The sequence below is a fragment of the Pituophis catenifer genome, unplaced genomic scaffold (genome assembly GCF_029215685.1).
Source record: "Pituophis catenifer annectens isolate HBS135680 unplaced genomic scaffold, rPitCat1.0.hap2 SCAF_2, whole genome shotgun sequence".
Classification (NCBI taxonomy): Eukaryota; Metazoa; Chordata; class Lepidosauria; order Squamata; family Colubridae; genus Pituophis; species Pituophis catenifer.
Window position 1 is genome coordinate 45043694 of NW_027256882.1, and position 144179 is coordinate 45187872.

The 144179-nt window shown below is 39.2% G+C and overlaps 4 protein-coding genes across 5 annotated transcripts in view; 1 reads left to right on the forward strand and 3 right to left on the reverse strand.

Annotated features, from left to right (window-relative positions):
• Window positions 1–6052: 6052 nt before the first annotated feature.
• Window positions 6053–77156, forward strand: PRKAR2A (protein kinase cAMP-dependent type II regulatory subunit alpha). Its single transcript, XM_070936809.1, has 11 exons — window positions 6053–6384; window positions 18172–18207; window positions 56023–56075; window positions 56478–56561; window positions 61492–61598; window positions 64361–64514; window positions 69554–69655; window positions 70396–70470; window positions 70967–71032; window positions 71969–72107; window positions 73193–77156. Exons 1-11 carry the CDS (start codon window positions 6117–6119, stop codon window positions 73324–73326), a joined length of 1218 nt encoding a protein of 405 aa, XP_070792910.1. The 5' UTR covers window positions 6053–6116; the 3' UTR covers window positions 73327–77156.
• Window positions 77157–78763: 1607 nt separating this feature from the next.
• Window positions 78764–91058, reverse strand: LOC139312209 (monoacylglycerol lipase ABHD6-like). The gene is made up of 8 exons (XM_070936812.1): window positions 90946–91058; window positions 88014–88170; window positions 86451–86564; window positions 84133–84265; window positions 82504–82661; window positions 81861–81894; window positions 80037–80137; window positions 78764–79110 (listed from the first exon to the last, which is right to left on the reverse strand). The coding sequence occupies exons 1-8, from the start codon at window positions 91056–91058 to the stop codon at window positions 78934–78936; spliced, it is 987 nt and encodes a 328-aa protein (XP_070792913.1). The 3' UTR covers window positions 78764–78933.
• A 20881-nt stretch (window positions 91059–111939) lies between these two features.
• LOC139312211 (monoacylglycerol lipase ABHD6-like) lies at window positions 111940–124885 on the reverse strand. The gene is made up of 8 exons (XM_070936814.1): window positions 124776–124885; window positions 123259–123415; window positions 121424–121537; window positions 120348–120480; window positions 118373–118530; window positions 115877–115931; window positions 114362–114462; window positions 111940–112116 (listed from the first exon to the last, which is right to left on the reverse strand). The coding sequence occupies exons 1-8, from the start codon at window positions 124883–124885 to the stop codon at window positions 111940–111942; spliced, it is 1005 nt and encodes a 334-aa protein (XP_070792915.1).
• A 14227-nt stretch (window positions 124886–139112) lies between these two features.
• LOC139312195 (zinc finger protein 420-like) overlaps window positions 139113–144179 on the reverse strand; it is a 22443-nt gene continuing 17376 nt past the window's right edge. For both annotated transcript variants that reach the window (XM_070936790.1, XM_070936788.1), the window contains one exon: window positions 139113–143833. In XM_070936790.1, the coding sequence (XP_070792891.1) occupies window positions 143718–143833 (116 nt within the window). In that variant the 3' untranslated portion in view covers window positions 139113–143717. The remainder of the gene's footprint in view (window positions 143834–144179) is intronic.

The following is a 144179-nucleotide window of genomic DNA, read 5'->3' on the forward strand; positions in this document are numbered from 1 at the left end:
AACCCGAGGAAATGGTGGGGACTGGCTGCTCATGCGCTTAAATATTTTGGGGGAGGGCTTATTTTAGCGCATGCGCTCAAAAGCTCGATTGGGCTTATTATCCGGGGAGGTCTTATTTTCGGGGAAGCAGGGTACTCAACATTCAACTTTGCCCTCCAACATTATGGATGCCAGAATGGAAGGTTTCGTATACTTTGCAACTGGATCTTGTCAGATGAAGGGGAAAAACACTATTTTAACAGTGATACAGCTGAGGATTTTTAAAAAATTTTTTGATTTATATGCTGCCCTTCTCTGAAGACCCAGGGCGGCTTACAATGCGTTAAGCAATAGCCTTATTTAAGCAATATTTAAGCAATATTTAAGGCTGTCTCAGTCTTGGTCTAGGGACAAGGTGAAAATTAAATCATGGAACGTGGCAAAAAAAACCACCTATTACCCGTTTCCCTGAAAATAAAACCTATCTCAGAAATAAGCCCTAGCATGTTTTTTTTACATCTGCCTAATATAAGCCCCACCCCCAAAATAAGCCCTATTTAAGATTTTGTACAGGTGGCCACTCACCCATTCCATCTGGTTGCTCATGGTGCTACGGCCATGAGGTGAGGTGGGGTGGTGGTGGAGCTGCCTTATCCGCCCACCACCAGCTTATCTCAGGGCCCCTGCAGCCAGGTCATCCATGCTCCAACACCTGCCTTGTGGCGGCAGCACAGGCATCCATGTGCAGCAAGAGCCCACATGGCCTCTGGCCCACTTCTTTCACTTGCTTGTGGCTGCAACAGAGCAAGAGGCTGAACGGTATGCTGGTGCCGCAGCAAGACAGGTGTCAGGGCATGGATGGCCTGGCTGCGGGGCCCCTGAGGTAAGTCAGTGCAGGGCGCATGGGGCAGCTCCACCTCCCAACCTCACATCGTGGCCCAGCACTGGCACATCACTTGGCCTCCAGTTCTGTTGCGGCTGAGAGTAAGCAGAAGTGGGCTGACGGCCATGCGGGGTCCTGGACGGAGCTAGTGGAGCCATCGCCACGAGGCAAGGCAGTGGTCAGGGCAAGGGTGGCCTGGCTGCGGGGGCTTTGAGATCAGCCGCTGCTGGGTGCATGGGGCAGCTCCATCCACCCTGCCTTGCAGTGGCGGCACTGATGAGCCACGCAGTGTCCTGCCCCACCACAAGCAGAAGTGGGCTTCCTGTACATGGAAAAAAAATAAGACCCCTCCTGAAAATAAGCCCTAGTACTTATTTTGGGGCCCAGAAGAAAATAAGACAAGGTCTTATTTTTGGGGAAACATGGGTAGATGCAAATAGGGAAAAGCTGTAAGTTGCAAAAAAATGTTGGTTTGTAAACAGTAGATTCTAGTTAACAGTTAAGTCATGAAATTCCACCCAACAAACAAAATTTTGCTTCTGTTAATCTGATGTAACTGACAAAAAATGTTTACCTTAAACCAGGAGTGTCAAACTGGCGGCCTGCAGGCTGGATGCATCACGCGCAGGCCAAGCCCACCTCAGCTCCATGGAGGGAAAAGACATAATGATACGTCATGTGATGGCAATGTGACATGGCGAGTTTGGTACCCTAAACTCTTAGGATGTTTTATTCTGAATTAAAAATTCCCAGATCCTGCTCACTTTCTCTGAGAGCGAGGTTGTCTTTAGGCTTACTCTCTTTGACAACTGTGGACTAACTAATAACCTGAGGGTTTACTTTCCCTCAGAAAGGAAATGTACTCCCTTTGGATATTACATTGACCCCTGAACCCATATTCCCCTGCCGTATTTATAAATGTTCCATGAGATCACAAGAGCAAAGCCATTTTTTAAAAAAAATACATTACAGAGCTACTAATGTCCTAGTGCAAGAGAACATAATGACAGAGGCAGTGACACCACCCGAGACAAAATATTTGCCTAAAAGTTATTGTAAATTTTTCTTCAAATAATTTAAAATGGAAGAGTCATCTTCATTTTGCTAAAAACATGTTACAGAATGTGATTTCCCCCCATCTGATCTTTCTTTTTTGAGGAAGATGTACAGGGTTTTCTCCCTTTGAAGTAAATTCAGTTCAGACTTAACCAGATTTATGTGCTGGGGGCATGATCTGATGTTCAGTTAACTCTCTGTGTTAAACAGTTAAGAAATATTTGTTTCCAGAAAATGAGAAGGATTTGGGAATATTGATGGGACCTCTTGATAAGGGAATAATAAATATGCTGTAACTGACAAGCTCAGCCAAGGTCATAGTTTTGAGTAGAACTTAACAACTCAAATAACCATTGCTTTTTTCTTCCTTTTGTCATACCAAGAGCAACACAGACGTATTTATACCGACAACATACAATGGCGTCATCAAATCAAAAGCCTATATGTTACTGATGCTTCTGGGTTTTAAGAATAGACAAGTGTCAAGTGCTTATCTATCTGCCAAGTACTGTGTTCTGATTTAAAAGTACTAAACTTTATTTTGTGTGTGTGTAGCCAGCTGTACCTTGTGCTTCAAAAGGGGCCCAAAGTCAAAGCATGGATTTTGCAGACATATAGCTGTTTCTCTAATCAGTGAACAAGGTTTCACTTGTAGGGAAAATGCACTGCATTCATAACATACTTGCAAAGTTCATTTTCAAAGACATTAACTGCTTGAGTAAACAACTAATATACTTTTTGTGCATGAGGAAAATATAGTGAGCGTTTCTTATAATAATCTTCAACAAATGTAACTTTCATTTCTTTTTCTTTTGTTCCTGTACATGCTGCATCTTTGTTTCACAATTTAAATCTCTCATGTTAACTGTATTTGTTAGAAATTTCATCCATTAGGGACAGGACACAAATGGAAGAGTATTATACGTGGGAATGACTTGAAAGTCAGAAGGAAGAGCTGCAAACTGGACAACCATCATGCAAAAGGTGCCTTCTAGCACTGATGCTATCTAGTTGAGTAATACAATGTTTGCAAGAAAACAACCAAGCTCAGGGAGCACCAAAGACTTCACAAAGGCATCTCAGCCCACAGAAGCAAAAGGCGCATGGGAAGTATCTCAGAAGGGACGCTTCCTAATTTTCTGGAAAGTAAAAGTGCTTTCAGACTTGCATATTTTATCACTTTAATCTGACAATAAAGATAGGGTTGATACTCATGGTTTGTATTTCCTGCCTGGACTACTTCAAAGGGGTGACGTATGGATAACCTAGAACTATAGAGCTGGTGTTAGGAAAATGAATGCTTAGAATGAGCTGAAAGTAGCAAGAGATACAATTTTTTTTTAGTTATGTTCAAAACATAAAGAACGAGCATACCCAACTGCTCAGCAGAGAAGGCTAAATGCTGATAGGTAATAAAGAAAAGCCAGAGCTATCCAACTCTTATTCAGTCTAAAAACAGATCAAAACCCTTTCACTAGGAAAACAGGATGAAGGGATAGAATTTAAGTTTGAAGTTAATAAACTTTTGGTCAGGGAATACCTCCTTACTTTGAGTTTAAATTTCTAAGATCTGATAAATTGTATACTTAGAAACTAGCTGAACGACAGTTTCTGGCAAAGCACTTATATATTATCCTTCAGAAATCCTTCAGTGAAGTACCAAATGACCAACAAATGTTACTTCTGACCTTCCAAAAAGGAAAAATCCAGGGAACCAAAAAGTCTGACGTTGATCCTGAGAAGATTCCAGAGCACATCATAGATCAGTCTATAAACAACATGAAACAAATGCTATAATTATCCAGCCATGTACAAATCCTGCTAGACCAAACTTATTTTTTGGTCAGATTGCACATATTAGGAATGCTGGGGACACAATATGCCTTTGTTTCAACAAACATTTGACAAACTAAGTGTAAATTGAATGGCCTGACAGCCAAATGGATATACAGGTTGATGGACATATTTTGCTTTAGTGCTCCATCTATGACTTGGAGTCTTTCTCTAATGCAGCACGTGAGGCTCAGCTGGCTTGCTGAACAGCATACCAGAGGAATACATTTATTGTTTTATTATTTTAAAGTGTTTTAGGCCAAAAGATTTCTTAAATGACTTACTGATAATTTTTGCATGGAAACTCTCAATCTGAAAGACATGACACAAAAGGAATAAAAGGAACAGAGAGAAAATCTCAATACTGATAAAATTAAATATTTTATATGTAACATATATGCAAATCAGAAGCAGTTGACTGATAGGATAGTTTTCTGAGCAGTTTAACATTGCTATGTGATAATGTTGCATAAATAATATTCAGGTATAATGTTGAGAGTGAAAACACATTTTTAGATAAATATGCAAAAGTGTAGCAGAAGGAAAGATGGATGAAAAAGTTAGTGGTTTAATAGAGAAATTAAAATTTCCTATCACAGAAAGAAAAACTATCACTTGGGAAGCATGTGATCTCATGAGGGTTTTTGTGATATCACTCAACCCAATATTGTTACATCACCAAGGCTGAAATTGAGGTTTTAGGCTCTTGCTAAATCTAAAGTTATGAACAGCTCATTGTTGTTCATAACCTCATATATCACAAATGAATGAGATATGCAAGTGATTAAATATAAATGCTTGTTGGCCCATAAGACTCATGACCCTACAGTCCAAATCCTAGTGGCTACAACATTTAAGTCATTGAGGCCAATTCCATACTCAGTACAAGAATCCAGATTAAAGCATCCTGCCATATACCGTAGTTGTGAAGCCTCAACTTGTATACACCCAATTGGAGTCTCACACTTCTCTGGATATTTGGTGCCACTTCCACAATTTGGTGCTTGCTTTCCTTCTGTTTAAGAAAAAAAGCTGAAGGCATCTAGTCCATATTCAGAGCAGCATCTCTACCTTTTGTAAGAAGCAGGGTGGTAGGGATTTAGTTTAAATTTTTTTGTCCACCAGGAAGCACATTTTAGGGACCTCTTGTATTAGTAAAATAGGAGGGCTAGATGGGGATAATAACTTTTGTTTACAGAAGTGATAAAGGAAGAGCTGACATAATACTTGCCAATTATTCCACTACCTGAGCTAACACTGATGAAATAGCAAGATAAAATCTTTATTTCTTTTACTAAATATAACGCCTCTCTCTCCCATACATCAAAAAATGGCTAATAATGTAATGCCGCCACAACCAAAACATGATTTTTTTAAAAAAAAAATCCAGAAGTTTTGAAAATCAAGAAAACTAAAAAAAAAAGATCCGCTTTGGAAAAATGTTTACATTTGCACGTTGACAAACTTAATTCACATTTTTCAAACGGCTGCCTTTAAGTAAAAGCAGCTGGATAGTTAGTTGGTGGTTCATTGTGGAGCCGAGGGGCAATTTCTGAACAATTTTGAGGTGGGCAATTTACGGATTTTGGGAAAGTTACTAAAGAAGAGTCGTCGCGTATTTTCCAATCATCGGGAAGACAACGAACCGATGTCAACCCGAAGCACAACATCATCGCAAACAACCCCCCCCCTTTTTTTTTTTTTTTAATCACCGCAACCCAACCAACCCTTTCCTTCCCACAGCCGGCTAAGAACCCGCGAAGGAATTAACAGTACCAAAACGCGGGTTCTCCCACCTGAAACCCGGCCTTGCTCTGCGCACGCGCGACGTCGACATCGCCCACCCTTCCATATTACAGTTACTCCTTTAAACGCGTTCCATTCGCGCGCCCCTTCTTCGGTATTGTGACGCAAGTGATTCCACCCATTTTTTTTTCCCCTCCACCTAATTCACGCCTCCCACCTCGGGCGCCGCCGCCGCCGCCCCCTTTTTCTCCCCACCCCCCCACCTCGCCTTCGCTCGCGCTGTTGGCCGTTTCCTGCTTGGAGCGCGTAGCGCGTTGTGCGCTTCCGTCCCAGTCCCTCCCTCCCTCCCTGCCGCCCCGCCCCCCTCCTCCCCCCACCCTCAGTCCCTTTCTTTCTCGCGTGTCAGGCGGCGGCGCGAGCGCGGCTCCCTTGGCGCTGAGGGGGGGGAAAAGGGCTCGAGAAGGGGAGTGAACCGCGGTGGGAGACCCCGGCGCCGGCCCCCATTTCGGAAGCTCAGGGGTGGTGGGGGGTGGGGGAAGGCGGCGGCGACGACGGTTGGCACTTAGGGCGACTTCGCTGTTCCGTTCCCCTGACTTGAATTCGTTGGGAGCTCGCGAAAATGAGTATCGAGATCCCGCAGGGTTTGTCGGAGCTGCTGCAGGGCTACACCGTGGAGGTGTTGCGGCGTCGGCCGCCGGATCTCCTCGACTTCGCCGCCGATTACTTCGGTCGCCTGAGGGATTCCCGCGACCAGCAGCTGCGCGAGGAGGCGGCCGCCAGGGGCAAAGGAGTCATCTTCGACGGGGAGCCTATGCAGACCGAGTCAAACGGCGAAGAGACGAGGAGGGAAGCGGCGGCCGAGGAGGACTCAGACTCCGACTTCGAGCGTGAGTTGCGGAGGGGAGGGGGGAAGGGAGGGGAGCCCCCCCCGCTGGGGTGGGGGGGTGTCTCTCTCGCCACGCGCTGCGCAACCTTTTCTCCCCTTTTTCCTGGCGGGGGGGGGGTTGTGGAATCCGAAGATCCTCACGTGCGGAGGGCTTTTCCCCCCCCCCCTCTCTCTCTCTCGGGTTTCTCTCGCTCTCCACTAGCTCCGGCGGCTCTCGGTGTTAGGATGGGGGAGCCCCCGGGCGGGTACTTCCAACATGCCGTGCGAACGGTGGAGAGCGGAGAAGAGAGAGAAAGAGAGAGAGAGAGAGAGCTCTTCGCTGTGTGAAATCCTGCCCTGCCTCCCTCAAAGCAACGGTGGGGAGGGTGGGAGAGAGAGGCAGGGTATAAATTTACCAGGTTAATATAGCAATGCCCAGAACATTGTTTGCGGGTATTGGGTGCTGGTGGTGCTGGTGGTGGTTATTCTTTGAATGCGGAAAAGTAGGTGTGACCTTATGTGGGAAAATAAAAGACACCCTTTTTAGTGTGTTTTTGCTTCTTTGCCTCCCCTCGTTCGTTTTGACGTGGAAAAGAAAACGATAACTGGATCTTTTCAAAATGTTACTTTACACTCCTGCCTCGCTTCAATATGCCTGGGCGACTATTGCTCCAGGTGTGGAGGTGACTCTTTGAATGAAAAGTCTTTCCTTCTCCATTATTTTTTTTTAAAAAGGGAGCCAGCTTGGGAAAAAAAAACAAACCAAACAGCTTCTAAGGTATTCCTTGATTAGAGAGAGAGAAAGGGAGGGGAGGCCTGAAGGTGGATTAAATATACTGTTCCTTGTGATTTTAAGAATAGGGGCAGCCTTTTCAGTGTCCAGGTTTTTTTGGGGGGGTGGGGATGTGTGTGATCAGTTGTATTGAGAAGAGAATAGAGAGAGCCTCCTAAGATTGGAACACAACAATTTATGAATAGTAGTTTGTTTTAAAATAGTATATGCTAAGAGGGAGGGAGAGAAAGATTGGAAAAAGATCGTATCTTGAATGATATCCCCTCCCCCTTCTTAGTAAAGGAATTTCTTGAAGATTCTTCAAGAATCTGTCCATATTCTACCATGTTTTTTCTTGAACGCAGCAGCTTTTTACATCTTATCCACTTTTTTTCAGTCCTCCATTTAAAAGAATATTTAGAGAATGTTTCCTGTATTGTCTCATTATTTTATTTACAGCATATTTTATGCTTCATGGTAAGCAATGAAAAATATTTTGAAAACTCATTTCTAAATAGCTATTTGCATATTCTTGGTTCAAAATTGGGTTACTTCATGTTCAAAATTGTCCAAAGGAGCTTGCCAAAGTGTGGATTAATTATCTCATAATTGGAACATAGTGTAAGTAGCTAATCCACAAAGCAAGCCGTTAAAAATATTCTGAGTACAGGGACCAGAAATTTGAGGAGAATATGCCATATTGTATCAGGATTCCATTATTTAGTTCACCACCCTTGGGGAACATTTAGGGAATCTTAGAATTAAGTGATATCAGTGTTGTCAGACACAACATTCTATTTTTGTAAGTGTCAAAAGTGAAGGTGCTATTTGAAAACCTTAGTGATAGAATAGTGTCTAACTTTTAACCGTTAATCGAGAGGTTAGTTCAGTTGATGCTTACAGCTTTCTGATCTCTTTTCCCTGGTTGGTAAGTTATGTGCTATGTACTGTATATAAATGAGTTAACATGTTTCTAAGTTTAGCATATGATAACAATCAGGGAAGAGGAAGTTTTCAGAGAAATGGGTATTCTGAATTGTATCTTTGTAACTAAAATGGTTATGATGCTAATGAGATACTTTTCCTGAGATGGGAAGTAGGAAAGACCCAGTTAAAAAGCTGTTTTTGTACAGTGTGTATCAGGCTGTTGCTAGGGAGAGCAAAAATGAACAGAAATGGAATGCTGTGCATTATGGGGAAATTCTTCACTTTCTAGGTGGTAAAATATTGGTAGGGCTTTTTGTAGAAAAATGTCATTTCTGAAGACCTGAAATTAATGCAACATTTAATATATACCATGATTTACACAAAATTTAAAAAATGCAGATTAATTAAATAGTGTCAAGTCTTACTAGGCATGGCAAATATTAAATAAAATGAATATTAAATTAAACCTTGCTGTTAAATTTGGAAAAACCATGATACTCTTTTTCAAATGTAGATCTATTTAGTGGGTCTGGATTGTGCTTTTACCTCCAAACCAGACTTATAATTAACTAATTAATATTCTGAATTCAGAAATAGTTACCTTTATCAGTATGAATGAGTGACTAATTGAAATAATTAAGATGTACAGAAAAAGTTAGATCAGTTATTAAAATCATAACTTAGAACCTTAGTAGTTAAGTAGCTTCAAATCCATTGAGATAATGTAGGATATAAATCAGAATGTTTTCCTAGATACTTTGTAAAGTATTTATGTATGGTACATTAAAACTTTGCTGTGAGCCTTTAAAGAGTTATATCCATTAAATTAAACATTGCTAGAAAAGCACCTGCATTTATAGAGCATGCCTCAGTTTTAATTTGTTAAGGAAAGGCCAATTTGGAAAAGAAAGCAAAAATACAGAGTTTCCTAGTAACTGTTAAAATAACAACATAGAGTGGTTGGAGTAAAATGGTAAATCTGATAGTGTAAACAGCAGCAGTTGGTGTACTGTAATTAAAAAATTCTGTCTGTTAACCATGTTAAGGCAGTGATTCAGAACATACTTGTTGGAAGGAAGATTCATTGAAATAGAACAGTTTTGACCAAAAATTGTTGGAATAAGCTGCTGAAACACTTAATGGTGATTATGCAGAATTTCCTTTAGTTTTAAGGCATTTTAACATAATTCAGTGTTTTATTTTAATTTGACATAGCTTTTTGTGAAAAGTCATTAAAATAGCCAGAAAACCCATGTTGTTGCTATATTAAATGTCACAGTACAAGAATAAAATGAATAAAATATACCTTACTATGTTTGCTATATTGTTATACAGGTAAGTTGTCTATTGAATTGAGCATAAGTCTTAGTGATTACAGGATTATTGAAAAGCGGATTAAAATATGGAAAAAGAATGCTAACTGGCCAGACTGGATTATAACTCCTTTATGATAAGAAGCTGAGTCAAGTGGGATGCAGATATTTGATGAAGTACAGTAATCTTTAACCATTTTTGTGCTGGAAATTGGAGCTAAGCAACATTTTGAGGAGTACAAATGTGCATTATGGAAAAAAAATGTAATTTCAAAGGAGAATTGATTGGAAAGCATAATTTCTTTTGGTAGTACTACAGTCCTTGTGTGCAAAGGATAAGGTAGTCCTTTTACTGACAAAATAATATAATCTTGGTTATCTTTGGCACATGATAAATTCTGAGCAGTGTTTAGTCTGCTTTTATTTTCTTTGGAATTTGATATATTTTGTCAAGCATGATGGGAGATAGTCCAAAAGCCAGAGAGCATTGCTTTTTTTAAAGGGTTCTTGGAAATCTTTCTAAAATCTCTTGGTAGATGCTCTCCAGAGTTTTTACAGCAACTATTATACTGAGGACAAAACAGGTTTGCCTCCATGAGATTTCACAGTTGAAAAAAATATGTTTGCCATGTTCTACTGTTTTAGGGAGTATAGAGTATGTATAATTGAATTATGAAATACAACATTGTCACTCTATGATTCTATGGTATAAGAGCAATAAACCTTTTTAAAAATATATTTTAATCAAAAGCAATAATATAAATATGGTGGTGTTCTCTGTGCTTTTCTTTTTCACCTGTGTTCCTTTAGTTACAATATATGCCCCTCTTTATCCTTCAAGTGATAGCATTCTAAGCAGATGCATTTTAATTTTTTTCATTGTAGTCATAAATCATATCTAAAATGGCAATTATATTTCTTCTCCCCAAATCCCAGAAGTAGGATGAAACATTGACTTTGCTGGAGCTCTCTACTGTAATTATGTTATGATTATATCCTTGTTATTGTGTGTTAAAAGTAAATGTTCATGTCATGTAGTTTGTAACTATTGAACATTGTAATTGAACTCTCAGCTATATATTTTATAGCTGATTAGTTTATTTTGACATAGTAAATGTTTGTTTGGGTACTCATTTTATTACAAAGTTGATAGCTTTGAGTATTTTTTGTTCCCTAATTTATCCATCTATTCCTATGCTAAGTGTGTCAAAATTTTAAACTGCTTTGGAAATTTGGGTGGTGGATAAATTCTTATATCAATAGTAAGGTAATATATTTGATATCTGCTTCTTAAAATATATTAGATAAGATAACCAGTTGACAGTTGGGTAAAATTGTGCTACATATAGATATATTTAATACTTACAAACTTCCAAGATTTCCTGAGGAAGTAGAAAATCACCATTGCTCATTCTTTGTCTAAAATTCAAGTGAAGTTATACACTGCAGTACTGAAATGTAGCAGTACATGTGGCCATATAGTAAAGATTGCAAGTGTTGTGTGCATAATACAGTGGCAGGCATGCAGGCAGGCAATCTTCCCCTACTTAAAAAAAGTTTTGTTTACAATGATAGTGGGTTGCCAGTCATATAAACCAAAGACTTCAGTTAATGTTGTCAAATTTGGTGTCTCTAGTTTATCAAATACCAGTTAGATAAAAGTCCCTTAGATAATGTTCTAAATTACAATGATATCCAGAGTATCCTCTTATATTGGGTTTAAAATATTTCCAATTAAGTTCCTCTGTTCCTGAGTACTGTAATTGTTTCTTTGCTTTTTGTTATATTAAGAAATTCAAAGAAACATTAAAATTTAGAATGCAGTGAAGTTTATATTCATGGTGAAATAGGATTTGCTTTCCTCTTCTAATGGAAACATTGAATACAATACTGAAGAAAGCAGATAGAGGGAGGTAGTAATAAAAATGTATCCCTACTTTTTCATGTCTATATGCAGTTGCTGGATGTAGTCATGCATTGGCATGACTATTATGCCTGGAGGTTGTTATGGTCTGGAAGGGAGAGACAAATTTACAGAAAATCAATCTTAACACGATTGAATGGCTGTGACTATAAACACACTATGACTCAAGAGAAGTACAGTATTTGTTTCTGGGCAGGGTCACACCCCTTTCAATACAACTGGTTTACAACTTGAGATGGTGGGGTTCTCCTGGACTTGCAGCTTCTATTTGAATTGCATATGGAAGCTATGGCAAGAACTTAACTTTTTTTGCACGAGGAGTTTTGGAAATCCAAGAGGTCATGATTGGACTGCTGTACTTAACTAAACATTAGTTAAGGGCAAAGTTTCTAAGGATAAGGAGTCTCATGAAATCTGACCACCAACATTTCAGAAGGAAGAGCACTAAAATGGGGTGTGGAAAAAGCCCGTCTATATTTATCTTGAATAAATATAGATGGGCTTTTTCTATAGTCCATTTTGATCTATCTTGATTGTATAAATATCTGGCAATAGAGGGTTTGCAGCAGTTAATATTTGGTGATAAAATTCAGGAACACTGGTGAGATTACTCCAACAATGTCTCTGTTTTGTTCTTTTGCCATTGATTTAGCTTCCACAAGTTTTGGCTTTTTTTCCAGACTAAGTAGAATTATAGTAATATTCGTCCCCATGTCTTTGCGTCTTTGCCTCCATTCTATTAAAGTTTCATTTGCTAACATGTTTTCTTAACTAGACTTTACTTGTGGCAGTAATGTCTTAGACCTAGTCTAGATACATTCATTGTTCATATATTTGTTTTGTCATTTGCTTTTACTTCATGTTCACATCCTGGAAATGATCCAATTGCTTCAGTATAGTTCTTCATGATATTCCACATTCATTAATCATTCATTCTTATCCCACTCTGTTTTACTACAAAATGCACACTTAAGTACTTCATTACTTTTATATTCAACAGTTTTCTGTTTCTCCTGACACATCGGATTTAATTGACAAATCCAACTTAATAAAGTGGATAGAAGCCTGCTTTTCTATACAGCTGTTTTTGCTTCTTTAAACCAGGAATTTTTTATTTTCAGGCAAGTTTGGCAGTTCCAGGGTCACATATGATTTATTACCTAAGGTTGTTCCCAACTTTCTAGTGAAAATATTTTTTCTTCATGCATCAAAGATCTTTGACTATACTTTATAGAGGCCTCATAAAATAGGCTGAATTTTCTTTCAACAGATGTTTACTCCTCACAACAGATCTCATATTCTTCTTCATATTTCTGTCAACTTTTGCACATTTTAAAATGTCTTCATCTCCTTTTCCACCTTTGATAAGCATTCTATCAAGGTGTTTAAATTCATGTACTTGATTTCTATTTTTCCTGTCAAAAGACAACTAACTACCCTTAGATTAGCAGACCTTGGTTTAGCAGATTCAGTGGATACAGTCCATTTGCCATTTTGAACATGCATTATACATTATGGATTTTATGCATTCTGCAAATGTATAAAATGTGTATGCAGCTCATATTACATTTTTAAAATCTATAACATACAATATGCAAAATCTATCCCATCCATTGTTTTGTGAAGGTATAAAATCCCCCTTGGGTTTAATGGACCTATTTCCCTACATTAGTTAAACCTGTGTTTCAACTTTGATCCATTGATTTCATATCCATACTTTTCATTATTTTACTTTTTACATTTGCTACAAAACGTTTGGGTCCTCAGCCAGCCCAGTATCATTTGAATGCAGAGGAACAGATGCATTCACGTCCCCATAAATAACACAAATTTATCATCACCACAAGCATTCCTTATATATTTATCCATAAATACATTAAGCAACAAAGAGAACATTACATTTTTTCTTTATTTCTTAGGGTTCAAGGACTATAGCAAGTCTCCCCTGCTATATCTCATTAGAATGGCAGATTGTTCCCAGAGAAGGCAGTCCCAAAGATATCCAGGCCTATTCCATAAAGGGATTTAGAGGTGACATCAGCATCCTGAATTGTACCCAGGACCCTATTGACAATCATGGCAGCTCCTGAAGTAATGATGTTACATAGGAGAGCCAAGTTATACCCATTATTTCTCAGGCCATTGCATTCTGGACCAGCAGAAACTTCCAAATCATCTTTGAAGACAGGCCCATAAGAGCAAATTGTAATACTAGTCCTACAGTTATAACCATTCATTTAATGACCATTTGAAGTTACAACTGCACTGAAAAAAAGTGACTTGTGACAACAGTTTTTCACATGACTGTTGCAGCATCCTTACGGTCATGTGATCAAAATTCAGTTTCCGAGTCTCTGGGGAAGCTGGCAGCAAAGATTGCAAATGGCGATCATCTGATTATAGAGTGCTGCAACTGGTTGTTAAGTATGGATTGGTTGCAAACTGCCCAGCTCATAGACATGCAATCATGAGGGTGCTGGGACAGTTGAAACTCTGAGGACCAGTCATAAATGCCATTCAGTGCCATTGTAACTTTGGATGATCACTGAACAAATAGTTGTAAGTCAAGGACTATCTGTAATATCTGGCTAATAAATAAAACTTAATATCTATCTAATGCCAGCAATATCTGACTACAAATTTCTTTGAATTTTGTTGAGTCGTCCAGGGTCAGGCCTATAAGTTTAATAAAATATGATTACACATACAAATTATCTGCCAAGATATGCTTTTGTTCAACTGATCCAAGTACCAAACAATGATGTTGGTAGGTGAAAGAAATAAGGAAAGTGTATGGAGAAGTTGGAAGGGGGACTTCAGATATTCTTATGTATACTGAGTATTCATGCTCATGTGATGACAAAAACCATTTCTAAATACTGCAGCCATAGAAGAGATGGTCTTGGAACCAATTAGACAGGAAACAACTCCAAAATTAATCCTAAGTGAGGTTCATGATCCAATGCAAGATGATGTTGTGTTACTGATAAGGAACAGCAACCACAATGCTCTTTATTATATATGCAAGTGGAAATTGAGAACAGACTAAAATATAGTCACATTTGAATACGAAAGGGTTAGAAAATTCTAAAAAATGGACTAGTGATAAAGAGGCTTGACACTTGGATCTCTTGAAATGCCAGAAAACTGTCAGGGAAACAATATAACACCATTTTTTTTAAAAAGGAACCTAAGGAGGATTTGAGAAATTATAGCTTGGCTGTTATCTGTTACAGCAAAATCATCATTCGTATTCAATCATGCTGAAAGAAAATCAGCATGGATTCCATAAAGTTAAGTCCTGCCTCACTAAGCTTCTGGAGTTTTTTTTTTAAACGTCAATTAGCACTTGAATGAAGCATGTTTGAATTTACACAAATGTCCTCATTAAACACTCTTGAATAAATCTTACTATCATGTATAAGAAGTCCTCTGTCCTTTTAAGTTTTGATTAAAAAGAAAAAGCAAAAAGTGGGAAATAAGAGATTTTTTTTCTTTGTGGAGGGAAGTTTGTAAAGAATTTCTTAAGAATTTCTGCTATTTCATTTTTTGCAAACTTGACCATAAACTGCTTGAGTCCTACTGTTAGGTAATGAGATTTGTGGGTGATAAAAAACTAAAGGTTTTTTAAATACTAGCATTAACCATGGAACAATGGCAGGAAAGGGTATGTCTTGCTCTTCTGTTTCAAAGCACAGCAGAGGCACTTAGGTAGCTACTACATAACTACACTACAGAAACAATATCCTGGGCTAAGTTGTTCCTTTTAGTTCCTTAAGTTGCCGTATTCTTTTGTGGATCTCAAAGGCAGACTGCAACAGTTGGGTAGAGGAGTTCTTGTGGAAATCTTTAGGGTGGTTTTGTCTGAGCATGCAGAAGAACCAATTTCTTATTCCTAATGTACTTGATAAGAATACATAGCTGACCATGTCACTGCACTTGTGGGTCTTCAAGACCTTACCATAATGACAGGAACAGATTTGCCCACCTCTACCAAAGTGAGCAATAAAACCCACAAGGATCTAAAGCCTTCTTTCCTCTCTTATATAAAAAATGACAATGGCAGTGAAAGCAGGGAAGTATTCTCCTCTTGCTCTTACTGTTTGTCTTCAACACTGGAAATGTAATGATTCTAGGCAGAAAAAAATTCTTTCGTAAAATGCTAGAGTTAATTTACATGAATGTTTTGCCTCAAGTTATTTTGAAAGAGACTGTTATGTAGCTGATTTTTTTTTTTTGTTTGTTCCAGTTCTTCAGGGAAAAATAAAATGATGCCAGGAGAAGGGATTCCAATGAGGAACTGTGGACTTTCCCCCTAGATTTTCATGTTTCCCTATGAATGAAATTATGCTTGTTAGTAGCAGGTTATGGGTGGAAATAAGACATATTCATCTGTGAAAAGCAGCATCAGAGGTAGGAAGGGTTCTTCAGTCTAAAATGTAGAAGAGATGCCATCAAAAATTCTTTTTGGCTTCTAGCAGTGGGAGCTTCTGATTCTGTGCAGAAGGAAGACTAGAATCCAAATGATGGCGCGAAAGAGAATGACCATGTGTTTCTTTGAAGGAAGTCACCTTACATGGAGATTCTGTTAAGCAAAAAGATGCAGTCGAAGGAATAACATTGCTTTCATGATCCATTTCCCCCCCTGATTCACAGGATCTGTTTTTGTTGCTTGTATTTTATTCCTCTTAATTTCATTTTTAGCTGAATGAATTTTCTGTTGACATACAGTAGGTGTATGCTATTTCTGTTGACATATAGTTGCTATTTGTTAGCCTGGTTGCTGTTGTGATACCAGTTTTGGATAATTTATTATTATTTTGTTAACATGTAACTGCTTATGCAAGGCAGTCATATGTCTGTTTAGATCAAAGTCTCCAAACTGGGTAACTTTAAGACTTGGGGACTTCAACTCCCAGAATTCCCCAGCAATGTTAAAGTTGCCATGGTTGCACACCCCTGATTTATTTTTACCTGAGACAAAGGAAAATGATTAGGTTTGATATTACATGAATATGCATAACATGGATTAGGCTTTAAATGAATAGAAATTATTTCATACTGATTGATGATCTTGTACAGCTTTAAAATTCATGTCAGAATATTTGATAGTAGCTAGTATCCAATAGCATGGGCAACTCAAAAACATAAATTAGTAAATCATTGCAGACCTTTAAAAAAATCTATCTCACCCTCCATCCTCAGTTAAATGAATCTAAAAGTGTTTCCTCATTTTATTGGTAATACAAAATACCAATGATGAAATAGATTAATCCACATATAAAGTTGAATATTCATCTTCATGTCCCAGTTACTTATAGATAGCTAAATGTATTGCCTGTCTGATTGCTATTCCTTGACCAGAATTAGATTCTGATAGATGTTTTCAGAAGAGGAATGACTACACCCAAAGGGTGATTCCTGGAAAATACTTTTACAGCAAGATTGATTATGGCAGATAGCATAAAAGTGAAAAGATTCTTCCAGTAAGAAGTTTAATCTAGAACTACAGGTAGTCCTTGAGTTACAACTGTAATGGAGTCTGCTCATCACGGTTGCAACTACCGTATTTTTCGGAGTATAAGATCCACTGGACTATAAAACGCACCTACCTTTTTTGGTGAGGAAAACAAGAAAAAGAAATCTGCCTCTGCCTCCCAGCAATTTTGCCTCTTTACAGCAAACAGCCTGCTGTACTTTCATTTTCGTTTTCAGCATAGCTTGGAAAAAAAAATCTGCTCCAGCAATTTACCTCCTTGCAGCAAGCAGCAGAGGCCCATGCAAAACACTGAGAGCAAAACAGCTGAGAGTCGGAAGGCCAATCAACTTGTACTAATTAGGCTGTGCTAAAGCTGAAAGGAGCTGTTTCTTCTTGCTGCTTGCTGCAAGGAGGTAACTGCTGGGAGGCAGAGGCCAAAGGGTGGGGGCCAGTGGTTGGGTGGGGCTACATTCAGTGTATAAGACACGCCTAAATTTTCACCCCCTTTTAGAGAGGGGAAAGGTGCGTCTTATACTCTGAAAAATACGGTATTTGCACCAGTCATTAAGCAAATTACTGGAATTGTTGAGCAAACTAATTGTTCACTATGGGTGCAGTTTTACTGAAGGATTACTAAAGAAGTAAAGGACAATTTTTGGCATAACTGCGGGGGGGAGGGAAACTGTGAGAAATTCGAATCTGGGTCATAAGTACCCCACAGATAGATCATCTAAACAACCATTTGTAAATTGAGGACTATTTATACTTAACTTTTTACTGTGTACTGTAACAGTTAAGTCTGAGCATCTGTTTCATGAAAATTAAATCCTATGAAATACTGTAAAAGCACAGCAAATTGCTTTGGGCAATTCTTACCTACAAAGAAGGACCTTCTAACAAATTACTGAGATTTGCATTTTATTGAATTTTAGATATATCTGCCAACCTGACATTTAAGCAGCAATTTACTTTAGTCAACCAAGAATTTCATACTTGTTTATGGACTGCATATAATACATGTTATATTTCTCCTCTGTGTTTATGAGAGAATTGAAGAAAAAAAAAACTCTTATAAGAAGGAAAGCCTTCCTTCTGTGCCCAGTTTATAAAGGCAGTTTTCTATTCTATTCTCTTCCAGCAGCACAGAATTTGCTTTAATCTTAAAGTTCTTAGAGGTATCTTTTTGTCAGGGCTTCAAGTTAATTTCAGGAAAATCTTAACATTAAATATGCAGTTAAAATAAAGCTTTGGAAGTTTAATTAAAATCAGTAATAATAAAGCCAACCTGTTACAGGATAACAAGTTGATGAATCTGTTGTTAGATAATTATGATCCTCTTTAATAATTTTATCAACCAGTTATTTCCTAACCGAACTTTTTTGTTTCTGTTGTAGCCCCTGTTATTAACAAGTTTAACAGAAGAGTATCAGGTCAGTATTCTTTTATGATATAATTTAAACAGTTTTTTCAGTGATTACCTTAGTGTGTGTGTATTTTTCCAGCGTTGCCGAATAGTAAACAAAGGATTTGCAAAAATTAACACTCTGTGTAGCTGCAAGTGTCGAAGAAACCCAAGTAATGACTTCAAGAAAATTAGAAGAAGAAAAAGAAAAATTGCAGCCCTAGATTGTTTTAGTATGGATGCTGTTTGCTTTTACTAATATAAAGGTTAAAATTAAGTTTATGGGATAAAAAGTGAAAAAGTCATAATATTGACTAAAATATTCAGGCCTTTCCATGAACAAACGTGAGAGGATAGAATATTTTTAACTTTCCTTCACAGTAAACATGACAGACTGCCTTATTTTGTTCCAAATTTCTTATTTGATTTATTTTTATTGTATTTACCAAGAGTTATATACTGCTCCAATTAAAACAATGATTGAGTATCCTATATTCCTCAGAACAATATAGGATTAAATTACATCAGAGAACTACAAACAGCACAGCAATAAAATAATAATACTGTTATATTGAACAATATAGATTTGTAGTAATACAATAAAACTTCACAAAACATGTGAATGTTTGAGCCAAAAAATATTAGCAATTCATAAGCTTGTATCTTTCTGAAACTCTAATAATGTTATGTAAATATTTTATTCGAAGTTTTGTATAAAAGTGAATCTGTTGAGTCATGCCATCAAATTTTGTAACTTCTTAGTATGTTGTTTCATTAAGATCTACCGTATTTTTCGGAGTATAAGACGCACCTACCTTTTTTGGTTGGTTTTTTTTAAAAGTTTTTTTTAATTTTTTAGACAAACACACATACAAACATACAATGTATTTTCTTTGAACAGAGTATTTGGCTGGTTCACAAATTTAAACAGTGTTTAGTCATTTCAATTAAATTTACAATTTCTATATTTCCTTTTTGCCATATTTATTCCTCATCTATTTTTTTAAAAAAACCAATATTACCCTTCATTCTCATCTCTAATCTTAATCAAATTCAATTTTTCCCTTCTATATTATACCCCTTCCCATTGTCATCTATTTTTATATCCATCTTCACATTGGTTAATTATTTAATATTACAATTGTTTAATACAAATTCAACATTTTTATATAAATCAATTAGTTATAACTATCTTTTTTGTATATTAATCAATATGAACATGAATATTCCAATTATTTCCATGCAATCCAATTTCTTACAAATCAATTATATTTACCAATAATAATAATAAACCAAATAATTTTCCCCATATATTCCTCCAAACCACAACCATTTCTGCTTTCAACACAATATACAATTAATAGTATCTCAATTATTAGAATTTCCTAGTTAAATAGAGCTTTTTTTCTTCTGTGTTTTAAAATCTTGAACTCTCCTCTTTTGCCCTAAATTTCCCATTGTTTGCACCTACCTTTTTTGGTGAGGAAAAAGAAAAAGAAATCTCTCTCTGCCTCATATTGTCACGTTGCAGCAAAGAGCCTGCTTTACTTTCAGTTTCGTTTTTTCAGCATAGCTAGGAAAAAAAATCTGCTCCAGCACTCTTTGCAGCAAGCAGGACAGCCCTGCGCAAAACAGCTGAGAGCAAATCAGCTGAGAGTCCGGAGGCTGATCTAATCAATTTGTGCTAATTAACCTATGCTGAAGCTGAAAGGGGCTGTTTTTTCTTGCTGTTTGTTTGCAAGAAGGTAACTGCTGCGAGACACAGGCCAAAGGGGTGGGGCCCAGTGGGTGGGCAAGGGGTACATTTGGTGTATAAGACGCACCTAAATTTTCACCCCCTTTTAGGGGGTAAAAAGGTGCGTCTTATACTCCGAAAAATACGGTAATTGAAGTAACCCTAAATTGTTACTTTACAATATAAATTTATGTTGAAATTATAGTCCAATTTTAATATGGATTTATTCCAGATATTGCTAGAATGGATCTATTAGCCAGAGGCACACACAAACTATAAGTAATAACTCTACGGTTGGGGGGGGGCGGGAGTGCAAACAAATCAGGGTTAGCAGTGGGCTTGCACAAAGAAAGGATAAATAACAGAAATTGCTAAAGGGAGTGTACCTGAGGAGCCTGAGCTAGGCAAGTCCCAAGCACAGCAGTATGTTGCAAGTTAAGAAGAGCAAAAGAAGTCAAGTCATCTACTTGACTGGAAGAAGCAGGATTCAGCCAATTATATAAAAGAGATGACTTGTGCTATTGACTCTTCCTGTCTGTTACTCTGTCTATGCAGGTAGCCTTGACTTATAACCACGATTGAGCCCAAAATTTATGTTGCTAAGTGAAACATTTGTTAAATGAGTTTTGTCCCATTTTATGACTTTTCTTGGTGCATTTGTTAAGTGAATCACTGCAGTTCTTAAATTAGTAACACGGTTGTAAAGTGAATCTGGCTTTCCCATTGATTTTGCTTGCGAAAAGGTCACAAAAGGGGATTATATGACCTCGAGATACTGCAACCGTCATAAATATGAACCAGTTATCAAACATCCGAATGTAAATCACATGACCATGGGGATGCTGCAGTGGCTGTAAGTCTGAAAAATGGTCATAAATCACTTTTTTCAGTGCCGTTGTAACTTTGAATGGTCACTAAATGAACTGTTGTAAGTTGAGGCCTGCCTGTATACAGTTGTTGAGTTATCTGGAACTTTAGACTGGAAAGACTGTTCTTGGAGTTTTTTGAACATGATATTTGACTCTGGACATTTGTGAAAGTTAACTTTTATGCCTATTTGCTATGCAGAAAGCCTTGAGTTTGTGGTATGTTCTGGGTTATTGTGAATTAATATTTGAATCCTCTGTCAGAAGCTGACTGTGAGCATTTAACTGGTAATGCAAAACAACATAATTGGAGGAGCTCCAGGTATGCAAGTATTCAAGAGCTGGGTGCTTTCTGTGGTGCTATGTGAAGAGCATGGCCTAATCCATCACCCCTAGCATGATCTATCTCCACTGGAGTGGCAAGAAAGAGAGGCTAAGCTCAAGTAGTACTTTTTAGGTAGACTCAAGACAAAGTTGGCTGGTGGTGGAGATTTTATTTATTTATTTATTTATTTATTTATTTATTTATTTATTTATTAATTTATTATCTATCTATCTATCTATCTATCTATCTATCTATCATCTATCATCTATCTATCTATCTATCTATCTATCTATCTATCTATCTATCTATCTATCTAATTTTTATGCCGCCCTTCTCCCGAAGAACTCAGGGCAGTGCACAGCCAAAGATAAAACAAGTACCCATATAAAATTTAAAAACAATTTAAAAACACATTAAATAATTTGGCCCCGACATCATTAAAACAAAAACAACCCATTAAAATTAATATTTAGGCCAACCCAGCTTGTTGGAACAATAACGTCTTGAGGGCACCGCGAAAGGTGCGCAGTTCAGGGATCATCCGTATCTCCGGGGGCAATTCATTCCAGAGGGCAAGTGCCCCCACAGAGAAGGCTCTCCCCCTGGGTGTCGCCAGCCGACATTGTTTGACCGACGGTACCCTGAGGAGTCCCTCTCTGTGGGAGCGCACTGGCCGGTGGGAGGCTATCGGTAGCAGAAGGCAATCTCGTAAGTACCCAGGTCCTAAGCCATGGAGCGCTCTGAAGATGGTAACCAACACCTTGAATCGCACCCAGAAGACCACCAGAAGCCAGTGCAGTTCGCGCAGGAGTGGTGTTACATGGGAGCGCCGTATCACTCCCATAATCATCCGCGCGGCCACATTCTTGACCAGTTGGAGCCTCCGGCTGCTCTTCAAGGGGAGCCCCATGTAGAGAGTGTTACAGTAGTCCAGACGGGAAGTGACGGCATGAGTGACCATGTGCAAGGAGTCCTGATCCAAAAAGGGCCGCAACTGGTGAATCAGGCGAACCTGATAAAAAGCCCCCCTGGCCACAGCCGTCACATGATCTTCTAGAGACAGCCGCGCATCCAGGAGGACGCCCAAGTTATGAGACCTCTCTGAGGGGCTAAGATCTCACCAGCATTTTGAACCTGGTATACTTCTCTTAATTATTGATTTGGGAGCTTCAAAGTGAGGGTGTAGTTGGCAGCATTCTGGTCCTCACTTCTGTATTATTTATAGCCTAGGACACTATGGCGAACCTTTTTGGCATCGAGTGCCTAAACTGCAATGTGCACGTGCCGAAGTGCTGGAAACTGGAAGAACCACTGCTCTTCCAATTTCCGGTGTGCTCATGCAAGCTGGCCAGCTGGTCTTCACATGTGCCAGAGCACCAGAAAGCATACTGGCCAGCTGGTCTTCGGGTTTCGGCGCTCTGGCACGCGCACTGCATATGCGCACTGGAAACCAGTAGAGCAGCTGGCGATGGCGCGCGTGCTCACAGAGAGTGCTCTGTGTGCCACCTCTAGCATGTGTGCCATAGGTTCGCCATCATGGGCCTAGGATAAATGTCCAGTTACCCTTTTCCTTCTGCTCTGTCTGGACAAGCCAGCTATCCAAGAGAAACCTGTTGAGAAGAACAGGTTTTGACAAAGCCATGAAGATCTGGATCCCTACTAAATTGCATTCTGGCCTCTACGTTGCTTAGGCAAGCTGACACTGATTGTTTTGTGCATGCAAGTCATCATCTTATTTTAATCCATTCACAGAGTATGAGGAATACACTCATAAAGTGCTAGATTGCCCTGTTTCATAGTCTCTGCTGCTATTTACTAATTAACCTACAGAAAATTGGTCAAGGAAATTGCTTTTACATTTTTAAAAGTATGTTTTGAAGAATTGCTTAGTAAATTAGAAAAGCAGCAGCATGTTTTTCACAGTTCTGAACAGGACTGAGCTGAACTTATTGAAGAAAGTGCAATGTAGATTCATTTCAACACAGGTCATGATTAAGAACAAAAGAATATTTTTCTGACAATTATTTTTAGGCTTTCTAATGTTTGTGCAGAGTACACACTTTTTGCATTTGGTAATGCATCTGCAAAAGAAGTTCAGAAATATGAGAATAGAAATAGTCTATTAACACACATTGTTGCAACTGGCAGCTTCAAGGCTAAACAGTATAGCACCTCCATCATGTGTTGTACATGTAATGAGTTACTTTTCTTGTGTTTATTTTTTAGATCTCTTTTTTTAAAATGTGTGCTACATATATATGTTGATGAATGAAGAAGCATAAATGAGATTAATTCCTCAGGGTGACATCATCACAATTCACTACATGAACTACTGTCCCTAGTTTGTTGATGTGGCAAGTTAAAAGTATATAGGATTACTGTTTATGGGGGAAAGAATGAGAGAGCAGGAAGCTTTTGCATGAATGAATCTCTCTCTTGGAGCTCCAGTGTCTCAATTTATGATCTCCAGCTGCCACAAAGCAGCAGTCCAATATGATGCTTAATCTCCCAATGCGAACAGATTCTGTCACCCACATACTTCCTCATTCTTTAACTCCTAGTCAGTAGCAGCAGGGATTGAATGTGTGTGCTCACTGTTTTGTTGGCTGATGCCTTCTCAAAGTATGGTTTGAAGAAATGACAAAAACAAATAAGCCAATTGAGAAACATAGAAACACTTGGAACAATATGTTCCAGGCAATGGATAAAATTCTGTAGTATATGATTTAAACTAAATACAGTACTTGAAATGCATCCTCTCTTTTATCCTGTAATAGAAAAACTTCATATCTGTGGGACAGTTAATGCTGTATGGGTAGAAATTAAATTGTTCACCAGAGTTTAATTAATTCTATTTCTGTCTTGGTAACAATGAAAAGCATTGTCTTATATTGTAGCAAGGGTAGTAGAGTTCTGCGGAGGCAGGTTAAATGTCTTTCATGGCAGGTAGGGAAAGATAAGTTTTTAATATTTGCATATTCAAAATATACAGTGGGGCAAAAAAGTATTTAGTCAGCCACCAATTGTGCAAGTTCTCCCACTTAAAAAGATGAGAGAGGCCTGTAATTGACATCATAGGTAGACCTCAACTATGAGAGACAAAATGAGAAAACAAATTCAGACAATCACATTGTCTGATTTGGAAAGAATTTATTTGCAAATTATGGTGGAAAATAAGTATTTGGTCAATATCAAAAGTTCATCTCAATACTTCGTTATATATCCTTTGTTGGCAATGACAGAGGTCAAACATTTTCTATAAGTCTTCACAAGATTGGCACACACTGTTGCTGGTATGTTGGCCCATTCCTCCATGCAGATCTCCTCTCGAGCAGTGATGTTTTGGGGCTGTCGCTGGGCAACACGGACTTTCAACTCCCTCCAAAGGTTTTCTATGGGGTTGAGATCTGGAGACCGGCTAGGCCACTCCAGGACCTTGAAATGCTTCTTACGAAGCCACTCCTTCGTTGCCCGGATGGTGTGTTTGGGATCATTGTCATGCTGAAAGACCCAGCCACGTTCATCTTCAATGCCCTTGCTGATGGAAGGAGGTTTGCACTCAAAATCTCATGATACATGGCCCCATTCATTCTTTCCTGTACACGGATCAGTTGTCCTGGTCCCTTTGCAGAGAAACAGCCCCAAAGCATGATGTTGCCACCCCCATGCTTCACAGTAGGTATGGTGTTCTTTGGATGCAACTCAGCATTCCCTCTCCTCCAAACACAACGAGTTGTGTTTCTACCAAACAGTTCTACTCTGGTGTCATCTGACCATATGACATTCTCCCAATCCTCTTCTGGATCATCCAAATGCTCTGTAGCAAACTTCAGACGGGCCCGGACATGTACTGGCTTAAGCAGGGGGACACATCTGGCACTGCAGGATCTGAGTCCCTGGCGGCGTAGTGTGTTACTGATGGTAGCCTTTGTTACGTTGGTCCCAGTTCTCTGCATGTCATTCACTAGGTCCCCCCGTGTGGTTCTGGGATTTTTGCTCACTGTTCTTATGATCATTTTGACCCTACAGGGTGAGATCTTGCATGGAGCCCCAGATCAAGGGAGATTATCAGTGGTCTTGTATGTCTTCCATTTTCTAATTATTGCTCCCACAGTTGATTTCTTCACTAAGCTGCCTGCCTATTGCAGATTCAGTCTTCCCAGCCTGGTGCAGATCTACAATTTTGTTTCTGGTGTCCTTCGACAGCTCTTTGGTCTTCACCATAGTGGAGTTTGGAGTGTGACTGTTTGAGGTTGTGGACAGGTATCTTTTATACTGATAACAAGTTCAAACAGGTGCCATTAATACAGGTAATGAGTGGAGGACAGAGGAGCCTCTTAAAGAAGAAGTTACAGGTCTGTGAGAGCCAGAAATCTTGCTTGTTTGTAGGTGACCAAATACTTATTTTCCACCATAATTTGCAAATAAATTCTTTCCAAATCAGACAATGTGATTGTCTGGATTTGTTTTCTCATTTTGTCTCTCATAGTTGAGGTCTACCTATAATGACAATTACAGGCCTCTCTCATCTTTTTAAGTGGGAGAACTTGCACAATTGGTGGCTGACTAAATACTTTTTTGCCCCACTGTATCTGTGTAAAGATAATACCTATGTATTATGGGTAAGATAGAAATGTATTTGTCTAATATACTGTTTAAAAAACGCAAACAGCGATTGTACTTTATATATTGTTGCATTTAATAGGGTCATTCCCCAATTGCAAGATGATTATTTTGTGCAACTTAACTCTGCTGTGTGGGTAAACCAGACCTAATTAGCATTTAAATTGAGGAAAGCTCAGCTGGCTTTCTGCAAGAGAAGAAATTGACTTTCTAATAAAGCATTAAGCATGTGTACACAGCCCTGTTCTTGGAGTAGATATGCACACATACGTGTGACTGGTTATGTCTTTTGCAAGCATTTCCAAATGGAGTTTGGATACTTGAAAAAAATAGCAACTTGATCAAACAGATCAGGATCATCACAAGCCTTTCATGCTTCAGGCAGCCTTTCATCCTTTAAAATGCTTGCTGGTGGATGATTTGTTGTGCAGAGAAGACAGATTTATTACTGTTTTTATATGTGATCATCAACAGAACTGTTTTTCCTTTATAATGAATTTTGCACCAGTGTGAGCTTGTAATCTTGATCTGTTTGACAAACAAACTTTACATGTCTTGTTCATAACACCGTCAGATAATTTTTTAGGATAAGGCTGGTGTCATGGCAGTAAGAACAATGCAGTATTATTTCTTCTTCTTTCTGCTATACTTTGAAAATTTCAGGAATTTGTCCTCTGTCTCTCTACTTTCTTCCTGCTATGTAACAAGACTTCAGTTGTCAAGCAAATGATTTTCAATAATTTAAATATTGTTTGCCTTATAGTTGATAGATTTTAGTTTTTATGATTATTTCCTAAAGAAATTCAGATTAAAAAGATGTCTTTTTCATCTGAGCTCTTTAAAATGTGAATGTATTTTTCAGTGATGGTTTAAAAAGTCATAATACAAAGCAACTAAATATTTTTCCTGATTGTAGCATTGCCTTGCTTTTACAAAAATATTTCTACCTCACCTATTTATTTCGAATATATTTGTTGCCTTTGTTAACTCAGGTATATGTAATTTATATAAACAAGTTACCATTTAATCTTAATTTTTGTTATAGGAATCTTTTTGTGTGGGGGGGGGTTGGGGAGGATTTCAGCTTGTGTATAGTGCACATGGATACACCCAAGCCCCCCCCACCCATGCATAAGGATAATAGCTATATTTTAGCAACCTGCCTGTAAAGTCAGGCTTATGTAAATCAGGACTTATGTAACACAGGAAATGCCTATTTAAAAAGAAATAGAGAACAACTGCAAAGTGACATTTTCTTGAAAACAACTTCAGATGTTATTTACTTAAGAAAACTTTGTTAGCTTGGGTAAATCTTTGTTTTCAAAGAATGAGTGGGAAAAGTAGTCAGCTAATTGCTGAATATCCAGGGTCAAACCTGGGTTAAGAAACTTTCTCCTTGTATCAAGACTCTCTTTTTCTGGTAGAATGCTCCATTAAAAATATGTTCATTAGTCATTTTTAAAGGAAACATAAATAAGCAAAGAACAATAAGAAAGAAAAATACAAATGAATAAGTAAGGGATTTACAAATGTCACAGAAGTTGTGTAATTTTCCAGGATATCATTATTTAATTGTGAATTAGTTAATATATTTATTAAATTTATATAACCGTCCATCTCATCTAAACCAACTCTGGCTGGGTGCATAATAATAAATAAAACAGCCAATATAAAAATTCTGTTCCAGGCCTAGGAAGTAGCCAATGGCAAACACTTCCGAAAATCCTTGCCAGTTTGAAATTATCAGAATAACAGAGTTGGAAGGGTCTTCTAACCTCCTACTCAATTTGACACAAATAGTCAAAAATTGATGCAAAAGCAAAAATATTCACTTTATAAAATATTCTGGTTAAATCTTTAATTCATGTAATGAATAAGAATTAGGAACATGAAAAACTTTCTTCATCATAGAAAGAAGCCTTTATTCTCATTTATAAAGAAAGAAAAGATTTGCCCAAAGTCATAGAGACCTATTTTTTTACTAAATGCAAAATGTAAGCTTTTCCTGACAGTACTCGGAAGAAAAGAAACAATTTTTTAACTGAATTTGTTCTGAAAAGATACATGAACATTGTATATATTTTGGAGGTTATTAAAAAACTGGCCATGATCTTTTTTGGTGGAGATTCTATTTTTTACAATTTAGCATGATCTTTTATGCTTATTATTGCAACTAAAAGATGAACTGTGGCTTTTAATTTTTTTCATATGAATACAGAATATTCATAAGCAAGAAACCATGATAAACCGCTTAGAGACAGCTGTAAAGCATTGTGAAGCGGTATATAAGTCTAAGTGCTATTGCTATAATAGTAAATGATTTTGTATCACAACAATGTACTATACTGAAAGGCACAAAACAAAGTTTACTCCTTGTCCCCGTTTTTGTTTTTATTAGCTTTTCATTTGACAATGAAACTGTTTCAAGAAAATACTGTAAACTTCCAGGAGTTAAATGAGCAACTCATAAACAAGTAATGAACTATGTATGGTTCAATAGAAGATCAAGGATTAAATTCAAGATTTTACAAGATTCAAAAATTTATTGCAGAATGGATTATATATATTTTTAATAACCTGGCCTTTGAGCTCATTACAAACAGAAGCAATTTATAAGAGATTATGTCTCACAAAGTAATGTAATAGATATTTGGGATAAATACAGAAAAGAATAATCCCAAATGTTTCACTCTTGCTTTATTTTAAAAGACTTATTTTTACAAAGAGAAAAGCATAAAGAAATATACTCCATACACTGGGGTGGGATGGGATATTAATGAGAGGGATGAGTGCAGAACACTAGGAGTATACTGTATGCCAAGAGTATATTCCCAGCAGGGTTACTCAAGGCCTGAAGGTCATCCCAGCTGCCCAGATAAAACAAACATGCACCTATATTGGGAAACAGCAATATAGGAAGATGCTACAGACAGAGATCATTTTAGGATATCAATTCATACTGTGTGGGAAAACACCATGAAAAGCCACTCCTGTATTTCCAAGCAAACCCCACATTGATAGAAAATTTTAAATAATTAATAACATGGTGCCAAATGATAGTTTATCAGCATGCTACTGAGGAAAAAGTGAGGATTATTTTAGAGTTCTAATGGTATTGATGATTATGGCTAGATTAAAGCCTTCAGAATACCTAGTTGCCAATGTTGCCATACAGGAAAAGAAAATCCAAAGTTACAGAGACAAAATTTACAGTAGGAACATAGAACATAAGAAGCGTGAACACAGGAAAAGGTCAACCCGATGAAAGATGAAATGACTATACATTGACATCTTTGGCATCAGCGACTTGAGATAGATTGGATTTGAATACTTTTAGTTGGTAGATCACACTATTTGCTACTCAGGACATGCTGTGGCTGGTAAAAGAACACAAACAGATGTTATATAGCAATTTCCATTGCAACATATCCAAAGAGCTCCTAACTCCCATTTTTGGGAAAGATAGACAAATTTGACGAGGAGTTTTTACTAGCAGATAAGAACCAAAGGTAACTCTTGCAGTTTGAAAACTTGTATATTGCTGGTACCAAAATAGTGCAAGCATGATTGTATATTTTTCTCATGTATATCTTACTTTATTTTATTGTGTATGTTCTATTTTAACCTCTATATTGCAGATATTATTTAGTAAGTTTTATTTAGTCTGGGTCATTGACTTGCAGTGAAGAATTTAAGCAAATATTTGAACTCGGGACATGAAAAAGAAAGAATAGGATTGCTTTTAGAAAGGGTATAGCAAGAACAGTGTTTGGCTACAATGTAATCAATTGCCAAATAATACCAGTAAGACCTTGTAGATAACACTTTAATATGGCAGTCATCCAAGTTTCCGCTTCAGTCACTTGATACAGAAGCAGTTGATGATTTTTATGATCAAGTTCAATATGTAGTTGACAGAACATGAAGCAAAACATTCTGATTAGAGACTGGAATATTCAAATTGGAAATATTGAGAAAAATGTAGTTGCGTCATATGACTTTGGAAACCGAAATGAAGCAGGAGACCAACCTGTTGATTTTTGCCAATCAAATGATTCATTCATTGAGAACACTGTATTCAAACAATCACAACAATGGTGTACCTGGACATTACTAGATAGAGTACAGAAAAATAAAACTGACTACATTATTTCTAAAAGAAGTGGGGACTTTAATTACAACATTCAAATACATAGTCAGGTGCATCCTGTGAAACATCAAATACTTCCTACTTTCAAGGACCTGTAGTATTAGAAGATGAAGTTAGATCAGCACTCGGAAGTTGGAAAAGTACAGAAATTGATGGAATACCCACAGAAATATGATAAGCACAGAAGAAGAATCACTAAAGGTTCTAACCAAGCTACACTAGCAAATCCATAGTGGGCAACAGATTAGAGATTAAACCCCAACTGTTTTCAGAGCTGCTTGCTGTATCTGTTATTAATCTGATCTTATTTTAGTCTCAATTTTTCACTGTGCTCCTTGACTTCTAGTACTGGAGCTTATTACACAAGAGCTTGCAAACCCTTTGCAATGTTTGGCTATCAGAGTAGTGTTGTCAGCATAGTGCGGATTATTGCTTCTTCCTCAAATTTTAAAGCTATGCTCATCTTTTTCCAAAAGCCAGTTTCCCTTAATGTATATATCATACCTAGGCTGTCTCATTTCTTGGCCAAACTTAAGCCAGTCTGTTTTGTCATGTTCTGTGTGTAGGTTTTCACATGAGGACAAATGGTATGTTCTGGGATTCCCATTTTTCAGCACATTGTACAGCTGTGGTGATTGACACAATCAAAGGTCTTTCTATCATTAATGAAGCACATACTGGCTTCTTTTTGGCATCCATTGGCTTCCTCAATTATTCCTCAATTAACATTTCATGTTCTATGGCCTTATATCTAAAGTTCTGGCATCTCTTTTTCCATGCAGGATTCTAATCATGTCGAATCATTCCAGGCCTTATTTTGCTAATGTGTGAATTTAAGATATTATAAGATCCTTTGCACACTCTTGTTAAGTTTCCTATATTTGGTACTGTTATATAGAATGACCTCTTCTCTTTCCTGCTGTCATAAGTAAAGAGAATGGAGAATAGGGGAAAAATTATCAGTTCCTTAACTTCCTCCTAGCTTCTTTAGCAAACCAGCACCCAAATCTTGCTTCTCAGTTGCATTGTAGCTCTCAGGCTGTCTTCCTAATGTTCTTTCCCTCAGTGCCATTCACTTCCTTTACTAGCCAAGTCACACTCACAAATCACTTGTTCTCAGGTAATCCTCTTTAGCGTTCTGTTGTCGTCTTTCTTTTCTTTGATGTTATTAGTCACTCTGCTTAATACATGGGTAGGATCTCCAACAAACCAGGAGAAAGCAAAAAGACTATTTTCCCCTGCCCAGTTTTCATTGGAAGCAAATCTGTTTGCCTATAAATATTCTAGGTCAGTGATGGCTAATCTTTTCCGGACCGAGTGCCCAAAGCGTGCATGTGCGCCCGAACCTGCAAAATGCAATGCGTGCGCGGCCTCTGCACATGCATCCAGCCCCCCTCCATATGCATGCACGTACCCCCGCATGCGCGGCAGAGATCTGAAGACCAGCTGGCTGGCGGGAAGTGCGCTTGTATGTGTGGCAGAGCTGAACTGGGGCGATGGCTCATGTGCCCACAGAGAGGGCGCTGCATGCCATCTCTGGCATGCATGCCATAGGTTCGCCATCACGGTTCTAGGTAATTAGGAAGCTTCTGGCTGCCTATTTGCATCTTGCAAACAGATAAAAATGCAACCTTGAGAGAGAAAGAAACAACACAACACCAGCACTGATGGCTATATCACAGTTGGAAAGGTCTTTTAGAAAATCATTTTGAGCACAACAGCTTTGTTTGGAGTTCATGTAATAGTTCAGCAGCCCTGTCATGTTTCGAGTCCAAATAACTCCAGGTAATGCCTGTTGTCCAGTGGGAAAGAACAGTCCCAACACATTCCACTGAATGCGAAGGGCCAAAATGCCATGTGCAACATGGTTGCTATGGTCATAATGAATTCAAATTACTATGTACAAAGAGATCTTGGCATGGTTGGTGAAGTCCCTAGAATACTTGTCAAATTATTTAAACCAGTTGAGACACCCTTCTGTGATGCAGCTTTTTCTCAACCCCCGAAGTCTCTCCTAATTGTAACTACAATGATTTCAAACACTTTTGCTGGGGTTGTGAGAATCATAAGCTTGCATTTACCTTTTATCAAAAGTTGAACTCTTTTATTCTTGCTGAAAGCTATGTTATTGTATCCTCCATCTTTACTGCTTGTTTCTCCTCCCCTTCACTGTCTCCTTGCTGTGTCCTTGCCCCTTCATCTCCCACTGCAGTTTTACTTCTATCACTTTCAGATGAAGTTTGCTTTTCTGTCTTAGTAGTGTGTGACATCAATAAGTTCCTCTCCTTACTAGAGATTGCTGCAGGAATGTAATTACTAGTAAAATTTAAAATGGTATATGAACACCTTTGATGCTCTTTAAGCTGTAAACTGAGATTCTTGAAGGTCCACTAAAGGAATAATATAGATACAGCAACATTCACAGGTACTGTCAACCTCAGTATTATATTAATCACAGTATTGAAAAGGGAATATGGCAGTATTCCTAAGGATATACTTGTTGCTGTTAGGATACTTTCTGTTCATAGCATTTCAGATAAAGAATGGAACTTATTATAATAAGGTTTTTTTTATCATGAATGTTTAATATCTCAATTAGTTTTAACTTATTTTGTTCACCTTAGGGACTGACCACATTTTATCTCCTCATTTATTCCTATCTGCCTTCATTCTCTGTCTAGAATGACTTTATTTCAGCAATTCATATATTCAGGTTTAAAAATAGTCAAAGGGAACAGAGTATTCTTCAGGCAGCATGCATCTGAAAATAGATTTAATTGTGGCAGTACATGTTTTAACTTCCTGGAGGTGAGAGAAACTAGTTTTGAATAGTGAATTAATAAAAAGTTTCTGACAGAAAATGGAAAAGGTAGAGCATAGAAAAGTAATCTTTTTGTGTTTTATTCAATTCAACATGGATTCATTCAAATCTGTGGTGCAATTAACATTATGAAATATTGTTTATTTTTCAGGCTTCTTTCACTGAAAACAACTCTGTTCACATTTTTCATGTTGTCTAAACTTCAATGAAGCCATATCATTCATGCTCCTTTTTGTAAATTCAAACTTTCCTCATAAAATGATTTCTCCATTCATCTGATTTATTCTTTTCAGCATTTTTAAAGCATTATTTTCTCCATTTTTCATGCTGGAATTTGTTATTAAATGGTGAAAGACTCATTTAGTGTGTGATTGAGATATGGAAAGGGCGTTGTACTTACCTGATACGTCTCTTCTCTGCGCTGGCGCCCATGGCAGTCATGCCTGGGTATTGACACGGCTGTCATCCAATGACCGAGTCTCCTGGAACTTTCAGCACCGCCCCTTCCTGCTGTATTCCAGTTTGAGGCGAGGCTGTCCAGAAGACTGGAGTGTCTATAGAGATAAAAACATATAATAAAAATTCCCCACCCCCTGAGAGACCCCAGGGACGGCCGTAACGGGTGGGGCTGACTGCCGTGGGCGCCAGCGCAGAGAAGAGGCGTATCAGGTAAGTACAACGCCCTTTCTCCTGCAGGGCGCCCACAGCAGTCATGCCTGGGACATACCAAAGCATGATGTCTCCTAGGGAGGGAGAGGCCAGACCTGCTGAAGAACTCTCCTGCCAAATGCCGCATCCGCCGACGCGTAGGCATCCAAACGGTAGTGCCGTATGAAAGGGGAGACAGATGACCATGTGGCGGCACGGCAAATCTCATCCAAAGGAGCCTGTGTGGACCAGTCAGCAGAGGTGGAGGCGCTTCTTTTAGAATGTGCCGTAATATTTGCAGGAACCGGCAGAGACTGAACCTCGTAGGCCAGCGCAATGGTAGCTCTCAGCCATCGACCAATGGCCACCGATGAAACACGGGATCCCATAGTTGAAGGTTGGAAGGACAGAAAGAGAGCTTCCGACCTACGGAAGGTGGCAGTACGAGCCACATAAATCTTGAGCGCCCTGCGGACGTCCAGCTTATGCCATACGAACTCCTGGCGACAACGAGGCGAAGGACAAAAATTCGGAAGCGTGAGCTCTTGCGACCTGTGAAAGATGGTCTTGATCTTCGGCACGAAAGCTGGGTTGAGGCGGAGAACCACCCTGTCAGTGTGAAAGATGCATAGATCGGAACGCACCGGCAGGGCAGCGAGCTCAGAAATCCGCCTAACGGAGGTAACAGCAACCAGGAACGAAACCTTGAACGATAAAAACTTGAGACCAACATCTCTTAAGGGTTCAAACGGGGGACCCGTCAGGGCAGAAAGAACTTTGTTCAGGTCCCACGAAGGGAAGCGGTGAACCGCTGGAGGGCGGAGATTGGTAGCACCCCTCAAAAAAGATCGAATTAGAGGATCTGTGGTAATAGGAGAGGAGGATGAGCATGAAAGGATCGATGATAAGGCAGCCACCTGGCGTCGTAGGGTGTTAGGCACGAGGCCAGCATCAAAACCATGGTGAAGAAATTCCAGTAGATGAGGAATAGATGCTTCCGTAGGGGAAATCCCTTTTTTTTTTTTTGACACCAAGAGGAGAACACACGCCAGGTGGAGCCGTAGATCCGCAGAGTGGATGGGTGGCATGCGGCCTGGATGATGGGGATCGCCCCCGGAGGGACGTGAGCCCTCACTAAAAGGAGCCGCTCAGTCTCCATGCGGTCAGTTGAAAGGACTGAGGGTTCGGGTGGAGGAGGGGACCCTGGTGGAGAGAGATCCGATCGTCTGGAATTCTCCAGTGGGGGGCGACGGACAGGTCCAAGAGGTCGGCAAACCACGGTTGGCGAGGCCAGTGTGGTGCCAACAGGAGAACCTCCGCCCGCTACTACTTGCTACTATCTTCCGGACGACCTTGGGAACCAGAGGCAGAGGAGGAAAGGCGTAGAGCAGCTGATTCTGCGGCCAAGGACTCCGGAGTGCATCCACCGCCTCCGCTCCCGGACAGGGAAACCGAAAGAAAAAGCGGGGAAGCTGTTGGTTGCTGGGAGCTGCAAACAGGTCCACCGACGGAAGACCGTACCGGGAGCACAGGTCCTCGAACAGGAGAGGATGCAGACTCCATTCGGCCGGATTGATGAGAGAACGGCTTAAGGAGTCCGCTTGGGTGTTTGTAGCTCCCGAAATGTGCTCGGCCCGAAGCGACGACAGGTGAGCCTCCTCCCAGAGACACAGCTGGAGAGATTCCTGCATCAGGCGACGGGAACGAGTTCCCCCCTGGTGGTTGACATGAGCCTTTGCCGATACATTGTCCGTGAGGACGAGGACATCCCGACCAAGGACATGAGGTTCGAAATTGAGGAGGGCGAGACAGATAGCCCTCAATTCCAGGATGTTGATATTCATGACTCGTTCATTCCGGGACCAGAGGCCCTGAGCTATGTGCGACTCCAGATGAGCCCCCCAGCCTGAAAGGCTGGCATCCGTGGTGACTACTGTCCTGAGCTGGTCTCCGAACGAAGAGCCCCGGGATATGGCTGACGATGTCCACCAATCGAGAGAGTCTAGGACCGATGGAGGAAGGGCAATTCTGGAAGCCGAGGTGCTGGTGGACCGCCGCTGGTAAGGAAGTAACAGCCACTGCAGCTCCCTGCTGTGGAGACGAGACCATGGCACGATGTCGTAAGTAGAAACCATTTTACCTAGAAGGGTCGAGAGACCCAGAAGAGAAGCGGAGCCCCGCCTCCGGAATCTCGAGGCCATGTCAGAGAGGCTTGTCTGGCGGTCCTGCGACAGGGAAACTTGGAGAGTGGCTGAATTAATGACGGCCCCCAGATGTTGCAGGAACGTAGAAGGCGACAGATGGCTTTTGGACCAATTAATGGAAAAACCATGCCTTTGTAAAATGGACACCACCGAAGCTATGTCCTCACGGGCCGAAGGTAGAGATTTAGAGAGAATGAGAACATCATCCAAATAAAAAAGAGTACGAATAGGGATAGAACTAATGTGGGCCATAAGGGCTGCCATCACCTTAGTAAATACCCTGGGAGCAGAGGAAAGGCCAAAGGGTAAGGCAGTATACTGGAAATGTTGACCATTAAATGAAAACCTAAGAAATTTGCGGTGGGCCGGGAGTATGGGGATATGGAGGTAAGCCTCTGTCAAATCAATGGAAGACATAAAGTCCCCAGTTCTAATGCAGAGCAGAATAGTTCGGAGTGACTGCATTTTAAAACGGCGGTATTTAACGTGCCGATTTAAGGACTTCAAATCAAGGATAGCCCTCCAACCTCCCGAAGATTTGGGAACTAGGAAAAGGCGGGAATAAAAGCCTTGGCCACGTTCCTGAGGTGGAACAGGCTGAATGGCCTTAATGGCACGGAGGTGTTGGATAGCTTGAGAAACTCTAGCCCTTTTAACGGGGTCCAGAGAAACAGGGCAACGAATAAAATGGGTAGGAGGAGAGGAACGGAATTCTATTCTAAGGCCAAATCGAATAGTGTCTCTAACCCAAACATCAGAGACGGATAAATCCCACTGGTCGGCGAAATGAGATAATCGGCCACCCAGTGAGGAATCCGGACGATCACTAGCGTGCACGTCTAAAGGGACGACCCCTCCCTCCCCGAAAGGGGGATTTAGAAGCGAAACGGGGGCCCTGTCTGACCTGGTTTCCGAATTGCTGGGAAGCCCTGGAGGTAAAGGAGCGGTGAGGCCGGTGCTGGAAGTAGGTGGAATCGGAACCTCGAAAGGAAGAAGGACGAAAGGAGCCTTGAGATCGGTGGTCAGACCTACGAGTCATGGAGGGAAGGATTTTACGGTGGTCCTTTGTCTCAATTAATAGAGGGTCCAGAGAAGCGCCAAATAATTTGTCAGCTGCGTAAGGAGAGGATGCCAGGCGCCACTTATTTCGGGCATCCGCCTGCCAATTTCGGAGCCACAAGAGGCGTCTTGATGTAATAGAAGTGCCAATGGCCTTGGCCGAGAATCGGGAGGCATTAAGCGTCGCATCAGCGGAAAACTCGGTCGCCGCGATGATTTTATTAATGTCCTGGTGTGAACAATGGTCCGAGGCAGGGATGCGATCTTGGAGCTGACGTAACCACAATATAGATGCACAGTTAAAGAAAGATGCAGCTGAGGAAGCTTGGATAGACCAAGCAGACGCTTGGTGACCCTTGATGAGGGTCCTCTCAGCCTTCTTTTCCTCAGGTCGCAAATACTCCTCCGAAGGGCCTGTGGGAGGCGAGGAAGTAGCCAAGGAGACTATGGCAGGGTCTACTGTAGGAACCTGTAAAAGGGAGGAGAAGTCCGATGCCATGTTGTAGAATTTTTTATCTAAATTGTTCGGAATAGGTCCGGAGCTGGGAGAGGACCACTGGCGTCTCAAGACCTCAGAAAATAATTTTGGAGCTGGAACAGTGTCGGACTGCACCTTAGATTCCTAAAAGAGGACCGATGTAGGATCAGCCGGCACAGAAGTGGAGGAAGAGGAAGATCCCTCAATCCCTAGACGAGTTGTTGTTTTAGCCTTGTAAAGTAAGGATCGAAACATATGGGGTTTAAAGAGCCCCACAAAGGCTGGTTGATCAGGTTCCAGCCCTTCATCCTCAGACAGGTCCTGGTCAGGTAACTCCCCTTCTTCAGACAGAGAATCCTGACTGACGGAATCTTGGTCAGAGACATCAGCAGTGGATTCCTCGAGAGAAGGCCGAAGGCGGGAGTGAGGAACCATTGTATCAGATTTCTTGGAGAAGGAGGGATGCCCCCCAGGTCGGTGTTGTTGAAGACCCTGGGCGATCCCTTGGCGAATTGCCTCTGAAATAAGTTCAGCCAGGGGAGCCTGCATGTCCTGAGGCAAATTAGTTGTCTGCAAGAAGGTTTGAAGGACAGCACTTGAAATACAGGAACCCTGAGGGTCTTGTTCACGGTTTGCAGAGCACTGACCCTGCGCTTGATTATCCACAGTCTCAGATGGAAAGACGGAAGCTACCTCAGCTGTATTGAGGGCATCGCCTGAATAGATCTGTCTGGGGACAGGTCACGAGAAGAGCCAGAATGAGTGGAAAGGTCAGCAGGAGAAGGAGCAGGGAGACCCTGGACTGCTTTGGAATGCGCCCTCTCGAAGGCCTTCTCCATGGCCTTGTGGCGCCTGTCTTCGTCCCTGGTAGGGGCTGAGGACTTAGGAGGGGCAGATCGGTGAGAAGAAGTAGCCCTAACCTTGCCCCTGTGGCCGGTAGAAGGGCCCTCTCCAGGATCGTCGTTATGGCGACGTTTTCCTTTAGATTTGGGTCGAGAGGGAGCATCCGCCATTTTGGGTTACTGAGGCTCTTAAAATGGCGCCGAAGCTCCTCAGTGAAATTTAGAACACCGGGCCTCTCGCAAGCCTTAAGGCTTGAATGCGAGGTAATGAATTGGCGCGGAAATAGCCTCGCGCCAATCAGTTGAAGAAGTTAAAAGCTGCCCAACTAAAAGCCTCCGATACCTTCCGAGAGGCTTGCCTTGCTGCTCGGGCCCTCACACACACACTCACGGAGCGCAGAGATCACCGTCGCGTTGGTGAGTTGAAAATCGCTCGCTCCGCTATGCAAATGCCGCCCGGGTCTGATAGTTGGCAAAGGAAAGGCGCGAAACGCCCGTAGCGCTCGTCAGCTGGGCAGCGCTTCGAAGGAGGAGGCGTTTCCAAGCGCCGCAGGTAAGAGCGACGGAGCAGGCGAAGCGAGCTCGTGCGCTTGCAAATGCGCCCCTCAGCTGTAAGGCGCTTCGAAGGAGGGGGCGTTTCCAAGCGCCGCCGCGAAGGGTTCCTCAATACAAGCAGAGCGGCGGAGCAGGCGAAGTGAGCTCGTGCGCTTGCAAAAGCGCCCCTCAGCTGTAAAGCGCGTTGAAGGAGGGAGCGCTTCTAACCGCCGCTGTTAAAGGGAGGCAGGAGGGAACTCAGGCGGCTCGTTGCGGCGGAGCAAGCAAAGCGAGCTCGTGCGCATGCAAATGAGGGGAAAGCTGTCAGCAAGCAGTCCCAGTCAGCCCCAAGGTTGTTTCCAAAGGCCAAAGGCCAATTGTCCAAAATAGAAAAAAAAATGGTAATAAAAAACTACAGACACGACTGTCAGGAACAGACCGAGTCGAAAAACTGGAATACAGCAGGAAGGGGCGGTGCTGAAAGTTCCAGGAGACTCGGTCATTGGATGACAGCCGTGTCAATACCCAGGCATGACTGCCGTGGGCGCCCTGCAGGAGAATAGCAGTATTGCAATACCAGTACCACTATGCTAAGAACCTGACTCTACATTACTGCCTTTATTTGGTTACCATTTTCTGCACTAGTTAAGACTCTTTTTCTTTTGGGAGCTTGTTTCAATTCTGAGTGGTATCCTCCATTAATTTCAGAAAAGAAATTAAGGTTTAAATAGTCCCTTAGCAATCATCACCCTGCAAGTGGCTTCTTAAGATCTTATTGATGGAATCTGTCAGTTGTTACAAAGATACACCACAGGCTCTGTTTCATAGGTAGTGCTTTGAAGCTAGACTCATTAAATCTTCCATCCCATACTGTTGACAACTGCTGTTTTAAAGGAATAGACCTTACATTTGCACTCTTGATTATATGTCCAAAACTGAATATGTAAGAATAGTTTTTTTAAAGAATCAATGTGTTTTTGTTTAAAATCAGAATAACTTGTACAGTTTTGTACAGTAATGCTATAATCAAAATCATTTTTCATTATAAAGGCCAAGGTTATGCCTGTGAATATATTTACCACATTGTATGCAGTTCTGTAGCAATGATAAGATGACCTTCCATTTCAGAAAGGTATGTGATGAGTCAGTTGGCTTTCAGATATATAGGACTGAACTGAGTTTATATTTTGACTAGCAATAGGTATTATTATATTAGCTTGCCAGGTTCTAAATGTCATGGTAACCTAAGGAAAGACTTTTTGTTGTGGAGAAACAAACAGCCGTTAGTGTTATTTTATGTACTTCACAGAATTAGATCCATGGATTATTTACTTTTATTCTGTGAGTTTTATATCCTGCCTTTTTTCCAGGAGCTCAAAGCAGTATATATAGGGCTCCTACCTCAGGACCTGTTCAAATATGATGCTTAAATGAACTCTATGATGTTCAGTTTTTCAGTTTTGGGTTGTACAGGTAGTACTCGCTTAATGACTGGTCGCTTAATGGCCATTCAAAGTTACCTATGGTGGGATGATGTGGGGGAGAGGTCTGTGGGGATCTGGTCTGGGGAGGAAAGCAGGCCCAAGGGCCATGAGGATCCCCAAGGAGCAGGAAATGGAGCAGGGCATCTCAGCGGGTAGGAGAACCCTCGGGAGGCCTGGGGCAAGGGGGCCGGGCCTGCACTAGGCCTCCCAGAAACTTACCCATCCCCATGACACCTTGTGCTCTGCTTAATGACCTGCACATTCATTTAATAAGTATCAGGGAGAGCAGTGGGTTGGGGATTTGTTATGTTAGGCCATCTTGTTTAATAGCCATCATCATTTGTGACCATAATGACAGGCTCCATTATGGTCGTAGGTCGAGGACTTTCTGAATGTTTCATAAAATTCACAATTGAGTGTGTTAAGGAAACTTTAGAAACTCAAATATGACAGCTCCTCCTCTGACCCTCTGTTGACTCACCGACAGCCCCAATATTGGAGAATATACATAACTAAGCTCCGTTTCATGCTGAATAAACTAAATTATTAATGTATCTTAAAAGCATTTTATTAAAATAAATTTGATAAAAATAAAAAAAAATCAGATTTAAATTTTAAAAAATCAATTTTTTTAAAAATTATTGATTTTTATCCACCCTGTTAAGACACCACCAGGCTAGAAACGAAGAGATTGACAACCTAATCTCACTTTAAGCATAAAAGCCACTGGATAACTTTGGGCCAGTCGCTTGCTTTCTCTCAGCCTACAATGTCAGAGTTGGGCAACAAGCCAGTTGGTCAATTCCTGTCATAACCAATGTATTAACACTTGGTTGATCCGAAAAACCCCCAGACCCTGCATGTGTGGGAAAACAATAGGAAGGAAAAAAACTATATAAATATAGAAGGCTTCATAAGAGCTCCACTGTAAACATCTCAGAGTGTTTTGATTTTTGCATTAACACCCTCCCCACAATCTAGATCCCAAAAATGGTCATCCACTAGTGTTACCAAAGCAGTTTCTGAACCTAGGACAGCAGCCCCCTAGGCTGGGGTGGGGTGGAGGGGATGCTTTTACACACCTGCTGCTTGTGCAGATGGATCTTTGCATGCTCATCCACTAATTTAATGAGCCGAGGTGGCGCAGTGAGCCGAGGTGGTGCAGTGGTTAGAGTGCAGTACTGCAGCTACTTCAGCTGACTGCTAGTTCAGCAGATCATATCTCACCGGCTCAAGGTTGACTCAGCCTTCCATCCTTCCGAGGTGGGTAAAATGAGGACCCAGATTGTTGGGGGCAATATGCTGACTCTGTAAAACCGCTTAGGGCTGGAAAGCACTGTGAAGCGGTATATAAATCTAAGTGCTATTGCTATAATAAAATACAATTATCATAGATCATAAGATACAACACGCAGTGATAGTCATAGGATACGAAATAAGCAATCAACATATAAGATACAAAGTAATAGTCATAAGATGCTAAAGGAATAGATAACAGGAAAGATAAGAAGAAGAAAAATACCGTTTAGCCCTGTTATGTGGTTTGACATCCTACGGCATAAGACAGTGTTGTGGGAATTAGTTGTTTAGCAGAGTGATGGCATGGGGGGGAAATTATCTTTGTGTCTAGTTGTTTTGGTGTGCAGTGACCTATAGTGTCATCTTGAGGAAGAAAGTTGAAAGAAATTTATGTCCTAAACTCTATTGTCAATCTTTAAAAGTGGAGATAATATAAGGCTATGTGGTGACATTCTGGGGCTGTTAGAGACTTTTTTCAGGATCTTGCATTTTGATTTCCGGCTGAGTTTCCTGGAATGGCCTGGTCTGGGCAGGTTGACAGTTGTTTCAAATCATCTCCTCTTGTAAATGATATTTGGAACAAGTGGAATGATTGATGTCCATTTGTTTGGCAATCTTTTTAAGGCCCTTCCCAGACTCCTAGGCCTCAGAGTGGTCTTTTGATATATATACTTCAGCAACAAAAAGCAAATCAAAGTAATTTTAAATTACGAAGTGGGTTTACAAAATGGTGCATGATATTTGTTATGTTAACTTTATTAATATTATTGACATGGATCAAATATCTGTGTAGAAATATGTTGAAAAAAACCAAACATTTCAGTGAAGTGTATTTGTGTTTTCATATGTCTGTAGAATAATTGCTGTTAAAGTTACTACCGTAATACAAAAATCTTCCATGTGGAACACTTTCCACTGTATACATTGATATATTATCATGCAGCTTGATTCATTCAAACTGCTCTTGAAAAACCGGCTGAGTTTTAGAGAAGCCAGCTGCATCCTGTTAACAAAGGCATAATATGCATAGTATTTTTAAACACTAAATTTATAGTATTTTTAATGTAGCTAAAAGTGTTCAGCTCTTGCAAAAACAAGCAAAATCCTGTGTTTTGAAAATGGAATTAAATAAGAGTACTAACATCTTAAATTGATCAGTACCAAGGCATGCACTCATTTGTGGTAAAGGACTATATTTAATATTTTAGAAATGTGCAATGCTTCAACTGTTACACATTTGCAAATAGTGATGTCAGTAACAGATTTTCAGATTCTAATAATAGATAAATCTTAACAAATTATTTTGTGTGTTCTAATGCTGTATTTTTAATGCCAGTAAAATGAAATATATAGTCTTGCAGACCATGAGGTTGTATAATACAAGCGTAGAGCTATTGCAGAAGACAATTATTTCGGAGAGAATCAATAGATGAGAGTATTTGTAGATCAGGGTTGAACTGTGAGGCCCTTGGTGCCCTCTGGGTTTGCAGTTTTCTTGAAGACATTTCATTACCTACTTAGTTTGGTAATGAAACATTGCAAGAAAATAATCAAACTCGGACAGAACGAAGGACCCTACAATGGAGATTTTAAGGTACGTGCTTCATTTTTCCTCATGTTTTCATGCCCTATCTTGTGATGTCTGTGCATAGTATAACTAAATGTCTATGGAGATTCTCAATCATCCAGGTCATGGTTGTCCCAAATGTGTTTGTCCAAAAGCCAACTGGATTTTCTTGGGTTTTTTTCCTTGAAAACATTTCATTTCTCATTTCTTGAGAACTGTCTAGATCTGAAGAAAGCCCAGTTGCATTTTGGCGAAAAAAGCACCTTTGGGACATAGTATGACTAGTTAGAATTTAGCTTTCCAAAAGTACACAATCATCTATAACTCATCATCTCTTAATTGGACATTTTCTCAAGCAATTTAGCTCATGTGCATCTCTTTCTCTAGAAGTCCTTTGCCAAGACCAGATACTTAGGATGATTTAGTTGGTATTATTTTATATAAACCTTTATTAACTAAGCAAAAAGTATGAACAACAAACATATGTAATTAAAAGGATGAGTGATTGAATATAATTTAAGTTTTCAGAAGCCTGACAACTTCATATCAATAAAGCTAATATTTATCTTAACACACATGCTTCCTTGTTCAGCATCTACATGGATTACATCTTTCTTAAGTGTCCTTGGCAATTATTAAAATGTTTGGGTTACATCCAAGAGAAAGTATACCACCAAACCATATCCTGGTGTTATGTTTTTTACATTCCTGATATTTTACTAAAGGTGGCAGACAAGTATTTTGAGCCTTAGTATATAGCCTACCCAGAAAAGGTGCTCCTATTCATAGATTCTATATTTGTGAATTTGCCTGTTGGCTAGAAGTTATTTGTAACCCCCAACTCAATATTTATGGCTCTTTCATGGACATGCACAGAACAATGAAAATTATGAATCATAAGAAGGCTATGTATGCTGTATCTTATGGAGAAAATAAGATGTCTTCTTCCTCTGCTGAATAAATTCTACCAATCTCCCTTGGCTTTTGTGGGGCAAGCCAAGCCTGGATCCCATCAGCTGGAATTTCTTGACCAAGGGAGTCCACAGCATGATCCTTCTTCGAGCATGAATGGGGCGGGCCAGTCCCCATTCAGGTGAGAAGATTCCTGAGGTAACCCGAACTCATGCCATGCAGGGCTTTAAAGGAAGTTGTGCAAAGGCTCCCTTTTATATGTAGCACTCTACCCCCACAGGCTGGGATTAAAGGCCCTTTTCCTTTTTAGCCCACTTCCTTTCAGATATACCCATACAACACCACTGGTTATTTTTCCACTCTGTCCCCTTTGGTACTTCTCCTTTTCTATGCTCCAGCAATATTTCCCTTTTGTGGTTACTTCTTCTCTCAGGCTGATTGCCTTGGGTAACTTATTAGCATCTTTTGAGTGTCCTGATCTGCGTGCTATAATTAGCAGAGGTCAGCATAGATTTGTTGTAAACAATTTGTGCCCGATTAACCTTCCTTAATAGCATTACAACCTTAGTAGCTAAAGACAATGCTGTGGATTTAAAGTGTCTGAACCCTAGCAAAAGTTTTGCATCTCAGTATGAAAAAGTATAAGGCACAGTTATAGAATGAAATGTAGCCTGGTAATGGTAAATGCAGAAAGAACTGAATATCCTTGCAAGCATTAATTGAACATTAGCCATCAGTATGATGCAGCTATTAAAAAGGCAGGTGTAATCTTTGAATATATTAATAAGTAAGTACATAGAGCCTGAATCATAGGAAGTAATGGAGCTAGGTTACTCTGGTCAGTCTGTATTTGGAATATTTAGGTACTAGTGTTCATCAAGAGTACTGACGTTCAAAAAAAGGCTACCGAAATGATGAAGAGCCTGAAAACCAGGTCTATAAAGATCAGTTAAAAGATGTATTTGGAATATTTAGGTACTAGTGTTCATCAAGAGTACTGACGTTCAAAAAAAGGCTACCGAAATGATGAAGAGCCTGAAAACCAGGTCTATAAAGATCAGTTAAAAGATGTATGAAGGTTGTACCTGAAAGAGATGACTAAGAGACAATATAATAGCAGTCTTCAAAAATCTGAAGAATTGTCATCTAGAAGAGGAAGTAACATTCTCCATTGCTTAGAAAGAAGGACTGGAGCCAGTGGATTAAAAGTATAAAAAAAGAGGTTTGGGGGACACATTCAAAGGAATTTCCTGTGTGAATGCGTAGAACAGCTAGTGGAACAAGATGGTTGGTTGGTTGAATCCCTGATCTGTAAAATAGTGGGTGTGGTGTTTCTGCAAAGAAAACAAGCCTTACCTTTTCTGTTATTCTATCAACGCAAGAGACAGTTTGTTCAGAGTTGTTTCAAGGAGGAAAAGAGATGATGAGTTTAAATTAAAAGGACACAAATTTTGTCTGGATATCAGGAACAATGCCCTAATAGAGCTGTTCAGCAATGAAACAGACTGCCTCAGAAAGTGGCAGAAACCTTCACTGCAGATATTTAAACAGAGGCTGTCTGAGCCATCTATCAGAAAGTAATGTGGGCTAGAATCTGATCCTTTCCAAGGCTTATATTTGATGATTTTGTAAAACAAAAATTATGTTTTTCATCCCAGAAAGCAATATATGAAGTTAGACAGAGACAAAAGAGAAATGAAGCATATCACATACTATGAGCAGACACACTCAACACAATATATGAATAAAATTAGCACAATATTTGAAGATAACTATCTGCCTTGGACAAAATACTCCTGATATACAGTAGCTTTTTTTGAATAAGAAAGAATAAAGTTCTCTTTTGGACTTCATAAATATAAAGCAGTTATAAGAATAACCAGGACTAAATTTGTTAAATAAACAAATAAAAATATTACTGTTTCTATCTTATTCTATAGTCTAACTGTACAAAACCTTTGATAGATTACTCAGAACTAAATAACCTTGGAAAAATAAGAAAAATAAGTCAATTTCTGAAAATCTGAAATAAACTGGCAGTTCCACAAATATGTAAACAATTTAAGAGGTAGCTATACAACCGTAACACAGTGGCAAATTCAACAAGACTGTAAATATTAAAAGTGTTGTTCTTCTACTATGAGGATGTAGGTTTTCAATGACAAAACCAGGCAGAATCACCTCTGAAAAAGGGATGAAGAACCCACCTCAGGTGATATTGGATTTAATTCAAGAGAAGTATTACTTTTTAAACTACCATATTTTTCGCACTATAAGATGCACTACACCACCCCCAAAGTGGGTGGAAATGTTTGTGCGTCTCATAGAGCGAATATTGCGGCAAGGGAGAGGGGTTGGCAGTGGCGATCGGCAGCAGTGAATGGGTGGCGGTGAACAGGCGGCGGTGATCTCTGCCGCCTAGAACAGGTAATCGGCAGTATTCCAGGAGGCCGATCTAACTGCCAATCAGCAGTGAAGGCTCCAGCGTTCCCCAGCCGCAGCAGCAGTTCAGCTCAGTTGACCGGTGGTGGGCACAACAGAGCGAGCCCTGACGAGCCATATGCTGGGAATGCAATAACATGCGAAAGCTGACCAGGCTGTTCGCTGTTTGCTTCAAGGACCTAGCCAGATGAATAACGGATGGATGCTGGGAGGCAGAGGCAGATTTTTTTTTTCTTGTTATCCTCCTCTAAAGCTAATGTGCATTTTATAATCCGGAGCGTCTTATAGTGCGAAAAATACAGCAATTATCAGTTCAGCAATTAATGCAGATCAATGTGAACTATTGTTCTAAATCTAAACTACAAACAACAAACATAATGAAATGATTTTTCTTCCTGTTCATTTTCACCATTTCATTATGCAAAATGTTAGGAAAAAAAGAGACATTTACAGTAATTTGAAGAGATTCTAAAATAAAATACATTAAAGGCATCCATAAAATTTTTCCATGTATAAATAAATGTATACATGTTATTTTGAGTAAGCGGAGAAAAATAATTAGAAGTGACATGCCTTCATTAATTAAAAGTGGCACTAGGATTTAGATTTTTTTCCTAACAATTGCAGCATGCTAAATCAAATCAAAGTGCACACAGGTGTGAATTTTCTTACATCTTCATTCTTATAAAATGATGTACAATGACCACAACTGAGCTAGTGGGCAGGGACTGTTGAAATAATCACAAGACAATCTGATGCTAGCTGAAACTAAAGCTTTCCAGGTTTTTGAAATTTTATTAATGAAACAGCATTGCTCAAATAATTTTCTTGTGTAAAAACACCACATATTAAGCTATGTCTATGAGCTGCTCCCTATATTCCAGATTTAGTCAAGGGAAACATAATCCCCTTCCGAAATATCTGAACTGGCATGACATGGGGAGTTACTGTTATAAAAAGGTATTTTTTTCTTTTATGAAAACTAGAATTCTTAACACATCAATTAAAGCACAGTAGGCACTTTTTAGGCTGTTCCCTCTAATCCCTCTCAGTATGACTTTTCCATTCCAGCTTAACTTCATGTTTTCTCTGAAACCATACTTTAAACACTGTGGCAATCACAGAACATTTATTATTTTTAAAAATGCCAATAAGGTCTAAGTACACCCAAACATATTCTTGAAAAACTGATGATGCTAAAAGCTAGCAACTTCTCAATAAAAATAATAAAATTAGGTGGGGACCTATATGGCAGGAATATTATAACAGCAGTCTTTGACATGATTTTAGGAATCATGTTAATACATAATAGAATGGACCATAAAAACATTTTCAGAAGATTGAGAACAACATTCACAGCAACAATCAAAAGATTATATATTAATAACAGACTGGAAAAATAAGAACATTAAAACAGTTACCAACTTTTTTGAAATAAAGCTTTTTAAAGTAGTTTTTAAATTTTAATAGGAGATATCTATGTATCTATCTTCTAAATAAATGCCTAATTAAAGTTGATGGGACTTACTCCATAATAAAAATATACATCCTGTTTAAACTTTAGCACTTTATTATTTTTGTTCTATTATTACACAATTTGCATTATCATTTTTTTCAATTCAAATTTTCAAGAGTTAAAAAAACATGAAAAAAGTAAACAAAGTTCTTGAACACATCAAGACTAATAAGCTTAAAAGAATATTCAGCAAAGTAATTCCTAGACTAGGGGAAATAAATTTAAAGTGTGTTATTATTCTGATAGCCACTTCTTTCCACTTGATATCCACCTGATGTTCATAAATTTGGAGAAAAAAATAGAGAATATTCTCCGCCGTGACTTTACAATTAAACTTGCTATCATTTTATAATTTCATTTTACTGAGTTAGCTGCCCAATAAATTTAAATAAAATAAAATAAATAATAGGCATTCCTAAAGCTGACCAACATTGGCAAAAAGAAAAGAAGAACCGGGAAGGAAAGGAGTAGGTAAAACAGATGGCAAAACTGCAGCAGGAATTATACGGGAATTTAATTGCTGAGGATCTCCATGCATCATCACCTCTTTTTCTTCTTTTTACCCTCAGAGGATTACTTTTAAGAATCATTCCATACTTCAATTTCATTTGCATACTTATTTTAAAATTCTATTGATTAACAAAACAGTGTGGAAGCTTGTTAAATTAGTGCTAACTTTGTTCTTGTTTCTTTATTATTATATTCAACATTCAAAAACTGATTTATGATGAATGCAACAAAAGTGTGCTAGTTCAATGCAATTGTTGACATATCATAATGTTATGTCATGGCTTTATTGTCTTTCATGTAATTTCATTATTACAGCTGCATGAAGAAGATACACTATAAAGTTTTTCACATATAGTGCTAACTCAGCATTTTAATATATAACCCACCTTAGAACTGAAAATGAAGATACTGAAGTGTTGAATAGCTTTTGTCTTTCAGGATTGGTGCCTTCTGTTCATAAAGGAGTAAACACCCAAGAAATATACCACAAACTAGCGCTTAATAAGATAGCATTGAAGGCTTTGAAAAGGATATTCACATGCCAGGATGTGTCTAAACACACAAAATAATTGTGCAGATGGTTTCCCTGTATGAAAGTGAAAAAAGAAACAGGATAGAAGGAATATTGATGTTTTTGAGGCTGGAGAAGGCTCTTGAGAGAGCATGAATAGCCAATAAAATAAACAAATGGATCATAGGAAAAAAAATTGACCTAGAGTTTATATTCAAGGCACAAATGGCCGGATTCAAATTATCCTATTTTGAATACATTATGTGAACATCTAATTCCTTTGACAAGTCTATAATGCTGGGAAAGGAAAAAGGAAAGAGGATGGCCAGCAGTAAACCAGACAGATTCAATTAGAATGTCAAAGGGTGTATTATCAGAAAACCTGGATGGCCAGGATGGGGACAGGTACTGAAGATCTACCCATATATCACTAAGAGCCAAGACCAATTTGAGGGCATATAATATTTTTTTAATCCCACGAGATCTTTAATACTTTAATGAAATCAAGCTTTCATATAGTTTTATTACAGATACTTCCAAGGTCTATGAACATTTTATTATTTCAATGAATTCTGTAGAGTATCATTAAATTCAAGGCAGAACTAATTAACTGTTAATGGTGTTTTACTTTTAACTTCTCTGTTATATTTTTTAAGTTTTCCTATGCAGCTTTTGAAACATTTTCCTGGCTGTATAATTATTATTTTCCAAACACAATCAGAAAGAAATATATAAGCAACAAAAATATACTGTGAAAATATTAAATTAAGACTTTAAATCATTTGGATTAGTAACCTAAGTCAGACTCCTAATGAAACAAATACATTTCAGCTTTTTCAGCTAGTTTTTCCTTCAATATCTTCTATCCTAGAGAACACTAAATCTGAGAAGCAAAACCAGTGAAACAAGACTTACTGCTAATAATCAGGGGGAGAAAAACCCTGAATATTAATGCAGATTGGTAAATTACAGGATTCATCAATATGTTTCTAGCAACATTCTAAAATGTTTAAATATGTCATGCATCTTAAAAAGATGCAGTAAGAAGATACAGAAATACTATTTACCTGACTGTGGAAATAAAGGTAATAATGTCTCTCCGTATTGCCTTACACTTTACACAGTTTGGAGCAGAAAACTGTGTAAAGTGTATCAAATTTGGATCATTTTAAATTTGCAACACTCCATTTTGAGTTTGAAACAGATGTCTGGGATGCAAGAAGCTGTCCTGCATATGAAATAGGATGTTTTCATAATTTTGAAAATCTTTTGAATACAACCCATATTTTTTGAGCTGGAAAGGCTGCCTAAAAGCATAGAGTGAACTGTTAACTGTTCGTTCCATCTATTACAAAAAGCATAGAGTGAACTGTTAACTGTTCGTTCCATCTATTACACCCATCTCTGTTTCAAGCACTACATGGAATATGGCTAGAGAAGGTACGTTTGTTTGGTCAGTCAGTCTACCAAGCATAATTTACTTAACAATTTTTAAAAGATAGTAAAAAAAAAAAAAAGACTACCACTCATAGCATAAATGTATTATGTATTCAGAGTTTTGAAAACTCCATTAATATTTGCATCTCTACACTTTTTAAGACTTGTAAAGTGAATGTTCTACTATTGAAATGCATTTACACATTACTTTCTTAAACAATAAACAAGTATCAACATCATTTAGTTAAAAAAGAAAAAAGAAAAAAACATGTAAAGTCAAGGATTTTCACTACTGGAAATAGATTAAGAGTTAAAATAAACCTAGCATTATGCTTTTTGCCATCTAGAAAAACACTTATTATGGTATTTAAATAAACGAGAGCCACTTTGATATAGTGCTTAAAGTGCCTGGATTAGAAAGTGGAAGCACATGATCTTTTTTTAAGCATGAAAACAAGCTGATGACTTTGGGCCAATCATTTTCTTTCTGCCCAACCCACCAGACTTATTGTGGAGAAAATAAGAGGCAGGAGCATTATGTACCGGTATGTCAACTGTACAAAATTAAGGCAGGATATAAATCCACACTCACTTTAAAGAAGATGACCAAGAGCTATAGCAAGCAGAAGAGTGATAAAATGTCATTGACCTGGAAAGGATTGGAATTTTTAGTCTCTTCTTCCTTGAGATGACATGTTTTTTTTTCTTTTAAGGTTCCTGTATTTATTCAAGAGATAACATATTAAGTCTCTAATTTCTCACTGAAAAATCATTAATGATTGTCATCAAGTTTCAGAAATACAGTTTTGGAAAGAGAGTCTGTGGCCCACTAAATAGAGTTGGAATTGTCCGTCATTGCTTAAAGGATTAAGTACAGTTTGCAGCTACTTTTGAAATAAATTGAAAATATTTTTTCTTAGTAAATTCTTAAGAGTATGAGAGATTAAGCTATTAATTTTTAAAAATTTAATCTTCTCCTGAGTTTTGGATCTCTTGGCATCCTTGACTTCAAATTTGGCTTGCCTGATTTTTAAAGCTCTGATGACCAGGTGCCCACTTTTGAATTTTGGGTTAGGATTAAAGCAGGTGAGCCTGCTCACATACAATTGATCACCTTGTTTTAGCAATGAAGCTCCAGAAGACATAATGGGAAAAGGTATGCTTCGAGCACAAGCCAGAGTGAAATGGGACAACTTGCCACAGCCATCTCACTGAGGCCAAAATGCTGCAGCCAACTTGCTGCAGGACAATTCCACGCAGGATTACTCAACGTGATAATTATGATCCACCACTGTTTCTTTGACATTATTTCCATCGACAAAGATGGAAATACTTTAGAAGAAACAGTAGCAGATAACTTTTACAGCTTAGAGTTATCTTGCATGGATTATTCTGTAGTGAACTGTCCTGTGGCGAGATGACTGTGGCAAGATTGGACCGTTGGCCATGGAGAGTTGTCCTAAACCTCAAGTGAAGTGAATATTATTATGGAGCACAGGTAAATTTCATGTTTAAGCCTAGTTAATGTTGGCTCATCTCCTCAAATATTGCCTTAGCAAGTTGTCATCTAGCAGCACCATTTACAATTGCCATTTTCTTTTCAGTAAGGATAGACAGGAAAGACTTCTGACAGGCTGCAATGTCTTTTTTGGTAAGGAAGGAATGTGAGATGCTCTTCATGTTTGTATATTGAGGAAAATAACTTTAAAAACATGCTTTTTTTAATCAAGGAACAGGCTATCTTCTTCCCTTGTTCCTTTAGAATATTTTTATACCAAATCCCCAAACTGCTTATTTATTTATTCCTTATATAGTTGAGCTTACAATTAACATATTCTGTAGTTTAAAATATTAAAACATAGCTGAAAGTAAGAACTGGTCTTTGGAATGTCCCTGTTTCCAGTACAATTAAAGTGCAGCAGAAAGTAACCATGTTTTTTTATATTATTCCAAATCTTTCCACAGAAGGATCATTTCCGAACATGCTTTACATAGATATTTGTCTCTCCCATGAGAAAATATGATATACAATTCTGCTTTATTTATTTAAAGAATGGTTAAAAATATCAGATCCATGTAACTAAAGCAAATTTAGTACAGCACTGTGTGCCAAATGTCATCATGTCTCAAAAATAATCAGAATTATGCTTGTGTCATCACTTTAACAAGAGTGAAGAAAAAAATGTGTGAATGTTAAAAGAGCTTTTTGACACAACACATTAATATTCTAATTTTATCAACTACTGCACTGAATTCAATAGACAAAAAAATACTAACTTTACAAAGATTTTGATAATCTGAGAAACAGAATCAGATATTGTTGTATAAACAGAAAACTGTATTTTAGCTTGAAAGATTACGTAAGGTGCAGAAAGAAGATAGGCAGCATAGAAATTTATATTCCAAGGTTTGTTTTTTGTTTTAAACTAACAAGTTCTGCAACTTGAAAAATATGTAAAACTCTTGGTCTACACAATAGCTCTTCAGTTACATGAACACAGTTATCATGTCTCCCTGCAGTTTTCCCTTCTCCAAGGCTAAAAGTATTTGGTTCCTCCAACTATTTCTCATTCATTTTTTCCCTAAGCTCATCATCTTAATTGTTCTTCTTTGGACATGCTGTATTCAGTGTCCTCCCTAAAATGTAGCGCCCAGAATTGAATACATCCAAACCGTGTGGTACCTCTTTTTCCTTCTGGTCAATCTTGACATGGACTCATTCTCAAACATTCATATTGTAATTCCTCAAGTACTGGGCCGTGGTTTATTCGGAATCAGACCATGTGAAGAGACGGGATGGCCCACCTATGTGCATGCGCAGCTTGACTCACGTGAATGCTGGCGTTGCACACTCATGTTTGTGCACACAGCTCAATTTGCAGTTAAGTGCATGGTACACACATGTGTGCTGCCCCTCTGCTTGCACGGTCCAATTCCCCTCCCACCCTCCTGCCGGGTCACCAAACTGCAAAGATTGAGGACTGCTGTTATAATTGATAAAAAGCTGTATCCATCTGTTTATATTATAGTTCAAGCTACATTTTTCCATTTTTTCTACCAAATCTCATGGGAGACTTTGCCAAATGTTTTGTTTATCTGAAGTGATGGTTAATAATTTTACATATTTTCAAAAATAAATTAAATGAATTATTACTAACTTGTTATATGGCAGGAATGGAACTAACTTTGGCCCATTAGGACGATCCATTCAATTTAGAGGCATGTTACACTTTTCCCAATCAAGGATTTTTGGGGTGTATTTTGTTTATTTGTCTCCTGAACATCATCTCTCCATAAGAAAAATCTACAATGAATTCTGTATAACAAAATTATAACTACAAACACAGGATGAAGCAGGAATTGATAACGCCCGGTTTGACCTGAAGTATTTTTTCCACGATAGATAACATGAAGAACAGAGTATACCTGTCCACTCAAAGAGAACTGGATCGTTTTTGTAGGGGAGGGTCTTGCTGTGGTTTGGCTAAACCCAGACATTAGCTGCCCTACTAGAATAGACCAAAAGCTGGATTTTACTCTCACACGAAATGTAGTTCTCCACTTTTGCGTAATGGTGATGCCTGCCATATCAATCTGTAATAAATATTTTGATCTAGAGCCTATTTATAATCAGCCACAATGGATGATTTGACTGTCTTAATATTTTAACATGGTTTCCTAATTATATTTTGTCTTTTCTGTTTTACAAAGTTATAATCACATTTTTCTTTAAAAGTATACAAGGTGGTTTTAAGATTTTCTCTCTGCTTTTATTTTTTGTTTTTTAAATCTGTGAGTGATTTTAGGCTGAGTGAAAGATAACTGCATTGATGGCTTTTGATATGTTTTGCTGCCTTCATCAGACTGGGGAAAGCTGAAATCTAAACATTATTAGACTTCATTAGAAGTTTCATTAGACTGAAATCATATACAAGAGAATACATTTCACTGAATTCAATAGGGTTTAATTCTGCTTGAACATATCTAGATTCTATTATCTACATAAGGAAATGGAAGGTAGAATTGGATTAGGCTTTCCTAGTGCTGCATAGGCCATCATTACACCTAGGTTGTATATGGCAAATATACAGTAGAGAGTTCTACTTTTTTCTGAAAATTCAAACTCAAACCCAGTTTTGATCAAACACATTTCCTGATTATAAATAAGTATTTTCATGCTCTAGGTTTTGTATCTTTCCTAGAATAATAATACAATTAAAACAATTAAAACAGTATTAAGATTCTAGCTGATCTTGAAAAAGCTACCATAAGTAGTCAGGAGACTTGAATAAGAGATCCCAGGTTAAGAGATAAAACTAGGAAACTGACAAAAATACATCCCGGAAAGCATACATCAGCAAACCTTTCTGAATTTATTTATTTATTATTTATTAAATTTATATCCCGCCCTTCTCCCCGAAGGGACTCAGGGCGGTGAACAGCCGAGAATTAAAATAACATGCAATATAAAAGTTAAAATAATTAAGAATAAATTAAATTAAATTATCATCAAGAAAGCTATATAGCTTGTATTCATGAATTCATCAGGAGTTGAGTCAAGTCAGTGTCATACATACCATTATTAAAGGCTAGCAAAACCACTTTAAAACCAACAGTGATTAATGACACTCACCAAAGCAAACATTTCATGTATGCTTTCAAAATTCCAGATGAGCTTGCTGATCAACTTTGCAGGCTCCTATTGAGGAAGCAAATTGAATGGTTTAACATTTTCTGATCTACGTATTTCCCCTTTTTTGCACTTTATTATTGTAAATTGTAAATATAAATTTTATACACTTGTCCAAAGTCCAACATGTTATTTATTGATGAATGTAAAATATTGCTCAGCTTTTCTTTGGGAAAGTGTCAAGCGCAGATCACATTGAAGCAAATAATTATTAACTTGCATTTTGTTCAGATAATCTTTCATCATAATCTTGGCCTAGAGCTTCTTTGCCTTTTTAAATATATGTTAATGTATATATGTTAAGCTCCTGAAATTTTGAACATAAATGTTTGACTCCATTATAGACTATGGGTAGTTCTTAACTTCCAACAGTTCATTTAGTGACTGTTCAAAATTACAGTGGCACTGAAAAAATGATTTATAACCTTTTTTCATAAGTATGACCGCTGCAGCATCCCTACGGTCACATGATCAAAATTTGGATACTTGACAACTGCTTCATATTTATGATGGTTATCGCAGCGTGACCTTTTGCAGCCTTTGGACAAAGTTAATGGTGAAACCAGATTTGCTTAACAACCATTTTACCAGCTTAACAATTGCAATGATTCACTTAACAACTATGGCAAGAAGAGCCGTAAACTGGAGCAAAACTCACTTAACAAATGTTTCACTTAGCAACAGAAATTTTGGGCTCAGTTGTGGTTGTAAATTGAAGATTACTGTATACTGAACTATTTTTCTTCCTAAATCGTGACCAAAAAGCACACAGGGAAAACTGTTGACGCAATGCTTATTTGCTTGGTGTAAATATTGACATCCCTATTTGTTAAAAAAGAAAATTATTTTCTTAGTGCCTGACTTTTATATGTTAGATTGGTTTTTGCTATTTTTCCCTTTCACACAAATAGGGAATATAAATCTCACAAGCAATCCTGTTCTCTACGCCTGTTATGTCATATTGTGATATAGAATGGTACAACTCAGAGAACCACTGTATTGCCTTTATTTTGATTACCTTGGAATAAATCCTGAATAATAGTTAACCAAGTGTCTGAATCATTAAAGTGTTAAATCTTTTACACTATTTGCGAACTTAAAAATGGCACTGATTAATATATCCATACAGAGTTCTTGCCTTTCTTTGCATGACAGCCCTGTAAAAGAATAACAAATATTTCTTTTTCAAGTCTGTGCGGAAGCCTTCAACCCAGATGAGGAGGACGAAGATACAGAGCCAAGGGTAAGCAAGATTGAACACACTATATTGCTTGCTGATGCAAAGAGCAATTTATTTTACCCTATTCCTTGTGTGAAGTTTCAAACTAAAGTGATGAATGAAATGGCAGCTCTTATTCTTTATTATGACTTTTGAACGAATACAAAAGGATTCTCAAAATTGTTCCTGAAGGCTTTCCAATTGGGTATTATTAATTAGTAAAATAGTTGGAGCTAGATCTTTCCTTTCTTACTTCTGAGGTCTTCTTTACTGAAAGAATATGAAAACTCTTCCCTGCTACAGTTAAAACATTTTCAAAATGTTCTCCCTAAATATATTCAGAATTATAACCCCAAACATGTTTAGCCTAACAAAATGTGTTGATGTCTAGATGTTTAAACCACTTTGTGGTTTTTCTTTTTTTAGGTAGTTCATCCAAAAACAGATGAGCAGAGATGCAGACTGCAGGAAGCCTGTAAAGATATTCTCATCTTCAAAAACTTAGATCAGGTAATTAGCTTGACCTATATTTACTGTTTTAATTTGACCTTTCAACTTGAAGATTCAAACCCTAAAATGTATAAGTTCAGGAGCATCTTGATTTATTACATGTGTGGCTATACCAACATGTGGATGAAATTGAGTTACTTAGTTATTTTAAAATATTACTATTTTAGAATATTTAATTTGTAACAATTAGTAGAAAAAAGGAAGAGGATTTAATATTTAACTTTAATATATCAGTCAGGTGTATATTAAATACCTGATTTGTAAAGAATTTTACCTTATTTAGAAAGGGGTTACTGATTTGACTAATCTTTCTTGTTCACAGTTGCCTAGATCCAGGAATCTGGCTTGTTCCTCTTCAGCAAGCCCGAATTATTAATTAGTTTATTCTTAGTGTCTATGATTATATAATTAGGATGCTCAGATGATTTCATTTTAAGAATCATGATACAGGGCATTCATTATTTATTATTATTATCTCGCTACCTATAGTGATTCTAAAATCTAGGACATGCAGCTATTTCATGGGGTTAGCAATGATTGTTGGGGCTGACTCTACATCACTGTATCTACTTTGTATATCTTGACTTAAGATTTTCAATATCATAGAGAGTAGGACATTTTTAGCTGAAGTGGTTTTTTAACCTATCCATATTGTAATATTGAGCATTGCTTGCAGCTGTTGCCACCTTTTCCTTTCACAAATTAAATAAAGTATTAATGGACTTTAGAATAAATGCTTTATTACCTTATACTCCCTTCAATCCAATCATTTTTAAAGGCATGGGTAATATAAGGAAAATAAATAGAATAGAAAATCAGAAATATTTAAATGAGCATCCAGTCGTGAAAATATTGCCCATCACTTTACCAAAAATGTTCTTTAAAAAAAAAACCTGAAGTGGTATCTGCCAGGGATATTGCTAGTGAAGATTATGTACTTGGCTTTGTTAAAAGATGATCTGAACATTTTTATTCTCTTCTGTTGCCATGTTCTTTTACTTGACAGTAATTAGCAAACATGAATACAAATTGTCTAAAACTATTACCCTTTTAGGACTTGAGGTTTCTTAACAGTGACTTTGGTACAGGTTGCCTAGTTACAATTTGATCCTTTTAGTAAAGATTCAGAAGGACTGCATGAACAATGCTAAACTTACTATGATAAAACTCCGTTGATAGGATTTGAATAAATGAGAGCTGTTTTCCCTCTGAATGTCAGCTTGCCAAATTGCTATAGTCCTTAACCTTTCCAACCTCCACCTGCTTCTCTTAGAAGATGCTGCCAGGTTTGTTTCATGGTTCTTAGACAGCTCTCACTTAATCCCTTCTGTTTTTAACATGTTCTGCAGCATTTTAGGTTTTAATAATTAAAAAGGTAATCATGGTAAAATCTGGTAACATTCAGGTACAAAATCTGGTAACATCTGGTACAAACATTGTTTGTAAAGATAAGTATGAATGAAAAACGTAATCTTGGGTAGATCACAAATAAAAAGTGTACCAATTTAACATGTGTAACATTTATTTAAATACCACTTGTAGGAAGAAATAATGTATTAGGTAAATTGGGTAACAGAGAAAAGATATAGCAAGCAAGTCCAACAAAAGCTACTTGGATTTTTTGGAAAAAATCTTTGTTGCTAGTAGGGTAATGTAATAGAGTCTTGAAAATCAAAGTACTTCTCTCGAAAAATTATTCTGAGTCTCTTATTCTAACTCTCTTATGTAAACTCAAGAACTCCATCACAGTTTTCTAATCCACAATATTGTAAAATGTTTGCACCACTAAATAAAAACAATCTTTTAATAAAGCTACTCATTTGGGATATTTTTATTAGTCATATCCTGCCTTAATTTCCTGCTTCCTACATTTCCCTTTGCCATTGAGAGCTATTTCAGTTGTGCTGAAATTCTATCACCAATAGCAGAGTGGAACTGCCTTGATAGGAATGCTTATTATGGTTTTAATTCCCTGTTTAGCCTTTTTTTAATATGCTACATTTCAGAGAATAGGGAATATTTAAACATGGGAATAATACATCTTAGGTTCAGAATAAAGCCATGCTGATTTTACCCGAGGTGGTATGTTAATAAAAACCACCGTCCAGTTTTCCCTCCCCTTTTTCCAGTGTATTTAAATTGGACAGAGCTCTCTATAAAACAGCAAGGTATGCCCATTTTTTTCAATCCATCAGGATGTCCTAAAATTTATGCTAGCTAACTAGAAATGATCACCCCATTGCTGTATCAACTGGCTGCCTGTAGAAAATGAAACACTGGTTTGTTTAACATCTGTCCGTCCGTCCGTCCGTCCGTCTGTCCGTCCATCCATCTATCTATGAAATTTATTATTGTCCATCTCATATCCATCTCGTATTCAACAACTCTGGGCAGCAACAATCAGAACACAGTGGATAAAATCATTAACAACTACAAAATTTAGCTTGTAAACAGTGATAGGTATTACATATTTGATATGCAAATGATGCATAATGCCTTTTTGGAATAACATTTAAAAAATAAAATATCTGCTTTTTGTTGACAAATATTCAATGCTTACTACCATTGAGATATTTTCCTCCAGAATTTTGAACTTACAATGTGATGACTCCTTCAAGTGTTCTCTAAGGAAGTTATATGGTTATATTTTTATTTTAACACAGGTAGAATAAATATCTGTTCATTTATCTTGTGGATGTATCTAAGCAATAACCTTTTCAGTAATTCAAGCAGTAATTTTTAGATGAAAATTGGCTTTCTTGAAGCAATGTTTTACCTTAAATATATTCAGTGGAGATTTAAACACCCCAAACCTCAGAGATTTAAACAGTAATTTATTTTGGTGTTTTTTAAAAAAATCACCCAACAACTTTAGTTAATTGAAAACCCTTCCCTCATACTAAGGGAAACATTTTGTTGCAAGATAAGAGTAGGACATTGACATTCCTATAATCCTTAATATAGGGGTTGAAATTTTTCTCTTATTTTAAGAAATAGGATAAGAAGCTTTCTCTTGGCCTTTGATTCTATTAAAGTATTTTCAAAATCTTCAAAGGGAGTATCTGACAAAGAAAGTAGTTTAAAAAAAAACACGAATCAGCCTATTTTAAAGTCTACATTTAGATTGATAATATCTGCTGCCATAAAATATTAATTCACTACCCTTTAGACTATCATCATTCTTTTCTTACTTGACTTAAAATTAAACCTTACGAAGAATTAAATGCATTCATATTCTTCTAAACTGCCTCTCATATGAGCAAGCCACTCACTGAAGGATAACTCCACTTATTAAAAGGTTACAAAGGAGATCCACAGAATGTTACCTTCCTCTAAGGCTAAAGGACATAGCCCCTAATGTTTTGGCACAAGTGGTGAGATTTTACTTTGAAGCCATAGAAAAGTATAAGTGTCTTACAGATAAAACATATCAGCAGGCAAAATTTTATGTTTCGTCCATTTCTGTAATGTATGCCATAAAGTTATTTCCTGCCTCCAATTTTCTCTTAACTGATTTTTATATGTACTAACCAAGGATTGTTAAGTGGCAAATAAAGTAGGTTTTATAGATCAGATTTTACAGGGTGAGTTAACTAAATTAGTTCCACAGGTTTTATGAATGGTATGTCTGCATTTTTTTTGTTATCTTAAGCCTAACTGTTTGTTTATCTATATGTACATGGATATTTTGTTGTAATTATGTCTTTTTTTCTTTGCATTGGTTGCTAACTGTAATAAAATTTATTTTCAGAGAACTAAATGCTGCTGATGTGCAAATTTAAAGATTTTTGTAGACTGAATTCTTGAATTTCTGGTAAAAGTAAAAACAATCATACATCCTGTTGGTTTCTTCCAAGCTTGCTGCCACATGCATTTCTGAGAAGTAGCAAGTCTGGCTTTGATGCAGACTTTCATGCACCAAGATATAACTGTCCTGAAGGTGCTTTTCCAAGAGGCAACTGAACTTTCTGATTTTTTTTTTGAAGCATCCAAGAAGCATCCAATGAGCTTCTTCAGCTCTTCTTAAGTTTTACTGTTGTGATTAGGAGAACTGATTAGGAAGTTTTGCCAAAGATTAGGCAGTTCTGCCCTCAAAAGGCAGAATCAATGGACCACTGGGTCTTTTTCTGCTGTTTTCTATGTTTCATTGCAGAGATTATCTTGTATTGTCTCAATCTCTCTGAAATAGATTTGGGGAAGATCTGAGGGAAAGAATACCCATCTTTTCTCTTTTGGAATTTGAATCATTTGGCATGAACTTTACCCTTTCTCTTTCCCTTCTTCAAGAGGTGGTACTTCCTGCATTTCATGGTGTAACTGGACTTTCTCAGGCTGGCTATACACTTTTCTTTGGTGTATAGAATGGTGCTTTTTACTCATTTTGATCAACTAGAAATCAGTTTCATAGATGTGTCCCCTATGAATTGTCAAAACCACTAGATAGATGACTAAATGTGATATAACCAAAACTTACTGATCTTTTGGAGACCATACCTCTGCTTATCAGTTGCCTAGCACTTTATCCTGAAACATTTTCAAAATATTTCAAAACAGCAAAGCCAAGAATCTCATAGTTGACCATGAGAACAGTGGCTGCACAGATAGCATTGTAGCCACTGTTTTCATGGTCAGCTTTGAGATTCCCCGGCATTTTTTTTTCTTTTTTAATATGGCAGACTTCTATTTGTTCTTTGGAGTTAGAAGACCCTAGAAGTAGAAGGGAGTTTTTTCTGACATAGGAAAGTAAAATCTATTTTTAGTTTGATTTGTATGTTTTTGCATTTATGAACAAGTGAGATGGCACCCCATTCAAAAAATACTCTTCTCTGTAGTTAAAAAAGCTCATGGTATAGACGAGTATTTGGGGCATTATAAATGAATGACTTAGTCCTCATAAGAAATGTTAATTGAAATGGTTTTATCCTTTCAGGAACAATTGTCACAAGTTTTGGATGCCATGTTTGAAAGAAAAGTGCGACCTCAGGAACATGTAATTGACCAAGGAGATGATGGAGACAACTTTTATGTCATTGAAGAGTAAGGAGCCAACTGTTTCTGACATAAATGTTAAATTAAATTGTATTAACTAGGAATGAGGAAGCTGAACTTTCTAAGTTTCAGATAAAAAGGACAAACTAAAGCTGCTATGATTGTAAGAAGATTTACTAAAGGAACACAATTTTAACTACCATCTTATATTGCAGAAATCAATTGAAAATTATATATGAGAACCCCATATTGATATATAGAAGTTATTTATAGATGTTAGATGTAAAACTTTAGTCCATTTCACAGATAGCCATTTCATCTTTGTAAAGCAATATTTCAAGTAGAAAGGTTTTTGTTTTACAAGAATGTGCTTACTGGTTTTAAGGGTTAAAGATAGCTCTGTGTTCTGACCTAGGCTTCCTGAGACAGTAAAAAGCACACAATTTGTCCCAAAAACCCTCTTTATTTCAATAGCTGTGAATTCTGTTCATTCGCAGCCCGTGATGAATCACAAATAGTTTGTAAAGAGTCTGACAGAAGTCTGCCACAGTCCTTCGGGATAAGGCTGATAAGCACCCATCTTTATCTCCCTTGATACACTGCCAAAGACCTAATTGGCAATTAGCTTTGCAAGGCCACACGGAGCACAGAGTCAAAATGGAGCTTCAGAATTTAAACCGACCAGCATGAACAAAGTTGCTTCCTGCAAAGGCTCACGTGCCTTTGCTCCTCCTTTATGTCTTATGGGAGGGGTCAATCATCCCAAAGTCTTACTCCTGAGTCGCCCCTTTTGTCTTAATTGTTCTTGCCTACTGGCAGCTCTGCGGATGTGCACACTGGGAACAGGCTCCACCTGTTCCTCTGCCTCGCTGACGTCAGACTCAGGAGGCTCTGGAGTCAGCACATAACTCCCAGATGGCCCTGCCCCATCTCTGCCTCCGACACAGAGGCCTCATCTGAGCCTTCCCCAGACTCCAGGACTGGCCCATGTTCCTCCCCAGCCTCCTCACTGTCAGAGACTACTGCCAGCTCCGCAGGCTGCCGGCGGACCACAACACTCCGCTAGTTCATTCCCAAATATTACTGAGCTCATTGCTTTTCACAATGAATGCCTCCTTACAGTGAAATTCTGAAGAATCCAACTTAACTGAGTTGTCTCAGTTTGGACAGGTTATTGGGATCCATGGTTTCTTTTATTTATTGCTACAATAGTTTATATCCCTTCTTTAAAATATGTGATGTGGTTTATAATACTTTCAAAAATAAAAAAAACAAAGTGGAAGATTTAAAATCTAAAAGCACCTTTGAATATCTTACACAGATAAAAAAGAACAAATTTTAGGATCTGGGCTGAATTTACAAGAATCCTGTTTATGTTATTCTGAACCATTGGGAACTTATTCTTTCACCAAGTCTGGTATGCCTGTTTATAGAAGTTATTCCATAGGAATTTGCTTCTTGCTGTTTAAGCATACATTTTAAAGGCATATTCAACAACAGTCAGGTTTTTGCCTAGTCTTGGGTTCATTCAGTAGTTTTTCATTTCTGATATTGTTGAGATTGTGTATATGTTTTACCCATAGAACTTTATTATGAAAGACAACTGAATTATTAGTTTGCTAATAGTTCTGATATAATATCTACTGTTTTATTTAGCTATGTGATCTCCCACCAGCATAAGCATTAAAATGTATTCATTTCTTTAGCCCCGAATCTTATTTCGATCATAATAAAATACAAATAAAATTTGTATGAAAAACTGTTACAAGGCAGGGTTATCTAGAAGCTATTAAATCATCTAGGCATCTTATAAAGAGGTTATATATAAACAAAAGTTATTTCTTAAAAGCCTCCAAAAATTGTTTTCTCATTCCACTTTTTAAAGCACAAGGAAAGTACTATTTTTTATTGTGATCGGTATTAATTCTTTTTAGGAAGTGCATTTTAGAATACTATTATCCTCACGCTACCTTGGAAAATATAACACACATAAAACTGTCAGATTGAAAAATGTGATCTGATATATCTCTAAAGATGTACAAGCCAAGGAATCTTATGAAAACAGAGGAAAAAATAATTCCTAACAAGTGTTTCTTGAATGATACCTCTGTCTTGAGAAAACCAGAATAATGCTGTAGACTGGTCCCCCTTTTCTCTTCAGATAATCAGTGCTAAGTTTCTGAATGAAGATAGGTAGTTGGAAAGGTTAATCATTTGAGGAAAAAATTAAGTTTGGCAGAATCACTTATATAGTAAAATATCTTTCTGCAGATCTTTCTGTAAAAACATAATGCTTAAGTTCAAATAATTAAAATATGGGCAGGACAGGCCCATTGGCTTTTACAATGGATTCTGAGATTTTAACCTGTGAGGCATTTAGAACAACAGAAAGAGAAAGAAATGAAAAATATTATTTCACTATTCTCAGATCGCCCACCCCCCCACCCCCCGCCAGCAGTTCGATGCATCTGCCCCTATTGCAAAAAGTGGAAGGGAATTAACCTCAGCTTAGTTGTATAGATTAGAAGCTTACTTGGTGGTCATTTCTGCAAGCCAAGACTCTGCTTTTTCTCAGCTATGCTTGCCTATAGTGATCAATTCAGTGAAAAGATGGGAACTGTGGATGGGCAGTGTTTGGTAGGAAATAGGGATATATTCTGACAGGGCATATTCTGCTCCAACCAGATGGAAATGTTTTGTTTTATTTTTACTTTAAAGAATAAACTACTACTATTTTTACTAAACTAAGCTTTTATTAGTGCTTTGCATTTGAACTAATGCCTTGGGTTTTTATTTTCCCATCTTTCTAGGGGATCATATGATATTTTTGTAGCACGAGAAAGCCAAACTCGCTGTGTTGGTCGCTACGATAATCATGGCAGTTTTGGGGAACTCGCCTTGATGTATAACACTCCTAGAGCTGCAACTATTGTTGCCACCACAGAAGGGGCCCTTTGGGGACTGGTAAGTTTTATTTGTGGGAAATCTTCCAATATGTCTTGAATTACACAAACACAATTTGTATTATCATTTATGTCAGTATATTGAAACATGCGGATTTCTCTTAGCTTCCTGCCTTGTTATTACTAGCAAAGTTTTATTTGCTTTTAGCCAAATGTGACTCTTGTAGGGACATGTAAAAAGCAGAAGGAAGAAAGATGAAAAAGATAGTAAAATAGAAGAAAAAAGTTGCAGACGTGCAGATAAACCCTGATTTCCACAAAAATGGTGATATTTAAGCCCATGCTGCTTTGTTATATGGAAGAGAGAGCAGAAATTCTAAGATTGAATCCAGTAGAATTGAGATACTTAAGTGTACCCATACTTTTCGGAGTATAAGATGCACTTCTCACCCGCATCCCCAAAAGAGGGTGGAAATGTTGATGCATCTTATACACCAAATACAGCCATTTTTGGCCTCCCGAAACTCCACCCTGTGTGTCCTGTTTTTGCCAAAAACAGGCCTGTTTTTCACGAAAACAGGATGCACAGAGGGTTTGGGTGGCCTGCAGAGTGCTCCTGGGGGCTGGGGAGGGCAAAAATGTGATGTGGGGGGGGGCTTGGGAGGCCAAAAACAGGCCCATTTTTAGCCTCCCAAACCCTCCATTTTAAAGAGGAAAACAAGAAAAAAAATAGGTTTTGGCCTCCGCGCCAGAGGTTGGTATTCAGCAGGTTCTGACCAGTTCTGGAGAACCGGTAGCAGAAATTTTGAGTAGTTCAGAGAGCCGGTAAATACCACCTCTGACTGGCCCCACCCCCATCTATTCTCTGCCTCCCGAGTCCCGGCTGATCAGGAGGAAATGGGGATTTTGCAGTAACCTTCCCCTGGAGTGGGGAGGGAATGGAGATTTTACAGTATCCTTCCCCTGGAGTGGGGTGGCAATGGAGATTTTACAGAATCCTTCGCCTGTCACACCCACCAAACCATGCCACGCCTACCAAGCCACGCCCACAGAACTGGTAGTAAAAAAAATTTTTAACCCCACCACTGCTCCATGCGTCACGTTTTTGCCCTCCCCAGTCCCCAGGAGCACTCTGTAGGCCTCCCAAACCCTTTGCACATTCCATTTTTGGCAAAAGGTTTGGGAGACCTGCAAAGTGTTCCTGGGGGACGGGGAGGGCAGAAACCAGATGCACAGAAGCCAAAACCTATTCTTTTTCTTGTTTTCCTCTTTGAAATCTTGGTGTGTCTTATACTCTGGTGCATTTTATAGTCCGAAAAATATGTTGTCAAAAGAAAAGTGATCAGATCAAGAATGAATTAATATGTATTGAATTCAAAAGTGAGTGACTGGTATGGAAGAGTCACCTTGAGGCATTTTGGTTATATGGAGAGCATGAATTAGTATTAAATTGAAAAATAAATATATGAGAAGAGGGTTAGGGTTAGGGTTGATCAAGAGGGAGAAGAAGACAAAGTCAGTTGGATGAAGCTGAAGAAACCCTCCATAAGTAAAATGTGAGAAATGTAAAGAGGAAAGAGGAATGTTTGCAAGCAAGGATAGATAGCAAGGATGGAGAGGTATAGGGAATGGTAAATAGGTTTAGTTGTATTTTGTTTTATTTTTCTTAACTCACACTTTTAAATTTTTAGTTCAGTGTTTCTTACTTCATTTCTGCAATTTGCATAACATTGCTTGCCTCAGAAGGGAATGGATATGTATGGATGTTATGGATGAGCACACAAAGGACAATTCAATTTGCATGGATCATCTAGCAGGACTTCCCACAGCAGTTTTGGAGGGCCAATGCAAAAAAACAAAACAAAACCATATGAGCTGAGATGTTGGATAAGGGGCAATTAAAACTATAGCTCACATTCTGCTATACATCCTGCATCTTCTATGAGGACTCACAGAGTCAATTAATAAAACCTAGCCTAATAAAATATCTGGGAAACACTGATCTTTTTTACATACAATTATTATTATCAGATCGGTATGAAGTACTTTCTCTGGCCAAATTCTGCTATGCCACATGTAAAATTAGTTCTAAGAAAGTAGAACCGGAGTCCACCTACACCTTGCTCAGCATCAGAATCATTACATCATGGGAATGATAATAATCTCTCTTAACTGATCAGAGTAGAGTTAAATATTTTTTATTTTGTTTTACATTATAAATGGAAGATACTAGTGAAAGGTAATGATCAGAATGTTGGAATAGGGTCAGACTGCCACTAGTTATGGTGCTTATGACTGTAGATGATTTTGGCCAGTCACTTGTCTTTCAGGGTAACCTATATAGATCAGAGGTGGTTGTGAGAATGTGTGAAAGTAGAAATTAACACCTACATTCCTGATGGAATGTAACAAAATTACATTAAAAATACATGAAACACTTTTAGGTCCAGTTTGTTCCATGTTGAACTAGTGGCCAAATGTAGTAGAGAAACCATCTGATAGTTCATGAGTTTGATATTTTTCTGTAACTATACTTCCATTTCCACATAATCATCAATATCATTTTCAACATTCCAGAGATTCTTTTATCAATGTTTTGTTTGCTTCACAATTATCTTAGTTTACTTACTTTGTCTTGTTTTTTGAAGATTTGCCAATTTAGGCTCATAACTACTTCAGTGTGTATAGTATAATGTAATGTGTAATGACCTCTCTATATGACAGAGGTGGTAGAAAAGGTTTGACATTTAAATGAGAGGTCATTACACATTACATTATAGTATACACACTGAAGTTGTTATGAGCCTAAATTGGCAAAGCAAGAAACTGAATCTCAATTTTCTATAATCCCAGTAAAGTCACTGCAGATTATTTCCTTGTTCTCAGGAGTTTAAAGCTGTTGCCAACAGTATGGTTCTAAATGCTTAGAAAATGGTAAGAAAGATGTGCTTGAGACCTCTTGCAAAATTAGCATCTAAATTCTAAAAAGTTGATGCTGCTCATTAAAACAATATCATCTTCTTTGTGCAGAAATCAGAAAAAAATATATGGCAACTTTAATGACTGAGAGAAAAGTGCTGTGCTCTGCTCACATGGTGCCCAAAATGCTTTTCCCAAATCATTTTGAAGTATGCACAGTGCTGATAAACACTTCCCTCCTCCAATTTCATCCTTATAACAACAGCCCTATAATTTATGTTGTAGGAAGAGTTAGTGTTTGACCGAGATTTGGATCTTTCTAATCTTGGTCCCAAATTCTAAAGTGTGATTTTTTTAAGGCTTTTTGTATCCACACAAAGTAGGAATTTATCTATGGCTTCCTATTTGATAAGTATTTCTAACTGCATGTGAAGCATAGCATCTTAGAAACATTGCAAAAGCTGTTTTATTTACAGTTTTGGTTGAATCGGGAAATATAGGTATTTTTCCTTGATCAAAATGACAAGCATGCAAAGAGAACATTGAAAGTGAGACGGAGGCTTTCAGAATTATGTTTGAAATAGTTACCATTTCAGTGGAGAATCACTTCTCAGAGGATATTTTACTTAAAGATAAGCAGTCAATAAAATAAAAATATTCCAGAGTAGTGAGGACTTCGTCCAAGTCTGGAGCACATTATGGGCAGATTTTCTTATATAGGTATAAACTTGAATAAATGGAATCTTATTTTGGTGCCATAGGAAAATGATTATACAATTTTTCTGATTGCAATGCACAAGTGATACAGTATGTACTTTAGAACAAAAATAATATTGCCATGGCATTTGAAATGTTACAAGTTACACTGGCAGTTGTACACATATAAAACTGATCTTGACGCTTGTGCAGGATCTGAACAATCTCAAATCAACTCGATCATTTGCTGCCATCTAATGGAAACAGTCTTGCAAAAAAAAAAAAAGAACATTGGAGTTACTATGCAGAATCAGCACTGTGTCAGTTCAGATTATTGCTCCTCCTCAAGTTGTCAGAAGATTTTGATGTAAACAGCATTAAATTATTTGGCTCTGCATTTTTTAAAACTGATTTCCTGAAGTGTCCTACAACTGAATAATAACAGAATGGGGAATGCATAATCCCCAGAAATGGCTAGATTCATCACCTGTTTATTGGATTTGCTGGTTTGAAATCCAGCAGTCTCTGGTGGACTACAACCTCCCCTTCTCCAAGTTAATCAATACTGACTATAGTAGTTATTGTCAAGTTTAATATGCACTTAAGTGAGCAAGATTTCCTTGATGGTTTAAGGCAAATGGTCATTGGGGTTTCCAAGAGGTCAAGTGAGGCAAATGACACATGTTGATGTGATTATGCAGATGCCTTGACTTCAAATATTCTAGTGCAAGTGCATAATTGTAGCATTTGCATAATTACATCATTGCATACTTGTCATCCTTTAAATATTGTGTGAGGTACTTTGGTTTATTTTCTGTAGTTAAAAGATCAAATTCTATTCCTCAATCTTTGGGAGAAAATCCAGTTAAAAGATAGGTGTCCTGAGAAACAGCCTGTACTGATAATAGAGAGATCATTAAGTCATATTATTTTCCTGATGTGCAAGTGCTTTTTAAAAATGTTTTTATTCCACCTTTATTATTTCTTATAAATGTCAAGGTGGCAAACATACGTAAAAGTCCTTCTGCTCTACATATACACATCTCAAAGAGAAGGCAAGAAGAGAAAGATTCTTAGTTGCCTATATTTTGAACTTGTTATTTTTGCCAAAGGAAATATTAGAAGATATTGACCAAAAGGTATTGAAGCTTCTGCACCTTTTTTAAATTTTGAATCTTTCAACTTCGTATAAATAGTAAGCATGCATTTAAATTTACAGAAAGATATTATATTTAACTTTGTTCCATGTAAAGGTTATCTCAGCTGCTGTTCACTTGGAGATTTATTGAAAAATAGAATTAGATTAATGTAGACCTTTTTAAAAAATTAGTAGTATTAATACCAGTGGATAATATGCTACTCATTCATACAAAAAAGGCCACTGTTATTGTATATATAGGTATGTTTTCTGTTTGTGTTGATGTTCTAATTTGATTAGCTCAAAAATAACCAAAGAAAATATTTTTTTCATTCTATTTCTTGAAGGATCGTGTAACATTCAGAAGAATTATATTGAAAAATAATGCAAGGAAAAGGAGAACGTATGAATTATTTATTGAATCAGTGCCTCTTCTTAAGTCACTGGAGGTAAAGTACTTTGTGGAAATGAACTGGAAAGCATGTCTAATTAGATTTTCCTCAGCATTGTAAATGTTTAAGAGGAGGTTAGGGATTAAGGAAAACATCTATGACAGCAATTACGGGACTTTATAATCTTGATAGGTTTTTCAGTAAGCTCTTCAGACAGATTTGGCTGGTACTCTATATATATTTTTCTCTGAGTCTGCCAAGAAATATATGACTGAGTCTTGCTATATGGCAGTTGGCTTCTATAATCTAAACTGGTTTCTTTACATTGGGAATTTACATCGTGGTAGCTTATATGGAACATATGGCAATATGAAGTTAGTTGTCAGATAGTCAGGAAAGTTATCATAGAGTACAAGCTAGGCTGTAATCATCCTTCTGCTAATTAATTTAGTAATGAAAGCGAAGAAATGGATTAGCTTCTAGAACTAATGGTGATGGAACCGCCCCCTCTGTTCCTCTTCAGTAGATACACACACACACACTTCTGAAAAGGACCAGAGTAATAATGTGTCCATTTTCTTGGGTTGAGATGTATGCAAAAAGTGAGAGTGACATGGGGATAGATATGAATGGAAAAAAGCAAGTATATGGCATCCACAGAATATAGAAGTTCAGGGTAAAATTATGCATGATTATAAAAGTTAGTATGAAACGTGCAACCTCCATTGCACTGTGGAAATAGATTATGCCAAAGAAAGGGACAGGGCATATTAAATTCATTTTTGTTGTTGTTGCAGCCATCTGAGCGAATGAAGATTGTTGATGTAATAGGAGAAAAGACATATCAAGATGGAGAACGCATCATTGCTCAGGTATATAAGTGCAGTTCTCCCACTTTGCTAAATATATTGGATTTGGAAGATAGTTAAGAATTCAGTGATATGCAGAATTAGAATAGAATTCTTAAAAATGGATTGCAAAGAATGTTTTGTAAAATGTAAAAAATATTTTACAATTTGTACTTTGTACAGAACTGTTAATTTATTATTTGGATTCTAGAATACAGAATATAGTAATTACTTTTCAAAATCAAAAGGATTGCTCAAACAATATTTGGAAAGTATGCCATAATTTTCTAAAGCAGCAGTGACCTTTATATTTGGATCTCCTTTCTCCATTGAAATATTTCAATATTGTCCGAATTTTCATTTATATTTCCACATCTTAGATTAGGTGGCATAGATTCTTTTCTCTGTGCTCCTGTGTGCTTTTCCTAGCTCAATCTCAGAAATTACATTACTTTGTTTGAAATTGATTTTGATCAACACTTCAGAAAATCCAAAGACATCTGTAATCTTGTTGTCACAGGGTGATAAGGCGGAGAGTTTTTTCATTGTAGAATCTGGTGAAGTAAAGATCATGATTAAAAGCAAGGTGAGTTCAGTTATTTCTGGTATGATGGTTAAAATTTAGAATCATTTAATATTTTTAAGTATGTCTCATTGAATTGACAAAGTTAAGGGATCTTTCCTGAAAATAGTCCTTACTGTGTCACATTCCAATTATCTTGGAAGAAAGATGGAGGATGCCCAATGAAGAAACCATAGATCAGTGACCAATTATGGAAGCTTAAGATAGGATTTGGAAACAGAGTTGCAATGAGATGGGAAGTTAATCCTGTTAAGTGGGAATATCAAGTTTATTCTGTAAAGCCCCTTAGTTATGTTTTAAATGCGCTCTTAACATAGCCTGGAAAAGAGTGTGTGTTAATTTAGTAATGAGCTTCATCCTGCATATGTTTTCTTTAATTTATTGTAAATCCATTTATACTTTATATAATCTGGTTTCCTTGAGCTATTTTGGTACTATAATTCCTAGATTTTTCTAGCTAGTTATAGTGAGCGATCACATTTATTATGAATTTTTGGGTAGCGTTCCTAACATATCTAATGGACACTAAGTTAGAAAGATCACTTACATTTTTCATTAATGAAATTGTCTTTGCAAATGAATTTTTGCTGGAAAATGTTTGGCTTAAGAAGTGCTTAAGATGTGTGTGCACTTTTAGGACTCATTTCTTGACTTGGCAAAAGAAATATCCTATGAACAGGTTACCTGTCAAGAAGTCATATTCATTTACTAATGTGGACACACATTCCTGGATAACCTTATTTGTGGAGGGTGTTTCGCAATAAAGGGATCATAACCCCAAAGGATTTAATTCATACAAGCTTTAATATGACCTCTGAAAGATATGGAACTGAGAACAGGACAATCTCAGCTAATCTCAGGATTATGCGGAAGGTGAAATATTTTTCGTAACAGTTTGTCAGCAAATAATCAATTCTGTGTCTTGAATTTCTGTTGTAGACCGTGACGGTAAAAGATGCAAACCAAGAGGTAGAGATTGCTCGATGTCAAAAAGGACAGTATTTTGGAGAGCTTGCACTTGTTACTAACAAACCAAGAGCAGCCTCTGCCTATGCTGTTGGGGTAGTCAAATGTTTAGGTAAGGACTCTATTTTTCTTTGTCATAATTACTATTAGAGTTTGATTCAGTTGGTTCTGCCTTCCATACTGTTCTGTTTGAATCCATCATTTGTTTCAAATGGCTTCTTCACTTGTGATACAAATCGGTCATGGTTCCAGGAATCCCTTGAATGTATACTGTATTTGGTACTTGGTTATTAAAAAATTGGCATGAAACTTTAAGAAATCTTTTCTTCCACTATTAGCACCTTATATTTCAAAGCATATTAGCATTTTATGATCTCTTAATTAATAACGTACTGTGTGGAGTTTCCATTATTACTTAAATTTCTAGGAAGGTTAAAAGGAAGTGAGAAGTTGCAACTTCTCCCTTACTGAACTAAATTTCAAAGTATCCAGTATTGTAATTAAATAGCCCATAATGACAAATTCTATAAGTTTGGACTTTGCAGATCTTGTAATACTATCTACTTCAAAGATAGTGAAGGGAAGCATTTAATATAATATTTCCAAGATTCTTTCCTCTGTCCTTGGGAATTCTTACTTCTGGGACTATTTTGTGATTGCTCTAATTTAAAGGTAAATAACTGAATAACTGAGTCTGTAATAATGGCAAAATCAGGTGTTTAAAAATTCTCTTTGGTCACATTAAGGCATATGCGTTTGCAAAAAAAAAAAAAAGGCCAGTTGTTATTCTTGTCCCATCACTCATAATTCCATTTAATTAAATATCTCCTAGATTTGCATGATTCCCATCCTATGAGCTTCCAAAAATCCTTAAAAATCTGGCTGTTTTCCTAGGCCTTGGGGTGCTGAGCCTCCATAGGTTGTTTTCTTCAGTTTTGCTCTGTTTGTTGTTCTGTTTTGAATATCTACAATAGCTTTCTCAAGTTTTTATTTTTCTTGCTTTTCAATTGTCAGTTGCTCAGAGTCAATTGGAGTTGGGGATCTTAAAATAAAATCATTTATTCATTCTCCAAGGATTTCTTTTCTGCTTTTCTGGGTAATTTATTTCATTGCTTTTTTAAAAAAGAGCTTGGATTGGCAGCTTCCTTGGAACTAATGTAAAAATTTCTGTTCACATTTCTCTGTATTTCTGTGCAGTTATGGATGTGCAAGCATTTGAGCGGTTACTCGGGCCCTGCATGGACATTATGAAGAGGAATATAACACATTATGAAGAGCAGCTGGTGGCTTTGTTTGGTTCAAGCATGGACCTGATCAATCCAGGCAATTAGGCGCAGAGTGCCTTGATGCCTTCTCAGTTCAAGACGTAGAAAAGTCTCCTATTAGTAACAGCGCAGCACCACACAAATGAAAAAAAGGACACTACGGGACAGTGGCTGTTGGTGTCTTCTTGGGCATTTTTTTTTAAAGAAACCTACACAGGTCTCAGCATAGCTGGAGGGTTCAGGGCTCACTCCAGGCCTCCGCTTTGCTGCTGAAATTTTGTTATTAGACCTAGCCTACTGCTGAGTCTCTTAATCCTCTTTTCACATTGCTTGGTTCAGAATGGCATGTTTCTCCCAACAATTCAAGTGCCTGATACTAAAGAAATGGAGCAGCCAATTTGTTGTTCTTGTTAAAAAAAAGAAAGGAAGGAAGGAAGAACAAACTTTGAAATCAGAAATCTGGATGGTTGGTGGCTGTTCCTACACTTGGAAATAGCCCCCTTCTTAACATTACCTTCTTGTTGACAGCTTTTTTTTTCCTCACACGATCAAAATCTGATTTTAATAATGATACATTTGGATTTGAATGTCAAAAAGGATGGAACATTTGTAGGAACAGCAGGTTAACCAGTTCTGAGTCTTTCTTGTTCTTTTCTGGAAATGGGAGTGTGGTTGTTTAAAGCTGAAGGGTTCCAATGGAACCTGGTCGATAAATAATGGACAGTGAAGTAAAATGCTGAATTGTGAGATGTCTTAAGCAGAGTTTCAAGACTCCAGTGAGTTTGAATCATAGGTCATGAGATTCAGGGGCCGCAAAGGTTACGCAGAAGATTTGCTGCTGTTTTCTAAATTGGACTGATTTTTGGCCTGCTGGGAAACAGCAGAAATTTCTTTTAAATTTCTGCTTATGGAGATTCTTGGTACTTCTAGATTTTGCATAGCATTGCCATTGGCAAAATCTGTTTTAATGCTTTTTTTTAAAAGAAAAAAGAAAAAAAGGGTTGGGTTTTTTTGTAATTTAAGAAATATTTATGTACTAATGGGGTCCATTATACTGTAATACTTTACAATATTATATAACTATTGGATATACAGTTTCCAACTACAATACCTATTTGCTAAGTCCTTTTTGAAAATTAACAGCATTTTACTTCAAAAATGATTTTTTAAAAAAGCTATAATAGAAAATAACCTCATCTCTGGAGAATTAACATTGTATTGGAGGCACTTTTTTGAATGCAGATTCATTTAGCTGCATTTCTCTAAGATCTTGCTTGAATCGGCATATAGCTGTCAGTTTATATATAATTATTGAAAAGAAGTAACTCTTAAATTTTACCCAAGTATTAACCATGTAAGAAATTGCCATAAAAATAATCTAAATGTAGCATCAGAAATTATTAGGGAAGAAGCTATTGATCCTGTATGAAATTGCATCAGTTGCCAATTCCATTATCAGTGTTTCTCATCTTATATGTGTTTTAGGAATAAATTTTCATTCATTGTGGATTTTCATCTTATAGAACAAGTCAAAATTTAGTCATTGTGCCATCAAAATTTGATACATAATTCAGCCATTCTGAATTCCCATTGGCAATGCTATAAATCCAATTCATACGTTGCCTTTTAGCCTGGAGCTTGTTACCCCCTTTTTACAATTTCTATTCTGTGTTACTAATTTAAGATTTAAGTGTTTTATATGTTGTTGAATCAGGAGATAGCACTTGAAAATATTTTTTTTTCTTTTTATAATCATTGCCGTTGAAAAAGTTACTGAAGCCCTGGCCATCATATTTTGTTTCCCCCCCCCCCACCCCAATATATAAATTCAAACTTAGCTACAATTTGAACATCTGAGAAAAAATGCTTTATTTATGTAAAGATTTTACACCAAAGATTTTAAATGTATGTTTCTCAATTTGGGCAAATTATTACTTGGCTCTGGATCTCATAAAAGGGATTTGGTGAGAAAAGGTAAGTGGTACAGCCTTTATTCTTGTATAAGTAGCAAGTCATTAAAAAAAAAACTCTTAAGGCTTGGTCAAGTTACAGCTGAACCCAACAAATGTGTTCTAGAACCACCATTTTGGCCACAAAGGCATTTCTTTCCATTTCTTGCCCCAAGTTCTTTTGTGATGTAATCTAACAGGTTATACAATTGGGGTATCTCTCCTACCTAGTTAATCTTCAGGAGCACTTGCTGGGGTTGGGATATTTTGAAGAGAATTCTACATTGGTAAGAAAGGATCCAGGAAAAGTGAACTGAGGATATATTCAAAGCCATTTTCAAATTGAAGTGAATAGGATGAATTAGTACTAATTTATACATGTTCTGCTTTAAATGAAAACCCTATATTATTTTGAAAGCAGACAAATTGAAGGGCTGATTTGCACAATCCTAAACTGGGTTTATCCTTTCAATTGGTGCAAAATCTTTTTATCTATGTATGTTTGTGGCTGACCAACTGGTCATACGAATCACTTCATTATGATAGTAGGTCACTGACATTACTGTGAGTATTGTTTGAGACTTCCAACCTTAGGCCTAGTTGGAATAGATACTTTTATCATCATCTGATTTTAATACAAGTTCAACTTTTGGTTGATTGTCGCATTAAAGAAATTATTTTTTAAAAGAGCCATTGGGATCTGTCAGAGTAGAAATTATTTATAATGTATAACTTAAAATGATTTGTTGTGCAGTATTTGGAATGAAAGCTAGAGCAATCATGTAAACATCTGTTCCTTCCTTTGTGGATTTCCCTTTCATTTTGCAAATCCAGCTGGATTTCAGCAAGAACAGCTATGAATAATTCATTTCCATCCTTGTATCCTTCCTTTATCTTGGCTTCATTAACTTCTCATGTTGCACATCATTTCAAAATGTTGTGTAATATTCTTTCCTAAGGGCAAATCTAGCATTCATTCACATAGGGTAATTAGTGATGTCTAGCTTTAATAAGAGAACTCAGCAGCAAAGTGGCTAACTAGAGTGGTGTCTTCTGAGACTCTTTTTTAACTTATATATCTTTTTTGAGGTTTCTGGGAAGAGTTTATAGTGTCCTATTCTTAAGATATGTCTACTGATGTCACAGCACAAATTTTCACAATGTATTAAAATGAAAAAAAAATATCTAAAACAAGTTGACAAGAAAGTGCAGCTTTGAGGGGGAAAAAAAACCTGACATCCATTTTGTCATCTTTTTTTTTCTTGAAATGTCTTTGTAAAATTAGTTGGACAAAAATACAAGTTTTCTGGTCTTTTCCACTCCAGTTATTTTATTTTTTATTTTTTTGTGAATACTGTGTGTGTAAGGCGAATGTTTTCTGTTTGTTCTAAGCACATGTTTCCTTTGAAGAGGCCTTTTCTGTGGGTTCTCCTTGAGCAGGCTGTAGGGCTATGCTGGACCTTGATCTTCCAGAAAAAAGAAAACGTAGACCCTAAACTAGCAGGAGCATGACACATCTTTACTGAGCCTAGCTAAAGCTTAAAACCATGTGAATTGCTGTGGATGCTTTCCAGCCTGGTCCAAAAGGTGATTTTAATTTTGCATAAAGATGCTACCTCAAGGCTCTTAAGAGCTTTAAATGTGTCTTGCCTGTGAGAAGGACACACATTGATTCTGATAAGCTGTTCTGTTGCATTAAGTAGGAGGGATATTTTCTGTCTTTTTTTGGGGGGGGGGGAAATATTTTAAATCACTTTTACATCTGCCACATGATTGTTTTCAAAGTGTGAGCAGTTTTGCAGAGAGATCTGTTCTTGCACTGTAGTGTTGCCCAAGATGGGAAGAGAGTATCTTCCACATAAGACACTGGTCTCATTCTGATCTGAAGTTTGATTTTACTTTCAACTAATAAAAGCTGACATACCATGTCCATCCTTTCTGACTACAGTTTTGCATGTGTGAGTGTGCTTTCTTTAGTCCAACAAATGCAGTCCTTTACCATTTTTTTCCCAAAAGAGCAGTTAAAATCAAGCTTTGCTAATCAGTTACAAGCAGCAAACACTAAAATGAAAATGCATAGTGCAAGAAGTAGGAATAATTCCAACCCTACCCCTTTCTCAAGAACAGTGTTATTCTGAGATGGAAAAAAAATACTCATTTAAGTGCTTTCCTCATAGACACTTTTATCAACTGAGAAGTTTGCCTTCTATGGGAACTCTGTGTTTGAAGCTTCCTAGAGATGCTCTCCTTCCCTGGAACAATCTATCCCCAAAGATACATACTGTATTTTCAAAAACATGCGCACACACACACAAGCAAGACTCTTCAAGGAGACATTAGGAGGTGGTTGAAGATCTTGCTGCCTGCATCATGTTACATCAGTACCACCTTCTTGTTACATTATTTCATGTTACCCAAGTGACATGTAAAGTGAAATAATAAGCATGACCAAGTCAAGCAACAGTGGTTCTGCCAATATCTGCTCAGCTTGGGCTCTTCACTTTTGTATTGCCATGATATCACAGGAAGCAGGAAATAAAATTTCAGTGAACTGGGAGAAAAAGATAAAAATGAGAATGTTGTCCATCTAACTTAATCCAAAAGAGCCATTTTGGTGTGGTAGTTAAGAGACAAGGTTAGAAACTGGGAGACCGTAAGTTCTAGTCTCATCTTAGGAATGGAGCCAGCTGGGTGACCTTTGGGAATTGAGTCATTTTCAGCCCTAGAAAGAAGGCAAACTACTGAAAATTTTGTGAAGAAAAACTTTAGGAATAATCCAGGCAGTAAACAGGAGTAAAGACAACAATCCACCACTTCCAAGAGAATTAAAGTAGATGCAATTAACAGTGGACGCAGCACTGAGGATCACTGATTTTCAAACCTTAATCTGATATTCTTTCTCGCCATATTAGGGAAGTGGGTTTTTAACTCACATATTTGTACAAAATATTGCCACAAAGTCCTTGCTATATTGCAGGCTCAGCATGCCCCCCAGGGAGGAATTTTTAAAACTATTTTTAATCCTGTAAAAAGTAGAAAGATACAATTGAAATAATTAAATCCAGTGCCCTGCTGGGATAGATTGACAAGGTAGAGATGAAACCCTTTGCTCCCTGCTAATCTAAAATTTCCTTTTCTCAGAGTAGACTTTGGCTGTTGCACGAAGTCAGCCAAGCAGCCTTGTTCTATCTGTCATCATTGGAATCTTTTTGGTATCAGGGTTCCTAAAATAAATAGATTTCAGAGGCAATAGGTTGGAGTGTCTGACATCTGATTTATCTTCCTATTTGGAGCTGTTCCTTTGATATTGGAGAAAATTGAAGAAATTTTGGTTCTGGGTCACTGTGCCAGAAGCCATACAACTTTACAATGCAGAAATCTGAAAAGCTGTTCTGACCATATTTGGAAATATTCTTTGCTCAGGCCTCAATTTCAACAACAGAGGAAAGGCAATTGGTGTGAAGAAGAGGTAAACGTAGCTACATGGAGTAACGCAACAATGCTACACACACACAAGTACAAGTTTCATTAGAAAGTTGGATCAATACTTGACCTGTCTTTCTGGAATGGTGGTGCAAAGCTTTATTTTCTCTAGGTCTTCACCTCCTCTGCTGCCTACTAAGTATCTAGTTGTAGCTCCCATTGTATCAGCCAAAGAAGTTAATATGGGTCTGGAGGTGGAGCAGACCTTGCCGGTCTCCAGCCATCTGGCACTTCCTGAGCCTCAGGCCACTTTCTTTTGCTCGGTTGAGTCACAGACCGATTTGTAGAATTCCAAGAGGAGCCTTGCAGATGTCCTGGGTCTCTCGAGGGTTATGAAGTGTCCACATTTTTCCAGCCAATGCACTTGGGAATTAGGAATGGCAGCCGCCAGAATTTCTGCACCCGAAGAATCAAAAACCTACACAAAACAAAACAAGGAATGTCTTCCCATCACAACTAAAATATGCCACCTTACATTTGCTCTTGGAGCAATGTTCAGTTCACAAGCTTTTAATAGTAATTGATGTTTTACATTGCATCTCCGCTATTCTCAGGTATTCAGGTTTTAATGGCTTGAATTGTATAGCCAGGTTACGTGTGAGTTCTGTTATGATGTAAAGAAGGTTTCTTGGTGCTTTCTGAGCTTGTTTTGTTTTCTTACAGACATTTCATTACCCAAAGATCATCAGTGCTAGCGCTACCATTGTTTTTATTTACTGTTAATAGTTCAACCTTTTGACCACTAAGATTCATCAGGATATTCTCTCTACCATTATTTCATTTGTTTGGATTTGCCTCATTGTTTTTAGGATAAATGAGATTTCATCATCCATCCATCCATTCAATTTCTATTGCTGCTCATCTCAACCAAGTCACTTTAGGTGGCTTCTAAGAAATGTATGAAAATTTTTAATAAAAAGTATAAGAGTGAGGGTATAGAATAGTGGAAGGAAAAAATGTTTCTTACATTTCTCCCAATTCTGGATTTAAAATACAGTAGTGTTGCCTTTCATCCTGTCTGCAGATGCTGCTTAACACCCCAGAATAAGCCTTTGCCATGCCCCCTTTCAAAGGGCCTCCCTCAACCCTCTGTACAAAGTCCTCAGCCTTCCTCCTCTTGAAATGTAGGCAAAACTTTCAAGCTGTTGACTGAACTGCAGGATGTCACCTTCAGAATAACAACTGAGATTTATTTTCAGGTCAAGCATTTCCACCAGGAACAATGAAACTATCAGCAAATGAACAACCATAGCAGTACAATTTCCATTGCAGGATTGGTTCTCTTGCCTGATTCTAAAATTACATAAGTGTGCACAGAACCCCAGATACACATAAATCCCTTACCTTGTCCTCCTTTCCCCAAATGATCTGGGTGGGAGCTTTGATTTTCCTCATGTTGTCATGGAGGCTATACTTCGATTCAGTGCTGGTGAGGTCCAGAAAACCTTTCTCAATAAAAGGAAGCAAAATTGAGGTTGTTTCTTTCCATTCTTAATAAGCAAGGACACTTGTCCTGTGTTTTCCCTGATGTCTGATCTTCAGTATTCTTATTCTTATGAATAATGGGAAATTTATTTATTTAACATATGGCGATGTTACATTAGCCAGAAGACTACAATGCTATGCAGAGTAGTAGTTTGGCTATCTTCTTTACTAGCTCTATTTGGTACACCCTCATGCACTTCTCAAGGTGGACCACAGGAGGGCGAGCTAACTCTGCACCAGAAAGAAAGACCGAGTGCTTTTTCCTGCAGCAGCATCTGAGGCCCTCTCCCTCTACCTAAGTCGCCTCAAACGGGCATCGCAACTGGGGTAGGTTCAGTGCTGGCAGGATTCTAACCATCCACACAATCCATCCTCGTCTCCCCCACCAAAATGATACTTATTTAACTACTCGCATAGAACATGCTTCTGAACTGTTAGGTGGGCAGAAGCTGAGGCAAGTGACAGGAGCTCACCCCACCACGCAGTGCTAGAACTCGAACTGCTGGAGCAAAGCACTGAGCCATCGCACTTCATAATGATGGGATGAGGAAATCCGATAAGGAACATTCATTGAGCTCCAGGAGTTAACTCTTTGCTCTCTCATTTGCCTGATGGTAGTCCTGCAGCTTCTCCAATTTGCTTCTCTCTAAATGTAGCTGGGCAACAACCTCTGGACTCTTCATCCAATGGGAGTTGAGTTGACTGGGAATTATGGGGGTTATATTCCTAATACCCTTGGAGGGCTTGTAAAACTGCCTCATTGTGATGATCCTGAAATGTGTGGCCAAGGGCATTCATTGGCCCAAAATTTTAACCTTAGACTGCCTACTGTTGACCTCACCCCATTCCTAAGAGGTCTGTAAGGGGCGTGCATAAGAGCACCAGCGTGCCTACCATCCCTGTCCTAATGTTCCCTTTAATTGTATTCATTTTATGTATTCAATTCATGCTTATACTTATATATATTATCTAATACATACTCAATAAATAAACAAACAAACAAATAAATAAATGTTAGTGCCTCTTCCATTGTAAACTGCCTTCTTTCCTGTGATATGATCCAGAACAGAGCTAATGTTAAACAGTGGAAAGAATTTCAGAAGCCTTGCTTAACCTGTTTTCTCTGCTTCGTTAAAGAAATGTATAGTAAAATAGACCCACATTTTGCTAATATATCAGTCCTTTTCAGGATTATTTTCTCATTGTAGAAAACAAATGTTCATATCTGAAACAAACCCAGTGAAAATGTCTTGAATGAAGGGCTGGTTTTGGCTGCAGCTCCCTGGATGGATTCTCTTGATATTAAATGTATGTTGGCCCTTCTAAAATAGGTCTCCAATCCCTGGGCCGTGGACCACTACTGGGCTATGAGCCATTTCAAACCGGGCTGCAAAAGTGGCAGGAAAGCGTACTGCATGCGCACACATCTCCACTTGCATGAGCAGTGGGCAAGTGTATGTGTGGATGCTCCATTTGCACAAGCGGCATGTGCACGATCCCAGCACTCGCACAAATAAAGCTGCACGTATTTGCCGGCCACTCATGGGGAACCATCCCCTCTCCCTTCCCCCCACTGGTCTGCAAAGCCGGAAAAGTTGGAGTACTCCATTCTAAAATATGGATGAGTAGCCAAGTCTGGTCCATGCTGTGTCTTGTACCTACACAATGTAAAAAACATCTTACTTGGTTTCCGATCCTCAAGGTATCCCTTTAGGAGCTAAAGGTGAAAGGAGAAAAGTATAAATCAGCAGTTAAGGCAGTGTTAAAATTTACAGTGCCATCTTTTCCAACATTTTCTCTATTTGATTCATAGATTAGGTGCATAACTGCAGGAGGATACTAGTAATCCTCGACTTATGACAGCTCAAAATTTCTGTGGCTAACAAGATATTTGTTAAGTGAGTTTTGCCCCATTTTAGAAGCTCTCTTGCCACAGCTGTTAAGTGAATCACTGCAATTGTTAAGTTAGTAACATGGTTGTTAAGTGAATCTGGATTCCCCATTGACTTTGCTTGTCAGAAGGTCGCAAAAGGGGGCCTTTCTTGAAAAAGAGCAGAGTAAATGGAGGGAGGGAGGGAGGGAGGGAGGGAGGAAGGAAGGAAGGAAGGAAGGAAGGAAGGAAGGAAGGAAGGAAGGAAGGAAGGAAGGAGCCATGCATCTCTTTTGTTATTCTAGTATTTGGGAAATACAATGCTGGTCTCCCTTCCATCTTACATTTCAATCTTGTGCACTTCCTGACCATTTGTAAAAGAACTTGAGGAGAAATGGGAGATGGTATTACAAGGGACACAGAGAGCAGCAATCTAGGAAAAGGTCAGTTCTTCACCTGCATCTTTAAAAAGCTGGGTTGGTATAGGCAAATTTTCATGAAGTTTTCTATTCGCTCCTTAGTAAGCGAAACAAGAGCAGGCTCAGCAGGATCCTTTGATAAAACTAGCTTTTTTAACCACAGAAAGAGTTCGGTTTGTTTTGGAATCTTCAGACCTAAAAATAGGGTGAGAATATGGAATATATTTTTAAAAATTACTACCACTCTAGAACAAAACAAGCAAGAATCTTAAAAATATAGAAATAATACTAAAAATGTGTTAAAGTGAAATAATTTCACTTATCAATATCCTCAGCTGGTAAATAGCAATAGCACTTAGACTTATATACCGCTTCACATAAATATTCAATAGCAATAGCACTTAGACTTATATACCACTTCACATAAATATTCAATAGCAATAGCACTTAGACTTATATACTGCTTCACATAAATATTCAATAGCAATAGCACTTAGACTTATATACTGCTTTACAGCAAGGATCCTCAGTCTCTGAGCCATGGCCTAGTACTGAGCCGCCCAAAGTGGGTGAGCACAAGCATTCATGCACATCCCCCTTGTGTGAGCTGTGGGCACGTATGCCCGCCGCTTGCACAAATAGAGCTGTGCGTACACACGCCCTTGCCGACTACTCGCATGAAACCATCCCCTCCCCCACCTTCTGCAACGGTCCACAATCCAGAAAGGTTGGGGAACTCTGGTTTACAGCCCTTTCTAAGCAGTTTGCAGAGTCAGCATATTGCCCCCAACAATCTCATTTTACCGACCTCGGAAGGATGGAAGACTGAGTCAACCTTGAGCCAGTCAGGATTGAACTCTTGGCAGTCAGCAGAATTAGCAATAGCCCTTATATACCACTTCACAGTGCTTTCCAGCCCTTTCTAAGCAGTTTACAGAGTCAGCATACTGCCCCCAACCATCTGGGTCCTCATTTTACCGACCTCGGAAGGATGGAAAGCTGAGTCAACCTTGAACTTGGTGAGATTCGAACTGGCAAATTGCAAGCAGCTGGCAGTCAGCAGAAATAGCCTGCAGTACTGCATTCTAACCACTGCGCCACCACGGCTCTAGTACTGCATTCTAACCACCATGGCTCTGGTGAAAGAGGAATGACTAAAAAATGAATGATTAAAAGATTGGAGGAGAGCCAGCTGGATGTAGTGGCTGAAGGTCCGAGGCTAGAAACCAGGAGAATGTGAGTTCTACTCCCTACTTACAGTAGGCGCAAAGCCAACTGGGTAGCCTTGAGCCAGTCCCTCTCTCCGAGCCCCAAGAAGAACACAAGAGCAATCACTTTTGAAATCTCACCAAGAAAACTGCAAGACCTGGCTGTGGCTAGGGGCCACGACTGACTTGAAGGCACAAAAGTAAAAGAAAAAATTGGTGAGGAAAAAAAGATGGCAGCGCACACGGCCCCGCTGCGAACCGGTAGTAAAGGTAAGTAGAACCCACCCCTGATCTGGAGGTGAACTCTAGAAGTAGCTATGCAGAAATGCACGAAGAAGTTTCTGATCAGAGAAGGCATCTCCAAAGAGCCCATCCATTTCTCGTTTTATAATTTAGAATTTGGGCCAAGCATTCTGTCTTTTTCCTTCACACTTCACTTACTTGATGTAAATACTTACCAGCTGGGCAGAGGAGGGCTAAAGAGGAGACGTGGGCTGGATAGAGAGCGGCATAAACCCCAGCAACCATGCCTCCCATGGACATGCCAACCAGGTGGAAAGGCTTGTGGTTCAGGCCAGCAGACTGGACAAACTGAAACAAACATCGGGAAAAAAGAGATTGTGGTTGTTCTTTCATGAGATGCTCACCCACCCTAATCCCTTTTTTCTGGAACTAATTACACAATATAACGAGCACTAAATTAGTTACACAGGATGAGTTCATACTGCCAGGTAGGGTAAAACATTGCTCGGGATACAGTGATCCATGCAGATCACTGTTTATATGGCTGATACAGCAGCATCTAACATGACAAGTAAGAATGTCATCAAGCAGTAAGAACAAGATTGATTAAAGAAGGAATTGTGGTAATAAAGTGCATTTTGTAAATACATTTGGTTAGACGGTGTAAGCCTATAGAACAATGTTGATGTTTCCAAAATATGGAACATGTATCTCACAGGGATAATGATGAAACAAAAGTAATAATGGCGAAGTTGAGAACATCTGCTACAGCTCTTTATTAAGGTGCTCACCATATAAGATGAATACTGAATACTTGAAAGCTTTCCCTCTACAGGAGAGTGCACAAGACTGACCGATTCTTGGACGTGACCAGGGGTGAAATGCTCCCGATTCGGACCGGATCGCCTGATCCGGTAGCAATGGAGGCGGGTGATTCGGAGAACTGGTAGCAAAAATCCCTGCCTCCCCCATGCCCAGCTGAGCAGCACAAATCATCAGAGGCTTTTTTTTATTATTTTTAAAAGCATTTTTTCTACAATCTCTTCGGCTGAAAAAATGCTTTTAAAAGTAAAAAAAAAAAAGCCTCTGATGATCGCGTGGCTCAGCTGGGATCATCAAAGGCTTTTAAAAGAAAAAAACCCTTTTTTTCTTTTAAATGCCTCTGACGATCCAAGCTGAGTTGCCTGATCGTTAGACGCATTTAAAAGAAAAAAAGTCTCTGCTGATCAGGCAACTCAGCTGGGATCGTCAGAGCCTTTTGAAAGCATTTTTTTACAACCTCTTCGCTGAAGAGGTTGTAGGAAAAAATGGTTTTAAAAGTAAAAAAAAAAAAAATTGGCCATGCCCACCCAGTCACATTACCCCCCCCAAGCCACGCCCACAGAACCGGTAGTAACAAATTTTAGATTTCACCACTGGACGTGACAGTTGATGTCCCATTTGCAATCCCAGTCCAAAACATGGCAATAGCACTTAGACTTATATACCACTTCACAGTGCTTTACAGCCCTCTCTAAGCAATTTACAGAGTCAGCATATTGCCCCCCAACACCCTGGTTCCTTATTTTACCAACCTCAGATGGATGGAAGGCTGAGTCAACCGTGAGCCTGGTGGGATTCAAACTGCCAAACTGCAGGCAGCTGGCAATCAGCAGAAGTCACCTGCAGTACTGCACTCTAACCATTGTACCACCGTGGCTCAAATATGACAATATTGCACAAATCAAGTGTTGGGGAAATTTTTAATCACAATGGGCCTGAGCATATTTTTCTAGGATTGTCATAACAATCACATAACATCAGACTGAAGTAATCCTAAGTAAACTCCAAGTAACTAGGATTCATTGAGATTAGTAAGGGGATAAGGAGCACACAATTGCGATGTCTTCCATGTTGGACTTAGCTGTGGAGATTTGGGTTCACTTCTTTAACTCTCTAAAGTTCATTAAGTACCCATGGGCAAATCATAGCTACAGCCTATTTTTCCTTGAACTGTTTTGAGGTTAAAGCTGGATAATCTATATCCAAGAAGAAATTATTGAATAGGAATGAAAAGAATACTATTTAAGTATCATACAATACACAGCTACTTCACACATCTGTGAGACTTTGGAAGGGATTGATGATAAAGCATTGGGTTTCCTTTATGTGCACTTTTAACGAAAATATTCTTGCTAGATGGCAACATCTAACCAACCTTGTTTCATCTTGGAAAGCTAAGCAAGGTTCAGTCTAACTAACATTAGGAATGCCTGATCCAGAGTGAAAAAGTAAAAACAAAAAGATGGAAGTCAGGGGCAAAATTCTGTTTGTCTCCAAGAAATTAAATGGACAAACCCATGAAGTCATGCTGGACTCAAAGGAGATTCTACATTTTTAATACAAAGAATAGATGCTTTTTATATTTTTCATTGCACAGTAAGTCTCACCTTGGTTTATATCCAATGTCTCATCCCTCCTCAGTTTCCCCCTTTGCTGCCACTCACCAATTCAAAGAACAATGTATCACATCACAGTTCAAGAGATACCCTACCTGGTGTATCCTTTTAGCTTGAGCAACTGCCGTGTGACTTTCTGCGAGCAAGCGAGTGGTTCCCCCGTGACCTGGCAGATCAAGGCAGATCAAGTGGAGGTCCTTAGGAAAGACCTATTGGGGGAAATGGTTCTGCATGTGAAGCCTAGAAATCAAAGCAAGAATAGCTGGTTCTCCACACTGCCCAAAGCAGGACTAGAGAAGAAATGCTATTCTTGGTCCCAGACCAGATCCAGTTCTCTTCTCCAATCCACCATTCCCACCCTACCCCATCTTTTCCTTTTCTTCCACTCCTCTCATCAACTGAAGCATTTTGGAAAGCAGTGAGCATGCTTAAACTTCACTGATATATTTGGGAAGATAGGTTTCACTCCCTTGCTAGCTGCTCCACCAGTGACATGCTATTATTATTATTATTATTATTATTATTATTATTATTATTATTATTATTAGTTAATCTTTAGTGAGATTCACAGCCTTTGAGGCTGGTTAATAGCTCAGCAGCTCGAGTCCTAACCAAGGATCTAGGAACTGTTAAGGTATCATTGGAGGATGTAAGCTGTTCCGAGTAAGGTGGTTTTTTGTAGAGTCAAAATGTTCAAGTCCGGCAAATTTAGGATTTCTAAATAGCGGGGTAGCCCTTTGGGTATTGCTCCGAGGGCTCCAATTACAATCGGGACAACACACGATTTCTTTTTCCACAGTCGCTCAACTTCAATTTGTAAGTCCCGGTACTTTGTGATTTTTTCTTGCTGCTTATCTTCAATTCGTGCAATTATTATTATTATTATTATTATTATTATTATTATTATTATTATTATTATTATTAGTTTGATTTATATGCCGCCCTTCTCCGGAGACTCAGGGCAGCTTACAATGCTTTTAAGCAATAGCCTTCATACTTTTGTATATACCTGCTTAGTAGGGCTTTTGGCCCCCCCTAAGCGGTGTTCTATTTTATACAGTCAGCTTATTGCCCCCACAAACCGGGTCCTCATTTTACCTACCTCGGAAGGATGGAAGGCTGAGTCAACCTTGAGCCTGGTGAGAATTGAACTCGCAGTAATTGCAGGCAGCTGGCAGCTAAATACTACTTTAGTCCACTGCACCACCAGGCTCCTTCTATTGATAGCCCAAAGCTCATAAGAGCAACAATTTGCACAGGATCTTGAGTTTCCCAGCCTGCTTTATCATAGTGACAGATGGCTGGTTCTCAGCTACACCCAAGAAGATACAGAAGCAGAAGAATTGGGTAGAGCTTTAGATATGGACATCAGCCATTCTAGCCAGGGATTCTAGAGATGGTTCTCCTACTTGGAGGAAGTGGGACAGGCTGTACTTCAGAGACACCCACAGCTTTATCTTTGGTCTTTCACCCATCCCACTCTGCCCAATGGCAAGGAGGCTTGGGGGCTGTAGGCAGATGGGATACAGGGAATGGTATGGGCACATTTCCTTTAAAAGAAAGAAGGCTCCAGCAAGCACACAGGAGGTTCCTTCTATGACTTCTAGCACCCAAGGCCAGACTAGCACCATCCAAATTAGAATAAAAGGAAGACCTACTCCAATGGTATTTAACCACATGTCTTTGTTGAGTGAGAATCCATGAAGCATCAGCACAGATGGTTGGGATCCAGGCTTCCCTCGCGTGAAGTATCTGAACCGGTAGCCCTCACTGTCGAGATACTTCACCTTCACACCCATACTCAGACGCTTAGTCCTGAAAGAATGGAGAACAGTATAGGACAGGGGTCAGCAACCTGAGGCTCTGGAGCCGCATGTGGCTCTTTCACCCCTCTGCTGCGGCTCCCTGTCACTCAAAATATGCGTCACAACCGCCAATGTGCGACATCCACCGGCACGCGATTTATTGCACTTTTCAACCCCCGGTAGGCCAACCATAGATAAATCCAAGAAAAGAAAAGTTTCAGAAGAAAAAAGAACATTTAATTCAACTACATATGCTAGTTTTGTGGCCGCTCAAGAAATAGTCAGGCACAGACAGGGTTGTGTGGCTCCTGGTGTTTTCTTTTTTGTGGGAAACGGGTCCAAATGGCTCTTTGAGTGTTTATTGTTGCAGACCCCTGGTATAGGAGGCTGATGGGGATTTTGTGGAAGAGGCTATGAAAGCTGTTGTAGCTGTTGTCAGCTAGTTGCTTCTAGAATGGTGTGAGGTTGTGGAAAGGGAATATGGAGAGGGGGCAGTGACAAGACACACAAGGTAACCCTAAACATCAATGCAATGTGTTACCTGCTTAAGCCTGTTAGATGAGCAAGGTAGATCAGGGAATGATTATAGGAGAGAGTCGAACCTTTGTGTCTTTCCTTCCAGCTGAGGTGAAGTGCTCTCCACCCACCCTTGAATCCGCTAAAATATTTTTTTTTTATTTTTGTGACCCTTATAACCTTTTATTGGGGTGGAGTCAAGGTAATTGAATGGAACTGAGAATTTACTGACTGGATGCTCTTCCTGACACCTATGTGGAGTTCGCAGCAGATATTTTCTCTTTGTGCCCTGATAGAGAAACATCTTCTTAGGATTGAAATCTCAACCTCCTGAGTGTGAGGAGAGCACCTTTACCTCTAAGCCACCGCATCGCTCAATCAGCTAAAAGTAATACTAGCATGAATATTGGCGATTTCTGTTGCCAACCATTATTGTGTCTCTATTGCCTTTGCTCCAAGTCACAGCCAGTTCCCTCACTTTCCTTCAAAGTAATGGGTGATGTAACCTAACACATTTTACACATCTTTGAAGCTGCCTTTGGACAGTTTTCAAATAAGGAGAATATTCCCTTATAGCCAACAATGACCAAAGACCATCTCATCCATGAGCTGGGATTGAAGTGAAGACATTAGAGCCGTGATGGCGAACCTATGGCACACATGCCAGAAGTGGCACACAGAGCCCTCTCTGTGGGCATGTGCGCCTTCACCAGCTGATTTTTTGGTTTCTGGCGTGCACATGCGCGCCAGCCAGCTGGTCTTTGCGAGTACCATAGAGCCGGAAAATGAAAAACCAGGCCATTTTTCGGGCCATTTTTGGGCCATTTTTCTTTATGTGTGCTAGAGTGGTGAACTAGTCTTCATGGGTGGCAGAGTGCTGAAAAATGGCCCCCAAATGGCCCAAAAACAGCCCGAAAATGGCTCGAAAAATGCCCCCAAAATGGCCTGAAAATGGCCCCAAAAACAACCAAAACCAACCCAAAAACAGGCATGCGCCCACTGGCCAGCTGGTCTTCAGGTTTCTGATGCCCTGGCATGCGCATGCACGCACATGCATGTGCATTTCGGTTTAGGCACTCGGTGCGGAAAAGATTCTCCATCATTGCAGTAGAGAAACATAGTAAAAAAAAAAAAAAGAGGGAGGGAGGGAGAGAACACAAGTTGGCAAAGATGTTTGTGCCAGTGAGGAGAAGACTCTGAAAGTAGGTACCATTCCCACATGGCAAAATTCTAAGATTATTTACTAAAAGTTTCATAGTCCCGGGTTATAAAGTGTAAGGAAGCTGATCTTGATAGAAAGATCCAAGACAATTACCTAGGCAAAACATTTCTTAAGGCCTGAGAAACAAGATAACATTCAGAAGTAGTTCCTTGATTCATAGGGAGGTATGGTACAATCAGGCTCATATGAATCTATTATTATAGGCATTCTCAATAAAAGGAGTTATAGACTTCCAGAACAGTTGATGTCTTGATGCTGACTACCTAACGGGACTGACACATTCTCTGTGCCTGGAAATGTTGGGAGCTGTGGCTATTCAAGATCAGACTTCCTAGTACTCACATTTCCTTTAAAAAATATTTGGCTGCTGGTACATAGTTCAAAGGACCTTTCTTCACATGAGCCCAATAACAGCATAAAGGTACCCTGGAACTCCCAAAGTTTCATCATGATATTGACTTGATCTTGTCTTCAGTCCATAGGGATTTTTTTTCCTTCCTTCCTTCCTTCCTTCCTTCCTTCCTTCCTTCCTTCCTTCCTTCCTTCCTTCCTTCCTTCCTTCCTTTCTCCCCCCTGCCTCCCTTCCCCCTAATTGGGGGATTTCCTGGCATTGCTTCCCCTTCCATCCAGTATTTGCAACTGGTGGGAAAAACCATTCCCAGTTGCTCTCCTTAGAAGCAGGTAGGCTAGGGTGAGTGTGAATGGATAGTTGGGATGGAGACCTAGCCTCCTTTCAAATGGCTCATGTGACAGATGACAGGTGTAGAGATGCTTTAGACCAGACTATTTCCGAAGGTAGAATCTGCTTCTGGAAGATTGGTAGACCCATGTCCAAAAAATAGCCCAATTGACAGGTGAAGGAGGGGGTGTCCTTTTAAAACAGTTCCGTACCACTTCATCCCACCTTGTCATTTATATCACCAACGAGTCATCTGAGCTATTTTTGGACAAGACTTCAGAAAATGGGCACTATAGATCAGTACACAATACGTGAACTGTGATCTAACTGACCAAGTATGTCGTGTATTTTATAAGAAATAGACTTACCAGATCATGAACCTGAATATCAGTGAAGGTAGCTGATTGTACTTTGAGATAAAGAAGTTAATTAAGATGTCTAAAGCACCATGTGTGATCATTTTGACCATGTTGCAATCCATGCCTGTAAATTAAAGTGCTTCTTTATTGCTCTTGTTGCCTAAAGAAACGAGACATAAATATACATGGCTTCAAGATTTTAGATTCTGTTAACCAACGACTCCGATGATAAGAGCAAGGATTTAATTATACTGTCTAGTTAATTATACCCTAGTTAGTGGGATGGCCAGTAACATTGACAACCTCACTATAAGGTTTGCACATTCATGAAGGATTAAGCTATTTATTATTAGTAATGTATACATGATCATATAAGAAGGAATTTTATGGATTTGAAGTACTAGGGCCCCTTTTAATGACAGAAATGACTTCCCTGTAGAGTGAACAAATAACCTGTGAAATTTGCATCCACAAAATAAACAATCAGGATAGTTTTCAAAAGAAATCAGATATACTTATAGGGGGTAAGACTTTTAAAAGTTTTCGGGCTATAGAAGCTACGGATTACCTAAAATCCTAGGGCATTATAGCTCTTGATAAGCCTTTTTGGAAACAAGACCAATGTCTGGTCACCTCAAACAGAATGCTGAACTAGATATGTCTTTAGATCAGGGGTGTCAAACTCAATTTCATTGAGGGCTGCATCAGGGTTGTGTTTGATCTCAGGGGGCTGGGGTAGGCATGGCCAGAGTGGGCATGGCCAGCTCCATGTCACTCGTGTTGGGGCCACCTGTGGTGGCCCGAGCGCTCTTCCAGCTAAAACAGGCTCCCGAGCTCCATTTTCACCTGTGATGGCCTTCTGCAACCCTCTGCCAATGAAAACGGAGGCCCTCCTGAGCTCCATTTTCACTGGCAAAGGCACTGTGGGTCAATCTTTCACTGTTTCCAGGATGCCCCCACGGGCCAGATCTAAGCACCCTGTGGGCCGTATCCAGGCCTTGAGTTTGACACCCCTGCTTTAGATAGATCCCACCAGGTTCTTCTTATGCTCTTATGACCAGAAAGTATGTCATCCCCAAGTGACCTGGACATGAAATGAATTCTGTTAATTTTGGAAATATGAAAGGAGGCAGGTGACAATATTTTGAAGTGAGGTTTACAGTCACTGTGTGCTCTTCTTCAAGCTTTTTTAAATTGGAAAGAACACATAAACACACACGAACACATATGAAAATGTAAAAATGATGGATTAATTTATTCAGCCACCATATACAATCCTGAAACAGCTTTCAACAACGTAAAATTGCATTCATGACTCAGAGGAGCTACACGCCACACCTGTGAGTTCCTTAGCAATCTAGATCATCCTCCGGATGAGCAGGATGAGTCAGGATGAAGGAGTTTATCTCAATGACTATTTACCACTTTGTTTATATTGGTCATTCTGAATAAATGCCCATGGAAGTGATCAGATACAAATCAAATTTCCAGACTGAAATTCTGGAAAATCTATTTCCAAACAGAAATTCTCTATAAAGTAAAGATTACAGGCTGCAATCAAATTGTTCTTGGGATAAGAAATAAGATTCCCTCTTCCAGGCTGGTGTACTTCTAATGGAGGAGGAGGAGGAGGAGGAAGAGGATCGGTGGTGGCACAGTGGTTAGAATGCAGTATTGCAGGCTAATTCTGCTGACTTCCAGGGGTTTGATCCTCATCAGCTCATGGTGGACTCAGCCTTCCATCCTTCCAAGGTCAGTAAAATGAGGACCAGATTGTTGGGGGCAATATGCTGACTCTGTAAACTGCTTAGGGATGGCTGTAAGAGCACTATGAAGCGATATATAAATCTAAATGCTATTGCTAAGTGCTAAGGCAGGGGTGTCAAACTCAAGGCCCGTGGACCCCTAGGATGCTTAAGGGCCGCCCTGGAAACAGCAAAGTACTGGCCCGCCGTGCCTCTGCCAGTGAAAACGCAGCTCGGGAGGGCCGCACACGCCTCCCCGAGCTCCGTTTTCTCTGGCAGAGGGCTAGCAAAACAAACTAAAAACAAAAAAACAAAACAAAAGGAGCAATGTTTCCCCTTTTGCATTTGAGCATGCAAGAAGGGACAGGAAAGGAGAAAAGGAAAGAGGAGAGACAAAGAAAAAGAAGAAAAGATGGGAAGAGAGCAAGAAAGGAAAAATAAGGAAAGAGGGGAAGGAAGAAGAAAGGAGAATGAAGAGGGAAGGAAAAAGAAGAAAAGGAAGGAAGGAAGGAAAGAAGGAAGGAAGGAAGGAAGGAAGGAAGGAAGGAAGGAAGGAAGGAAGGAAGGAAGGAAGGAGATTATAATGAGAATGAGGAAGGGTCTGAGGGAAGTCCTGCCTTAGCACTTGGCCACCACAGGTGCCCCCGACATGAATGACATCGAGGTGGCCATGTCCACCCTGGCCCTCGAGGTCAAACACAACCCTTATGTAGCCCTCAATGAAATCAAGTTTGACACCCCTGTGCTACGGAGAAGGAGTTTTGCAACTGTGGAATTGACCAGGAGAAGCTTTGCAACCAAGACTTTCTCAGATCCTCAGTTCTGTCCCTCACCTCCACCTATATCTCTGAGTCTGGGGAGGTTAGCAGACGACTTTATGTACTGGCCTCCAATAATTCACTCTACCATTTGTAACTGGGAGGCTATTTTTTAAAAAATAGCATTTAAAGGTGAGGAATAGAAGCAAGCCTTTCTCTCCCTTCCTTCCATCCTGCCCTGTATTTCTTGCAACCTCTGAAAATCAGATGACTCCAAAGACAGCATCTGTTTGCTCACTACCATTTTCTGTTCAAAGTGTTTTCTCTCCAGGGTCAGGTTTATGGAAGTTAAGGGAAAACCACACTAGTTCTCTGTGCATAATAGTATAGTTTGGTTTGTGTCTGTTTTATTACCAATGCAGATGCACATTTTACCTTCTAGCAATTTTAAGGGTTAGGGTGCATGTTAGGCAGTTGTATTAACCACTGAGCCATACGTTTTCCTTCCTTCATCAACTTGAGCCAGGGGAGAGATTAAATGTTTTTCTATCGAGGCACCTGGTCTACCCCAGCATGTGGGAGGGAGCATACTGCATCCCTTTCGCCTTTCAGCTCCAATCCAGGAGCCCTCAAGCAGTCGCATTCATGACAATATATATGTATATATATATACACTGCTCAAAAAAATAAAGGGAACACAAGCAGAAGACATCCGAGATCTGAATGAATGAAATAGCCTTATTAAATACTTTGTTCGGTACATACAGTAATTTTGTGTTCCCTTTAGTTGTTTGAGCAGTGTATAAACTACTGTATGTAAAGAACAAAGTATTTAATAAGGCTATTTCATTCATTCAGATATCGGATGTCTTCTGCTTGTGTTCCCTTTATTTTTTTGAGCAGTATATATACATACACACACACACACACACACACACACACACACACACACACACACACACAAATATCTGTTTAACATACCTGTTCCAACTAAGTTAGCTTTTACAATTTTTCTTGTAAAAATTCTTTCTTTTTTTAACTAATATTCAAATACATTTAAAATTCTTTCTTTTTCCTTAAAAAAGATACCAAAAAAATATCAAAAGCTTGCAGATAAAGTAAACTAATGAGGAAGAGCTGTCCCTTGGGTTGGTTCATGTTATTCATACACTGTAAGTAAATAACATTTATTTTGTCTTAACAGGATATTTAGTCTTTCCTTTTTTGAATTTACAAATCTGAGTTATGACAACATATAGAAACCCTATCAGCTTTCATGGTACTTCCTTCCAGCAATATTTGTATAGGATTGTAAACAATGGGCAGAAACAGACACTTGGAAACTAACTGGAAACATCCCTGTTTTTTCCATAGAGTCTTACCTGAGATGAGTAAGTATGATGAGTGTCCATCCACTCTTGGTGCGTCTGTGCAATTGTTGGCTGATCTGCATTTTGAAGCGGGATGGAAGAGGCTTTAAAAGCTGCCTTGCTCATGTGGAGGTGTTAGGATAAACCAATTCTCCCTCCCACATCTGGAATCTCTGGAAATTGCCTTTTGGCACTTGGTTAGCTCTTCTTTTCATCGCTCTGGCACCTTGAAAAAAAAATCAAAAGGGTTTTAAAAAATATAATTTTACTAAAAGTTTTGAATAGAACAATAAAAGATAGTACACATGAAAAAAGAGAAATAATGCAAGAAAGCAAAACGATATATACAAGTAGCCCTCGACTTACAACCATTGTAATGGTAAGTGACCATTCAAAGTCACTTTTCATACTTACGACCATCACAGCATCCCTAGGGCCATGTGCTCAAAAGTTGGACTTTTGGCAACTGGTATGTATTTATAGCAATAGCACTATAGCAAAAGCACTTATCGTATTTTTCAGAGTATAAGATGCACTTTTTTCCCTCCTAAAAGAGGCTGAAAATTTGGGTGGGTCTTATACTCCGAATGTAGCTTTTTCGAAGCTTTTTTTCAGCCCTAAAGAGGCGCTAGCGAGTGAAATGATCTCCGTGCTAAGCTTTTTTTCAGTGAAATGATCTTCCCTGCTTTGCCTGCTCCCTCCAACTCTCAGCAGTGAAGCTTTTTTTCAGCCCTAATGAGGCGCTAGCGAGTAAAACGATCTCCGTGCTTTGCCTGCTTTTCTCATTGCTTCTCTCTCCAAAAATCAGTTGTGCTTTAGAAGCTGTTTTTTATCCCCAAGCAGGGGATAAAAACCAGCAAACTAATATGCTGAAGCTGACCAGACTAAGGACGCTAGCCAGATGAAAACAAGGTAGGCAGATTTTTTTCCCTATTTTCCTCCCCAAAAACTAAGTTGCATCTTATACTTCGAAAAATACGGTAAGTTCCAATGGCGGCTACCCAGCCTGCGTAAACAACTGTTTGTAGCATCCTGCAATGATATGACTCTGATTTACAATGTTTTTGCAGAAAAACAGACTTTACTTTTGGTTTTCAGCAAAAATGCCCCATAGGAAACAATGGTGCTTGCTTAATGACCATGGTGCTTGCTTAATGATTCTGGATTCACTTAACAACCATGATGATTTGCTTAACACCTGCTGCAAAAAAAAGGGTTGTAAAATCATGTTGGTCATGTGATGACTTGCTTTACAGCTGTCACACCATGCAACTTGTAATGAGCAGCCTGCATCATAAGTCAAGGACCTACTTGTCCTCTGGAAAAAATATTTTTTCCCTGGGCTTTCAGGACTTAACAACATATTGTGAAACCACCAATGGAACTGTTTTGCTCCATTTCCAATTGCCCTTTCTTTTTAATGTCCTTGTTAACAGAACGTGTGTCCTTGGCCCTACTGCTCTTCTCGTAACATGGAATAGGGCAGGGGTCTCCAACCTTGGCAACTTTAAGCCTGGCCGATTTCAACTCCTAGAATTCCCCAACCAGCTTTGCTTTTGAATTTTGGGAGTTGAAGTCCACCAGGCTTAAAGTTGCCAAGGCTGGAGACCCCTGGAATAGGGAACAAGGGCAGGCATTTAAAGAATATTGATATCATGTCCCTGGAATTTTATTTTATTTTATTTACAGATACATAAAAGCACTACCTAGAAAAAAGTGGGGAAATGAAATTGGGGAGAGAGGAAGAAAACAGAGATATGTAATATGTGGAATTGAGGAAGAATTGACAAGGTAACTTTACATTAATGATGCACTTAAGGTGATCTTATTGAAGTAAGACCAGTGATCAATAATTAATAAAAGTAGCCAATATATTAAAGTCATCATAAAAACAAACAATTAATAAAATTTTCCATCATGTGCGAGAGAATTGATCCTTGTTTTAGCAAAAACAGCAAGATCATTTTTTAAAAAAACCTTGTGTTAAGAGAAACCCAAATTTCAGATACAGAACAAGTCCATGTGCAGAACTATCAAATTCTGTGTTTTTTAAATACAAATTTATTTTGGAGATCAATATTCTACAAAATGTCTTACAACTTATTCTGCTGTTCATCTAAAAAAATGAAATTATGTGTGATTTCCACTACAAGTTATGTGTGATTTCCACTACAAGTTACCATATAAAAACCCAATTCTATATACTTTGTTGGATATTTCATTTAATAATGAAAATTTAACAAAAACTCTAGAGCTGACAAGAAGAAAATGTAAATTTTTTTTAATCTGGTACTAAATCATATTCCAGAATTGTTGAACATTATAACATTGCCAGCAAGTATGAAAAAATGGTATAACCTGATTATTGTACTTTCAGCAATTTTGAGAGAATGAATTATCTAATAACATTGGGTAAAATATATCACCAATAAAATATTTTATATCATTTTTTTCAATATATTTCATAACTTTAATATTCATCTGTAATTGGCATTCCTGTTGATCATATCAACTTTCCTGTGTACATTTTGCCTCCATTTAGTCTTGGATTTGCTCAATCTCAGTAGGTTATTTTAATAACAACATGTAAATAAGCCTCAATAAGTATTCTGAATTCTGTGCTGTAAACTTTTGAAATTTGAATATTCTGCCTTGGAATCTTGGTGGAATGTGCTACTTACTGAAACCAGTGAGATGGTTCTGATACTGCAGGGATAAAGTTTTGAGAAGAGCTTATCTTTATTTTGTTAAAGATTAAAACTTACAACTTACATGAATTATCTTCTACTGATTTTTTTTTGTACACTCATCTTCAAGATAAAATGTTAATGTTGAAGCAAGTAGCTTTATGTTCAGATTTATTATTCTTTCGTGTTTACTTTTAAGACGTAGTTTATAATGAAGTATTATCTTATATACTGTACACTTCTATTATTTATATTATATAAAAACCTTCTGGGTATCCTGTTCCTTCATCTGAAGAAACCAATTACTGGGTAATACAACTCAGTCCTTAATCCTTGTTAAATAACAGGTTTGATAACATCATTTGAAATTTGGGTATTGCCAGTCCACCTTGTTCTTTCATGTCTTGCAAAATCCTAAATTTAATCCTTGGTCTTTTGTTTGACCAATGCAACTGATTTTTCGTCTCTGTCACTCTAATGTATTTTTCTCCAATTCTTGTTGGAAACGTTTGAAATATAATTTGGGGAGGGGGGGTAAAATTTTGATTTATACTGCTCATATTCTTCCTAACCAGCATGTTTAATGTTTTCCTTCTTAAAGTAGCTGCCATTGTGTTTTTCTAAACTAGTGAACAATTATTTTTGAATAAGTCTTTTATCATGTTCTGTTAAGTGGATTGGGGGGAGGGACAATGGGTGTTTCCAGAGCATCATTCAGCAGATGAAGTATATAGGGCATTGGGATAAGTAGTAGATGAGACCAAAGTTTACATCGGCATGCATTTGATGTGTGCTCTGAGCCAGTCACATGCATGCATGAACTTGCTCTCATTCTCTTGCTCAGTTAAACCTGCCACAAGAAGCTTTACATTTATATTTTCAACAAATTAAAAGAAAAGATCTGGAAGAGAATTTCTGTGGAGTTTCTCAGTCATCCAGGTCATGGTTGTCCCAAAGCAGTGTTGAAATCTAAAATTTGTTACTACCAGTTCTGTGGGCGTGGCTTGGTGGTGGTGGGGATAATGTGACTGGGTGGGCGTGGCCATTTTTTTTTTTACTTTTAAAACCATTTTTTCTACAACCTCTTTGGTGAAGAAGTTGTAAAAAAATGCTTTCAAAAGGCTCTGACGATCCCAGCTGAGTTGCCTGATCAGAAGAGACTTTTTTCTTTTAAATGCCTCTGACGATCCCAGCTGAGTTGCCTGATCGGCAGAGACTTTTTTCTTTTAAATGCCTCTGACGATCCCAGCTGAGTTGCCTGATCAGCAGAGACTTTTTTCTTTTAAATGCCTCTGACGATCCCAGCTGAGTTGCCTGATCAGCAGAGATTTTTTTCTTTTAAATGCCTCTGACGATCCCAGCTGAGTTGCCTGATCAGCAGAGACTTTTTTCTTTTAAATGCCTCTGACGATCCCAGCTGAGTTGCCTGATCGGCAGAGACTTTTTTCTTTTAAATGCCTCTGACGATCCAAGCTGAGTTGCCTGATCGTTAGAGGCATTTAAAAGAAAAAAAAGGTTTTTTTTCTTTTAAAAGGCTTTGATGATCCCAGCTGAGCCGCGCGATCATCAGAGGCTTTTTAAAAAACTTTTAAAAGCATTTTTTTGGCCGAAGAGGTTGTAGAAAAAATGCTTTTAAAAGTAAAAAAAAAAAGCCTCTGATGATTGTGCGGCTCAGCTGGGCATGGGGGGGCCGGGCAGGGATTTCTGCTACCGGTTCTCCGAACCACCCGCCTCCATCGCTACCGGATCAGGCGATCCGGTCCGAAATGGGAGCATTTCACCCCTGTCCCAAAGGTGCTTTTTTCGGGAGGACAACTCGACTTTCTTGTTTTTTCCTTGAAGACGTTTCACTTCCCATTCAAGAAGCTTCTTCAGCTCTGACTGGATGGTGGGGAATGGAAGGATTAATACTCCTTGCAGACAGCTGGTCATTGGCATCCTTTTAGAGAGTCCTTGAGGCCACCTGGAGGTTTATCTGTGTCATCAGGTCAGGGTCACCTGAGTAGTGCAAATGGGTGTGAAGCCTTCTTGGAACTGCTGAAAGGACTGTGTTGTGGAGTTGTGCTTTCTGCAGGATGTTGTCTGCCCTGTGTCTCTTCACAATTGAACAGAGGCACAGGCTGTTGGGGAATGAGTCTGTGTTGTCTGCATCTCAAACTGAAGTGCAAATGGTTCCTGTAGGTTTTTGTTTTTTTTTTAAACACCTTTGGGATCTGGAGGAGACCAATCATTAGTGGAAAGGAATCAGTAGCTGCCAGTTTTCTCTTGAAATTTAGTTTTATTTTCCTTGGCAATGTTTCAATGAATAAACCAGGCACAGTTTTCCAATTTCAGCTAATTTTGGGTGGGGACTACTGACAGAATGCCCTTACTTGTCTTGTTTTTCTTTCTCTGTCCATTCTGAATCAAAAGATTACAAGCAAAGACCAAACTAGAAGTGAAATCGGAATCCTTTGTGACCCTGTGTCTCTTCTTGGATCATTCTTACCCAAAGAATGAAGAGGAACAAACATATTCCCATCCTTATTTTATCTCCCAACAACTTCATGCATTTCTCAGGGCGCAACTTACCTGTTCATGCCACTTTACATAATTTCTTTTCAATATTTGTTTGGAAAGAATAAAAATGGCTTACATAAAAGGGGTTATACACTCCCACTCATATGTTTGTTCTTTGTATCTGTGGACTCTATTGTTGTGTTTCTATTTCAATCAAGAAAGATGGGATATTTTGGCTATGCTGGCTGAATCCAGAGGTGTATGGATTTGAGCATCTAGAAGACTACAGATTCTTCAAGTCTTCATCTTTTTAAAAAATATTGGGAGACTTTTCATATGCTGCCTTTCTAGCTTGATTTTATAGTATAAGAGGTGTGTGTATGTGTGTACTATTCAGTTATATCCAATTCTCAAAGAGAATTGGTAAGTCCTTGCAGTTTTTTTGACGGCTTTTTAGAAGGGGTTTGCCATTACTTCCTCCTTAGGGCTCAGAGAAAACGACTGGCCCAAGGGCACCAAGCTGTCTTTGTGCTTAAAGTGGGACTAGAACTCAGTGTTCCAGTTTCTAGCCTGATGCCTTCATCATTACAACAAACTGGCTCCTTTCAAATAGATATAGATCTACTTAATTAACTATTTATTTGTTAATTAGAAAATAATAATAATAATCTACAATCATATGTGTAGGCTGTTTACAAAACTGTAGAAAATAATTAGTCAAGTATAACTCAAAATATAGCATAGGAATCCCAGATTAGACACACTGAGAGCTAGATAATTTGGAGCATTTAAAAAATCCAGTTAATTAACATTATTTATCACTATGCCTGTAAAACCTGTTTTTCAACCCATTTATCTTTTTTTTTCTATTACTGTATAGCAATTTTAGGCAACCTTATAATTTTTAATTTACTATCTGAAATTGTGGCACTGATTGCTGTTTTATCCATAATTAGCATCTACATGAATTACATGTTTCTCAAAGTTTCATTAACTTTCCAATTTCCTCTTAGTCATATGTGCTATTAATGTACAAAAATGCATCTGCCCAAAATCTTGAGAATAGATTCACTCACTCACTCACTCACTCACTCACTCACTCACTCACTCATTCATTCAATCAATCAGCCAGTCAATAAATGATGCTTCACTGATCTTTCTATTGGTGGGACCAGTGGTGTATTGATCATTAAGCAGACTAAGCATGTGCTTAGGGCACCAGGCCCAAAGGGGGCACCACAAAGTTGAGAAAGAAAAAAAACCCAATAAAGTTTGTACAGTATGTACTGTACAGTTTGTACAGTATGTACAAAGGAGGGGGCCACCAAGATTTGTCAGTGCTTAGGGCACCAGTGAGCCTTAATCCGCCACGGGGTGGGACAGTCAAGTAATCTCTGGGGAATGGGTTCACATTCTCAGCCATTGAGGAATGATTCTTAATCCTTGTCTTAATCTTCTAAGGGCATTTTGTTCTAGGCAGTTGCAGAATCCGATTGTTTTCAAACTAGGTTGTCCTTCTGTGGTGATCCCTGGCTTAGAAACCTTGATGATCTGGGTTGTTTGCTTGCAGCTGTTTCATTAACTAGGTAACATCATCAGGGCAGTGATCAATTCAATCCAGATGTATAGATACTCCCTTCTGTGGAGACCTGGCTGAACCTGAACAGGAGCTGCCCATTGGCAATAGCGGGCAGCTATACTTTGAAACAGGAGAAGGGTGTGTATGTGTTAAAATGTAATCTTCCCCACACCTGTTAGCTGTTCTTCAAGCTGCCTTTGATATCAGCTGCTAGCCAGGCTGTCTTTCAACCCATCTGAAAAAAACATTTGCAGAAAACCAGAGTGAAGTTAGAGAGATGACATTAATCCACTGGACTAGGAGTGTCAAATTTGCGTCATCATGTGACATACAGTATTGGGGCTTCCCCCCCCCTTCACTAAACTGAGCGTGGTCGTGGTCAGCACATGACACACCTGGCCTGCGGGCCGAGAGTTTGACAGCCCTGTACAGCCCCATCCAATTGTCAAAACTTACTGTTTCTATTCAGAATTACAGAACAACAGAGTTGGAAGGGACATTGGAATTCTTCTAGTCCAGGTGTGTCAAACTCAAGGCCCGGGGCCCAGATTCGGCCTGTGTTGTGTTTAGATCTGGCCTGCAGGGCCACCCTGGAAACAGTGAAGGACTAGTCCACGGTGCCTCTGCCAGTGAAAACAGAGCTCGGGAGAGCTGCGGGCGGCCCTTGCAAGCTCCATTTTTGCTGGCAGGGAGTTGCAGGAGGGCATCCCAGCCGAAAACGGAGCTTGGGAGCCCATTTTTGCTGGCAGAGCACTCAGGCCATCACAGGCGCCCCCGACACGAGTGTTGACTAGCTGGCCATGCCCATCCTGGCCAGCCCCCCTTGCTGCCTGAGGTCAAACACAACCCTGATGTGGCCCTCAATGAAATCGATTTTGACATCCCTGTTCTAGTCCAACCCTCTGCTCAAGCAAGAGACTATACCATTTCAGATAAATGGTTGTCCAATCTCTTAAAAACTTCCAGTGAACTATATTCCCATTCCACATTAAGGAAAGTGAAGCATGGGTGTTTTCTGGCTTGAAGATCCTGCCAGGCTATGTGTCCCTCTGTGGGGTCTCACTTAGATGGAGCATTAAGCTGAGGAGCAGTAATATCCAGGGTTGTAAGGTACATGTTTTTCATTTCTTGGAAGGTTAGTGAAAGTCTTCCAGATCAGGATTAAAAATCTTCCTATAATGTACTACCCAAATCTTTTCTTATCTACTTTATCCAGTCAGAATAATGCTTCATTCAGAATACCTGACTGCTCTTGATGTCATTTCTCGTTTGGATCGTGACACGTTTCCCAAACTTTCTTTCTGATCTTATTCCTCCGTTAATATGTATTTTGGTTCCAAGGATTATATTTTATAATTAAAATTATTTGAGGCTATTTCAGGGACTGCCTTTCCCCAATTTCTTTCTTTTTTTTTAATTTTAAAAACAAACTGTATTAAGCTTAAAAAGATAAAATACAGTATATACAGAATACATTTATATTAATCCGAACAGCATTACTTACTCACAGCAAAAGATAGAAAAAGAAAACAAAAGAAAAAAGAAAAAGAAGAAAAGAAAGAAAAAAAAAGAAAAACAAAAACACAAAAAACAAAATATAGAAAGTGACTTTGTCTTTATATTTTATAATTAAAATTATTTCAGGTTATTTCAGGGACTGCCTTTCCCCAATTTCATCTACCCATCCCTCTAGCTCAGGGCTGTCAAACTCAATTTCATTGAGGGCCCTCATCAGGGTTGTGTTTGACCTCAGGGGGTGGGTGGGTGGAGTGGGTGTGGCCAGAGTGGGTGTGGCCAGCTCGACGTCACTTGTGTCGGGGGTGCATGCGGTGGCCCAAGTGCTCTGCCAAAGAAAACGGGCTCCCGACAGCCTCCTGCAACCCTCTGTGTCAGCATTTCAAGCTGCAGTTACTCTAGTGCTGACATAAGAAGGAGAAACGGAGGCGTCTGGAAAGGGACGTTTGATTTTTCACCTACTTATTTTCCCTGGAGATAATATCCCTTAGGAGATGGGATGGGAGGGGGGAAATTCCTTTGAGCTGGAGTAGATTAGGGGTAGAATGACTTGGAAGATGGCCAATGAGTACAGGGGAGTGGGGAACGGAAAGGGAGAGTTTTGGGGCTGGAAGTCAGTGTTGGCTTCAATGGAGTCGGGTTTTAGAATGCCGTGCTTAATAAATAGATGTTTTTCTTCAAAGACTTCGTTTGAAATGCAATTTATTTGAGATGACCTCGAAACTTGACACTCTGCCAGTGAAAATGGAGCTCGGGAGGGCTGTGGGCGGCCCTCCCAAGCTCCGTTTTTACTGGCAGAGGCACCTCAGGCCAGTCCTTCACTATTTCCAGGGCAGCCCCATGGGCCAGATCTAAGCACGCCGCGGGCTGAATCCGGCCCCTGGGCCTTAAGTTTGACACCCCTGCTCTAGCTCAAACAGAATGGGCATGTTACAGGTTCCATCATCTAGGGAGCTACATTTGATGAAACCTAGTGGTGGGCCTTTTCTGTTGTGGCCTCTGCACTATGGAATGTTCTCCCTTCCCATGTGAAGATGTCCTCATTGCTCCTAGGCTTCTGAAGGTCCCTTAAGATCTTGTTATGCCAGCAGACCTTGGGACACCAGGGGATGGGTGAACTGGTGAAGTGGCTCCATTACTATTCACGTCCCTTTGCCTGTTGATTTTGTTTTATAGTTTGTTAACGTTTTAATGTTTTATTGGTAATGATTTTAGATATTTGTTTTTGTTTCGTTTTGTTCATTTTGTTTTGTTTCGCCCAGAGTCACTTACTTGTGAGATGGGTGGTTATAGAAATTAGATAAACAAAGAGGAAAACAATACAGGTAGTCCTCAACTTACAACCACAATTAAGCCCAAAATTTATGTTAAGTGAGAAATTTGTTAAGTGAGCTTTGGTCCATTTTAGGACTATTCCTTACATATGTGTTAAGTGAATCAATGCAGTTATTAAATTAGTAACATGGTTGTTAAGTGAATCTGATTTCCCAATTGACTCTGCTTGGTAGATAGTCAGAAAAGGGGATCACATGACCCTGGGATACTGTTACCGTCATAAATATGAATCAGTTGTCAAGCATCTGAAGGTAAATCACATGACCATGGGAATGCTGCAATGGTTGTAAGTGTGACAAACAGTCATAAGTCACTTTTTTCAGTGTTGTTGTAACTTTGAACAGTCACTAAATGAACTGTTGTAAGTCAAGGATTACCTATAGGAGAATATTTCTTTTTGCCCGATATTCTGAGAGCAGGATGTTCCAAATTGTCTTCTATTTTTTCTCATTTGGGAATGGGATTGGTCAGTGAAAGAGAAAGAAAAGGAAAGAAAGAGGGAGGGAGGAAAGAAAGAAAGAAAGAAGAAAGAAAGAAAGAAAGAAAGAAAGAAAGAAAGAAAGAAAGAAAGAAAGAAAGAAAGAGAGGGAGGAAGGAAAGAAAAAGAAAGAAAGAAAAAGAGAAAGAGGGAGGGAGGGAGGAAGGAAAGAAAGAAAAAGAAAGAAAGAAAGAAAGAAAGAAAGAAAGAAAGAAAGAAAGAAAGAAAAAGAGGGAGGGAGGGAGGAAAGAAGAAAGAAAGAAAGAGTGAGGGAGGGAGGGAGGAAGGTAAGAAAAAGAAAGAAAGAAAAGAAAGAAAGAAAGAGGGAGGAAGGAAAGAAAGAAAAAGAAAGAAAGAGGGAGTGAGGGAGGGAGGGAGGAAGGAAAGAAAAAGGAAAGAAAGAAAAGAAAGAAAGAGGGAGGAAAGAAAGAAAGAAAAAGAAAGAAAGAGGGAGAGAGGGAAGGAAGGAAGGAAAGAAAAAGAGAGGGAGGGAGGGAAAGAAAGAAAGGGAGAGAGGGAGGGAGAGAGGAAGGAAGGAAGGAAGGAAGGAAGGAAGGAAGGAAGGAAGGAAGGAAGGAAGGAAGGAAGGAAGGAAGGAAGGAAGGATAAAATGCTGCATATAGTAGCTTAATTTTTTAAAACATAACTGTCACTAATTTTGCCACTGTAAGGTCCTTCCTCCAATTGACAGAAAGCTACTAGCATTAATTCAGCGCTTTCAATTGCCTGGAGGCATCCATAGGAAGTCATCCTTTTTGTCAGAATGATGAAAGAACGTTGCAACATTGTCCTTTGATCTTGTGTGTGGCATCATAACACATGCAGAAAAGGGATGGGGTTATCTGGCAGCCTGACCTCCCTCCTTGCCCTGCTGCATACCTTGCTACCATCATTCTATGTTGGTATTTTCCTTCATTAATTTATTAATTCATTAATTTCCATCCATTGCTTCTTGTTCCTGCCTTCAGATGCATTGGAGAATAGATTGACCTACCTCTTCTTTGGGGCAGCGGCTTAGATATTGGAACACAACTATCATATCATCCTTAGTCCTTCTTTTCATTAAACTGGACATACCCAATTTCTGCAACTGTTCTCCATATGTTTTAGCCTCTAATGCCCTAATCATCTTTGATGATTGTACTCATTATTAGATTACAATAATTCAACAATAAGGGGGAAATACTGTAACACAATTTGTCTGTAATTATTATTTGTAATGGTAATTTTTAATCTTTTAAAATTGTTTTAATCTGACTGCTGCCCAGAGTCACTGCTTTGAGATAAGTGGCTATATAAATTATTTAAGCAAACATATAAATGATCACTATCTTTTCTCTACCATGCCACGATGAACATTTTTCTAATTTCATATATTATGCTACTTTCTTCTTTGGCCAAGCTAAAAGTCTATCCTCTGAGTCGGGCAACAAGGAGGGAATTAACTTAAACCGGAAAAGGTAGCAGATAAAAAAGGTTGCAGAACATAGAAGCAACAGAAGTAGGTCAATTCCATCAGTCAGGTAAAAAGGCAGCAAGAATTGGCATCTTAAACTTTCTGCCCATTGACATCTTGTAACAGGACATCCTGTAACAAGATTGGTAAATATTCATAAGGTATACAATGGATGTCCCGTAAGTCATTGATTGTGTGCCACCAAGTTGGTGTCGACTATTAGAGATTGTTTCCCCACCCCCAAGACATTTGGTCTCCATCCTGGTCAGGGGTGAAATGCGGCTGGTGGTTTGGAGAACCGGTAGCAAAAATCCCTGCCATCCCCGCCCCCATGCCCTGCTGAGCCGCATAATCATCAGAGGCTTTTTTTTATTATTTTTAAAAGCATTTTTTCTACAACCTCTTCAGCCGAAAAATTGCTTTTAAAAGTAAAAAAACAAGCCTCTGATGATCATGCGGCTCAGCTGGGATCGTCAGAGGCTTTTAAAAGTATTTTTTTAAACAACCTCTTTGGCCGAAGAAGTTGCAGGAAAAAATGCTTTTAAAAGCCTCTGATGATCAGGCAACTCAGCTGGGATCGTCAGAGGCTTTTAAAAACATTTCTTCTACAACCTCTTTGGCTGAAAAGGTTGTAGAAAAAATGGTTTTAAAAGTAAAAAAAAAAATTTGGCCACGCCCACCCAGTCACATTCCCCCACACCAAGCCATGCCCACAAAACCGGTAGTAACAAATTTTACATTTCACCACTGATCCTGGTCCTTCAGAACTTCTAATGGTGAACTCATCATTATTGCATCTGAGTTCAGTAATCTCTCTTCTTGCTGTCCTCTTCCCCCCCCCCCATTTCCTTGCATTCTTTCCAGCATTGTGGATTTCTTCAGAGCTAAGTCCGTGATGGCGAACATATGGCACGCGTGCCACAGGTGGCACACTGAGCCATATCGGTGGGCATGCAAGCCATATCTGTGGGACTTCTGGAAGTCAGCAAACGGGCCGTTTTCTGCCTCCAGAGGGCCTCAGGGGTGGGGGGGGGGAAGGCCATTTTCGCCCTCCCCAGGTTCCTAGAGAGACTCTGGAGCCTGGGGAGAGCAAAAAACGGGTGTACTGGGCCCACCATGCCATCATGTGCCAAAAGCGGGGGGAGCATGGGGGGGTGTCATGCGTACATGCACCAGGGGCGGGGCACATAGAATTATGGGTGTGGGCACGCGCACATGACCCCCCCGTGCTCCCCCCACTTTTGGCACGCGATGGCAAAAAGGTTAGCCATCACTGAGCTAGGTTTTCACACAATGTGACTGTATAATAATTATATAGAATCATAGGGCTGCAAAAGATGAGTGGTGTAGTGGCCTAGAGGAGGAGCTCTCGCCTCACAATCAGGAGGCTGTGAGTTCGATCCTAGGTAGAGGCAGATATTTCTCTCTCTGGGCACACTGAGAATATATCTGCTGAAAAAAAACTTCTGCATTGGTGACAGGAAGGCCATCCAGCCAGAACAGTCAGCTCCATTCAGTTGGCCGGACTCCACCCTGCAAGGGATTATGGGGTCGTTAAAAGAGGATGATAGGGCTGGAAGAGACCTTAGAGGTCTACTCCAACCCTCTGCCCAAGATAGGAGAATGTATTGCATTCTGGACAAATGGATGTCCAATATTTTCTTCAAAACATCTTCAGTGATAGAGCACCCTCAAATCCAGGAGGCAAGTTGTTCCATTAATTAATTGTTCTCACTGTCAGGAAATTTCTCCTTAGTTTCAGGTTGAATCTCTCTTTAAAGAGTTTCACCCATTGCTTCTTGTCCTGCCCTCAAGGGATTTGCAACTTTCTTTTCTCTGTGACAGCCCCTCAAGTACTGGAAACAGCTATCATGTCACCCCTAATCCTACTCTTTGTTAAGTTAGACCTGGGGTGCTATTCAGCAGGTTCTGACAGGTTCTGGAGAACTGGTAGCGGAAATTTTGAGTAGTTCGGAGAACCGGAAAATACCACCTCTAGCTGGCCCCAGAGTGGGGAGGGAATGGAGATTTTGCAATATCCTTCCCCCAGGAGTGAGGAAGGGAATGGGGATTTTGCAGTATCCTTCCCCTGGAGTGGGGTGGAAATGGAGATTTTGCAGTATCCTTCCCCTGCCACCCCCACCAAGCCACCCCCACCAAGCCACGCCCACAGAACTGGTAGTAAAAAAATTTGAATTCCACCACTGGGTTAGACATACCTAGTTCCTGTAACCATTCATTGTACGATTTAGCCTTTATCTTTGTTGTTCTTCTCTGTACTCTTTCTAGGTTTTTTTTTGTATTGTGGTGACCAGAACTGGACACAGCATTCCAGATGTGGCCTCACTAGTGCTGCATAGAACGGTACTATCATTTCTCATGATCTAGATGCTATTCTTCTGTTGAGGCAGCCTAGGGCAGTATTTGCTTGTTTTGCAACTGCAGCTCTCTGATAGCTCATATTTAAGTGGTGGTCACTTGGACATCTAGATCATTCTCACAGTTATTACTGTTCAGTCAGATACTGCCTGGTCTACACCTGTCTAATTGTTTTTTCTTACTTTCCTCACCATAGAACTGCATCTTGTTGGATCTTGTGGCCCAATGTTCAAGTCTGACAAGATGCTTCTGAATCTTGAGTCTATCTTCCAAAGTGTTGGCAATCCCACTCCAGCTTGGTGTCAGCTACACATTTGATGTGTTCTCCTTCTATCCCCTCATCTTGATCATTTAGAACCTTGAGGTACCCCACTGCATGCTTGCCTCCCTATAGATGTAGTTCAGTTGAGGGCCACATATTGAGCGCAGTTGGTCAGCCAACTGTGAATCCATGTGATGATGGTACTGTCTATCCCACATTGTTCTATCTCACCCAAAAAATAGTCTGTGCTTATTTGTGCCTCAAGTGAGAAGTATATACATACATACATACATACATACATACATACATACATACATACATATATATATATATATATATATATATATATATATATATATATGGCATGTGTTTTTGTAGTTTTATGTGTGTGTATCTGTCTATTTTATCTAGTCATTTATCTAGTCATTTGAGTTGAGAGACCATGTACCATGTGCCATGTACCAGCCGTGGGCATCAAGGCAGTCCAACAGATTTCTGCAAGGAAACGTGAAACTTGCAATCCTCAAAAAGTTAGGTTTCTGTTCAGAGTGGCCTTGTGTCCTCATTCTCTCAGCAAGGTCATAAACAAAGGGCCAGAAAGAAGATGGAATTGTTACCAAAACAATACACAGTTCGGAGATTGGATGAAAATTCATTGAAACATAATTTATTATTATGGTAGTAAATTAAAAGGGTGAGATTGCAATCTCACAATAGAGAATTATGCAAATTAGAACAGGGGTTTCTCAAACTCGATTTCATTGAGGGCCGCATCAGGGTTGTGTTTGACCTTGGGGGGTCAAACTGGGTGGACATGGCCAGGGTGGGCGTGGCCAGCTCAACGTCACTCGTGTTGGGAGCATCTGTAGTGGCCCGAGTGCTTTGTCAACAAAAACAGGCTCCCAAGCTCCATTTTGGCTGCAACCCTCTGCCAGCAGAAACGGAGCTGCCACCTGTGGCCCTCGCGAGATCCGTTTTCGGCTGCAATGGCCTCCTGCAACCCTCTGCCAGCAAAAACAGAGCTTGGGAGGGCCGCACACAGCCCTCCCAAGCTCCATTTTGCTGGCAGAGGCACTGCGGGCCAGTCCTTCACTGTTTCCAGGGCGGCCCCACAGACCACATCTAAGCACCCCGCGAGCCATATCCAGCCCCTGGGCCTTGAGTTTGACACCCCTGGATTAGAATGACCATGTGATTGGATATATCAACCAAGAATTCGAATATAGCAGCATATTATGTACTTAGTCTGGTCAGTTGTGGGGTTCTATTAACTCCTTGTAATTTTTTGCACCTTTATCAACATTCCTTGGCATTCTTAATGTTTTATAGGTGAGCTGACAGGGTTTACTGTTTGTCACGTCTATGACAAAGGAGATTTGGAGAGAGAGAGAGAGAGAGAGAGAGAGAGTAATTTACTTGCCTTCAGCAATACCATTTTTTTTTTTACTACATTGCAAAACCTTCTTTGCTAAGAACTGAGCTTTTTGTAAAGGAAAGGCATGATTCAGAGGGTGTATTCTTTCCCCGTGATGTTGCAGCATTCATATGAAACGGTGCTCAGTATTCAAGCTTGTTTAAAGCTCAAGAATTGCTTGCTTGCACTGAGCCAGAAGAGATAGTCCTCGACTTACAACCATTCATTTAGTGACCATTGGAAATTACAACACTTTATAAAAATGGCTTGTGAACTGTCACAGCATCCCCACTGTCATACGATCAAAAAAATTCAGCTGTTTTGGCGACCAACCTGTATTTACGACTTTGCAGCATGCTGGGATCAAGTAATTTGTGACCTTCCTAGCCAGTTTCCAATAAGCAAAGTCAATGGGAGAAGCTGGATTCACTTAATGAGCACATGATTCATATGAAAACTAAGTCAAACGGCCAAGGCAAGGAAAGGTTGTGAAATTGGGCACAACTCACAACTGCCTTGCTCGGCAATGGAAATTCTGGTCCCGGCTGTGGTTGTAAGGCGAGCAGGACCTACATGGCATAGTGTTGATCTAGAATTAAAGATGTAACAGTAACACAGAGTTGGAAGGAACCTTGGAGGTCATCTAGTCCAACCCCTGCTCACCCCGGAGACCTGTACTAGGGATTTGAACCGCCGAACTGCTGACCTTTCTGATCAACAAGCTCAGTGTCTTAGCCACTGAGCCACCCAGATTCCAATCCTCCCTCAACCATAAAAGGTCACAGGATGATGACCTTGGGCCAGTCAAAATGGGAAGGAAGTGATGCTGGCTTGTGGTTCTTCAAGGAAAGGTGGGATACAATTCTACCAAACAAACACATTGTTATGCTCAGTGCATCTCTCTCAACCATCTCAAATTCAAAAGCAGGACACAAGGACAATTAGCTACCTTATGATATTGCTGCTCTGGAGCGTAGTGTAGTGTTTCTATAGAGCAAGGGTCTTCAAACTTGGCAACTTTAAGACTTGTGGACTTCAACTCCCAGAATTCCTCAGCCAGCTTTGCTCAGCCAGCTCCCAGAATTCCTCAGCCAGCTTTGCTCAGCCAGCTCCCAGAATTCCTCAGCCAGCTTTGCTCAGCCAGCTCCCAGAATTTCCTCAGCAAGCTTTGCTGAGGAATTCTGGGAGTTGAAGTCCACAAGTCTTAAAGTCGCCAAGTTTGGAGACCCCTGCTATAGAGTGACATTCCACTCTAATCACTATAAACAGATTGTTGTACTGCAAGCTTTGTTAGAAAAGAGGCTACACACACAGAAGTACAAGTTCCATTAGAAAGTTGGATCAATTCTTGATCAGTCTTTCTGGAATGGTGATGCAAAGCTTTGTTCTCTCTAGGTCCCCACCTCTTTTGCTGCCTACTAAATATCTTGAGCTGTAGCTCCCGTTGTATCAGCCAGAGAAGTCAATATGGGTCTGGTGGTTGGGCAGACCTTGCCTGTCTCCAGCCACCTGGCACTTCCTGAGCCTCAGGCCACTTTCTTCTGCTCGGTTGAATCACAGACCAATTTGTAGAATTCCAAGAGGAGCTTTGCAGACGTCCTGGGCCTCTCGAGGGTTATGAAGTGTCCACATTTTTCCAGCCAATGCACTTGGGATTTAGGAATGGCAGCTGCCAGAACTGCTGCACCTGAAGAATCGAAGACCTACAACAACAAAGAGAAACATTGAATTTCCCCTTTCCCTTGAAAGTCTTTTTAAAGGGCATAGAAAGGATCTCCTGATGTGAAAGGCTATTAACGAATGAAGCAGTTGGACGGCATTGGGCATATTATTGTTTCTTCAAGCACAGAGTCATTAAACTTGAACTTTCCTTCATTAAACCTTTTAGGCAGGTCTGGATTCTCTTGGTTTATGTCTTTCTGTGTAAAATCTTAGTTCTCATCTTTTCTTACAGCAAGGCCTATCTAAACTAGAAAAATTAAGAAGATGATCTTACTGATCAAGTTACCAATCATGCATGTTTAACCAAAGTGAAAGAAACAGCTGATGTTCCTTTTTGATGAAAAATATCATTTCTCCTCCTCCTTCCTCCCCCCTCCTCCTATCTGAACTTTTATTTGTGGGGTCCTTGGTGTCCTCTGAACTTGTTTACTTGCAGACATTTCATTATCAAACTAGGTAATACTGTATAATCAGCAGGGAGTGAGGTTTATTCTCATTTTACATACTCTTGGCTTGTTCTGTCAATGTAAGTGGGAGGGGATTTTTTTTAAAAAATGTTTCTGTTTCTTTTGCCTAGGCAGCTTCTACATATCTCTAACAAGGCCATCCTTCTTACTCTCAACAGTTGGTTACAGGTAGTCCTAGTGGTGGAATTCAAATTTTTTTTACTACCGGTTCTGTAGGCAAGGCTTGGTCGGCATGGTGTAGCTTGGTGGGCAAAATCCTCTGCTGTCCAGTATGGTTGAATCTCTGGCATAGCTTTCATCTTCCTCAGAGCATAAAAAGTCTCACAACCATGTCAAGCAGAGGTGTAGCGGACATTTTGAGTAGTTCGGAGAACCAGCAAATACCACCTCTGGCTGGCCCCAGAGTGGGGTGGGAATGGAGATTTTGCAATATCCTTCCCCTGGAGTGGGGAGGGAATGGGGATTTTGCAGTATCCTTCCTCTGGAGTGGGGTGGAAATGGAGATTTTGCAGTATCCTTTCCCTGTCATGCCTACCAAGCCACATCATGTTCACCAAGCCACGCCCACAGAACTGGTAATAAAAAAAAATTGAATTCCACCACTGATGTCAAGTTAGTGCCTCACTGGGGGATGATGATGATGATTGTGATGAAAAATCTCACTATTTTAACTCTTCACCTTAGCCCAGGAGGAAGAAATAAAACATGTTCTCTCTCTCTCTCTCTCTCTCTCTCTCTCTCTCTCTCTTTCTCTCTCTCTCTCTCTCTCTTGCTAACATGTTAACAATGATTTCCAAAATCGTGAAATCAAATCTTTGTTTTTGTTTTCATTTAATTTGTAAATTCTCTAAAGAAAGATTATAAATAACCTTCCCCTGATCCAGTCAGTGAGGAGAACTAGGTCTGTTTGTGTCTGAATTTTGGGGAAGGGGATAAAGGGACAAAATAAGTATTTTAAGCCTAATAGGCTCCTTTGATACTTAAAAGCCCTGAAGTCTCCCAAATAAATCCTCATCCTGTACTCTTCTGGAGTGTGACCCTTGACAAGCCATGCAAAGCCCTCACACTAATGAAAATGGTTCATTTCTAGCCTAAATGGTTTTTAATTGGGATTTTAAATTTTATGGATTTGGGGTTTTAAATTGGGTAGCCAATGATTTAATTCTTTTAATTATCTTAACTTTTGCATTTGTATGTTTTTTAATTTTGGCTGTTCACCGCCCTGAGTCCCTTCTGGGAGAAGGGCGGTATACAAATTAAATTAATAATAATAATAATAATTTCTGCTACCTAGGAAGGTGTGTGCTTCCAGCCCTTCCTTCAGGTGTGCTATTCAGAAGGTTCTGACCAGTTCTGGAGAACTGGTAGCGGAAATTTTGAGTAGTTCGGAGAACCGGCAAATACCACCTCTGGCTGGCCCCAGAGTGGGGTGGGAATGGAGATTTTGCAATATCCTTCCCCCAGGAGTGGGGAGAGAATGGGGATTTTGCAGTATCTTTCCCCTGCCACACCCACCAAGCCACACCACGCCCACCAAGCCATGCCCACAGAACCTGTAGTAAAAAAAATTGTCCACCACTGCCTTCCTTTATTGGTGGGCATCACGTTCCAATATTAAAAAAAAGGCAGGCACTGAGCCTTTAATCCAGGCCAAGTACAGTTCTCTAGTAATACAATAATTTCCATTGTTGTGAGGGTTTCCTTGCCTCATTGCAACACACAGTGTGCACAAAACCCCAGACAAATATACATCCCTTACCTTGTCGTCCTTTCCCCAAATGATCTGGGTGGGAGCTCTGATTTTCCTCATGTTCTCATGGAGGCTGTACTTCGATTGACCGCTGGTGAGGTCCAGAAAACCTTTCTCAATAAAAGGAAGCAGAATTGGTTTATGTTTTCTCTCCCCCCCCCATTCTTAACGAGCAGTGAAACCTGTCATGGGCTTTGCCTGTTTCTGTTCTTCAGTTTTCTTATAAATAGGGAGATGAGTAAACTTGATTAATGAACCCTTTGCTGGAATGATAACTTGAACCCTTTGCTGCCCAATTTGGCTGATTAAATGCCAGTCCAGCAGCTTTTCCAACATGCATCTCTCTAGCATAGCTGGACAATAACCTCTGGACTCCACACCCAATGGGGATTGAATTGACTGGGAATTATGGGAGTTTTATTTCTAACAACCTTGGAAGGCTTGTAAATTGGGAAAGTGTTCTGCCCCAGCTACGGACCCCATAGAACGCAGCACACACAAAGTCCGTTCAAACCTTAGTTTACTAAATAAACCAGTCTTTTACAACAACGGCTGTTAATTAGTTGCATTTACAGCCGCCAAGAATTCAAAGAATAATAACTGAAAGCTTACTATGGTTGGCACAATGCCCAGAAGCAATTTGCAGGAAGCTGATAAGATAAGCAAGACAAGACACGAAGGTATGTAAAGTAAGTTGTTCCCTGCAAATTGCTTCAGTCGGCGTTCCTTCTTAAATAGGCTAAGGGAGTGGCCAATTAGCCCCAAGCCTTACTCTCGAGGAGACCTCCTCCTGAGGAGCCACTCCTGCCTTTTGGCAGCTCTGCGCGCCCGTGCATCGAGAAGAGGCTCCTCCTCTTCGTCCTCTTCACTTAAAGGAGCTTCTGGAGGTTCTGAAGGCCCTGGCTGAATCCCCGCCTCTGGCACCACATCTTCTCCAGCCTCCTCATTGTCCGACTCGAGTGCCAGCTGCACATGCTGCTGGAGCAGCACCACACCAGCCTCCTCGCTGTCTGAATCAGCTACTAGCTGCACAGGTCGCGTACGGGCCACAACACTAGGGCTGATTTATGACGAATACAAAGGAGATCTGAACTGTGGTACCTCAGTGTGCAGAGTGGTACAGCTACAGTATACTGTATCAAGAGACCACTGATTTCCCCAAGACTATTTAACATTTTAAAAATCAGGAATCAAGTCTCAAATCCAACCTATAAATAAAGAGAACTTTCCTAACGTTGAGAACAATTAACCCGTGGAATGGTTTGCCTTCAGAAGTTGTGGGCGCTCCATCACTGGAGGTTTACATTGTCTGATATGGTATAGGTTATATGCTTGAGCAGGGGGTTGGACCAGATGACCTCAAAGGTCCCTTCTAACTCTGCTATTCTGTTCTGTCAAATATAACATGCAAATGCAATCAGTTTGTGCTGAGTGGGGAGTTGATGCTGGATTGATTGTATTGGTGCTAAATATAGGCTTGTCTTTCTGAAATGTGGTCTGATCCATACTGTGTCTTGTACTTACATTTTACAAAAACAGACTTGTGTGATGTCCGATCTTCAAGATATCCCTTTAGGAGCTAAAAGTGGAGAAATCAAAGGGCAAGTCAGAAGTTATTAATTTTAATTTATTTTATTTATTAAAGTTATATGCTGCCCGCATCTTCCCCCTAGGACAACTCTGGGAGGCTTATAGAATAAGTTATATTGTATTGAATTATGTTTGAATGGGAATTTGCGATTTCTTAAACGTTTTTGAAAAATGTAAGCAGCCAAGCATAAATATACTCATTCTCAACTCTAGGGACACCAACAGGATGAAATAAGAATCACATTTTTCTAAGGCAAGTTTGCCCTTTCATATTTGAATCATGACATCATATGCAAGTACGAAAGATCTCCTGTGTGGAGAATTAGTGCAGGGAAAGCGCCTCAGAGGGAGACCACAGCTGCAATATAAAGATATCTGCAAGAGGGATCTAAAGGCCCTGGGAATGGACATTAACAACTGGGAAACCTTGACCTCCAATCGTTCAGCTTGGAGGCTAAAGACGCAGCATGGCCTTCTCCAATTCGAAGAGACACTTGTTCGGCAGGCTGAGGCAAAGAGGCAGTCCCGGAACCAGCGAAATCTGGGGGCTGGGCAGGGGACAGAATGTATCTGCCCTCAGTGTGGAAGGGATCGCCACTCTTGAATTGGCCTTTTTAGTCACACTAGATGCTGTTTTAGGACCTCTTTCCAGAGCACGATACCATAGTCTTTCGAGACTGAAGGATGCCAATGAATGCAAGTACCTAAAGAATGGTCCTTGAGTCACTATGTTGTACATTTTGTCATTTGCACTACAGCAGGGCAATGTCCAGGAAAGCTGGATATGCACAACCACATTCCTGATTAGCAATTCATTGCATTGATGAGTATAATTCTTTTCACTAAAATCATCTTATCCTTTAACAGTCATTTTGAAAACCTCTTGCAGGGAGACGCTTGATATTAGGCTGGATATTTTGATGAAGATAATTTACAGTGACTGGTTCAAGCCCATTCTTGACAACTTAGTCAACAATGAGTAAAGCAGGATTGAACTTGTAGGTAAAAAAGATGAAGAGGAGAAGAGGAAAGTAGTCTTGGCAAAAAAATGGTTAATTTTTAAAAAGTATCTAAGGGCAGTTTCAGTCATTCACAGCTGAGAAAAATTAAATCTGTAATCCTCAGGTTGCCTGTTTAATTTCTAGCCTTGTCATAGAATCCCAGAGGTACTTTTTCATAGGCAACGGGACTTGGTTTTCCTTGAAAACATTTCATTTCTTCTTGGATGAGAACTGAAACATCTTCAAAAAATGGAATTCAATGGTGAAAAAAGTAAGGTTCTACATTTAGGCAAGAAAAACCAAATGCACAGGTACAGTATATGTGGTAACTCGCTCAATAAAGAACCGGTGGTAAAACCGGTGGGAGGCTCCGCCCACCAACTCTGACATCATCAAAATGCTTCTGTGCATGCGCAGAAGAGTGCATATATGCATGAGGGAAGCAAGCATGTGTGCACGGCCCCATTGCAAACTGGTAGTAAAGGTAAGTAGAATCCACCCCTGGCCAGCAGTGTGCAGCAGTTGCCAAAAAAGCCAACACAGTTCTAGGCTGCATAAACAGAGGGATAGAATCAAGATCACGTGAAGTGTTAATACCACTTTATAATGCCTTGGTAAGGCCACACTTAGAATACTGCATCCAGTTTTGGTCACCACGATGTAAAAAAGATGTCGAGACTCTAGAAAGAGTGCAGAGAAGAGCAACAAAGATGATTAGAGGATTGGAGGCTAAAACACATAAAAAAAGGTTGCTGGAACTGGGTATGTCTAGTCTGATGAAAAGGAGGACTAGGGGTGACATGATAGCAGTGTTCCAATATCTCAGGGGCTGCCACAAAGAAGAGGGAATCTAGCTAGTCTCCAAAGCACCTGAGGGCGGGACAAGAATTAATGAGTGGAAACTAATCAAGGAGAGAAGCAACTTAGAACTAAGGAGAAATTTCCTGACAGAACCATTAATCAGTGGAACAACTTGCCTCCAGAAGTTGTGAATGCTCCAACATTGGAAGTTTTTAAGAAGAGATTGGATAACTATTTGTCTGAAGTGGTATAGCATTGTGGGGAACATTTTATAGCAATGGGACAACCTACTTCTTTTTTTCTTCTGGGTCTTTAGACTATAAATCTGATGACACTAATGTCTTGGTTATTTATTTCATGGTGAGCAGTTCCAGGATACCTTTCTTTAAAAAAAAAAAAGAATGTTTGAATGAATGTAAGGACGGGCAGGTAGATGAACAAATGAACCCATCCACACCTCTCTTTTCCAGTTTCTGTATTTTTGAAATGTTCATGTTCTTTTACCTTCTGGTTTGTGTGCTCTCTCTGACCACTCCATTAAAATAAGAGAATTAGGGAAGGAGAAAGAAGATGTTATCAGAAGAGACTGGGTAACAGCATAACAATCCATGAAAGGTCAGATCTTCACCTGAATCTTTAAAAAAATGGGATGGTATAAGCAGAGCTTTATGAAGTTTTCCATCTGCTCTTCTGTAACTGGGATAATAGCATTCTCCACAGAGCCCTTAGAGAAAATCAGCTCACGTAATTGGGCAAAAAATTCACTGTCAGTTAAATACCTCACACCTGTAAATAAGGGAAAGTGCAAAAATTTAAAAGCTAATATAAGACAAACACAACATTGCTACCCCATTTCAACAGGAATTGCAGGCATAGATTTATTTAAAGAAAGCATATATCATTTTTCCTCATAATTAGATTTCAATTATTATATCCACAGCTGGTACAAGTGGAATAACTGGTGGGTAAAAGATTGGATAGGAGAAATGGTGGTAACACAAGCATAAAGCTTAACAATCATGGCAGGTAGACCTTATATGAAGTGTACTACTACCACCAGTTGCTCATCACTTAAGAGAATAACAGTTGGCAGGGACCTTGGGAGATCTTCACCCCTGCTCAAGCAGGAGATCCTATACTATTCTGGACAAATGGCTCTCCAATCCCTTCCTAAAAATCTCCAGTGTTGGAGCACCCAGAACTTCTGAAGGCAAGCCATTCCATTGATTAATTGTTCTCGCTGTCAGAAAATTTATTTTTAGTTCTAGGTGGGATCTCTCTTTCCATCCATTACTTTTTCTCTTGCCCTCAGTTGCTTTGGAGAAATAGGTTGTCCCCCTTTTCTCTGTGACAACCCTTGTAATATTGGAAGACTGTTATCATGTCACTCTGGTCCTTCCCTTCGCTAAACTAGACATGCCAAGTTCCTGCAAGCACTCATTATATATTTTAACAGCCAGCCCTCTAATCATCTTTGTTGCTACTCTGTGCACTTTTTCTAGAGTCTCAATACCTTTATATCTTTATATTTCAGTGGCCAAAATTGGATGCAGTATTCCCAGTGTGGTCTTACTAACTTACTTCTACTTACCCCCCTGAAATGCATGAGGAAGTATTGCATCTGATGAGAGAAACCATCCCCAAACAATCCATCAGATTCTTATATTATAATCTAACTCAAGGGTCTCCAAACTTGGCAACTTTAAGACTTGTGTACTGCGCCAACTCAGAAAGCTCAAACTGCCCAAGGAGCTGCTGATACAGTTCTACAGAGGAATTATTGAGTCTGTCATCTGCCCCTCTATAACTGTCTGGTTTGGTTCTGCAATCCAACAAGACAGACACAGACTTCAGAGGATAATTAGAACTGCAGAAAAAACAACCTGCCTTCCATTGAGGACCTGTATACTGCACGAGTCAAAAAGAGGGCTGTGAAAATATATACAGATACCTTCACATCCTGGACATAAACTGTTTCAACTCCTACCCTCAAAACGACCCTATAGAGCACTGCACACCAGAACAACTAGACACAAGAATATTTTTTTCCCAAACGCCATCACTCTGCTTAATGAACAATTCCCTCAACATTGTCAAACTATTTACTAAATCTGCACTACTATTAATCTTCCCATCATTCCCATCACACATCTCCTTACACTTATGACTGTATGACTGTAATTTTGTTGCTAGTATCCTTACAATTTACTGTATATTGATATTGTTTCCTGATTGCTTATTTGTACCCTATGACTATCACTTAAGTGTTGTACCTTATGATTCTTGATGAACCTATCTTTTCTTTTATGTATACTGAGAGCATATGCACCAAGACAAACTCCTTGTGTGTCCAATCAAACTTGGCCAATGAAAAAAATTCTATTCTATTCTGTTCTATTCTATTCTATTCTATTCTATTCTATTCTATTCTATTCTATTCTATTCTATTCTATTCTATTTCTATTTCTATTTCTATTTCTATTTCTATTTCTATTTCTATTTCTATTCAATTCCCAGAATCCTGCAGCCAGCATGAGATAGAGTTTGGGCCAAGCATTCTGTCTTTTTCCTTCACACTTCACTTACTTGATGTAAATACTTACCAGCTGGGCAGAGGAGGGCTAAAGAGGAGACGTGGGCTGGATAGAGAGCGGCATAAACCCCAGCAACCATGCCTCCCATGGACATGCCAATCAGGTGGAAAGGCTTGTGGTTCAGGCCAGCACACTGGACAAACTGAAACAAACATCGGGGAAAAAAGAGATTGTGGCTGTGTTTTCATGAGGTGTTTACCGATGCTTACCCATTACTTACTTACTTACTTACTTACTTATTTGATTTATATACCGCCCTACTCCCGAAGGACTCAGGGCGGTGAACAGCCAAACAGTAAAAATACATAGATACAAAATTTAAAAACAAAGTAAAATCAAATTAAACAATTTGGCCCAGACAGATTAAAACACCCCAATCATTTAAAAACCGATTAAAATTTGCATAATTAAAAAGGGAAAAGATTAGGCCAGGCCTGCCTGGCTGAATAAAAAGGTCTTAAGAGCGTGGCGGAAGGTGCGCAGATCTGGGATCCTCCATATCTCCGGGGGGAGCTTGTTCCAGATAGTAGGTGCCCCCACAGAGAAGGCCCTCCCCCTAGGGGCTGCCAGTTGACATTGTATGAGAGGAGCCCCTCTCTATGAGAGCGTAGCAGCCGGTGGGAGGCTATTGGTGGTAGTAGGCGGTCCCGTAGATTCTTTCTGAAACTACAGTAATTCTATTTTTTGGCTTTTCACAATGTTCCAGGTGGCAACGTCTAACCAATAGTGTGCCATTTTGGAAAGCTAAGCAAGGTTTGATACTAGAAATATCTGACTGAATCTGAAATAGGAGCGAAAACATTAAAGCAAAAACTTATAAAAGGAGGCAGTGATAAAACATTGTCTTTTATCTCCAAGAAATCAAATAGACATGTCCATGAAGTCGCCAGAAGTCATGCTTGACTGAAAGGAGATTCTACATTTTTAATACAAAGAATAGATGGCTTTATATATTTTTCATTGCCCAGTAAAATCTCTTCTTGGTTTATATCCAATGTCTCATCCCTCCTCACTTTCCCCATTTGCTGTCACTCACCAGCCTTCAAAAAACAATGTATCACATCACAGTTCAAGAGATACCCTACCTGGTGTATCCTTTTAGCTTGAGCAACTGCTGTGTAACTTTCTCCGAGCAAGCGAGCAGTTCCCCCGTGACCTGGCAGATCAAGGCAGACCAAGTGGAGGTCCTTAGGAAAGACCTATCGGGGGAAATGGTTCTACATGTGAATCCAAGGAATAAAAACCAAAATAGCTGGCTCTGTTCACTGCCAAGACTAGAGAAGAAATGTTGTTCTTGGTCGTGGAATCAGATTCAGTTCTCTTTTGCCTTCCGTTCCCCATCCACCCCACATCATATTTTCCTCTTCTTCCAATGATATCACCAAATGATGCGTTTTGGAAAACTGAGCATGTTCACACCTCACTAATTTATTCTACACGATGGTTATCTCTCTCTTTCTAATCTCTCTTTCTCTAATCTCTATCTATTATCTATCTGTATCTATCTATCTATCTATCTATCTATCTATCTATCTATCTATCTATCTATCTACCTACCTACCTACCTACCTACCTACCTACCTACCAACTTACCTACCTCTATAATCTATCTATCTATCTATCTCTATAATCTATCTATCTATCTATCTATCTATCTATCTATCTATCTATCTATCTATCTATCATCTATCTATCATCTCTCTCTCATCTCTCATCTAGCTATCGCTATATCTATCTATCTATCTATCTATCTATCTATCTATCTATCTACCTACCTACCTACCTACCTACCTACCTCCATAATGTATCTATATATCTCTATAATCTATCTATCTATCTATCTATCTATCTATCTATCTATCTATCTACCTACCTATCTATCTATCTATCTATCTATCTATCTATCTATCTATCTATCTATCATCTCTCTCTCATCCCTCATCTAGCTATCGCTATATCTATCTATCTATCTATATCATCTATACTATCTATCATCTATCTATCCTATCATCTCTCTCTCATCTCTCATCTAGCTATCTCTCTATCTATCTACCTATCTATCTATCTATCTACCTATCTATCTATCTATCTATCTATCTATCTATCTATCTATCTATCATCTATACTATCTATCATCTATCTATCATCTCTCTCTCTCTCTCTCTTTTTTTTTTTACTTCTTAACTGCCCATCTACCTCAGCATTTGTATTTTGGCATTTACTCCCTTGCCAGCTGTTCCACCAGGACAAGTTAGGATACACGGCAGTGCCTAGTGATTTTTTTAAAAAGGGCATTAATTAATAGCCCAAAGACCAGCAAATTTCACAAAAGGGTAATTTCATAAAATTTCAGGAAAAAATGCATGCGACTACATGAAATTTCCACAACTGTCTTTTCAATATTACCTTATTAGGGAAAAATGCACAATGGTGCCCAAATATTTCATAAAATCGCTATATCCAGTTGTGACATCAGCCAATTCCTCTTTGCAGCAGTTTGGCAAGGCATAAGTGATCCTTAACATCAGGAGGGTCAAAACCACTTGTAGCCTATGGACTGGGTTAAATTTCCTATTCTTCTTTCTTTCTTTCTTTCTTTCTTTCTTTCTTTCTTTCTTTCTTTCTTTCTTTCTTTATTTATTTATTTATTTATTTATTTATTTATTTATTTATTTATTTATTTATTAAATTTATATGCTGCCCCTCTCTGGAGACTCAGGGCGGCTTTATCCATAGTGGCAGATAGCTGGTTCTCATCTACCTCCAAGAAGATTAAAAGCCAGAAAAATTGAACAGAACCTTAGGTGTGGACATTAGTGAAGGCCATACTAGCCAGGAACTCTAGAGAAGTTTCCTCTCTGACTTCTAGAATCCAAAATCAGACCAGCATCACCCAAGCTAGAGTAAAAGGAAGACCTACTTCGATGGTATTTAACCACATGTCTTTGTTGAGTGAGAATCCATGAAGCATCAGCACAGATGGTCGGGATCCGGGTTCCCCTCGGGTGAAATAGCTGAATTGGTATCCCTCATTATTGAGGTATTTCACCTTCACACCCATTTTCAGACGCTTAGTCCTGAAAATAGGGAGAAAAGAATGGGAGACTGATGGGGATTTTGTGAAGGAGCCATATTGTGGAATGACTTCCATTTCAAACTTAGTTCACAGTTGATGGAAGAGGCTGTAAAAGGTGCTGTAGGCTTCTAGAGTGGTGTGACATTGTGGACGAGGACTGCGGGGAGTGACAAGACCAACAAGGCAGCCCAACATAAGCAAGAGGAGTGGCCAGTGAGGAAGCTATTAGTGTAAGACAGGGATGTCAAACTCAAGACCTGTGGGCCATAACTGGCCCGTGGGGTGCTTAGATCTGGCCTGTGAGGCCTGCCTGGAAAGAGCAAAGGACCAGCCTGGAGTGCCTTTGCCAGCGAAAATGAAGCTTGGGGTGCTGCATGGGGCCCCCAGAGCTCCATTTTTGCTAGCAGAGGCCTATCAAAACAAACTAAAAACAAAACAAAAGGAGAAATGTTTCCCATCTTGCATTTGAGCATGCAAGAAGGGACAGGAAAGGAGAAAGGGAAAGAGGAAAGACAAAGAAAAAGAAGGGAAGATGGGAAGAAAGCAAGGAAGGAAAAATAAGGAAGGAGGGGAAGGAAGAGGAGAATAAAGAGGGAAGAAAAAACAAGAAAAGGAAGGAAGGGGATTATAATGAGAGGGAGAGTCTCAGGGAAGTCCTGCCTTAGCACTTGGCCACCACAGGTGCCCCTGAGACAAGTCCCGTGTCACGCCCACCATGGTCACGCTCACCCAGCCACGCCCACCCCCGGCCCTCCAAGGTCAAACACAACCTGATGCGGCCCTCAATGAAATCGAGTTTGACACCCCTGATGTAAGAAAATGAGGGAAATTCTTCCATTTAGTCATATTCCGATCTTATGCCAAGATCAGCCTCCAGATTAAGAAGCTTCATGCAGATTTGTTTAAGTCAATAAGTAAATGGGGAATCAGTGTGGAAGGGATTGCCACTCTCAAATTGGGCTTTTTAGTCACACTAGATGCTGTTTTAGGACCTCTTTCCAAAGCATGATACCATAGTCTCTTGAGACTGAAGGATGCCAATGATGAATGATGAAATGGGGAAATCTGGCTATAGGGAGGGAACCTGCAATGAGTAATCCTACATGACGAAACTTTTCTGAAATTTTTGAAGTATTGCTTCTTTTCTCCAGATGTCCAAGGAGTTACAGGACAAGATGCAACTACTTGTCTTAGTTTTATCTCTCCTCAAATATTGACTTAAATGATAGGGCCAAAAACTAGAGTTTATTAGCATTTGACTAAGCACCCCTGATTTTTTTTAAAAAAAAAAAAACACCTTTCTTCTGGTATCTGAATATGTATTTTCTCTTTCTTATATATTTTACAAGAAATACACTTACCAGATCATGATCCTGAATAATAGTGAAGGTAACACACTGAACTTTGAGATGAAAAAAGATAAGAGAGCCATAGCCATGTGCATAATTGTCCTGATCATATGGTGATCCATGCTTGCCAAATTAAGGAACCTTTTCTGCTGCATAAAATCAAAGGGTGAGATAATCTTAATAAACAATACTGTTAAATTATGTGTGGCCTCATAATTTGAATAGAAGTAGTTAGTTGATGGCTTGGGTAAATAACAGATTTCCTCATTATTCTGCTTAATGATGGCATGATGGCCATAATTTGGATTGCTTCACGGTTAATTATGGAAACTCATGAAAGGTTAGCAGATAATCATGATGGTGATATGCTATCTTCAAGTCAGAAGCAGTATGTCCCTTGATACTGACTGCAGAAGAGCGGGAGTAGAAGGGTTCAATTGATAATGGGTTGAGAGAAGAAACAGTGATTATTATGATTTAAAAGGAAAAAGTCCTGATTATAAACTCTTGCTTACTTGGTTACTGTGGACATAATGCTAGACTAGATACATAGCTTTGGGTTTGAACTACTAAAGCCCTGTTGAGTAACAGGAACTGCTTCTTTGCAAAGAGACAAGTAACCTGTGGAATTTGCAACCACAAAACATACAACTTGGGTAGCTTTAGAAAAAAAAAATCAAATATAGTTATGGGAAATAGGACTGTTAAAAACTTATCTGGCAACAGAAGTTATGGATTATTTAAAATCCTAGGGACACTGTACCTTCTAATAAAGGCTTCTGGAAACAAGCTGGATATCTGGTTAGGTTTGAAACAGAATGTTGAATTAGATAAGTCTTCGGACAGATTCCATACAGTTCTTCTTATGCTCTTATGACCAGAAGGTACATCATCTTCAAGTTACTTGAACAGAAATTAATTATATATAATGTTACTTTTGAGAATATCAAAAGGAGGAAAGCAATAATATTCTCAAGTGATGTCCTATGGCTACTGTGGTATCTTCTTTAAGTCTCTCTCTCTCCCGCTCCCTCCCTCCCTCCTCCCTCCCTCCCTCCATGTGTATGAGAGCATGTGGTGGTGTTGTTTTTTATTTTTATTTTTTCATATAAACATTCCATCTTCCCTTAAATAGCATGTTGTCTAGGTACAAATATCTCTGCAATAACCATTAAGATTTACAGCAGCATTCATTACATTCGATATTAATTCTCTGATCTTACAATTGTAATATTGAACATAGTAAACGTATTCATTTTTCCCTCTTAACATATCTTCTAATAAGAATATAATAATATTAAGCATAATAATCCTAATAACCATAGCATGTGTGTGTTCTATATAGTTGGAAAATGATAGATTCTCTGTTTTCTTAACTTTAGTAATAAAATTACATTGTTTTAACTCTGTTGCCCCACACACATGTATAATTTAATATAATGCTAGTAAACATTTACTTAAACGTTTTAAGCAATTTTAAATTATGTAATTGCTGTAATAAAAGCTGACTAGATAGCAATCATCCAGATGTTTATATGGAAATAGGACCTGTTCTACATAGTGGGAATTCCTTCTGAATAAATATGGATTGTATTATACAATTGGAACAAGTATCTGTGTGTGCGTGCAAAACTAGATGACCTGATGTGACTACTACTAGGTGGGGCTGGGGGGGTGTGTTTCTCAATAGTCACAACAGGAAATTGTGAGCAAGACAGGATTTGGAGCACCTTTTTAAAGTATTGGGGTTTTAAATTTGTTCAGCCAAATTATTTAATTCGTTTTATTCTATTTTAAATTTTGTATTTATATTGTTTTATTCTATGGCTGTTCACCGACCTGAGTCCTTCGGGAGTAGGGCAGTATACAAATTCAATAAAACTAAACTAAAACTAAACTTTTAAATGATGGAATCTAAGCTACTTCTATAAAGGAGAATATTTGTATTTCAGGGTTGACATGAAGGGTCCTTGGTGTTCTCTGAGCTTGGCTGTTTTCTTGTCGATGTTTCATTACCCAAACTAGGTAACATTATCAGTGCTAGCCAGGACTAGCATTGATGATGTTACTAGTTTGGGTAATAAAACGTCTGCAAGAAAACAACCAAGTTCAGAGAGCATCATGGACCCCTTACTTCTGTTTCAATACCGCCCAGGGTTTTAAAAGGTTAACATTCTATATCAGTGATGGCTAACCTTTTTGCCATCGAGTGCCAAAAGCGGAGAGAGGGTGGGGGGGTCATGCATGCACGTGCCCACACCCATAATTCTATGTGCCCTGCCCCATGCACATGTGTGCATACATCCCCATGCTCCCCCCGCTTTTGGCATGCGATGGCACAGTGGGCCACTAGACTTCTGGTGGGACTAGAAGTTGGGAAATGGGCCGTTTCGGCCTCTGGAGGGCTTCCGGAGGGGTGGGGAAGGCCGTTTTTGCCCTTCCCAGGCTTCTAGAAAGGCTCTGGAGGCTGGGGAGAGCGAAAAATGAGCCTTTCTCACCCATCCACCCCGAAGGCCCTCCAGAGGCCGGAAACTGTGTTTCCTGACTTCCGGTGGGCCCAGAAAACCCGAAAATCAGCTGACAGCACATGCATGCATGCCAGAGCTTAGCTTGCGTGCCCACCAATATGGCTCTGTGTGCCACCTGTGGCATGCGTGCCATAAGTTCGCCATCACGGTTCTATATGTTAATAATTGCTATTGAAGAAGGAATTTCAGCTGCCGTAGAGTGCACGAGCACCCAAATTACTACAGAAGCTTATCCAGAAAAGGCATTTTTCTTTGAGCACTATCTCATTTTTTAAGTAAAGTGGGAAATTAGTCACTCTACATAGGTTGGAACCGTGAACAAGAGAGGAAAAAAAATGAACATTAAACGCTGCATCTAAATCTGTGGCAGCTATGAATTTGCTGGTCCATGGAGGAAGCTGACATATATGAGTCAAAGGATTCACGTACCACAGTCTAGTATGGTTCCTTTATAACTCAGACCATCATCTAAGCAATAGCAATAGCACTTAGACTTATATACCGCTTCACAATGCTTTTACAGCCCTCTCTAAGCAGTTTACAGAGTCAGCAGAGTCCTCAGTTTACCCACTTCGGAAGGATGGAAGGCTGAGTCAACCTTGAGCCTGGTGAGATTTGATCTGCCAAATTGCAGGCAGCTGGCAGTCAGCAGAAGTAGCCTGCAGTACTGCATTCTAACCACTGCACCACCGTGGCTCTAGAGTTGGATGAGCAGGTGTAGTCAAGGAAAACCCACCTTCTTGAATAGTTGTAGTGTTGTTTACACTCTGCCACATGCAGACATTGTTTACACACATGCCCATGGAAGCTTGCAGGGAGAAAGCAAATTATTTAACCCTCCCAGCTTTTCCCTCCAACCTGATACAAAACAAATCTTTACAGAAAGAAAAATCTAAGATATAATCAAATTCTAAAAGAGAGAACTCACTAACATTCAATTAAACTACAACCTTTGTGGAGGGGGAGGGATAACTATTTTAAATAATTTTATATCTCTCCAAACCTGTGATTGGTAGCAGAGCTCTTTAACAGAAGAAGACCACAATAGTGCAATCACACATACAAACACACTCAGATATATTTTTTTTCCTCTACAAGGCATGTCTTTTTCCGGAGCAATCCCTTTGAGGGTGCCTTCATTTTCAAAGGGATGTTCTAATATAAGAAAATATTTGTAGCTCCGGGGTGGAACTGTGAAGTCCTTGGTGCTGTCTGAGCTTGGTTGTTTTCTTGCAACTGTTTCATTACTCAGCCAGGCAACATTATCAGTGCCAGGACAATATTAGCACTGATGATGTTACCTTGTTGGGTAATGAAATGCCTGCAACAAAACAAACAAGCTCAGGCAGCACCAAGGACCCCACGAAAGGATGTTTCTTCAAATATGCAGGACTTTAGCAGGATAAAATGGAACCCTTCCTGTTGTGTTTAGATCGTGGCATTAACTGAGGCGACGCGGAATAAACATAACCAACTGTTTATTACACAAGAGGACAATGAACTGGGCACGAACAATCTGACAGCTCTTTTATACCCGGCTGTCGGCACAGCATAACCAATAGAATCACAAGTAACTCCCACGCTCAAAACAGTCGCGTCTCAACCAATCAGGTGCAAGCATTTCAATCGCTATGGCATCACGCCGACACAACACTTCCCAAAACAAACTGGTGGCCAGCTGAGCATACTACTGGCTTTCATCTCTGTCAAAAGACAGCCTCTATTTCCGTGATGGCGAACCTGTGGCACGCATGTCACAGATGGCATGCAGCACCCTCTCTGTGGGCATGTGAGCCATCGCCCCAGTTCAGCTCCACCGCATGTGCGCCATGGGTGGGTTCTACTTACCTTTACTACCGGTTCACAACAGGGCCGTGCGCTCTTCTGCGCATGCGCAGAAGCGTTCTGATGACGTTGGGGTCGGTGGGCGAAGCCTCCCTCCGGTTTTGCTACCGGTTCTATAGAAGGGTGGACGGGCATGCGGGGGGTGGGTGGGCACTCCGCATTGCATTTTGGGGGGGTTGGGTGCATGTGCGCGCATTTGCACCGCATTCGATCCAGAAAAGGTTAGCCATCACTGCTGTATTTTCTTCTCTAGTGAGAATTTATGAATATATTTCAGGGACAATGACTCTGTCCCTGACAATGACTAGAGCAATTCCAGGAACTGGGCTTCAGAATCATAGTAAAGGAGCAAAGTAACTGTTAAGCTTGCAGATAGACTCCATCAATAGGTGAAATTCCAAGCATGGTGCTTTAAAGTGGCTATCTGGAGTATATCATACTTAGTAAAAGGATCTCCTTAGAGATCCTCAACGCTATAGTCTTGGCATTCATTTTCCCCCTGATCCTCTGAAATGCAACTTCTTCAATTGAGATGACTGCTCTTGGATGTGCTGACAAATTAAATAAATTATTATTAATGTGGCGTTGGCAATTGTCATTCTAAACTTTTTGAAGGTGTTACTAGATCTTAAGTGGAGACTAAAAAAGGCAATAATATTCAGTCACACAGTTTTGGACAACTCCCAGGAAAATGTAAATGTACCTTCATTGCATCACTGTGTGCCGATGTTGTAACCCAACCTGCTTGAAGAAATTTTTTTGGAAACTATTTATTTCATAATTGCCTATGTTATAACATGATTTTTTTAAAAAATTTGATTTATATGCCGCCCTTCTCCAGAGACTCAGGGCGGCTTACAATGCGTTAAGCAATAGCCTTCATACTTTTGTATATTTTATACAAAGTCAGCTTATTGCCCCCACAAACTGGGTCCTCATTTCACCTACCTTAGAAAGGATGGAAGGCTGAGTCAACCTTGGGCCTTGGAGAGATTCGAACCAGCAGAAATTGCAGGCAGCTGTGTTAATAACAGGGTGCACTAAACCACTGTACTATCAAGGCTCTTGATTTGAAGGTTACGCTCCTGTAATTACTTTCCTGGGAATAAGCCTTATTGAACATCACTTATCAGGAGAATTTACAAGACTGTTCTATATAGATCCAAGACCTTTCTCTTTTCAAGGAAATGTAAGTTTTATTTTTTGAAGAGGTTGTATTTTTTAAATTTTATCAGTCATTAGTGAATCCTTTACATCCACTAAAACAGAACAAACAGTACTTAGGCTGCACCCCTTTGGTCCTTGGGACAGTTCCAGATACCATAGACTGAATTAGATAATGTCTTCCAAATTTCCAAGCCCTCTAAAATTGGAGGTGGAAATTCAGTACAGGTTGTCCTCAATTTACCGGTATAACCTTCATTTAGTGACCATTTGAAGTTACAATGGTACTGAAAAAAGTGATGTCTGACTGTTTTTCACACTTATGACCATTGCAGCATCCCCATGGTCACATGATCAAAATTCAGACATTCAGCAACTGATATGTATTTTATAAAGATTGCCGTGTCCCGGGGTCATATGATCACCTTTTGTGATCATCTGACAAACAAAGTCAATGGGGAAGCCAGATTCATTTAACAACCGTGTTACTAACTTAACTGTAGCGATTCACTTAACAACTGTGGAAAGAAAGGTCATAAAATGGGCAAAACTCACATAACAACTGTCTTGCTTAGCAACAGAAATTTTGGGCTCAATTGTGGTTGTAAATTGAAGACTACTTGTAATTCTCTGTGCCTTATCTTGTTGGAAATATCAATACTATGCTTCCTTCTCTTGGATTTACTTCTAGAGTTGGAAGAAGAAAAAGGAACATTCAGACTCAGTGAAGCAGATTGGAGAAAGCTTTGGATCCAAATATTTCCAAGATCTCCACTTTAAACCCCTCACCTAGGGAGAAAATAGCCCATAGATTAGTTTCTAACATTTTCATTGTACCATTTGCAATAGAGAGGATTAAAACACAGTAAACGGGATGGGAGAGATGCAAATGTAATCTTCCTAATTTTAAGTGTTTTGCATTACATTTTTTACTTATTATTATTCTGTAAACCTACCTACAGATTCTGTAAATCTGTAGACTGGCTGCAACAGTGAGTACAGATTTAATAAATAAAACAAAATTCTCTCCACCCTAGCTTCCATGAGACAAACATGTTCATAAACTAGTTGAAAAATTTTCAGAGTCTTACCTGAGAAGGGAAATATCATCAGGACTCTTCTCTTACTTTTTATTTCTCCTGCAGTTGTGGATATCTACATTTTGAAGCGGGGTTGAGGTGTCTTTAAAAACCCAGTTGGGATATGCGGAGGAGTAAATGTAACTAATTCTTCCTCCCACTCCTACAAGTCTTTGGAAACTGAAGTGTTCCAGAGCCTGCTCGGCCTCATATTTCAGTGTCTTCCACCAAAACATGAAAGATTCTGTGATGTAATCATAAGGGCCAAAGACTATTGCATCCTTCGATCCATTCCTTGCCTGGGCAACCTCCAAGTCTAAATCAAATAAGCATCATGTTTCATTTCACTGAACACCTCCCATGTCTTGAAAGTGCATGGACCTTCAATGAATTGACTGTCAATCTTCTCCTCAAAGTGAAGACAATCAAAAGAAAGATCTAAGGATACAGCAATGAGAAACAATCTCCACCCTAAATGTAGATAATATTAATTTATTTGAAGAGCACCAACCTAACCAGTTAACTGGAATGTCTTCAGAGATAGTACTATTTTGATTAGAGGTTAGTATGAGATGAGCCACTGAAGAGTAAGATCAACTGATTAGAATTATGATATCAAGTCTGCCATGAAATGAAACATTATGGGACCTTATGCTAGTAAGGGTATGCAAGTGAAAGCTGGGCTTTGAAGAAACAGGATAGAAAGAGCACTGATTATTTTTAACTTTGTTGGAAACGACTCCTGAGAATACCATGGACAGGCAAGAAAGCAAACAAACAAATGGATCATTGAACAAATCAACTCAGTGTTCTCATTCCAAACACAAATGACCAAGTTCATTCTATGAAAACCCTGCTCTCTAACATTGGCAAAAGTGGAAGAACAGGGAAGAGGACAATCAATAACCAGGTGGATGGGCCATGTTACAATGGTGAAAGATGCACTATTGGAAGACCTGAAATATTAGGTTGGAGAGAAAATCTCTCTATGTGTGTCAGGTGCAGGGAACCAGAAGGACTCCATCACCAGGTCAACGTAGCTGCTTTATTGTTGTTCTCCTACTAATAAGAATCTCATCAGACTAACTAGGGGTGACATGATAGCAGTGTTCCAATATTTGAGGGGCTTCCCCAAAGAAGGGGGGGGAGGTCAACCTATTTTCCAAAGCACCAGAAAGCAAGACAAGAAACAATGGATGGAAACTAATCAATGAGAGAAGCAACCTGGAATTAAAGAAATTTTTTCTAACAGTGAGAATAATTAACTAGGGAAACAGCTTGCCTTCAGAAGTTATGAGTGCTCCATCAATGGAGGCTTTTAAGAAGAGACTGGACAGCCACTTATCTGAAATGGTATAGGGTCTCCTTTTTGAGCAGGGGGTAAGAGTAGAAGACCTCCAAGGTACCTTCCAAGTCTGTTATTCTGTTAACTGCCTTCTCTTGGATACAGACAGATAAAGGCTTCAGTAGTCTAGCTAGCCTCCTCTAGTTGCTTCCTCTCACACAACAACTCTAAACTAGCTCCCTTCTTTACTTTCCCCTCTACTCCACTCTAGGTTCCATCACAATGTGGATGCTAATGACTTGGCAGCACATAATCAATCCCTCTAGTAAGAGGATCCCAGGGAAATTGTAAGAACTTACTGGCTGAGACCCAAGACTGAAAATTCTGCAGGTTGTTGTCCTGGAAGGCATACGATATTTCTTCTGACTTCACCATTTATATTTCTTTCTCCTTGCTTTGGGATACAATGAATCCCCTTCCCAACATTTGCTTTTATCTGCAACCCAATTAATTGGAATATTATCCATGAAACTTGTAGCACAATAATTTATTTATTTTTTTCAGGTGGCACAAGATAAATTTGTGCCAAAGTGAGAGAGATGTAGGATGCTTCCAAATTTTTTTTTTTAAAACATTATGCTTATCCTGGAATTCAGATCGTAGTTTGGATTGGAGTCAGATGCACATTTTACAAACATTCCCACACTTTTATCTCACCTAAGCTGTGGTAATTTACAGTGTAGGATCTATGAGTAATAATGAAGTATTGCAGTATGAGATAGTTGATTTCTTAGATCAAACAGATGTCAATTGGTAGAAACCTGTCTGGTTTTTGATCTACAATAGAATGGCACAATTCTGGTTCAGGTTTTTTTTTCTTTTTCTGGAAAAGAAAAGAGCAGAAAAATAAGGAAAGGAGAATGGAATTCATTCAAAGTTTACTAACTGCCTACATTCCCAATATGCTGACATTTTGTACAATTTCTATCCAATTTATATAAGAACTAATAACAGTCCTCTTTAAAAAGTACATCACTCTGTTTTTATTCTTTGACCTGAACATTTCCTTTGCAAAGGACAAATTTCCCCTATACATGCTCTTTTACCAAATATAACTATTACTCTTTGCAGACTGGTCTCTTCACATGTCATCCTTAGTGAAATGTGCAAATCAGCTTTTGCATTTCCTGCGTCAGATGAGGAGAGCACGTCTTTCTTTTTCTGTCCTGGACACTTTTTACAGAGGCACGATTGAGAGCGTTTTAACAAACTGCATCACTGTTTGGTTTGGGGGCAGCAGTGCCTCAGATCAGTGGTGGGATTCAAAATTTTTTACTGCCTGTTCTGTAGACGTAGCTTGGTGGGCGTGGCATGGCTTGGTGGGCGTGGCAGGGGAAGGATACTGTAAATTATCCATTCCCTCCCCACTCCAAGGGAAGGATACTGTAAAATCTCCATTCCCTCCCCACTCCAGGGGAAGGATATCTTAAAATCTCCATTCCCTTCCGATCAGCTGGGACTCGGGAGGCAGAGAATACATGGGGGCAGGGCCAGTCAGAGGTGGTATTTACCAGTTCTCTGAACTACTCAAAATTTCCGCTACCAGTTCTCCAGAACTGGTCAGAACCTGCTGAATATCACCTCTGCCTCAGATAGAAAACCCATTTGGAGAGTGGTGAGGACAGCCAAGAAGATTAAAGGAAGCTCGCTGTCCATTATTCAGGATATTGCTTATAACTGCTATGTGCTTAGAGCTCAAAGCATTGTTAGAGACCCCCCACACACACCCATTTCACGGTCTATTTCTGTTTTCTTCCCTCTGGGAAGAGGTTTCGACGTATTTCTAGCAGGACTACAGTACCAGATTCTGTAACAGCTTTGCCATCTGTCTGGTAAACTCGCGAGATTCGTTTTTCTCGCCATGTACATGTATACCTCCAAACTAGACTGTGTTGTTTCTCTCTGTCATATAATGTATGTGGGTATATGCATAATTTTGTATTTATTTATTTATTTTGTGATGTTTATGTAGTGTATATTGAAGGTGGTGACCCTTTGAGAGCTGCATGCAATGAAATTTCATTTTAATGTATGCCGATTAGTGTATATTCAAAGTGACAATAAAGTTATTCTAATTCTAGATGACTTTCCCACCATCCCTCCTTTTCCACATCTTATTTTAGACAGGTTTTTGATCAAAGAAAGACTGCTAGCCTGGATGCATTTGATTCCAGCACCTTTTATTTTTTGCTGCAAAGTGTGGATGCAAAACAAACAAAGTCTCCTAGGGTAAAATGTGACAAAATTCTCTCTCAGCATGTCTTGTTCATCTCTCTGACTTTCCAGGGCATAATGAAATATTGTACAGGTAATCCTCGAGTTATGACCACAATCGGGACCAGAACTTCCATGGCTAAGCAATTGAATCGTGTCTGATTTGTTTTGGCATGGTTGTTAATCAAATCCCTGCAGTTGTTACATGAATTATGTGGTCATTAAGCAAAACCAGATTCCTCATTGACTTGGCTTGTTGAAAGCAGGCTGAGAAAGTTGCAAATGATGATCATGTGACCCTGGGAGTCTGCAACCGTTATAAATGCATGTTGGTTGTCAAACACCTGAATTTTGATCATGTGACGGCAGCAATCCTGTGATAACTCGTCATAAGTCCCTTTTTTTTAATGCCACTGTAACTTCAAACAGTTGCTAAATGAATGGTTATAAGTCAAGGACTACCTGTATTGTGAAACAGCCAATGCAATTATTTCTTCCTACTTTTTCTTACCTTTTAGGAGCCGCAGTGGCGCAATGGTTAGAATGCAGTACTGCAGGCTACTTCTGCTGACTGCTGGCTCCCTGCGATTTGACAGTTCAAGTTTCACCAGGCTGAAGAGTTGACTCAGCTTTCCATCCTTCCGAGGTCGGTAAAATGAGGACCCAGATTGTTAGGGACAATATGTTGACCCTGTAAACCGCTTAGAGAGGGCTGTAAAGCATTATGAAGTGGTATATAAGTTTAAGTGCTATTGCTTTAGTTATTAATGTTCTTGTTAACTAAACTCGCTGGGTCCTTGTCCCTACTCCTGTTCTGGTAACAAAAATGGAGATCAAAAGTAGACATCACAAAGCATATTAGCATCATGTCACAGAAATATCAGTAAAAATGCTGGCAAGGAATACAAGCTGTGACTTTCTAGGTAAACAGTATTTCCCCCCCAAAAAATATATGTTGAATCGTTTCTCCTTTTATCTACAGAAAGAGGAATTTTTAACTACCAATTGCTAAGAATTTGCAGAAGAGCAACTCTCTTGGGGGGGGCAGGTGGTATTCTTTTAAAGGTGAACCCGTGGGATTATAAATCTTTACACCTTTCTCAGATGAAGAATTTTGCAGTATACGGTTGTCTGATAAAAGCGCCCACACTGAACTTTCCGGTTTTAATTTATGTTTGCATGGTATCTTATTCATTCCATCTTTTTTTCTGAAGTGTTTTTTTTCTGAATCTCGGCTGAAACTTTCCCATTGTTGATTTATTTATCTGTATCCCACCTTTATTATTTTTAATAAGTAACTCAAGGCATTGAACATGCACAATGCTCCTTCTATTTTCCTTACAGCAACTATGTGAGGTGAGTTGGGCTGAGAGAGAGGACTGGCCCAAGATCACCCATGCTGCCTTTCATGCATAAGGCAGGACTTGAACTCATGGTCTCATACCCAGTGCCTTAACAACCAGACCAAACTGGCTCTACAACTTTTTTTGTTAACCTTTGAATTGACAGCTTGTTTAACTAATTTATTTCCTATATTGCTTCTCGTGTCTTTTTTTATTGCTGATGATTCATTGTTTCATTTTAATAAAATACAGAACTGCAAATTTAACTACAAAGATAGCTAATGAGAAAGATAAGTTTAGATAATACCAGTGATGGGATTCAAATTTTTTTACTACAGGTTCTGTGGGTGTGGTTTGGTGGGCGTGGCATGGCATGGCATGGCTTAGTGGGCATGGCAGGGGGAGGATACTGTAAAATCTCCATTCCCACCCTACTCCAGGGGAAGGTCACTGCAAAATTCCCATTTCTTCCCGATCAGCTGGGACTTGGGAGGCAGAGAATAAATGGGGGCGGAGCCAGTCAGAGGTGGTATTTACTGGTTCTCTGAACTACTCAAAATTTCCACTACCAGTTCTCCAGAACTGGTCAGAACCTGCTGAAACCCATCTATGGATAATACAGCAAGGACTTTTTTTGATTTTTACAAAAATGCTGCTTGTTTTTATTGTTTTTCAGGTTTGTTTTTTGTTTTTAGAGATGGAGCAGTATACAAGTCCAAGTGCTATAGCTGTTGCTATTATTGAATAGTAAATCTGAGATAAATTTAGTTTGGTTAAAGTTTGTTTAATGCCACGTGACGGCAATGTAACACGGCGAGTTTGACACCCATGATTTACCTGCTTGCTGGCTGTCTGTAGTGTCTCTGCTGGATTGGCTGCTGGGCTATGCTTTTCCTTTTAGTTTGTCTGCTGCTGGTTTGATGAAATCCAAGTCTGCTTCTCCTTCATCATCAGTTGTTTCTTCTTCAAAACACACTTAAACACCCACTCTCTGGTTTTTTCAACATTTTCCTCTTATCATTGGAAACCCAAGTCTAGTTTAGTGCTCTTCAGGCTACCTTAAATCCCAGGAGAGACCACAAAAAGAAGGGAAAGCCCACACTGTCCACTCCAAGGCTTCCTTCCCATAATTGCACACATGTAAAAATCAGGGGTGAAATGCTCCCAGTTCGGACTGGATCACCCGATCCGGTAGTGATGGTGGTGGATGAATCGGAGAACAGGTAGCAAAAATTCCTGCGTCGCCCCCGCCCCCCCATGCCCAGCTGAGCCGTGTGATCATCAAAGGCTGTTTGTTTTACTTTTAAAAGCATTTTTTCTACAAACTCTTTGGCCGAAAAAATGCTTTTAAAAGTAAAAAAAAAAAAAGCCTCTGATGATCACGCGGCTCAGCTGGGATTGTCAGAGGCTTTTCAAATCATTTTTTTCTGCAACCCCTTCAGCCAAAGAGGTTGTAGGGAAAAAAAGGCCTTTAAAAGCTTCTGGTGATCCCAGCTGACTTGCCTGATCGTCAGAAGCTTCTAAAAGCATTTTTTTCTGCAACCTCTTCAGCTGAAGAGGTTGTGGGGGGGGGGAAATGCCTTTAAAAGCCTCTGGCGATCCCAGCTGACTTGCCTGTTCGTCAGAGGCTTCTAAAAGCATTTTTTTCTGCAACCTCTTAAGGTTGTAGAAAAAATGCTTTTAAAAGAGGGGGGAGTTGGCCACGCCCACTCAGTCACATTACCCCCCCCCCCACCAAGCCATGCCCACAGAACTGGTAGTAACAAATTTTTGATTTCACCCCTGGTAAAAATAGATGGAGCTTCAATGATGCCTTCACAAGCACCTCTTCAACTTTTTAAAGATCTCCCCTATTGAATCCTTGGGCCTAAAGAAATAGAAAAAAAACTTAAGATGCCTTTAGCATAAAAAAAAAACCCTCAAGAGTTTTAGGGAAAAATATTGGAGAGAAACAATAACAAAGGTGGACTAGAAGAAAGCGCATTTAACATAACCACAAGGGAGATCTCTGAGCCTTTAAAATAGCTCTCCTTTTCAATGTAAGTTTTACATAATTAATAATTAATCATCTCTTGCAATGTGGCAAAAGGCAGTTTAAATGTAGAAATAATAGATCCCTGTCTTTAATGGAACGTGGTGGCTCAGTGGCTAGGACACTGAGCTTGTTGATCAAAAGGTTGGCAGTTCAGCGGTTTGAATCCCTAGTGCCGCTTAATGGGGTGAACTCCCGTTACTTGTCCCAGCTTCTGCCAACCTAGCAGTTTGAAAGCGCATAAAAATGCAAGTAGAAAAATAGGGACCACCTTTGGTGGGAAGGTAACGGCATTCCGTGCGCCTTTGGCGTTGTCATGCTGGCCACATGACCGCACCGGCCACATGACCATGTCTTCGGACAGCGCTGGCTCTTCGGCTTTGAAATGGAACAACTACCACATATGTGCAAGGGGAACCCTTTACCTTTTATGTTAATATTACCAATTGTGAGGGTCAAACTAAACTAAAAAAGAAATTTATTTTCCTAGTTCAGTATATGTAAATAGGAAATGCATAGATTTAACCAACTAGATCTAGAATTTACATGGCCTCTCACCAAAATAGATTTGTTTTGGGAAATTGGGTCATGGCTGTTCCTGAAACTCTTTCCAGAATCCACATTTACACGGTTTCTCTTCTGTGTGAATCCTTTTATGCCAAGTAAAGGAACCATTATGACTGAGGTTCTTTTCACACTCCAAACATTTATATGGCTTCTCTGCTATGTTCATTTTACGAATTTATGACACAACTAAAGAGAAAGAGAATTTAATCATGTTTGAAAAGTAAGCACACCATTGATATTTAATTAATTTTATTTAAATCCAATTTAGATTTTTCTTCACCCCTGTTAACCCCATAGAAAGCAAAATATAAATGCTTGAAAAAAAGTTTTCGTACATGCATTTTATGAGCTTCCCGTCATCTTGGCTCCTTTTGTAAGAGAGGAGTTTTACATCCTTTCAGCTCTTTCCACATGGATAGGTATGTGATGGTTTTCTTCTATAATGAAACCTTTGACTGAATAACTTCATTCATATCAGTTGACTCAAGTCTCAGTTCTATACTGTAGATGAGTCCGATTTTTTTTTAATAGTATATATGTTTATTGGCAACACTGACTTTAGGAAAATTCTATACAATTACAACAATCCAAATCGGTTCAATACATCCCCTTTAATTTTAACAGCACTCTTTGTATCTTGCATTGTTATTGTTTTGTTACATGTTCATCTATATCAGTCAATAGTCAAAGAAAATCTTCTAAACTAGACTGATTCAGTTGGACAAACAGAGGCATGATGAATCTAGTTCTAGGTTCCTGATGTAATTTGCAGTGCAATAAGTAATGGATCAAATTTTTCACCTATGACTTATTACAAGTTCTATCAGGATTCTCCTTTTTCGAATTAATGCTATCAATTTGAGTACAATGTTATCTGCGTGTAATAAAAAGACTTTTCTACTTTCAGTTGATGAGGCATAAAAAGGATTATTAGCGTTGTTAATTATAAACATTGTTTATATAAAAATTAAAGAGAAGCCAGTATACAGCCGTGATGGACACCTTTTGGGGTTTTAATGCTTTGTTAGGGAGACACTTTGGTTTATCCATATTTGCACATAAGTATCTTCATCAATTTATATATAGGTAATCTATATCAGTGGCTAGAAACATCTCCCATCGTTTTCCTCTACTTATTGTATCAAAAGCAAGTGATGAGTCAATAAATGCTATATATAGGCATTCTCCATAGCAGCCAGGCATGGGTTGTACCCATCTGTTCAGTTGAAGGACTGAATCTGTCAGAGTTGTTAAGTCCCGTCCCTGTTGCTAGGGGCTTCCAGCTTTTGACTCAGTCCTTCACACTGGACGGACATGTCAGAGCAACTCTCTTCACCTTTCCTGACTGCTGTTTCACCTTATGGATGTTTTCTCTATACCTTTGTCCTACCTTGATCTGCAATTGTGAGTGGAATGCTGTCTTCATCTCTTGGTGGAATCGCAACTGCATCTCCCAACCGATCTTTGGTCTGCCCTTGGAAGTGGGCTTCCCAGCTCCCTGTCAGGTGTCATCTTCCTGATCTCTCAAGGCGCTCTGTTGAACAGGAGGCGCCCAGAGTCGCGGAGGAGCTTCATGTTCCCTAGGGAGCTGGGATTGTCGGTTGTGGAGCTCTGTGCTCCCGTTATTGTGCTGAGCGATTTGTGGAGCTTTGCGCTCCTGAATGGGCTGGTCAGATGGCCATCTTCTTTCAAGACCTCTGAGGGAGCTGCTTGACGTTTCTTTCATCACAGGAGCTTTGCGCTCCCTAAATTTGCCTGCCTGCGCTAAAGGTGACAGCCCAGCGCTCCCCCGAGTCAGCAGCCACAACCAGGGTTTCCTGGCTGAATTATCAGCCGAATTGGACAGGAGCGTTGCGCTTTCAGGAGTCTTGCGCTCCATAGTCTGACGGCCATTTTGAATTGAGCTTCGCACTCAAAAATTGATGGACAGGCCACCATTTGAGCTTCAGGCTCAAAGACTTGCCTGGCACTGCTGCATGTACTGTCAGCCTGCCTGACTAGCCACTAGCTATCTGGGATCTTAGCGCTTGGCAGCGGCCAGAAGGGACACTGCGCCCTCCCTGTTGCCTTTTCCAACATGGGTCTGGTCATTTGCAGGCTATTTGCCTGTCTGAGCTGCTCCATCCAGATTTGTAAACACCGATTTATAGTATATATCCTTTTCTGAAGCCTGCCTTCTGTTCTACTACAATCTGCCTAACATCTATCCAATCAGTCTGTTTAAAATATTTTTTGTTGTTGTTCAGTTGCTAAAATTGTGTCTGACTCTTGTCTGACTCTTTACGGCCCCATGGACCACAGCATGCCAGTCTCCCATTTTCCACTGTCTCCTGGAGTTTGCCAAAAATCATGTTCATTGTGTCTAACCATTTCATCCTCTGCCATCTCCGTTTCCTTTCAGTCTTTCCCATCATCAGCGTATTTACCAATGAGTCTTTTCATTAGGTGGCCAAAGTATTTGAGCTTCAGCTTCAGTCCATCCATCCAAAGAACAGTCAGAGTTGACATTCTTTAGGGTTGACTGATATGATCTCGCAGTCCAAGGAACTCTTCCAATAGGTCTTCTCCAACACCACAATTCAAAAACATTGATTATTCGGCATTCAGCCTTCCTTATGGTTCAACTCTCACAGCCATACATTACCACTGGGAAAGTCATCGCTTTGACAATATGGATCTTTGACAGCAAAGTGAAGTCTCTGCTTTTAAACATACTGTCTAGGTTTAAAAAAATACTTTATACATAATTTACACCCTGTGTCAATGAAACTTATGGGGCAAGTTAGTGGGTTTGTAGAATTCTTTTTTTAAGCACTGGAATTACTACTCTGTTTTTATAACCTATAGGGATTTGTCCAATGATTTGATACATGTAAACAAGGATTTAAATGCCTTTAAATGTTCTGGTAGTAACATATCTTCTCCTGAGATTGCCAGCTATCTGTTGTGAAATTATTAACTTCTGGAGCAGTTACTGAGGTCCATTGTAATGATTAATATATCTGTACCCATTAAATGTTGATATTCCAGTATCCACAAATTTATTTTTAAAATAAGCCATCAATATCTCAGGTGAATATTGTATTGAATACACAGTTGAATACTGTGCTTCAATTATTACTTTTATTTCTCTTTGGCTTTCAGAAACTAGCTTACAGAACTTGTATTATTATTTTGTAAACATGACAGTCTTAATTCTTATCATTGCCTCTCATAGTCTATTTGCTCCTCTTTATCACTGCCTGATATTTTTAATGCTTAGCCCTCACTGTCACTGTCACTATCCTATCAAATGATATATCCTTAATTTGTCTGACTAATCTAGCCAATTCCTTTCTTTCACATCTTCTTCTTCTTGTACCATATCCGTTATCAGACGTTGATGAGCATGTTGGCGATTCTATTTTTATCAACAGCCGCATGAAGAAGTGCTGTTGAATTTTGTCCAAACTAGTCCCTTAGATTTTGAAGCCATGTTTTTCTTCTTCCTGGACCTCATTTGCCTTCAAACTTTCCTTGTAAATCCACATTTCAAATGCTTCCAGTCTCTTCAAGTGACTTTCTGTCAGAGACCAACTCTCCACTCCGTAGAGCAGGATAGAAAAGATGTAACATCTGACAAGACTGATTTTCAATCTTAGGCTTATGTCGTGACTGCAGAAGACCTTTTTCATTTTGAAGAGTGCTGTTCGAACTTTCTTTGTTTTTACTTCAGTGGTCACGTTCCAGCTTTCATGTAAATTAGAGCCAAAGTACGTGATCCTTTCAACTTTTTCTAGTGGTATTCCTTCCGAAGTTATTGGTGGTAAATTAATGGGTCGTTTGCTGATGACTATGATCTTGGTTTTTGAGATGTTAAGCTTCAAGCCATATTTTTCAGATATTTCTGTGACTCTGATGATGAGTAACTGAAGGTCTTCATGCTTACTGGCAAGCAGAACTGTGTCATCAGCATATATCTTATAAATTGATAGTATTTAATGATTTAATGATTCTCTCATATACAGGTAGTCCTCAACTTACAAGTTTGCTTAGTGACTGCATAAAATTACAACAGCACTGAAAAAAGTGATATGATCATTTTTCACACTTATGACCATTGCAGCATCCCCATGGTCATGTGATTTACATTTGGCTGCTTGACAACTGACTCCCATTTATGATGGTTGCAGTGTCCTGAGGTCACGTGATCAGCTTTTGCAACCTTCTGACAAGAAAAGTTAGTGGGGAAACCAGATTCACTTAACAACTGTGTTACTAATTTAACAACTGCAGTGATTCACTTAACAACTGTTGAAAGAAAGATCATAAAATGAGCAAAACTTGCTTAACAAATTTTTCAGCAACATAAATGGCAATGTTCTAGTGAAACCTTTCACTATGTTTGTTACTGGCTGGACCTAAATTTTTGAGGGTGAAGTCCAAGTGTGAAGGCAAAAAATGCATCTTCAGTGACATGTTGCACTTCATGGTCTTGTACACTATAGCACATTTGTCAACCAGCTGAATGTAGTCTGGTGCTCTGAAGTTGTTAAGAAAATTCTCAACGACAACAGTTCCATGTTTTCATGGTTTGTATGTGTGCCATACAGCCAATAGATACTGTAGGTATACATTGCTGTTGTACACCTACAGTAAAAAGAGTACATTTCTATAAAGCAGTACAGGCTATTTTTGTGATTAGCAGCCAAAAATCTGTAAGATATATTAAAGGTGTACAGGATGCAAAATCTTTGTTGGCCAGTATTATTTTCTGGTATTTTCACATCTCACAGGTAGTTCCCCTTCTCATTTCTGTGTGTTTGGTCAGGAGGAACTGCAGTAATTTTTCATAATTTCATATTATTTTCTTTTGGTCCACGCTGGTTTCCAAAGATCTCTTTTCTTGCTTGATAGTTTCCAATGTCAGCACACTGCAGTCACTTTCATCTTCATCCTCCTGAATATCCTTAACTAGGTACAAAAAGAAAGAAAGAAAAGAAAAGAAAGAAAGAAAGAAAGAAAGAAAGAAAGAAAGAAAGAAAGAAAGAAAGAAAGAAAGAGGAAATCATGAAAAATTCAAAGTGCAATTTCTCTTAGTTGTGATTTTTAATTTAATACCCCCGTTATTCAATAAAGCAATTTAATATCATATTCCATCTCACTCTGTAAACTCTTGATGGAACTTGAATTCCCTTTGAATTATAATATTCATTCAAATCCAATGAATTTGACATTTCCAAATTGTTGCGAGAACAGAGCAGTGTAAAATCCACTGAGAAATTGTGTATGTAATAAGGAATGAAAAGGAAGGGAAAAA

What these genes read in the sequence shown, in the direction of transcription:
- PRKAR2A (XM_070936809.1), top strand. Translation starts at nt 6,117, where the DNA reads ATGAGTATCGAGATCCCGCAGGGTTTGTCGGAGCTGCTGCAGGGCTAC. An exon ending in ACGAAGATACAGAGCCAAGG is followed by an intron (nt 56,076 to 56,477) that starts GTAAGCAAGATT and finishes TTCTTTTTTTAG; the next exon opens with GTAGTTCATCCAAAAACAGA. An exon ending in TCTTCAAAAACTTAGATCAG is followed by an intron (nt 56,562 to 61,491) that starts GTAATTAGCTTG and finishes TTATCCTTTCAG; the next exon opens with GAACAATTGTCACAAGTTTT.
- LOC139312211 (XM_070936814.1), bottom strand. Translation starts at nt 124,885, where the DNA reads ATGGATCACCATATGATCAGGACAATTATGCACATGGCTATGGCTCTC. An exon ending in AAGCTAAAAGGATACACCAG is followed by an intron (nt 120,481 to 121,423) that starts GTAGGGTATCTC and finishes TGTTTGTTTCAG; the next exon opens with TTTGTCCAGTGTGCTGGCCT. An exon ending in AGCCCTCCTCTGCCCAGCTG is followed by an intron (nt 118,531 to 120,347) that starts GTAAGTATTTAC and finishes CCTTATTTACAG; the next exon opens with GTGTGAGGTATTTAACTGAC.
- LOC139312209 (XM_070936812.1), bottom strand. Translation starts at nt 91,058, where the DNA reads ATGGATTGCAACATGGTCAAAATGATCACACATGGTGCTTTAGACATC. An exon ending in CCTTGAGGATCGGAAACCAA is followed by an intron (nt 80,138 to 81,860) that starts GTAAGATGTTTT and finishes TTATTGAGAAAG; the next exon opens with GTTTTCTGGACCTCACCAGC. An exon ending in TTTGGGGAAAGGAGGACAAG is followed by an intron (nt 79,111 to 80,036) that starts GTAAGGGATTTA and finishes TGTTTTGTGTAG; the next exon opens with GTTTTTGATTCTTCGGGTGC.